Below are 144,179 nucleotides of genomic sequence, written 5' to 3'. Positions count from 1 at the left end.
TGAAGACAAACAAGGCAAGGGTGGGAGGAGGGTGGGAGAGAAGGCCAGGGCATGCAGAAGACTTCGGCAGGCCAGTTTGTATTTGGAAAGCATCAGTTAAGTGCTACGATGCCAGGATGCTGGGGTCCCCTGGTGAATACTAACAGTGCTATCTGGGCTGTACTCCCATTCCCCAGCATTCTCTTCCCCATCCTCCATCTCCTTCCCCTGTCTGCCAGCCCTGGACAGCCCAAATGTCTCTCCATCCCCTCTTCGACTCCAACCTTCGCAGAGCCAAATGGAGTCAACCAGGACTCCAACCTTCTGCCCAGGTAGCTAGGAAGCCCCTCCACCCCCCATAGCCTGAGTATGGGCCTTTGCCATGAGTCCTTGTCTCCTGTTGTTGTTTTTTCCCCTGTCCTTGCCCATGGAAGGATCCATGGTCATGGTCAAGCAGGCCACTAGGGTACCTGCCTGAGAAGCCCCCAGACACTCACTCTCCATACTCATCAGTTCTTCAGGTCGGCAAAGGACCGACTGGAGACGTGGGGGTCAGTTTGGATTCTCCAGTAAGCAGATACCCGGATGGAGTGAGGAGCACATGGTTGATTGGGGGTGGACACCTGTGAAAGAGAGAGGGAGAGGAAGCAGGATTGGGCAGAGAAGTCTCAGGACATTGTTACAGATAAAACACTCATGAGAGGATGGGCGGGCAGAAGCAGGATTGGGCAGGCTGTCAGTATGGATCTGAAAGTCAGGGCCGAGCCAGGAGACAGCTACAGAGCAAAGAGAGCCCTTTACAGAAGTCCTGCAACGTATCACCTGGTGACCATCCCAAGATGGGGTTTGCAGCTTTGGGGTGGGGGCCTTCCTGCCTTACAAGGAATGGGGCGGGGGTGGGGCTGGTGACAGTGTCTCCTGCCCTGTGCTATTATATTTTTTCCTCCAGACAGGAGCCCCAGACCTGCCCTCACTTGTGGCTGATGTACTGAATATGTTTCTCCATGTTGAGCCTCAGCTCTAGGAGCCATCCAGCCAGGGAGGAAGGGAGTAAGTGCCCACAAAGGCAGACGCTGAGTGGGTGCAGCTATATACCCAGGGCATATGGGCGGCTGAGTCTCCTGAAGGCTTGGCTCTAAGAAAGGAAGACACAGCAGTTCCCGGATTCACCACTGTTCATGATGTGCTTGTAATTCTCTCATAATGGTTAAGGATCACACAGACCTGCTTTTGGATTTTACTTCTGCCGCTGAGTAGCTTTGGACAAGTGACTGTCTTGTTGGAGCCTCAACTGCTGTATTTTCAAAAATTTTCAAAAATGTTCCCAGGGCCCAACGAGGTAATAATGCGCACGAGATGTTCAGTATTGCTTGGCTCATGTAGGGGCTTAATGGCGGTTAGGTATATTACTACTGTGTGCCAGGCCCAGTATGGTTTTTACCCCATGCAAGCTTCACAATGACCTTGCCATGGAAATATTACTCCCCCTTTTGTAGTTAAGGCAGTGGGGGCCTCTGGTAGAGTATTAATAACTTGCTAAAGGATCACACAGCTGGTAAGTGGCAAGTCCCCAATTCACCTCCACGTCTCTTTGACTTGAAGTCGACCCATTAATTCACACCGACACGATGTTCTAGAGTTTTCCCAGGCTGCTACCAAAGGGGCTCTGCAGGATAATGAGAAGGATGGGGGACAGAAATGGGGTTTGGGAGGGTTCTCAGGCCACTAACAGCTAGGTGAGAGCCGCAGTGGAATAAAAGACATTTCCCACAGTGAACAGAAGTCGAAAGAATGCATTATTGGTAAGATATTTGGGAGGTTATATGCAGGGCTCATTGATAGTGGACGATAAATAAATAGTACGTAGAAGTTTGCCTTCTGCAAGGTAGAGTTTGAGGGGCAAAAATCAAGCTCCTTCCATCCCTCACACACAAAACATATGCCCAAAGGGCCAAGATTAGTGGTCGTTGTCTTTGAGTTCTAGTACAGTTCCAGCTGCTTCCAGACAAAGCACAACCTCGAAGCCAATCACTTCCATAGTGAGCATATGAGTTAAGAAACTGAGCTTGAAAATTGAGGCTGGAGCCTGAGGGAATGAACCTTAGGGCAAAGGAGGTCCAGATAGGATGAGAAAGGGGATTTGAAAAGAAGGCAGAATAGTCCAGAGTCAGCAACTGAGGGGACCTTGCTAAGCAAAACAAAGTAGGGTCCCAGAAAAATGAGAGGAAGTGTAGAGAGGTAGGAGGCCTCCTAGTTCCTCGTTTTGCCACTGGTCTCCCAGAGATGTGTGAGTGTATTTATGTTTTTAGTTGCAGTCCTTATTCCGAGGTGGAAGTGCTTCCTTAACCACCATGCCTTCCCTTCCAGTGTGATTATAAATCCTCTGTACAAGGAGCCTCTATTTCCTGGTTTCTCTCTCCTACGTCCTCTCCTTTAATTTCCAGTTGTTTGGAAAGCAACATTTCCCCAACTGTCCCCACCCCCACCCCCACCAGCTAATTTTTCCTCTGGTCCCTTCTCCCAGGTTTGCCTTTCCTCTCTCTCTCTCTATCCAGCAACATCCAAAGCCAATGAATTATTAGCTCTGAGCTTGGGCCCAGACCACTGGGAATCTGGGTGCCACAGACAGACAGATAAGCTTATTGGAGAAATCATTCCCAGAGGCTCTTTGAGAAGCAGTACAAAAGGATAGGGGGACAAATTGTGTGTTGACCAGCTCAGGAAGCTCAGGGCTCCAAGGGGGCTGGCGGCACCTGCCACTTATGTTACTGACCCCTTCTCCCTGACTTCCTGTCCTTGTGGAAGAGAATTGGAATTGATAATGTTCTAGGCCATTTCTTTCCCCCCATGACAGAAAGACCTCTCAAAAAGACAGTTGTGGATTGTTACTCCTGCTCCCCTTGAAGAGCCTAAATCGCTTTTGTACAGTAAAACAGTCCTTTCTCTCTGTATTGATCTAATCTGAGCCTTGTGCAGCTGAAGTCTTGCACAACCTGTGGCAAGTTGTGGTTGTGGACAGCAGTCTCTGTCACCTGATTATACCATCAGAGAACCAGAATCTGGGGAGAGACTAAAGCCAATGAATCTTTGTCTTGTGCAAATTGTCTTGTGCAGTGTTTTCACATCTGTCGTCTTATTCAAGCTTCACAACCACCCGTTAGGAGCCAGACAAGGAAAATCCCCATGCAACAGAGGAAGATCGAGGCTCAGAGTAAGTGAGTCGCCGAAGGTCACAGGATCAGCCTGAGACTACAGATCTCCTTTGGGTCTGGGACCTGGATTGACTCCACTGAGACCACCATAGTTTGTGTTAAACCAAGGGGCTGATATACCGTATCTGGAATGTTCAAGAAGAAGGGGAAAGAGAACACATACACACACACAGGATTGACTTAAAATAGACAGTTTATGCAGTATCAGACTATGTTCATAGGGTTTCTGCCAGAATGCCTTCTCAATACTCTTCTTGGACACCTGAAATCTGGTGGCCTGCTCCCCATTTCAAGTCTTCACTGCCACACATGCTACTCTCAGATTCTGCCTAGAGACTAAACAGTTGCACCCTTACCTCTGAACTTTGGGGGCAAGGCAACGACAGGGAAGAAAACATCGCTGCCTTTCATGGCCCTCTGCAATTATGACATGCAGCTATGAGAGGAGGAAGTTTTTGATCATTCCTCAGTCAGGTGACATGGCTGACACAGGGCACCACTTTTCCTAAGCTGCCCAACCCTATCCCTCACTAGAAAGTGATAGTGAAAATTACATGCTTGTTCCTTTTTGTTTTCCAAATGGCTTCTACAGTCCATTAAGAAGTTGTAAAAAAAATCTATGCAGCAGGCTATGATCAGAATTTTCAAAAAAAACCTAGTACAGTGAAATAGAAAGTACCAGAACAAACTTGCAAGTAGTATGCATGAGGTTTCTTTTGGACATAACATTTCATTGGCCACATGTATGCATCTGTGTGCTGGATTGTGGTACTTTATACTTTTTATTGTGTGTTCAGGCAAAACCTCTGTAAACCACCAATTTAGAAGGTACATACATCTCAATGTGAGATACAGGCTCTATCCTAGCTTCATCGGATATGTTATTCCGGCAATACTGTTTCCTTTTTTTAGTGTTTCTCTAGGGAGCAGACTGACCTATACAGCCCACACATGGCCACTGAGAACTCTTTTGTACAGAAAGCTGCATTTGGCAATGAAAGGCAAATATTTATTAATAGAATACCGCAGTTTGGTAACCAAGTGTTTTGATAAAATATTTCATTGTATAGAGCCAACTGTTAAATCTAAAAGCTAACTATGCCCCACCATTTCCCCCTGGATATCTTTACCCTTCATAGCATGTGTGTCTTTTCTATACCCTGTATTAAATAACAAAAATTAGCAAATGAAGTCCCCTTCTACCAGATGTCCTGCGTCACTTTCAAGCAAGTCAATCCAGCAATATTCCAGAATAAGGGAACTCCTAGTATCTTCTTGCCTATTTTGGACTGCTTGCTCCTTCTCCAAACACATGGACCCTTTAACCTCACTGGGATTATCTTTGAAACACATCCTCTATTACTAGGTAATTTCCAAAAACCAGGTACTCGTTAAGTTCCAATTCACTAAGGCTCATGCATATTTAAATAAGCTCTGTGGCTCTTCCAGCCACATAAAGCTAATCATGCAAATAACTTGACAAAACGTGAATCTTGAGGTACTAGCTTCCTAGGCTTATGGCTGTTTCCTTCCACTATGCCTACAAATTCGGACCTAAGTAGACTCCTAACCATTTTTATCCACGTAAATCATTGCTGGACTTTATCAACCTTATCTAAGATGCCACTGATTTCAAGACTCTCCAGTATTTTTGGTACTACTGAGAAAAGCAGGGAGAGCCTATTCAAGTATGATTTGGCATCAGTTTAGGATCCAGGCTAATCTCAGGGATATTAAATTGTGAAAAGTAAGTGTATCTGTGAAGAGATGGTTTCAAGGGCTGTTGCCTTTTCTCACTCCTCTTCAAGTGCCTGGTGACACAATTTTAAGGTATAATTAAAATTAATGGGTCGACCCCTCTTTCTGGAAACCAACTGTCTTTTGGCTTACCTGCCTGCTGAATCCAGCACTTTGGCTAAAGTTTCTCAAGGTTAAAATTTCCAACATCTCACTGGAAACCTCGCTGCTGGCTCAAACAGGATCTCCTGGGTGTGAGTATGTGGTAGGCAAAGAACAGGATGGGTTAGAGAAAGGACAAAATCCAGGTTGTCAACCCATTTTCAACATTCTAACCTGTGTTTTTTTTTTTTTTTTTAGTTTGAAAAACTTCGTATGGTAAAGAAACTAACTTCTCCAGTTAAAAAAAAAAAAATTAAGAGACCTTAAAACAAGCTTGAGAAAACTTGACACAAGGCAAATTTTATTTTATTTTTTCAAGTTACAAAAATATCATAGTCAAAAAATACAGTCTTAGTCCATACAAGAGTAGTTCCAGCCATTTAAAACGTCTACAGAGTTTGGAAAAAGCAATGTATATAGAAGTCTTAAAACATATAATATAACCACTCAATTCAGTTATTGCTAGTTATGTGCAGCTTTCACTTGAGACCATTCTCTTCAAGGCAAAAGGCAGTGTTCGGGCACTGACTGTTGCCTGCTCAAGGTGTAGTTTTAGACGGCCAATCCAAAGTTAGAATGAGCTCACTTTGAGTAGACCTTATATAACACGTAAGTTTTGATCAGTACTACAAGAGGGTGTGGGCTACATTTCAGTTCCACCCCTTCCTCCCATATTTAATTCTATTCTTTTAACACATCAGAAGTAAAATGTGTAGTTTGGGGCAAGAGTGAATGAATTGCTGGTTTTCAAAGCAAGTGATGAGAAACCCTAACTTTGAGTTGTGATGGAGAAACAAAGCTGGCACATTTAGCATAAAAACACTGAAACAATAAACACAAGAAAGGAGAAAAATCTAAAGTTTAACAAATACCAAAGCTAGCTTTTTCTCTTTAGATGTTGAGATGGAACACGAATCAACTTGTTCCTCTGAAGTCTAGGAGCTTATGAAAATCTGCTGTCCTCTGTTTTCTCTTTAAAAAGGCCAAGAGCTAGCCACATGACAGGAACATGCTTTCAAACAGTTCTGCTTAGTCAACAGAAGAATGAATCATCAAATTAAAAAATTTTAACTTTAAATAAGGAAGAAAAGAAATAAAACAAAACAAGAGCAATTGACAGTGTAAAACACAGAGAACAAATCACTGACTTTGGGGGATGGGTAATACATAGGAGACTTTTGGCCTGAAGTTCACATGGAAGACTTAGAAGCTAAGAGTGTTCCAAAGAAATAGTGATGGCTTTGTTTCCCACTTTCCTGTCAGACCCTGCAGGGTCAGCATTATTGCTGACATCTTACCCCCAGAAGTTCTTGAATAAATCTGAGACATAGATTGGTGATAAGTATGAGGTGAACTGGAAGAACCTTTCAAAAGCATTCTTTGAACAAAAGTGACACTCGGGACCATTTTGGCAAGGATGATTTATGACTTAAATCCTCAAAATAGGCTACACTTTTAGGAGGTAGAAAACAAGTACCAAAAATTTACCATTTGGCCACCCTCCTTAACTTTTGGCCAACCTTGGATCCTCTCCATTTCTCACTCCCCATTTTCCCATTAAAGCTATTAGTGCTACTACCATTCATTACCTAAAGTTATAAACTTGGAGCTGCCAAGAAAAATCTCAAGTAGTTTTGTTTTTAAACCACTGAGTGTATCGAATACTCAAGTATCAACTGGGAACATTTTAGTAGATTAATTCACTCCATAAGAAAACATGCCTACATAAAACAAATACTTAACACGAAAAAGACTACTGAACATCTCTACATGCTAATAAGTCAGAGCATCTATGCAAACCTAAATTAGTAATGTTTTCATGAAACTGATTTGGATAAGCCTTATATTATAACTGCATTACCAGCATTTACTGAAAATAGGGATGTGTCTCACTAAAAAATTAAGCTAATAACAACAACAACAAAAACTCTACTTCCTCCCAGAGAGTTACATTGTGCTGATATCCCATAGATAGTATTATAAAAGGGTTTCATTTTTGCAATAGGCTGGGCTCACAGTGCATGTGTTAATACAGAGACCACGTGTGCAATATTATCACAAGAATGTCATTAGTGAAATGTATATAAGGCATGTAAAAAACTCGCATTAAAGCTCTTAAGGGCAAGGATCCAAAGAGGCAGCCACTATAAAAGGTGCTGCTAGGAATAAAAAAGTATTAAAGAAAACAGTTTCAGCACATACTAGTTTATAGTGCTTCCATAATAAAATGAATTACTTCACATAAATTTATGTTGCTGGAACTAATGGACCAAACAAGAATGGACTTCTGCCCCCTTTTAACTACTAGCCCAGTCTTGGAAACGGAAGCAGTCACTTGCAATCTTCCACACGGTGTTGGTAGGAGTCGACTGGGCAGTCAGCAGGAAGTTCTGGTTGAAGTAGTGTTGTTTGTTTCCATCAAACTTCACAGTTCCACTGGTCACAACAAGAACTGTGGTCTGGGCCTGAGTAGCTTGCTCTTTACCCAAATAAAATAAAAAAAGAGAAGAGGTCACAGTTTCTATCTCTGAAGAAGTAGATCTTCAGGCTTAAGTGACATTGCTTCTAACAACACAGAAAAAAAAGTTTCATAAACTTTCTTTACCTTGAGCATAACCTTGAGCATGCACACCCAAAGGCAGAAAATGAAATTATTGTTTCAAAGCATATTAAAATTATTTTCAGTCCAGAAGGCGTTTGGGGACTCTAATGAAGTGCTTTTTGCACAGGACCATTTGATTTCTCTATTTATTAATATTTCGTTGTGTTTCTAATAGAACTTTTTCGTACTTTGCCTTCTTAAGCTATTCTTTTTAAGAACTAAAACGGGGAAAGAAAATCACCCCGAACTACTACTTCTGACGCTTAGGACCCCATCTAGAGGTCAATCTTACATATCACATCAATCTACCTTGAATCAAACTCTTGCCAAATAATTTTTTCCTGTAGCAGAATAAATTTCTTCTGTGAAATTTCAGTAGGTTGTAAAATAATAACATTAATCAGAAATTGGTATAATTTTTCTCTGGAAACATTCCAAGGCACAAAAGGGAGTTGTTTATTCAGGGACGAGAGATAATTCAGTTCTCTCCCAACAATCAAAAGCACACTTAACCTCAATTTCTCACTCATTTTTAATAAACCATAATCACACAATCCAACAGAAGGCTAGTGGTCTTCTGGAATTAGATGCACCTAAAGGAAAACCAATAATTTAATCTGACTGCTGAATTTTTCATTTTTAACATGCTCAAAAAAGTAATTATTGCTACAAGTTGCTTGCTGCTTTTGGCGTTCAAGCTTAGTGCTCACTAAAGGAAAACAAAAGAAAACGTTGAAGGAATGTGATCTTACCATGCACTGGTTGGCAATCTAACATATTGACCTGGAACTCACTAGAAGGCAACATCTCAAAAAAATTATTTAGGGCTTCCAGCCCTGTAACAACATTTCCATTCCATATTAAAGTGGCCTTGTCCAGATACAGCCTGGTCAGTGCCTTAAAGAGGAAAAAAAAGGTAAAGATTTTGTTTCTAGGGAAGCATGTTACAGAAATGGATCAAGGGGCTACAGGTGACATATAAACATTTCCATAGTTCAACCTCCATTTCCACTCCCCTTGCCCCCTCCCCCTGGAAGATAATGTGAGCAAAGAAGGTATCTGACTGATCATTTTGGATTTAATAGAGACAATTTCACTTTAGCCATGAAAACACTTTGCACCCAAGAGGGTTTTGAAGTTTTGGTTTCTTTTTCTTAAAATGAATTAAGATGAGTTTTAAGCACATGCAGCCCCAGACCAGGTTTAGTCTCCCTCCGGTTTCTAATTCAGAGAATTAAAGTTGTAGATCGGGTTCTACCTGGCCACTCCAACCCCAGTGTTTACGTACATGTGAGCCATTTGATGTTTGAACCATTTAATGTTGTATGTGTTAGGAAGAATTCTTTTAGTACTACTCAAACACCTATTTTGTTCAAAAGAATCACAATTATTTGCTAGTGCAGGTCTTTGCTAAGTCATGTAAATTAACGCCCACATAAGGCAGAATTCAAGAGTTAACCCTGTAGGAACAGGAGTTAGTCACAGGAGGTTAGCTTGTCACAGGACAGATTATTTGCTTAATCCTAAAATTTTTACTTGGATGCAAAGACCAGCTCCTTATCTTGACTCTGGTAATAAAACTATGTTGTCTTTTTTTTTGCTACTTTATTTTTGAAAGTAAGTTTATTGTGCAAGACACAATAAACATCTATTGTCAGGTCCCTTGTCAAACATCAGTACCAGAAACTTCTTTTATCTTCTGCCAAAAAAAGAGAAATTTTGTGAGATTAATTTCTCTACCTGCAGCATAAAGAACGTGCTCTAAAGCAGTCCTATGCTGATAAGAGGCTTAGGCAAGACTCCAGCACATACTGAAACAATTACTTTGAAGATATGACTCAGGGATAAATCAGAACAAATAAGCTGATGACATGAGAATTTGCTCTGTTGAAAACTAAAAGTATCCAAACCATGTGGGCCCTATTTGTGAGCTTTAATCAGAACTTACTACAGCTGTGAGCTTTAATCAGAAATTACCAATACTGGAAATTAAGCAAGCAAACCGAGGAACAGTCCCTGTAATGGCAGACTCCTTCACTAACACTAATGCTGTTTACTAGCACTAATGCTGTTTAAAGCATATTGCATGAATGATGGGATTAAAAAGGTAATATATTTAAGTAAACATACGTTAAGCCCCATGTCAAGTGCAGTAAGTTACTTCTCACTTACCACCATAAAAATAAAATGAGGTTAAGAGAGGTTAGCAGTTTGCCCAAGATCACAGAGTTAAGTAGATGCAAAGCTGAGAGAGGATCCCAGAACCCACACTTCCATAATATCAAACCCATCCTTCCCTAAACAAAGCACTTTTAAAGAACAAGTCCACAATGATCACTTATGCAAGCCTGGCTAAGAAAAAACAAAAGACAAAAAACTCAGGTACTTAACAAAGAGTAGTAGAGTCTATAACACTCACCCGTCTTCTTTTGTCCATTGTCTCATAGTAAATATTGACAAATTCCTCAGCAGCTCTACATGCCTGATCTACATGAGTCTTAAAATCCTAGGAGAAAAAATTCAGATGTGTACATTACCACCCCTCCAACCCCTAACAAACAGAAACCCACCAACAAAAACTAATGATTTATTTCAGTCACTCTGTACCTCCATACACAGTCCATATTCTTCTGTATAAATTAAGACATTATAAAGTTCAGGGATCAGGGTGCCTAGGTGGCTCAGGGGGTTAAAGCCTCTAACTTCAGCTCAGATCATGATCCCAGGGTCCTGGAATTGATCCCCACATCAGACTCTGCTCAGCAGGGAGCCTGCTTCCTCCTCTCTCTCTCTCTCTGCCTACTTGTGATCTCTGTCAAATAAATAAATAAAATCTTCTAAAAAAATAAAAAAATAAAGTTCAGGGCTCACGTTTCCAGTTTTTACATTTTCTACCATTTTAAAGCACGTGTATTTAGGACATAGTCATCCCTCATTAGTGTTCTCATCTTAAATTGGAATTGATAATCTTTCCTTGGTAACCGGTGCTGTTTAAGTACTGTAGGTTTCCAATGTTTTACAAAACAATAACCTTAATAGAAATGATGTGGTCTGAACCTTAAAAAAGGCGGGGGGGGGGGTAGAGAGCTGAATCAGAAGTTATGAGAAGGAGTTGCTCAGTGGGGACAAAATAAGAGTACAATAATAAAGGCCAACGAAATACCTGAAAAAGTACATACACAGGAAACTTCCCCACATTATGTAAAAATTCACTGGCGTTTGCCAAGAATTGCAGAACGGAAGAAGAGAAATGCTATTGGGGTTTTCTCCTGCCGGATGATTAGTAAGTACCTTTTCCCCAGCCATTCACGGAGCCCAGCCTATTATTTGAGTTAAGAATCCGTTTCATTTCTCTGTCAGGGGACGGAAAGTTATTTGTAAAGGGAAATAATGAAGAATAAAAGATCCCAAGCCATAAACAGACCCCAACATTCCTGCCTCTCGCCAATTCCCATCTCGGAGTCCTTTCCAGGAGAAAGACTACACAGACGCCGGGGTTTAGGGGGCGGTGGGGGAATAGGGGGGCTACGGACCAAGAGGGGCTACAGAGAGGGAATCCCGCCCCCGGAGCCCAGCGGGCCAGGCCCTGATTCGCCACTGCACCACGTGACCGCCAGGCAGCCCGCCCCAGCGCCCCTCCCCTCAGCTGCCCAAGCCGCGGCGCCCCGGCACCCTGCTGCGGCCCCGGTACTCACCACGGACGTGGCCATGAGCGAGCCCGAAGCAGCCTGTTCTGGCAGTGGCGGCGTCACTACCTCTTCACGTGTCCGGCGCTCTCGGCTGCTGCAGCACCAAATATTTAGGAAGACAGCTAAACCCGCCAAACGCTGAATTCTCTACCCGCCCATTCTCCCCCGGAAGTAGCTCAGTCCGTTGTTAAAAGCACCCCGATGTTCCCACCTTAAGTACACGTCCCTTCAGTTCCGACCGTACCCTCCTATCTGCCTTCTGTATTCATTTGTTAGCTATTTATCTACTTCGGGGGAGAAAAAAAAATCCTCGGCTTTCAAAAACGAGATACTCTAACCGAAAGTATCCATTTTCCTAGCGACATGGGACAAGCAAAGATCATCTAAACGATCCAATAGCGGAGCTTCTTTGCTCCAAGAGGCGGGGCCAAGGCTAGCCGAAGACCAATGAGAAACGCGAGGAGACCTGCTAGCTCTGTAGCCTATAGGAAAAAGGGGTGGAGTTTGGCGAAGTAGGCAACCACTCTGCGCATGACTAGTGGAGAAGGATTTAAAGTTCTGGAACATTCTAGAAGAATCTACCCTCACTGAATTGAATCCCAACGGTCTCAGTAGCATTCCTAAAATTATTCACAAATCACGGATGTGGTTATCTGCTATTTATTCATAAGGAAAGGCTTATCAAGTTCCTTCATTCTAACATACGGTTTTTGTCTCAGACTTCAAATGAAGATTAGTATACTTTGCCATTTACCACCTTCCGCAACCGACTCTAAGAATAGCTAGAATTTTACTGCCTGATGACCATGAGCAAGTACTTTTTCTAAGCATTTTAATCTACATTCACTTATTACTTCAATAACACTATGATGTAATCCTCTCCGGTTTATAGCTAAGGCACAAGTTGATTAACCTGTTCAGGGTCACAAACTAGTTAGGGTTGAAGCTCGAGAGTTGTAACTACCATTACAACCTGATTTCACTGTCTAACATCCTTTAAAACCATTCACCTCACAAGCACTGACAAATTCTGGGTGGTCAAATCAATTAGATACTCTATAGCCTTACCACGAATAACTGGTTTCGGGCTCCTCATCAAAATATTCCCTTCTTCGTTGGTATCTTCCTGAGTCTCCGCCATGAGACCAGTCTCTCCTGAATCTTCTCATATTCAGGCGTTATTTTTTCTCCCGAACTCTCCGCTGTTCAGACTAGCTTCAACTGCAAATCCACCCGCCTTCTTCCTTTGCGCCCCTCTTACTGGCGTCACTTCCGGGGGCTGTCTCTTATTTAAAACGTCCCTCCTCCCACGTGACTTCAACTGCTACCCGTATGCTAATGACTCTACATAACACGGCTCTAGCCCCCCCCTTCCCTGACCTCCAGTTACGCATATGAAATTTTGCTAGATATGAACACCAGAATGTGCTACAGCTTTCTCAAACTCATGGAGTCCAAAATTTAAATTCCTTATTTTCTCTGCACGTCCAATGTGTATTCTTTGAGTCATCTATGTTCAAATACTTGGAATTTTTATTTGTAGCACCCCATCATCGTAATTCATTTGTTCATTCAAAAAATAATAAGCATTTAGTATGGACTACCACATTATGCAAGGTTCTGAATATAGAGGGGTAAAAAAAAAATAGACATGAATCATATGTTCATAAAGTTCACAGTATAATGGGAATAAAAGACAATAAACAAAATATTAATGTACTACAGAGGAATTCTAAGTAACTTGTTCAACTCTTATTTTTTTAAGCGACCTCTCTTCCCTCCCTCCCCTCTCCTCTGCTCCTCTCCCCTCTCCCCAACCCACCCTCCTCTCCCCTCCCCACTCCACCCCTCCTCTCCCCTCACCACCCCTCTTCTCCCCCATTGCTTCTGTTCAGCTCTGTTCCCCCTTCCCTTCTGCTTCCCTCCCCCACTTCCCCTCCCCTTCCCTCTCTCCCTTCCATTCTGCTCCCTTCCCCTCCACTCCCCCCTCTCCCTTTCACCCCCCTCTCCTCCCCTGCCCTCACTTTCTCTCCCCAGTCCACAAACATGATCACTCTTCTCATTTTTCCAAAACTTTCCTAATTTTTAAAGGCCTATCTTGGTTTGGTCTCAATTTGCCTTTCCAGACTTCTCTCCCATTATTCACCAATAGTGGCAAAGTTAATTACTGTGGTTTGCCCAAAATGACTCATGTTTACTGCTTTATAGGTGATTGTATTTCTTTTTTTTTTTTTTTTTTTTTAAAGATTTTATTTATTTATTTGACAGAGAGAAATCACAAGTAGGCAGAGAGGCAGGCAGAGAGAGAGGAAGGGAAGCAGGCTCCCCTGTCGAGCAGGGAGCCTGATGCGGGACTCGATCCCAGGACCCTGAGATCATGACCTGAGCCGAAGGCAGCGGCTTAACCCACTGAGCCACCCAGGCGCCCGGTGATTGTATTTCTTAATTAAGACTTCAGAATATGGGGGCACCTGGGTGGCTCAGTGGGTTAAGCCTCTGCCTTCAGCTCAGGTCATGATCTCCGGGTCCTGAGATCCAGCCCCACATCAGGCTCTCTGCTCAGTGGGGAGCCTGCTTCCCCCTCTCTCTTTGCCTGCTGCCCTGCCTACTTGTGATCTTTCTTTCTTTGTCAAAGAAACAAATAAATAAAATCTTTAAAAAAGAGAGAGAGTTCAGAATATGTGTCTGGCATTCATTTTAATTTTGTTAAATCCTCAGGACCCCTGGAGAGAGAGATATTATTATCCAGGTTTTGAAGAATTTAAATGGCAATTCAAAGAGGTTAAGTAAGTTGGCTAAAATGACACTGCTATTGGAGTTGAGATTTCAACCCACAGCTGGCTGGTCCCAAAGCCTTTGCTCTTAGACACTGCTAGCCATGCATGTGCTTAAACTATGATTATTTTGAAGTGTTTTTTTGCCTACATTTCTACCTGCCCAAAAGGCTGTGACCTGTCCTATGGCCATGATGAGTATCTATTGGTGGTGAGCAATAGCGCTGGGGATTAGAGGAGTTTTGGGAGTACTAAGGGGACAGCTGAGCTAGAGGTGGAGCAAAGCCTCCGAGGTTTGCACTGAATGTTTGCACAGAATTGTGTGTACCTTCACTGTTGCGCTACACAGGTGGGAGGCTGGGAAAACAACATAGGAAACAATGTTGGACTCTCCTTGGGCAGAACAGCGAATTTAAACCATATGAGAACTATGTTTGGGGGAAAAATGGGAACCAGGCAAAGGAGACACAGAACTGCTCTTTGCTCGATGGCTGTACAGGTGTAAGAAGTGGGGAGACTGAGTAGGAAGGGTGTGAAAGGGCTTTTCTTGGAAGGCCGAACAACATCCTGGTTAAGCACATTGTTGTTGGGACCCGCATGGGTTTAAATCCTGGCCATGCCGCTGAATAGCTCTGTGACCTTGGCCAAATCAACTAACTATTCCATGCATCAGTCTCCCAATTTGTAAAATAGAAATAATAATATTAATACATGTTCTGTAACACTGTTGTTAGGGGCATGCAGTCTCTGCTTGAGGAACATTATTTTCCCCTACCCATGGCATAGATAATGCAGACAACTATTTGAGAGTATGAAGCTGAGAAATATTAGGTAGCTTTGGTGTATTGAGAGGCATCGGCATAGCTCAGGAGAGGCTTAGGTGCTCTGTAGGAGCAATAAACTGGGTTGATTCGGACTGCCTGCGGCAGTGCTGTGCAGCCATTTTCCCTGGTCAGACATAGACCTAATGGGATTAAAGCTGTTTGGAGTTACAACCATCCCTATCTGAATCTTCACCTTTCCCTGGATTTGAGATGGACTAGTCTAGAACAATCAGGGAAGTGATCCAAGCAGTCAGCCCCTTCCTCTTAGGTCTCTGATTGGTGATCAGCCTGTTTGCATTAAGTCTCATGCCCTACCAACTAAGTTAGCTAGGCACCTTTGGCTGGTTCACATCAGATAGTACTTCTAAAAACAGATTTATTGAGATGTAAGTCACATACCCTACCATTTACCCATTTAATGTGTACAGGTCAGTGGGTTTTAGTATATTCACAGAGTCATGCAAGCATTGCCATGATATTTTAGACCATTTTCAATGCCCTGTAGAGAACCTCTTTCCTTCCCATTAGCAGTAACCATTCCTCATGCCCCCCACCTCCTGGCACCACCAATACACTTCTGGCTTCTCTGGATTTGCTTATTCCGGACGTTTCATAAGAATGGGATCATACAGGGGCACCTGGGTGGCTCAGTGGGTTAAGCTGCTACCTTCGTCTCGGGTCATGATCTCAGGGTCCTGGGATCGAGTCCCACATCAGGCTCTCTGCTCAGCAGGGGGCCTGCTTCCTCTTCTCTCTCTCTGCTTGCCTCTCTGCCTACTTGTGATCTCTCTCTGTCAAATAAATAAATAAATAAAATCTTAAAAAAAAAAGAATGGGATCATACAATATGTATCTTGACACAGTGTTTTCAAAGCATGTATCCATACTCCTGTTCCTTTAATTGCAGAGTAGTATTCCATTGTATGGATGTACCACATTTTATTTATCCATTTATCCACTAGTGGGCATTTAGGTGGTTTCCATTTTTTTGGATATGATAAATAATGTTTCTATAAACATCTGTGTAAGTTTTTGTGCAGATATGTTTTCAGTTCTCTTGGGGAGATATCTAGGGGTGGAATTGCTGGGTTGTATGGTAAGTTATGTGTTAAAAAATAGAATTCATCAGAGTAAATTTTGAAGATCTTATTGGTTTTATTCAATAGTTCATGAATTGGGCAACATCCAATCTAGCAGAGAGAAAGGAGCTCTGAGGAGCTGTGCAAAATCAAAGATTTTCATAGGCAGAAGGGAGAGGGAACAAGGAAGTTCTACTAGGCAAAAATGCCTATTGGTTATGTCATGTTTACTTTCCTTTAGGGTATGGCAGGGGTCTATGGGGAATGTCACCTAGCTAATGCTGATCAGGCAATTCCTGATTGACTGGTTTGAGATTCCATTCCCCGGAGATCCAAAACTGTAAGTAAGTTAAGTCTTGGTTAGATGATGTGGGGCTTAGCATAAGCAACTTCATGGGGGGAGGAGCTGTTGTCTTGTTTTTAACCTGTTTAATGTTTTAGGGACCTGCCAGACATTTTTCCACAGTGGCTACACCATTTTACATTCCCATCAGCAATACATCAGAACTGTAATTTCTCCACATCCTTGCCAATACTCGTCATTGTCTATCTTTTTTATTATAGCCATCCAAGGGGGTGTGAAGTGATATGGCACTGTAGTTTTGATTTCTTTTTTTTTTTTTCAAGATTTCATTTATTTATTTGTCAGAGAAAGAGATCACAAGTCGGGAGAGAGGCAGGTAGGGAGAGAGGGGGAAGCAGGCTCCCCGATGAGCAGAGAGCCCGATGTGGGGCTTGATCCCAGGACCCTGAGATCATGACTTGAACCGAAGGCAGAGGCCTAACCCACTGAGCCACCCACGTGCCCCATGGTTTCGATTTCTATCTCCCTGACACCTCATGATCTCAAGCATCATTCCATGAGCTTATTGGCCATTTGTTTATCATCCTTGAAGAAATGTCTCTTCAGATCCTTCGTTTATTTAAAAAATTAGCTTGTCCTTTTGTTATTTTGTTTTAATTATTCTTTACATTTTCCAGATACAAGCCCCCGATCAGATATATGATTTGTAAATATTTTGTCTCATTCTGGGGGTTGTCTTTTCACTACCATGGAGCTGTGCTCGAGATCATGAGTACATTCAGTTACATGTCCTTATGGGTGTTCAGGGGTCTTTCTTGAATACATGCTCTTCAGATTTTTGCAAGTGTTTGCTTAATTTCTAGAGTTCTGGACAAGTTAATCTTGACAACGTTTGTCAGTGTTTTCCTTGCTTTTATAGGAGTGTGAATTTACAGAGGTCTTTACTTGGCCATTCTAGAAGCTCTGTCAGATAGCACTTTGGTCTATCTTTTGAAAGACACTGTTATTAGATGACTTTTATTATTTATATATTGGCCAGATTTTGAGGGACTAACTTTATGTGCTTTTCGTATATTAAACATTTACTTCAGACCACTGGCACAAGTAAAAACGTAGGCAAAATAGGTTCTTCCTTTCTTTTTTTCTTTCTTTCTTTCAACGGGAGAGGGAGAGAGACGGTGCATGTGCCAGTAAGTGGAGGGGCAGAGGGGGATGGGGAGGGACAAGAAGTCTCTGAGGTGAGCCTAGGGCCCAATGTGGGGCTTGATCCACTGACTCTGAGATTATGACCCTCGCCAAAACCAAGATTCAGAGGCTTAACTGACTGAGGCACTCAGGCACTCCTCACTTTTAAAAAATTTTTTATTTTAAAATTTTTATTATTGTTTTATGAACTTGTTTTTTTTTTTAAAGATTTTATTTATTTATTTGACAGACAGAGATCACAAATACACAGAGAGGCAGAAAGAGAGAGAGGAAGGGAAGCAGGCTCCCCGCTGAGCAGAGAGCTCGAGGGGCCTGGGGCTTGATCCCAGGACCCCAGGATCACGACCCAAGCCAAAGGCAGAGGCTTCAACCCACTGAGCCACCCAGGTGCCCCAATGAACTTGTTTGTTATAAAGGGAAATTTTTCTTCTTGTCAGGAAAAAGTGAGAGAATAATCCATTTTCACCTCATTATTTTTCAATTGCCTCCTCTATGGGGTATTCACAAGTCTTATCTTCAGGGGAGAAAAATTCTTTCAACTCTCTGCTGGAAACTTCTTTTGCTTTAAGTAATTATTTCCAGAAGCAAAACGTACAATGAGGCTTTTGTATTGGTTGAGCTCTCAGGTTTGAGGAAATTCCACCAAGACCCTAGCTCACCCACTCTGCAAATTTCTTAGAAAAACGTGAATTTTCATTGTCAAGACATCGTAATGTAAAGTTCAGGCAGGGGCACACATTGAACTAACAAGATGAGGAATTAAAACCTGAACATTTCCTTATCTTACTTGGCTCTATCTGAGAAGTCATCTTTACACTCAACACCCATTTCTTTTTCCATCTCCTCCCTCCCATCTAGTTTGAACCTTCTTCCCGTTCCCACAAACTCAATGAAAACAAAACCAAAAATAAGCAAAATAAAAACTGCTCCCTCCAGATAAAAGAAAGAAAGAAAGAGACGGAGAGAGAAAGGGAGGAAGGAAGGAAGGAAGGAAAAGAAAAGAAGGAAGGAAGGAAGAAAATGTTAGTGGCTTCGTGTAGTCAATTTTTTAAAAAGATTTTATTTATTTATTATTTGACACAGAGAGAGAGAGTACAAGCAGGGGGAGTGGCAAGCAGAGGGAGAGGGAGAAGCCGACTCCCTGCTGAGCGGGGAGCCAGAAGCGGGGCTCCATCTCATGACTCTAAGATCATGACCTGAGCTGAAGGCAGACCCTTAACTGATGGAGCCAACCGGGCACACCGTCATGTAATTTTTTTTGACTTCAAGTATGTTTGCCTGAAATTAGCATAGATCTACAACAATCTTTTGTGATTATTTGCTTGACTTCACTTTTACCCCATCATTTTACTTTCCTTCCTTTGAGTCCATAGGTTGAGGTGTGTCTTTTGTAAATTGCATATAGCTGGATTTTTTTTTTTTTGCCTGATATCTTTTTTTAATGATATATGATTTACCTAATATTCATAAATTTAAGTATATTGCTGGCTGGATTTCACAAAAGTATGCGCCCACATAACCAGTAACTGCATCACAACAGAGACTATTTCCACTGGCCGGTGGCTCCTTCCTATCCCCTCAGTCAGTACGCCCCAAAGGTAACCACCACGATGACTTTTATGATCACAGTGAGTTTGTGTATGTTACTGAACTTCATGCAAATGGATTCATAGAGTAGGTACTTGCTAACATCTGTATGTACTCTCTAACATCTGGCTTCTTTCACTCCATGGTAGTGTGAAAGTCATCCATTTATTACATTAAAGCACTGGCTTAGGCATTCTTAAACATTCTTATTTTTAAAAAATTTTTTAGGTTTATAAATTTTAAAAATTATTTTTAATAACATAAACATATATTATTTTTAATAACATATAATGTATTATTTGCCCCAGGGGTACGGGTCTGTGAATCATCAGGCTTACACATTTCACTCACCATAGTCCATACCCACCCCAAGAGGTTTATAAATTTTTTTATTGTGGTGTTAGTCACCATATGTTAGTCATCATTAGTTTTTGATGTAGTGCTCCAAGATTCATTGTTTGTATATAACACCCAGTGTGGTTTTAATTGCCTCAAACCGGAAACAACACAAAAGTCAATCAATGGGATAAAGGACACATAAACTGATCTTAGGGAAGGGAGTTCACATTTCACCACCAAGTATGAGTCTAGCTTTAAAACGAACATCCCTTATTAATTAGAGAAGTTTCTTTCTATTCCTAGTTTGATGTGTACTTTTTTAAAGTCACGAATGGGTTTTTTAAAAATTTTATTTATTTATTTGACAGAGAGAGAGAGATCACAAGCAGGCAGAGAGGCAGGCAGAGAGAGAGAGGGGGAAGCAGGCTCCCTGCTGAGCAGAGAGCCCGATGCGGGACTCGATCCCAGGACCCTGGCATCATGACCTGAACCGAAGGCAGCGGCTTAACCCACTGAGCCACCCAGGCACCCCATGAATGGGTTTTAATCAAATGTCCTTTTTGCATCTATGGGCAGCTTTCTCTTTTATTCAGCCAATATGATAAATTACACTGGATGACTTTCAAATATTTAACCAAAATTCCATTACTGGGATAAACCTCACTTAGTCATGATTCATTTGGTACATTGCTGGATTCATTTGTTAATATTTTGTTGAGGATTTTTGCATCTATGTTTGGGACAGATTGGCCTACAATTTGCCTTTCTTGTGTCCTTGTTGGGTTTTGGTATCAGGGTTCTGCTGGCCTCTTTAGAAATAACTGCATCTCTTTCTTTTTTACTGTTTGACTTGTGTATACTAACACATTTTTTACTTTCAACTTTTCCATATCCCTTTATTTAATCTGAATTGTAAGTAGTATGTACTTGCATTTTGTTTTCTATAAATGAAAAAGTAGCCTGATAGTATTTGTATTTTAATGAAGGTGTTCAGACCATTTATATTTTTTATTTTTTTAATTTTATTTAATTTTATTTTTCTCAGTGTTCCAAAATTCATTGTTTATGCATCACACCCAGTGCTCCATGCAATAGTGCCCTCCTTAATACCTACCACCAGGCTACCAGGCTCACCCAAACCCTGACCCCCCTCCCCTCCAAAACCCTGTTTGTTTCTTAGAGTCCACGGTCTCTCATGGTTCATCTCCCCCTCCGATTTACCTCAATTCACTCTTCCTTCTCCTAATATCCTCCATGCTATTCCTTATGTTCCACCAGTAAGTGAAACCATATGATAATTGACTTTCTCTGCTTGACTTATTTCACTCAGCATAATCTCTTCCAGTCCCGTCCATGTTGATACAAAAGTTGGGTAATCATCCTTTTTGATGGAGGTATAATATTCCATTGTATATATGGACCGTATCTTCCTTATCCATTCATCTGTTGAAGGGCATCTTGGTTCTTTCTACAGTTTGGAGACTGTGGCCATTGCTGCTATGAACATTGGGGTACACATGGCCCTTCTTTTCACTACTTCCGTGTCTTTGGGGTAAATACCCAGTAGTGCAATTGTAGGGTCAAAGGGTAGCTCTCAGTCCATTTACATTTTAAGTAATCATTGAGTATAGTTGGGTTTCTAGCTACCCTCTTGCTGCTTGTTCATCTGTCCAATCTTTTATTTTTCCATTCTTGCCTTTTTATTATTCAAGTATTTTAAAAAAGATTTTATTTATTCATCTGAGAGAGAGAGTGAGCGAGAGAGAAAGCATGCACACATGCAGTGGGGTGGGGCAGAGAGAGAGGGCAAAGCAGACTCCCTGCTGAGCAGGGAGCCTAACCGTGGGGCTCGGATTCCAGAACCAGAGATCATGACCTGAGCCAAAGGCAGACGCAAAACCAAGTGAGCCACCCAGGCGCCCCTCAAGTATTTTTACTACCCCATTTTTATCCTCTATACCTTTTCAATCATTCATTCTTTTATGATTCCTTTTGTGATGATCCCATAGAGTATTATAGGCATCCTTTACTTCCAGTTCATCTTAAATTCATGCTTTTTAAATTAATATATAATGTATTATTTGTTTCAGGGGTACAGGCCTGTGATTCACCAGTCTTACACAATTCACAGCACTCATCATAGCACATACCTTCCCCAATGTCCATCATTCTGCCACCTCATCCCTCCCATCCCCCTCCACTCCAGCAACCCTCAGTTTGTTTCCCTAGATTAAGAGGCTCTTATGGTTCGTCTCCCTCTCTGGTTTCTTCTTGTTTCATTTTCCCTCCCCCTATGATCCTCTGTCTTGTTTCTCAAATTCCTCAAATCAGTGAGATCATATAATAATTGTCCCTCTTTGATTTAAATTCATACTTTTACCACTTCCCCCAACATTTAAGGACTGTATGACAGTTTCACTCCATTTTCTGACCTCTCATCTTTTGTGCTATTGTATTTCTATGTAGGCTTAATTCCCCCCCCCCTTCTTTCCTCTTTTCTTCCTCTCTCTCCATCTAATTATTAAAAAATTGCTTGGGAGTTAAATTTTATGCTATATGTATTATACCACAGTTAAAAAGAAACCCTACAGGACATTATTATCATTGTTTTAAACAGTGATCTTTGTTCCTTCCTGCAGTATGCTTCCATCTGTGGTCATTTACATCAGCCTAAAGTGTCCCCTTTCATCTTTCTTGTAGTGTGCATCTGCTGGGAAAAACAAAACAAAACAAACAGAACCCCTTTCATTTGAAAATCTTTTTTTTTCAATTGAGGTGAAATTCACATAATATGAAATTAACTATTGAAACACGAACAGTTCGGTGACTATAGTTAAGAATACTGTATTATATACTTGAAAGTTGCTACGAGAGTGATCTTTATTGCTGTCTGTTTTTTCATTGTCAGTCTAGCCAATTTCATTAATCTTTTCAAGGAACCAACTTTTGATTTCATTAATTCTCCATATTAATTGTTCTATTCTCTAATTTATCTACACTCTAGCTTTTAGAATTTCCTTTATTCTGCTGGTGGTGGGTTTAATTTGCTCTTCTTTTTCTAGTTCCTTAAGGGGCATAGTTATGGTTTTGATTTCAGATGTTTCTTCTTTTTTAATGTAGGTGTTTGGTCTATAAATTTTCCTCTTAGTACTACCTCTGCTGTATCCCATGAGAACTGGTATGTTTTGTTTTCATTTTCATTTGTCTTAAGATATTTTCTAGCTCCCTTTGTGATTTCTTCTTTGATCCATTGATTGTTTAAGGGTGTGTTGTTTACCTTTCACATATATGTAAATTTTTCCACTTTCCTTCTGTTAGTGGTTTTGAGATTTATTGTGTTATGGTTGATGTCATGAGATATACCTTTTGATATTTTGTATTCATTAACATAGTTTTATACTTATACTTATTTTTATGGTTTTATCTTTTTTTAAAAAAGGTTTTATTTATTTATTTGACAGAGAGAGGGAGCTCACAAGCAGGGGAGCAGCAGGCAGAGGTAGAGGGAGAAGCAGTCTCCCCCTGAGCAAGGAGCCCGATGTGGGGCTGGATCCCAGGACCCTGGGATCATGACCAGAGCCAAAGGCAGTAGCTTACCAACTGCACCACCCAGGAGCCCTTAGAGCTTTATTTTTTAAATTCTATACTGAATTAAATGTTATTTTTGTACTACCATTACTGCATTACGTGATTCTGTATTTGCATAGTTATCTTTACCAGAGGGCTTTATATTGTATGCTTTTGCATTCTGGTAAGCTGGCTCTGCAGGAGTTGGGAAAAGCCCTGGTTTGTTGTATTTGCCCCCATGGACAATGTGAAGTTACCAATGTGACACAGTAGACATGAAATTGGGAAGACATATGCACACTCACACATCTGGTGAGAAATGGTTCCAGAATACCACTTGTTTCTCCCACCCTGGCCATGTGTAGCTCAGGAGTCTCCCAACAATTTGTAGGGAATTCATATACACATTTTGAAACTAATTTCTCCGTGATTCCCTTGTTTCTGTGATTTTGTCCCTCAACTTTCAGCCACTTTGCTAGCCCTGAACTCTACTTCCATCTCTTTATCCCAGAACTGCTGACACTTTCTTGTTGGTTGCTTGTTAATATCTCTAACACTTTATAAAGTATATATTTTCTGGGGTGCCTATATGGCTCAGGTGGTTAAGTATCTGCCTTCTGCTCAGGTCATAATCCCAGGGTCCTGGGATCGAACCCTGCATCAGGTTCCATGCTCATCAGGGAGCCGGCTTCTCCCTTACCTTCTGCCCCTCTCCCCAGCTTGTGCATGTGCTCTCTTTCTCTCTCTCAAATAAATAAACCAAATCTTTAAAAATGAAGTATATATTTTGTGTAATTTTAATAACTGTTTCCAGTGGGAGAATTATTCTGCTACAAGCTACAACTTTATGCCTGGAATCAGAACTTTTTTCTCCTATCCAGCCTTTGGTTTTCACTGAAGAGGTTAGTCTATTATGTTTATTGTGGTTACTGGCATATATGCATTTATTTCTACATTATAACATCTTATTTTGATCTTTCTCATAGTCTTCCTTCTCTTGTTTCTCTTCCTTGACCTCATTTTTGCTTCCATTTTGGATTGATATTTGAAAATGTGTCTTTATCTCAACTACTTTTTCTTTTTCTATTTAGAGGTTAAACGCCATGTTTCTATTCTTTTAGTGGTTATCCTAGAAATGTTAACGTGCATATTTAATAGGGTTTAAAGTAAATCACTGTATTTGCCATCCTCCAAACAATACAAAGACCATAGGACACTTTAACTCTGATTGCCCTGTTTTAACTTGTGTGTATTTATTGCCCATCATTTTTGTTCTATATTTTTGATGCCACAAATTGACATTATTATTGTTTTTATGCAATCAATGTTTATTTTGGTGTACTCATGTATTTATCACTTTCTAATTTTTATTTATTTTTGAGAGAGCGCAGTGGGAGGGGAGGAGCAGAGGGAGAAGGAGAAGCAGATTTTCTGCTGAGCAGGGAGCCCAAATAAATAAATAAAATTTATTTCTCTGAATGTATTAGATCGAAGGCGAGGAAATGTACAATTGGTTGAGGCAAATATATTGACAGAAGTGCAGTCTCCCAGGATTCAAGATTGAATGTGATGGGACTCACATACTGGGGCTTGGCACTAGTAGTCCACTAATCAAACCTTGGCTTCAGTATTGCAAAGTGTGGCCATGTATCTGAGTTCTGGCCAGTGGAATATGAGCAAAAGTGCTATGTGCCATTTTCCATAAAAAGCTCCCCCATTTGAGCCTACCAGATGAATGCAGACAGTTCAACTTGCTATAACAAAATACTATAAACTGAATGACTTAAACACCAGAAATTTCATTCTCATGGCTCTGGAGCTAGAAGTCCAACACCAAAGTGCTGACTAATTCACTTCCTGGTGAGGACTCTTCCTGGTCTGCAGATGATGCTTGCTTGCCAGATTCTCACATGGAGAGAGAAATCATCTCTCTCAGGTCTCTTATTTTAAGTGCACTGATCCCATTCATGAGTGATCCACCCGCATGACCTAATTACCTTCCAGAGGCCCGACCTCCAAATACCATCATATTGGGGATTAGGGCTTCACCACATACCTGTTGAGGAGACAGAAACATTAAATGCTTAGCAACTCCTAAGACCTGGAAGAGAGCAGAGCTAAAGAATGCAGGGAGACTGGATCCCTGATTAACTGTGGAATATAATCCTTCGGCTGACTCCCTTGGGATTGGACATGAATGAGAAATACACATTTTTTAAGCCATTAAAATTTAGGGGTTTGTTTATTACTTACCCAAATTATGACACTGACCAACCAAGGAATTTATTTGTAAGGCACCTGGTCAGCTCCCAGCTCCCAGAAGGAAAGACTAAACAACCAGGTCTCAGAGACAAAGCATTTTCTGGGATCTAGATAGAGGGATCTAACAAGCCTGATGGAGAGCTCCATCCCAGGACCCTGAGATCATGACCTGAGGCAAAGGCAGTCCCTTAACTGATGGAGCCGTCCAGGTGCCCCTAGCTTCTCATTTGTTACCCTGTGCAACTGAATTGGCAGTTTCCTGGAGGGCACCACCTGTGTTGAGTGTTAGGTTCACTTTTTATCTTTTTATTATTTTTTTATTTTTTAAGATTATTTATTTATTTATTTGACAGAGAGAGATCACAAGTAGGCAGAGAGGCAGGCAGAGAGAGAGAGAGGAGGAAGCAGGCTCCCTGCCGAGCAGAGAGCCCGATGCGGGACTCGATCCCAGGACCCTGAGATCATGACCTGAGCCGAAGGCAGCGGCTTTACCCACTGAGCCACCCAGGGGCCCCGTTAGGTTCACTTTTCTGTGTTTCTCCTCTCTCTTGATCTTGGCCACCCAAATTCTAGCTGGCCTCACAGACCTTAAATTCCACTTTTTGTTCTGCTAGTCCTGTGATCTTACCTAAAGCTCTAGTTGCTTCTCTGCCTTTTGGGAGCCACTTTCCACAGAGTCGGGTCCAAGAACTGGCAGGCATTCCAAAGGAAAAAAAAGCAATATGCAAGAAGTTGGGCTTATTCAGGTGAGTTTCCTTTCTTTTGGGATCTCACCTCTGAAAGCCAAGCTCTCTGATGCCTTCATAAAAGAAAATTAGTGGGCACCTGGGTGGCTCAGTTGGTTAAGCAACCCCCTTTGGCTCAGGTCATGGTCCCGGAGTCCCGGGATCAAGTCCCACATCAGGCTCCCAGCTCCATGGGGAGTCTGTTTCTCCCTCTGACCTTCTCGCCTCTCATGCTCTCTCTCACTGTCTCTCAAATAAATAAATAAAAATATTTAAAAAAAAAGAAAATTAGTTTCCATATTTTACCAAATTTTTCTAGTTGTTCTCAGAATGGCATTGATCTACTACAAGTTACTCCATCATTTTTTTTAAAGTAATCTCTACACCCAACATGGGGCTTGGACTTACAACCCCAAGATCAAGAGTCACTCACATGCTCTGCTGACTGAGCCAGACGGTGATCCCCAGATTACACCAGCTCAGAGTGGAAGTCTCTTGGGCACCACAGTATATTTTATGGAAGTATAGGTGACTTACAATATATTAGTTTCAGGTGAACAACACAGACACTACTATACATTATGACTGCCCACCCAGTAAGTGTAGATACCAACTGTCACCATACTCAGTCAGAGTTGAGTGCAGGAAACAGAAAGCACTCTAAGAAGTTTATGAAGTGAGGCACCTGGATGGCTAAGTGGGTTGAGCCTCTGCCTTCTGCTCAGGTCATGATCTCAGGGTCCTGGGATCCAGCCCCTCATTGGGCTCTCTGCTCAGCGGGGAGTCTGCTCCCCGCCCCCGCCCCTGCCTGCCTCTATGCCTAACTTGTGATCTCTGCCTGTCAAATAAATAAATAAAATCTTTTTAAAAAAAGAAGTTTAAGAAGTCAGGGACTACCTTCACCTCTTTATTTAAAAATGGAATCCTACAATCTGCTTCATTAAATAGATCATACATTGTGGCATGCTGTTAGTGTGGTACATACTGAACCTTATTCTTCAGTACGATCTATAATATTCCGTAGTGTGGATGTCCTGTAATGCATTTAGCCATTGCCCTGTGGATGTACATTTGTGTTGTCTCCGGGGTTTGTTTTTGTTTTGCCACTAAAAATAACACTACAGTAAATGTCTTTGTGATAGTGAGTTGTGGTACTTTTATTTCTGGGCAGTAGAAGTTTCTAAAGGAGATTGCCTGGGTCAAAGGGTATTACATATTTTCTGACTGTAACAGACAGAACTAGATTATATTCCAAAAAGTTTGTAACAATTTTTGGGAATGGATTTAAAGATTTTATTTATTTATTTGACAGACAGAGATCACAAGTAGGCAGAGAGAGAGAGAGAGAGAGGGAAGCCGGCCCCCCGCTGAGCAGAGAGCCCGACGCAGGACTCGATCCCAGGACCCTGAGATCATGACCTGAGCCGAAGGCAGTGGCTTAACCCACTTTAAAACAGAGAACTAAATCCTTACAAAATGGCCGGAAGGTATAAAGGAGTGGGGTATAGGCTGGATTTAAAAGAATAGGTCTGGGGTGCCTGGGTGGCTCGGTCATTAGGTGTCTACCTTCTGCTCAGGTCATGATTCCGGGGTCCTGGGATTGAGACCCGCATTGCGTTCCCTGCTCAGCGGGAGTCCACTTCTCTCTCTCTCTCTCTCTACCTGCTGCTCCCCTGGCTTGTGCTCTCTCTCACTCTGTCAAATAAATAAATATCTTTTAAACAAAGAAAAGAAAAGGTCCAGAAAAACACAGGACTGAAAACTCAACGGAGCTACTACCTCTGATGTCACCCCTAGAGCTCTGTCAAGAGTCAAGAATCTGCCATTGTCACCTCTCTACATGCCACAGCCACCTCTGAATACTCAGAGAGCTAGACGAGGATAGACAAGGAGCATCCATCGCTTTGATCTGATGACTAGAAACCGGATCAAGAAATTGCTGTTGCTGGGACGCCTGGGTGGCTCAGTTGGTTGGATGACTGCCTTCGGCTCAGGTCATGATCCCGGAGTCTCAGGATCGAGTCCCACATTGGGCTCCCAGCTCCACGGGAAGTCTGCTTCTCTCTCTGTCCTTCTCCTCGCTCATGTTCTCTCTCACTGTCTCTCTCTCAAATAAAATCTTAAAAAAAAAAAAAGAAGAGCTTCAGAAAACTTAAAAAAAAAAAAAGAAATTGCTTTTGCTAAAGAAAGAAAGAAAGAAACAAACTGCTGTTCCTGCCTTCTCTAGGGGTAACGCCTCGGGTGTGTGTGTTTAAGATTGTATTTATTTATCTGAGAGAGCATGAACACAGGGACAGAGAGGGAGAAGCAGACTCCCCTGCTGAGTAGGGAGTCTGACTTGGGGCTCGATCCCAGGACCCCGGGATCATGACCTGAGCTGAAAGCAGACGTTTAATGGACTGAGCTACTCAGGCACCTCTGTTTTTGTTTGTTTTGTTTTGTTTTGTTTTTGATACCCAAGAAACTGAAGAAGAAATCTTGCTGAAAATAGGACTGCTCTTTCCAGCTTGTGAGTTTATTTCCACCTGCCAGAAATCATGTAAGTGCATCTACCTGGTGATCTTTAATTCTCATGCAAACTCCAAGCTGCATGGGATTAAGAGGTTGAATGAAAGTGAAGGAAACCAGCCCACAGTATTAGCACAGTCTGTGATTATTGTATAGTGTTACTTACTACCGACTTCTGCATAAGCCTGGAAAACACCCTAATTTCCACTATTCACTGCCTGCCACTGGACCTTGGAAGCGAGAAAGAGACAGAGAGGCAATTCACAAAAAGTAAATGCATATGACTTACAAAATTATGGGAGAAGAATTTTTAAACAACTCACCAGCAATTCAAAATCAGTAGCAAAATCACATCACTTTTTTTTTTTTTGGCTTGTAGAAGTAATTAATATAAATTAAAGATAACCTGAAGCTGGTGACTGAGCAATAAAGTGGACACTTTTATTTACCATTGGAGAAGGCACAAAGCAGTCCAAATATTTTGGAAAAGAAATAGACCATATATGTCAAGAGTCATGACTGATAATCAAACACTGTGACCCAATAGTTACATTTTGGGAAAACTATCTTAAGGAAATATTCCTAATATACTGAAAAGAGGTTTATACTCAAAAATATTTATTGTAGCATCATTTGTAATAGGGAAAAATTGGAAACAACCTAAATATAATCATACAGGAAAGTTTAAGCTAAGTAAATTTTGGAACATATGCAAAATTAAATATTTTGCAGCCATAAAATAATGCAGTAGTGAAATGATCTAAATGTTACCAGAGACTTTTATTTTAATCCATTGATCAATATAAAGACAATGCCTAAGGCCTATGAACTATTCAAGGAACTACAAATCTATTTGAAGGTGACAAAAATTACTGGTTGGAAAAATAAAGGTAACTGGAAAATTAAAGTCAGTACATGTTTAAGTAAAGGCTGAAAACGTAACAACAATTTTATAAATTATTATATTTCATATTCAGAAAAACTACAATACTTTGGAAAAATAGTTGGTTCGATTGTATCACTTTGTAAGCATTCCTATGTATATAATCCCTTCCATAAAGTCCTAACTAATGGTAAATTTCAAACACAAAATTAAGTAATTCATTATAGTTTCAAGTTTTTATTTAAATTCCAGTTAACATACAGTATAATATAAGTTTCAGGTATAGAATTTAGCAATTCATTACTTACATAAAACACCCAGTGTGCATCACAAGGGCCATCTTCTTTTTAAATTATTTATTTAGTAACTTGAGAGAGAGAGAGAGACAGAGAGAAAGCATGAGTGGGAGGCGAGGCAGAGGGAGAAGGAGAAGCAGACTCCCTGCTGAGCAGGGGGCCTGATTTGAAACTCAATCATGGGGCCCCAAGAGGATGACTTGAGATGAAAGAAGACACTTAACCAACTGAGCCCCCTCATGCGCCCCAACAAATGCCCTTCTTCATACCCGTCTCCCATTTAGCCCATCCCCCTGCCAACCGCCTCTCTGGTAATCATCAGTTTCTTCCCTGGAGCTACTAGTCTCTTTCTTGGTTTGCCTCTCTCAATTTCCCCCCATGTTCACTTGTTTTGTTTCTTCAATACCACATATGAGAGTAATCATATAGTATTCATCTTTCTTTGGCTCATTTTGTTTCGCATAGTCCTCTCCAGCTGAATCCATGTCGTTGAAATGGCAACGTTTCATTCTTTTGGATGGCTGAGTCATATTCCATTACACACACACACACACACACACACACACACACATTCTTATTGATTTAGTCATCTGTTGATGGACATTTGAATTATTTCCATCATTTCAGTATTGTTGATAAGGTTGCTATAAACATTAAGCTGCACATGTCCCTTCCAATCAGTATTTTGGTATCCCTTGGGTCAATCCTTCGTAGTGTAATTGCTGGATAGCAGGGGGAGTTCGGTTTTTAGCCTTTTGAGGAACCTCCATACTATCCCAAACAACATTTCCAATTTACTTCCAAATTCTAGCAAAAGGTTTGTTTAAAGTAGGATCTGAGTATGGGTTAAAGTCTTTATGGGAAGGTCAGGGGGACTGCCACCGAAATCAGGCATGCTTAGTATTTAGCATGGTCTTAAAATATTGTGAGTGCATGTCGAGCACCTACTATGTGCCAGAAAATATGCACCATCTTCTTCATTTTTCTTTAAGTCATTTCTTCACTCAGCTTGGGGCTCAAAGTCACAACCCCGAGTGAGAGCTGTATGCTCCCACCAACAGAGACAGCCAGGTGCTCCTGCACCAATTCCTTTAATCCCCACAACAGCTGGGAAAAGTAGAACTGGAGTTTGAGGGCAGGTGGCTGTGACTCCAATTCTCAGCTTTTCATGGGATCTGACCTATGCTGTAGCATCAAGCATTTAACCAGAATACAAAGAGCTTACTGAATGGTTTACATGTTTTCATTATACTTTAAGAGACAGTACACGATTCATTGAAAATAAAATAGTAAAATGAGATGAAATGTATTTTTTCTTACTTACCGTTCTGCATCTTCTAAAATACTTGTTACAAAGGTCATGCAGCCCATTGATTTTGAAAACCTGGGAGTTTGAGGAATTCTTGTGTAATACTGACATCGCGTGGCTACAAGGCATCATGACCAAAGTACTCAAAAAATTCCTTTCATTTCAGTTTGGGATCTGGCTACTAGAGGGCAGCACTGAGCTGCTTTCGCTCAAATTTTCTGGGGTTGAAGGTGGCAGAAGGTAGGGTCAGGATTCCACCTGGCCTCTCCAAACTGCCACAAATAAATAGATAAATCAGTAGATGGATACATAACCTAAATACCCTCAAGCAGCCTCTTTGCATCCAGTAGCAACGCGGCAAATTATTTCGCTCTGAGCCCTGGAACCGTGCTGCCTCTGTTTGACCCGGGAGTCCACCATTGACCAGCTGCGTGAACTAGACCACATCACGTAACCTCTCCGGACTTGATTGTTTTCTTCACCTCTGACTTGAGAATAAAAATTGTCCTCCCCTTGGGGTGGCTGGCTGGCTGCGTCAGTAGAGCATTTGACTCTTGACCTCAGAGTCAGGGGTTTAAACCCCGCACTGGGCGTAGGGCTTCCTTAAAAAAGGAAAGTAGGGTCTCCTGGGTGGCCCAGGTGATGAAGCATCTGCCTTGCGCTTGGGTCATGGTCCCAGGGCCCTGGTATCGAGCCCCACCTCGCCGGGCTCCCTGCTTAGCAAGGAGCCTGCTTCTCCCTCTCCTTCTGCCTGCCGCTCAGCCTGCCTGGGCGCGCGCGCTCTCTCTCTCTATCAAAGGAATAAACGAACTCTTTCTCTTTCTTTAAGTAAATTCAATGGGCCAACATAGAATACATCATTAGCTTTCGATGCAATGTTCAATGATAAGTTGGGTATACCCCCCCCAGGGCTCATCATATCCTGTGCCCTCCTGAATACACATCACCGGGTTACCCCATCCCCTGGCCCACCTCCCTTTCCGTCAAAGTCATATTGCTTCCCGGAGTCAGGAGGGTTTTGTGGTTTGTCTCTCTTTCCCATTTCTTCCCATTCAGTTTTCCTCTCAATCCCTGTGATCCTCCACGCTATTCCTTATATACCATACAGGAAAGATGACTACATAAAGAGGATGTGGTTCCTATACACACTGGAATCTCACTCAAGGGTCAGAAAGGACGAATACCTCCTATTTCTCGATGTGGGTGGAACTGGAGCAGATTCTGCTAAGTGAAATCAGTCAGTCGGAGAAAGACAATTATCACATGGTTTCACTCATATGTGAAATAAATATATTTCCAAAAAAGAAAACAAAAGAAGAATGGCCTCCATGTCTTCTAGTTGTTATGAGAAATAAGTGAAAAACTGTACTGAGTATCAGTAGTGCCCGTTGAGAAGAGATAATTGGTAATTATTATATTCTCGCCTATCCCATACTTTCCTTTAAAAATATATAACTATATATATACTTATATATATATAACTATATTATATATATATATATAACTATATATATTCTGCTTATGGCACTCAGTAAGTTTTATATATATATATATATATATATAAATTATATGTCCCTTTTTAAATAAGAATTTATTTATTGATTTGAGTGAGAGCTAGAAAGAATGCATGATTGGGGTTAGAGTCAGAGGGAGAAGCAGAAGCCAACTCCTTGCTGAGCAGGAGCCTTATGCAGGGTCAGTCCTAGGGCACTGAGATTGTTACCTGTGCCAAAAACAGACATTATCTGCTTACGGTAGAGAGAAAGTTACATATACATATAACTTTATACCATATAAATACACACACACACACACACACACACACAACTTGTGGAGTGCCATAAGCAATGAGGGAAGTTTTTTTTATTACTGCTGAATTCACCAAAGAACTTTCAGTGGGTTAGGGTTTATGTGAAGCATTTAAGAAGAGGTTCAGAATTGCAATTCTGAGCCCAGACTGGAATCAGGCAGATCCCGCTTTGAGTCTGGCCTGGGCAGGTTCCCCGCTCTGCCTCACCCTCATTTACCTAATGCAGAGAAAGTAATATGACAGGCAGCACAGAGTTTTTGTGACTGTAGAAATGAGAGAGAGCCTTTCATGCTCCTACGCGGTGATTGGCAGGTAGAGCTGAAAGCTCTGTTTCCCTCCTCAGCCTCAGCGGGGTTAGATGTGACTCGTGAGGCAGCCCTTGCGGCCAAATGCAGAGATTTGTCTAACATCCTTTCTTGGAGTTTTCCTCTCCTACTCTCATTCAACTTCCTCCCACCTCCCTTGCTCCCCAGGTTCTCACGTGACTTCCTGACTGCAAGGAGCTACTTGTCCAAGCCTCGTTCTGGATGATTAACTAAGAACACATCTTTCTGGACCTATTTTTACAGTCCATGCCCCAGCCCTGCAGAATTAGCTATTCATTCTGTGTCTTGGTCTCAAAAGGAATACATAGATCCCAGGCTAATGCCACGGAAAGAAAGCCTTTGCTACTTTCCCATGATGTATATAATTGGGGGTTCCTGTAGTGTCTAGCAGTATAAAAAAATAATTAAATGTGAAGGGACTGTATTTTTGTCTGTAATGAAACTTAAGAAGGAAGCTAAAGAGATGTGTCTGCCCTTGCAATCAGTCTTGTGGGGCGAAAAGGTCATTTTGGATGCTTTCATTCCACGGGTTTTTAGGAAGTAAAGATCGTTCAGACGTAACTGAATTCTGTGAATTGTTAGTGTTCGATACTGGGAATGTAGAACGGGAACTGGTATGTTTCAGTAAAATCCAGTAGGATCCCTCTAACAGTCCAGTGGGATAATATTTAACCAGATAGTGTGGCTGAGCTTTCTTACCCAGTGTTTCTAAAAAGTCTGTAGGCATAATCCCTGATTATACTCATGGATGTGAAGTTTTTGAATTTTGTTTGACTCATGAGGAACCCAAATAGCTGTTCTAAAATGATCGTTAATTATATTGTCACCGAAGTCTGGAGATCCAATGGGTATTTTTGAGTCTATGGATAAATCCAGTGGGCTCACCCTGTGATTTCTTTTAAGAGGAAGTGGTTAAGAGCTTTGGCTCTGAATCTAGACCACTTATTTTCTTCACAATCTGCCTCTATCACCTACTAACTGTGTGTCCTTGGACAAATTACTTGAATCCTCTGTGCCTCAGTTTTCTCATCTATAAAATGTGGATGTTAATAATACCAACCCTATAGGACTGCTGCAAGGATTCTGTTATTTAGTTTATGTAAAGCCCATACAACATTGCCTAGCACATAGTGAACTCTCAATAACTGTTAACTATTAATATTTACAGAGAGGGGTACCTGGGTGGCTCAGCTGGTTAAGCATCTGACTCTTGGTTTCAACTCAGGTCATGATCTCATGGTCCAGGTCCCATGCAGAGCTCCACGCTCAGTGGGGAGTCTGCCTAAGGATTCTCTCCCTCTTCCTCTGCCCCTGCCCCTGCTAAAATAAATAAATAATTCTATAAAAAGTATTTGCAGAAAGACGTGAGAACTTCTGGATCTCTTAATTTAAAAACATTACTGTAGAAATTTTATTTATGTGCATGGACTTTGTTGGAGACCAACTGCTTTGGGTTTGAACTCTGACTGCACCAGAATCAGACTGTCTGGGTTTAAACCCTGGCTATGTGTCTTTCAGTAAGTTACTCTAACCTCTCTGCACATCTGGAATTCAGATAGTATCTACCTCATGGGATTGTTGTGCAGGTGAAAGGAGGCAGGGCTTCTAAGAACACCTGTCACATCATCAGCACTCAGTAAATAACATTGCCTTATTTATTGGTGTCTTGGCTTCCTCATTTACAAAATGGGGAGAATAGTACCTATCTTCATGGTTGTTGTGAATATAAAATGAGAAGAAGTACATGTGAAAATGCCTACCATATAAAAAAGAAGACAGATGACAGTGAGTAATGGCAAGGACACATAGAAACAAAAACCCGCATATATTGCTAGTGGGTGGGTAAAATGGTACAGCATCTTTGGAAAACAGTCTGGTAGTTCCTCAAAACGTTCAACATGGAGTTACCCTGCAAACCAACAATTCCAGTTTAAGGCATATAGCTAGGAGAATCAAAAACTTAGGTCCACACAAAAAAGTATACACAACGTTCACAGAGGCATTATTCATAATAGCCCCAAAATGGAAACCACACTAATGTCCATCCATAGATAAATGAATGAGCAGAAGCTGTAAAGTCAATAAAATGGAATATTATTCAGCCATAAAGAAGGAACAGGGTACTGACATGTGCTATAGCACACATCACTCTTGAAATTACGCTAAGTCAAAGAAGCCAGTGACAAATGACTTCATACTGTGTTTATACTTATATGAAATGTCCATGATGGGTACAGGATTTCTTTGGCAGGAGGAGAACAAAAATGTTCTAGAATTAGAGATGGTTATGGTTGTTACAACCTTGTGAATATATTTGAAAAACACTGAATGGTACACTTTAGATGAGTGAATTTTGTGGTATTTGAATGATGTCTCAATAAAGTGGTTATTTTTTTTAAATGTCTGCCACATAGTAGCCCTAGTTTAATACAAGTAATTTTCAGCCACCAACATTCTGCTCTTATCTTAGTAAACTAGTACAGGGCTCTGAACAAATGGTGCCCATGACAGAAGGACCACTCAGGGAAAAAAGAATAGATCTAGAGCATGGAAGGTTTGCCAAGGTGTGGGTTAAGTTGGAGGGAAAGGCAGTGAAGGCATTTAAGGGGACAAACTACATGTACTTTGAATTTTTCAGGGATCCAGCCTGAACCATCTTTCATATCCTGGACTGAAATCACAGCTGATGAATTTTCTGGCATTTCAAGCTGTCCCGGAGAAGGGGCGATGTGTGGCTACTTGACAGAAAGGAAAAAGGAAGAAAAACAGAGGCAAATCTGAGGGCATGTAAATCTGATTTTGAAAGGCAGAAGTAGGCAGTAGTCCACGGAGGACGTGTTTATCCAGAGGATTCTAATTGTTCGTTAATGTCTGGGTCAATGCATTTAGGTCAGCACTAACTCTGCTCCAAGTGAGATCAATTTAAGGATTAGAAGTGTCTTTCTGAATCCTAATCCCAGTCTTGGTCTGAGGATGCCAAAGAGTGGTTCACAAGAAGGTTTATTATCCCTCTCAGTTATTTATCTCATTAATGGAATTTATCAGCAGACTGGAGTCCTTGCTCAGGATGATGAGCATAGAGAGGACTCCCTGAAATGAACACACTGGGTAACAATGCCAGAGATTTGCATGCACAGAAGGCAAATGGAAGATATTTGAACAGTGAATTACATGGAGAGTAGTTGACAGCTCTTGTTTATTAAGAAAGACTGTAATGGGGAAGAAAGCCCACATAGGGGCTGAGATTTTTGACTGAGAGGTAACAGTTGTACTGCAACATGTAGTAAAAATAAACGAAGCCAAAGAAAGAATGAAAGAGAGAGAAAGAAGGAAAGAAAGGGAGGGGGGAAGAACTTTCAATACTTTAAATCAAGATTTGGGTTCAAAGGTTTTCACTTCGATTCACCCATGACTCTTTTTATTTCTTCCTGATGCTGTCTTACACAAGCCGTTAACTGGATTCAGGCTGAAACGGCAAAAATCAATCAGCCACAGAAGTCCTCAGCTTGACAAGCTAGGATGAGGGACCATTTTCCTCAGAGCTATTTGACATAGTCCATCTTTGTACATGTTTGAAGAATAGTTGTTTTCTTTGTGAAATCTGCCTTCCCACCAGATTATGAAAGCCACCTGAAATGAAACGATGCCTCCCTATGCTCTGGCTACTTCCCTCGGAAGCCCAATTCCATGCAGGTGTTCAAATCTGAGTTACCTAGGCAACGGCCCCAGAAGGGCTGTGGGTCAGTAGTATCCTATTTCCAAAATTTCGTATCTTTAAGCTTTTACTTATGTCCACATTTCCCATTAACCCCAGGGGAGGCTTCAGTCAGCTTGTTTTGAAGACAGTGTCTTTTATAAAGGGCTTTATAATACTGTCTTTTTTTTTTAAGATTTTATTTATTTATTTGACAGAGATCACAAGTAGGCAGAGAGGCAGGCAGAGAGAGAGGGGGGAGGAAGCAGGTTCCCTGCTGAGCAGAGAGCCCGATGCGGGGCTCGATCCCAGGACCCTGAGATCATGACCTGAGCCGAAGGCAGAGGCTTAACCCACTGAGCCACCCAGGCGCCCTATAATACTGTCTTTAAGTCCAAACGAGCAAGTGAAGGCAGAGGGCATCTCCCTCTCTCCTTCCTTTCTTCCTCCCCCACTTCCTCCTTTCCCTGTCTTCCTTCCTTGTCTTCCTTTCTTCTGTGTTTCCTACTTAAAAAAAAAAAAAAAAGAATGAGTTTCCTTCTGCAAAATCTTGGGATCAGGAACAAGACTAAATCCTAGAGTCATAAATAACTTTCTGGTTCTACAGGGAGTCCTAGCAGAGTTAGAAATACCACCCAATGCATGAAATAGAGCTCAGAAAAAAATAGAGGGATGATCCACCAGCATGAGGGTTGTTTAACAAAGAGCCCTAACAACTTAGAACAAATAACAGGAGTTACTTTCTAACATGTGGGCTGAGGAAAACCTGTGTTATAAATGTGTGTATTTGGAACATGCTATTTTGAAAAGGCAAAATTCTTAGTTAATTCTTTTTGTTGTTGTTGTTGTGATAAGAACACTCAACACGACATCTACCCTCATCAAGTTTTCAAGTGCACTATACAATGTTGCTAACTATATGAACTATGTTGTGTGGCAGATCTCTAGAACCTATTCCTCTTGCTTGACTGACACCTATACCCCCTGAATGCTGAGAATGGTCAGCAATCCCTGTAACAACGGATGAAAGATTACTCCAGACGTTTCTGTGAAAGAGAGGAGCAGGCAAGGGGGTCAACACTCAGAGATGAAGACCCTTTGCTCTTCTTCGCTCCCACTCTTATTTGTCCTCCAGGGTAATCACAGATCCTTATCATTGTTTCTCAAGCACGTGATGTGTGACAAGTGGTCTTACAGGAACTAGGAGGATCTGTTTACTGAAAGATACGATATGCTAAGGAGGGTGTTCCAGGACTTCTGCTAAAGACAGCCGAAGGGACCATGTTTACAGCTCTTAGATCACACAGCAGCTGATTGGGCTAAGAAAGCGTCTTGGTTTGGGAAGGCAACTCCCCGAGGCATTCCAGTGGCAGGGTGGTCTGGCAGGCCTTGGCATTCCAAAGGCCTGCATACGCCCTTCTCCGAAACCTTCCCTGCCCTCAGCAGCCACTGTGTGACATTTTAGCAAGCCAGGTATTATGGCTGATTTCATGCCCTACATTAACCCCAACAGTTGAACAACTCCCCATTTCCTTCTTTCCCTTTCCATAGCCCTCAGCAACCACTATTCTGCTCTCTGCTTCTATGAGTTTGGCTCTTTTGGGTGTCTCATTTCAGTGGAACGTGCAGTATTTGTCCTTCTGTGACTGGCTTATTTCACTTAGCATAGTGTCTTCCAGGGTCATACATGCTATTGCATATGGCAGCATTTCCTTCTTTTTAAAAAGGCTTAATAATATTTTATTCGTAACATATTTATATAAATAAATTATTTATTTATTTATAATAATAAACAATATATTTATCTTATTTTAATTAATATTTTTATTAAAATAACAATATTTTAAGGCTTAATATTTTAATAATATATTAAGTAAGTATTTAATATAATATTTATTATTAGGGCTTAATAACATTTAATAATAAATAAAATTTATGTATGTATGTATGTATTCGAGAGCAAGTGGAGGGAGGGGCAGAGGAAGAGAGGGAATCTTAAGCAGGCTCCACGCCCAGTGTAGAGCCCCATTCGGGTCTCCAACTCATGATCCTAAGATCATGAACTGAGCCAAAATCAAGAGTCAGATGTTTAACCAACTGAGCCACCCACGTGCCCCTTTTTGAATGAATGAATGAATGAATGAATGAATTTTTTTAGAGAGAGAGAAGGCTTAATATTCTCTTTGACATATGTACCACATTTTCTTTGTCCATTCATTGATGGACATTTAGGTGGCTCCCTATCTTGTGAATAGTGCTGCAATAAACACAGACGTGCACACAAACAAGCAAAAGGAAAAAAATGAGAGAGATTAAGAGAGAGAAAGAGTGAGAAATCAAGAAAAGGACTCTTAATTATAGAGAGCCAACTGATGGTTACCAGAGGGAAGGGGGATGAAATAGCTGATGGGGATTAAGGAGGACCCTCGTGATGAGCACAGGATGTTGTATGGAAGTGTTGAATTACTCTATTGTACACTTGAAACTCGTATTACGCTATATGTTAACTAACTGGAATTAAAATAAAACCTTAAAAAACATAAACATGCACATATCTCTTTGAGATTCCGATTCCAGTTCTTTTGGATATATACTCAGAAGTTGGATTACTAGATAAGATGGTAATTATACTTTTAATACTTTGAGGAATGTCCTCACTGTTTTCCACAGCTACTGTACCATTTCCCATTCCCACCAGCAGTGTGCAGAAGTTTCCAGTTTCTCTACATCCTTGCCAACACTTGACTTCTTTTTGTTTTGAGAGGGATGAGGTGGTACCTCATTGTGGTTTTGAGCTACATTTCCCTGATGATTACTGATGTTGAGCACCTTTCGTTTCTTCTTCTCCTCCTCCTCCTCCTTTTTTAAAAGATTTTATTTATTTATTTGACAGGCAGAGAGAGAGAGAGAGAGAGAATGAGGAGAGTACAAGCAGGGAGAGTGGGAGAGGGAGAAACAGGCTCCCTGCTGAGCAGGGAGCCTGATACTGATACCGGGTTTGATCCCAGGATCCTGGAATCGTGACCTGTGCCAAAAGGAAAGGGAGACGCTTAACTGACTTAGCCAACCAGGTGCTCCATTGAGCACATTTTGGTATACCTACTGGCCATTTTTAAAAAAATATTTATTTATTTGAGAGAGAAAGAGAGAGACAGAGAGAGTGCATGAGTAGGCAGAGGGGCAGAGGGAGAGGGAGAGAGAATTCTCAAGCTGACTCTCTGCTAAGCTTGGATCCTGACGTGTGGCTCAATCCCCCGACCCTGAGATCATGACTTGAACCCAAATCAAGAGTCAGATGTTCAACCTACTGAGCCACCCAGACACCCCTTCCTAGTGATCATTAGTATGTCTTCCTCAGAGAAACATCTATGCAAGTCCTTTAACCATTTTTTAAATGGGTTATTTGTTTTATTTCTATTGAGTTGTAGAAGTTCCATATATATTTTAGACTTTAACCCCTTATGTCATATAGGGTTTGCAAATATTTTCTCCCATTCTGTAGGTTGCCTTTTCACTCTGTTGATTGTTTCCTTTGCCTCACAGAGCTTTTTAGTTTGATGGAGTCCCATTTGTCTATTTTGCCTTGTGGGTTGCATTTTTGGTGTCATATCCAAGAAATCACTGCCAAGATGACTTTCTGCTATTGCCTTCTAGGAGTTTTATAGTCTTAGCTCTTACACATTTAGATCTTTGATCTATTTTGAATTAATTTTTGTATACAATGTAAGATAAAGGTCCAATTTCATCCTTTTTCATGTTCCTATCCAGTTTTCCCAACACCATTTACTGAAGAGACTGTCTTTTCCCCTTTTTGTATTCCTGGCTCCATTTTCTTTTCTTTTCTTTTCTTTTCTTTTCTTTTCTTTTCTTTTCTTTTCTTTTCTTTTCTTTCCTTTTCTTTTCTTTTCTTTTCTTTTCTTTTCTTTTTTTTTAAAGATTATACTTATTTATCTATTTGACAGAAAGACACATGAGAGAGGGAACACAAACAAGGGAAGTGGGAGAGGAATAAGCAGGCTTCCTGCTAAGCAGGGAGCCTGACGTGGGGCTCAATCCCAGGACAGTGGGATCATGACCCGAGCTAAGGCCAGATGCTTAACGACTGAGCCACCCAGGAGTCCCAGCTCTGTTTTTGATGATCACTCGACTATAGGTGTGTGTGTTTATTTTTACATTCTTTATTCTGTTCTATTGAGCTATATGTCTGTTCTAATGTCAGTACCATAGTATTTTTTATTACTATAGTTTTGTAATATATTTTGATAGCAGGAATTATGAGATGTCCAGCTTGTTCTTCTTTCTCAGGAATGCTTTGTCTGTTCGGGGTCGTCTGTGGTTCCATATGAATTTTAGACATTTTTTCTATTTCTGTAAAAAAATGCCATTGGGATTTTGATGGCAATAATATCAAATCTATAGATTGCTTTGGATAGTATGGATATTTTGGTAAAGTTAAGTCTTCAGATCAATGAGCTGGAAATGTCTTTCCATTTATTTGTGTCTTCTTATTTTCTTTCATTGACATTTTGTGGCTTTCAGTGTATAAATCTTTCACCTCCTCGGTTAAATTTATTCTTAAGTACTTTATTGTTGATGCATTTGTAAATGGGATTTTCTTAATTTCATTTTGGATATTCCTTGTTATTGTATAGAAATGTGACTGACTGTTGTATGCTGATTTTTTTCCTGAAACTTTATCAAGTTTGTTAATCAGTTCTAATGTGTTTGTGTGTGTAGGCTTTGGGGTTTTTCACATATAAGCTCATGCAATCTAGGGCCCAACATAATTAACTTCTTTTCCAGTTTTGATGCATTTAATTTCTTTTCCTTGCCTAACCGTTCTGGCTAGGAGTTCCAGTCCTATGTTGGATAGGAATGGTGAGGGTGGGCATCACTATCTTATTCCTGATCTTAGATGAAAAGCTTTCAGTTTTTCACCATTGAGTCTGTTGTTAGCTGTAGCTTGTCATATATGGTCTTTATTATATTTAGGTATATTCCTTCTATACCTAGTTTGTTGAGAGTTTTTATTCATGAAAGGGTGTTGAATTTTGTCAAATGATTTTTCTGTACTGATTGAGATGATGATGTGATTTTTATCCTTCATTCTGTTAAAGTTGTGTGTCACGTTTATCGTCTCCGGTATTTTGAACCATCCTTGCATCCCAGGGATAAATCTCCCTTGATCATATGTATGATCCTTTTAATGTTGAAAGCAAAGATTTTAGAACTTGAGATGTGTAATCATTGTGCTTAGGAGGATTGACCTGGATTATAACATAAAAATGTCAGCCTTACATCTAGAATAGAGAGCTAATCACTTTGATCTGAGGAACACCAAAAGTCCCTTCGTTTTTCAACTCCAAAAGTGGTCTCTCCTCGTTTGCCTACGTGCAACTGATGTTTGAAATTGAAATTATACTATTGGAGATTAATTCCTGTGGCATAAACTTTTCTTGACACCCTATTACAAAGGAAACACCATTGGTTGGGAAGGAATATGGGAAGTTTTCAAATATTAATCTTTTACAAATCACTGGAAATTATGTGAAAAGCTTCTTTTTTTCTAGAGTTGTTTTTCTTTCCATTAATAGAGAGGCTGGAGAGAGTCAGACTAGAAGTTTGAAGACCAGGGTGCCTGAGTGGCTCAGTCATTAAGCGTCTGCCTTCAGCTCAGGTCATGATCCCAGGGTTCTGGGATCTAGCCCTGCATCGGGCTCTCTGCTCTGTGGGAAGCCTGCTTCTCCCTCTCCCACTCCCCCTACTTGTGTTCCCTCTCTCACTATGTGTGTCTCTCTCTCAAATAAAATATTAAAAAAAAAGTTTGAAGACAACTACATACTAGATGATTGTGACCAAGATAGTTCCTGAACAAGGCCTAAAATAGAGCCTACTCAGGACCATAGTAATATAAAACATTTCATTTGTGCTCCATTTCTCTCATTCACTATTTATTCAGCAAGAATTTGTTGAGTACCTATTATGTGTCAGTCACTGTGCAGGGCACTGGACATAAAATGGTGAGAAAAGCAAGCAGGGAAGGTACAAATTTTACCTTGCATGTGAGCTCTGTTGGTAGACATTATTGTCCTCTTACTTCTGGTGTATCCAGTTGCAATTCTTGGTGAAATTTCAGGCTTTATATTTCCCCACTTTTGTAGTTTCAGGGCTAGCACAAACCAGGATCTCAAAGTATACATCTTAACAATGAAGATAAGATAATGAGTGGTTTTAGGAACCCAGACTTTTTCCATGTAGCATAACTCCATCATTTGATCTGCGTGTGGGGGGGTTGGGGGTCACACTTCTCACTGTAGGTGTTTGATAGAAGATTCTAGACCAATATTTTAAAACAATCAGGAACTGGATCTGCCAGATAGAAGTAAGTATGAACCACTTGCAGAAATACAACACTAGTGAAAAACTAATTAGAACAGCAAAGGCTAGAGAATGTTGAATGAATTCGGAAAGCAGTTTAACAGGTGCAGAGGTTTAATAAAGTCACTGTCTGGAAGATGTACAGAATCCCAGAATCAATGCATATGAGAGAGGAAAGGGACTTGCAGATCCTCTAGTCTAGCTGAGGGGGAAAAAACGAGACAGAGAGAGAGAGAGAGAGAGAGGAGGAATGAAAACTTCAATGTCACATGGCAAGTCAGTGGCAGAACTGGGTTCAGGACTCTGGCCTCCTGATTCCGCATACAGTCCTCTTTTTAAACAGCAAGGAAGAACAAGTATTTATTTAAAGAAAATTGTGCGCTCAGCATTCTATCTTATTTAATCCCTCACTTCAAATGCATTAAATTAAATTTACCTCCAATTCACTGGTGAGGAAATTGAGAATCAGAACTAACATTCCACATCTGTGCTCCCAAAATTTCCATTCTCAAAGACTAGGATTAGCTCTATATAGAATACAGTGTGACTGGTACCTCCCAAGCCCAGTAAAGAGAGCTGTCCCAAGACTGGGCTTCAACAATAGAGACAAATTCCTTCTGGTTGGATAATGAATGTGTTTGCTCCTCCCAGTTTACTCTTCCCCCACCCCCTCATTATGTAATTTGTTCTTTCATGGGGGGACTAAGGGAATTTTTAAAACCACAAGTGAATTAGTCAAACTTGATATGGGTAGCAAAGAAGGTATAATAATGGTCTCTGTAACTTCATGGATTAGGGACAGTCAACAGTCTATCTGTTTTACTGCTTAATTAGCTGGGGTACAAATCCCCATTCTACCACCGTGTGCCCTCAGGCAAGTTCCTTGCTCTTTCTGAGCCTCTGTTTCATCATCTGTAAGTGTAGGTGACAATAATACCTGCCTCAAAGACTATGGTGAATTTTTTCCTCCTGACTGAGTTTTGACAATAAGATAACACATGAGTTTATTTAGTCCAGTGTTTGAATCATAGCAAGAACTCAATAAATATTAGTCTTTGTTAACCAAATGCTAGTTTCTGGCTTAAATGTACTACTTATGAGAGAGAACTCACAAAACTGGGTGTGTTTGTGAGAAAAGAGGCAGTTGGTTGGCCACTTTTCCCTGTTGCTTGTGGATAGGACTCTTCCCCATACAGAGTTACCCTCTCTATTGTCTACTCTTAGTGGTTGAAAGAGCAAGGTCCTCTAAGGACAGAGATATCATCTAGTTCAATAACCTCATCACAATACAGACCAGATATAGGAACCTCTTCCATGCTACCCAGAGAGTACCCTGGCTCCCAAATTTTGCCATGACAGATAAAAGACGGGCTGGGGGAGAGTGGGAAGAGAAGCATGTGAGCTCCTTAGAGCTCAGCTTGTAGTGTTGGGCTGGGAGCTTTTTGAAGGTGAAGTCTACATCTCATAACTCATCCACTATGACTCTCACCCTCATGTCTTCAACACAGCAAATAGAATAAATCTATTTGGGGGACTGGAGATTGGGGCTAGATTACTCTGAAGGTCTGCAAATAGATTTGAGGAACTTATGGATATAATCAGCCCAGAACCACCTTTTTACTTCCCCCACAGTAAGGTTGGAAGTTTTCCTTCTTCATCATATACACCCTTCAGCTTCTGGCTCATGCTGTTTTGAAACATCTCTTCCCTAAGTATTTCTTGACCCTCATTTTAACCCACTTTCACCTGTTTACAAATGTTGAGGTATACTATTGTGGTAGGTCTTTAAGATCCTGAATGTGTGCCCCTGACTGGTCTCTTGAGGAGTCAGACTTTCCCATAAAATTAGGAATAAGACTCAAGATAATAACCAACAAGACTGGCACAGGCAGAATTGTTGCTGGTAAGGAACAACCAGTTGAGCTTGACTGGTACACACCAGCACTAATTATCAGCCCTGAAGAGAACCATGCCATTATTTTGATCTTTGTATGGAATTAAAAATTCACTAAGGATTTCCCTCATTAACACCTCCCCCCACCAAGCAATTCATTCTGCTTACGCCTGGTGAGGTTATTACTGATCTTGGATCATCCTTAATGTTTTATGAATTCATTTCACAAATATTTATTTGATAGCTACTATATTGGGAACTTGACTAGGCATGAGGACCATGAAGAAGACCTCTAGAAGTTCCCAATCCAGTGGGTTCTGTTCCCCACAGGGAGTTGCCTTTGTTATTGCTCATCGTTTGTGGTTGAAAGTATGAGGTCCCGTGAATATAGAGATATCCAAAGGTATCCATGTCAAAATGTAGACCAGAAGTAGGGGCAATTTATAAATCACAGTGGCATCTTCCCTAATGGGTATAAGTATGAGGCAAAGATGGAAAAAACAATGAACTCAATATGAGGGTGTTAACTAGGGCTGCACAGAGGAGGGAACACTTCAAGTGGATCTTGAAGGTAAAGTTCATCAGAACCCAGGAGTAGAATGTGAGAGGCAGGAAGGGAGGGGAATTTCAGGCACAAGGAATGGCATTTTACAAATCCTATGCCCGATAGGCTAAGTGATAAATGTCTGCAGGAAATTTACTGCAACATCAAGTGAAAACTGTGGGTGATGAGGGGATAAAGGCAAGGGCTAGATGGAGAAACCCTTTGCATGTATCACCTTGAAAGGGTTCTCTAATTTGCTGACTCCACTTCACTAATTCCCATTCATTTTTGACTCACTGTGCTCCCCTTAACTGGCAGCCTTACTCCGAATCCAGATCTAATGGGCAGCTCCTTTTCTATCTTTAGATTACTTGACTTCTCAAGGGAGTGTGAGATGGGATAAACATATTTCATCCCCCAAACTTCAGCTCCCTTGGATTGTAAGATACCACCCTGTCACTTGGATTTTGCTGATTCCCCGGACTTGCCATTTAAGTTTTCATTATGACCTCTTTCCTCTCTGCCTGACCTTTAAGTGACATGAATTCTCGGGGGGGGGGGCGGGGATCCTGTTCTTTACCTCACAACTCTCTTTTGTCAATCTCCTACATGTCTTTAATTATTCTCTATCAATTGATTACACTCATATTTCTCTCTCTAGCTCAGCTTTCTATGATCAGATCCAGTGTGTCAAATTGTCCTGAGTATTGCCACTTGTATGTTCTACAGGCTTTATGAGTTCACCGTGTCTCATAGAATGCATTATATTTTCACCACCTTCCTCCAGTGTTCCCTATCTCAGAGACTTGTATCATTTTCCAACCAGTTGCCTAGGTCTGAAAAGCTCAGAATCATCCGGGGGTCCTTTTTCTCCCTACCTTCTCCATCCCGTCAGTCACCAAGCTGATGTCAGTTCTACGTTCTTAATCTCCTTGATATTTTCTAATCTTTGTGGAATTCCTCTCCATTCTTCTACATCTTCATGACCCCTCTCTTTGTCTGTCATCATTTCCAATATGGAATTAATACAACAGCTTTGAACCTGGAAGTCCCCAGTCTTAACCCCTTTCCAGCCTGTTCATCACACTGCTATTTGAACAATCTTCTAAAAATGGAAATCTGATTATGCCACTTCTCTGCCTAAAATTATTGTCTACAGGATTAAATCTAAAAACCTGTGAATGGCTTGGTGACCTGGCCCTTGCCTTAGCTGCCATCATAGATAGGAACAAAAACAAATGTCTTGGAATTCTGAGTATCTAACATATCCTCTTCTTTAAAAACAATTTTTAGGGGTGCCTGGTCTGGGTGGCTCAGTTGGTTATGTCTGACTTTGGCTCAAGTCATGATCTCAGGGTCCTGGGATCGAGCCCTGAGACCAGCTCCCTGCTCACTGGGGTATCTGCTTGTCCTTCTCCCTCTGCCCTTGCCCTTGCCCCCCTCGTGTCCTCTCTGTTTCTCTCTCAAACAAATAAATAGAATCTTTTAAAAAAATAAAAAACTTTTCTTAAAAAAACCTTTGTGTCTTACTATATGCTGTTCCTTCTGCCTGGAAGGTGCTTAGTACCATCACCTTCATAACCCCGTTAACCAGGCTAGCCTTTCTTTCAGTACTCAAGTTGGAGAGACTGTCTCTTCTCTCTCCTCACCTCCCCCTGAAATCAGAGTTTGGGTGATCCTCTCTAGTCTCCTCTGCTGATCTACATAAAATCATACTATTTTTTAAATTCTGCATTGCCATTATGGGTTTATATCTGTGTCTTTCTCCAAGAGGCATTAGGGTGGAGATAAATGAGCACATTTTAAACTATAGAAGTGATAATGATAATATCACTAATATAATGCTAACAACATGTGCTTGCTGTATGTTTATCCACATAATCCTTACAACATTGTGAAGTCGGTAGCTGTTGCCAACGTTGAACAGGACTCGGTAACAGATTGAATGTGGGGGCCGAGATGAAGGAAGAGCATCAGCTGACTAGCAAGTTTCTGCCTGGAGCAAGGGGCCAAACCGTGGGTGGAGGTGCCATCTATTGAGACAAGGAGTACAACAATGCAGGAAGGAGAGGCGTTTTTGGTCAGGGTGGTTTGGGAACTGCCATTCCTTTGCCATTCTTTTATAATCAGTCTTTCCAGAAGCTTCAGGAATAAGGCAAGTAATGAATTTCTCCCTCCTATTGACAAACATTTGGAAACACAACGGTCAGTCTCAGGAAAGCAGACTAACCTTCAGACATTTCCTCACTAGCTTGCTGGAAGCAGGAGGACTATGTTTTGAGGACCATGGTCCTCTTCTCACCTTACGCTCTGGTGTGCGGCTCCCATAAGACAGCGAAAACACCATGGCCTTGTAGCCTTCAAGCTCCTATGGTGCTCGTGCCTCCTGGCCCTCGCGTGCATCCCACAGTGGGTGTGGGCGCCCCTTTACAAGATAGGGGTAGTGGGCCCTTGGACTTGCGACCCGTTGTTCTCAAAGGCTCTGCCTGAGGTTGCTGCTGGCTTAGTCATTGAGTGCATCAACAGGGACTCATCGTTTGACGCGGGTTGCTCTTTTGAATATGTGATTCTCAATGAAGACGGCCAGACCGCCAGGGCCCTTTGCAGTTTCATTGTTTACCACCAGATGGCCTCGGGATTTATTGGCCCTGTCAACCCCGGCAACTGCGAGGCCGCCTCGCTCCTGGGAAACAGTTGGAACAAAGGGCTTTTCTCTTGGGCTTGTGTGAATTACGAATTAGACAATAAAATCAGCCACCCGACCTTTTCTCGGACACTCCCTTCTCCGGTCCGGGTGTGGTAACTGTCATGAGGTACTTCTAGTGGGCTCACTCCGGAGTCATCTCCGAGATGAAGACATTTGGGTGCACACCGCCAATCGAGTACCAAGCGCTCTGCAGAGCCGTGGCCTACCGGTAGGGGTCGTCCTGAGCTCAGGACAAGACAGCCACAGCATTCGGACAGGGCTCCTGCGGATTCGTCAGGCGGACAGAATTCTCAGTGAGTGCTTTCTCCCCGCTGAGGTTTAAAACGTGGCTTCCGGAGCGGGGGTGGTGGCGGCGGAGAATAGGACAATTTCCAAAAGGTCTCTTACCCTCGCACCCTGGGAGAGCCCATCAGGCATCCGCCCTCTTGCACTCACACTCAGGCTCCAAGACTGTTCGGCTTCAAGGGAGCCGGTTTGGTGAAAGGTACAAAGAACTCAGTGGTTATAAATGCCATTGGGTCCCAGTGCCTACTCTCAGCATCAAGAGCAACGGGAGCCACACACCTTCCACACCCAGTAGTTTGAGATCAGCCAAAAGGGGTGCTTTTGTGGCTGTGTTTTGGCCCATTCTTGCCACCTGCTTCATCACCTTTCACTTGGAACCTGTCTTCTCTGTACTCCACAATATACACTTCCCCTTCTGTCCTCTGCACTCATCTCCCTTGCCCCCCTGAAACAGGGCTTATCTTTTTTTTTTTAATTTATTTATTTGACAGACAGAGATCACAAGTAGGCAGAGAGGCAGGCAGAGAGAGAGGAGGAAGCAGACTCCCCCTTGAGCAGAGAGCAGAAGCGGGGCTTGATCCCAGGACGCTGGGATCATGACCTGAGCCGAAGGCAGAGGCTCTAATCCACTGAGCCACCCAGGCGCCCCAGGGCTTATGTTTTTATGTGCCATTCCCAGGGACCTAGCTGATAAATAAAAGTATATTAAAATGAGGAGTCAGCCCAGATTTTAACCTTTCCCCTTCCAAGAGAAGGTCGATGTTGAAGGCGATTCTTGCAGAGACCATGGACAAAACCTGAAGCAAAGGGAAGACCCCAGCAAAGCTACTGTCACCAGACCTAGCTGAGGTGGTTTGGGGGAAGAAGAGCCCTTCCTGGTCCTCTGGAATCCAGTGTCTCTTACTTACTTTTATTGCAGGCCCTTGTGGCACTTGCTTTCGATATTTTCTATTCCAGTTTTTTAAAAACTAGATTTCTTTCCTGGAAAATGTCAGTGATTTGTGGGAACATGGCTCATTTCGTTATTGCAGGCCACTCAACTGCTTGAGAACGAATGGAGGGCTCAGAAACTACTTGTCAAATTGATGACTGCTAGGATTAGTCCTGGTCCCAGTCATTTCCTTAAGATACCATTGAGTTTGTTAGAGAATGGTCGGGGTTAGCCTGGCCGATAAACAGAAGTCCATTATAAGTTTCAAGTGTCACCGGTATTTGACCTTCATTATGATCATTATGGGAAGATGAGGGCAAGTAGTTTTAGTTCCTGGAACTACAGTTGTCTGCTTCCAGCTCCGGTCTACAAGATCCTATAATGTTAAGCAATCAGTGTGGCTTTGATTACTTCATAATAGAGATTGATACTTTCAAAGCAGAGCACAGAATTATTTTGAAAGATATAAAACCATTTCCAGGGAGAAGTCATGCCAGAAATAGGCTCACAGATTTAGTATAACTTTAGAATATGTTACAAATCTTCATGAAGTCCAGTGTCTCCTGCAAGCTTACATTCCATGAGAGTTTCTCATCCCACCCATTCTAAATAGTATACTCTTTGAAATGACAATTTGGCCTCTACCATGAAATGTTAAATAAATCCAGGCCCTGAAACTCTTTGGGCTGAGAGAAGTTAGGATTGAGTGCCCACCACCCACACATCCTTTGAGGCAGAGAGATAGCAAATGTACATATTATGGCCCTACTCTTTGAGATTCATTCCTGTAGGTCGATGGTTCTCACTCTGCACACTAGAATTCCCTGGACATCTTTTCTAAACAATTGGTGCCAGAACGCTACATCCAGAGGTTTTGGTGATCTGCAATGAGGCCCTAGCAGAGGTTATTTTCAGTAGCCTCCCAGGTGCATGTAAAATGTAGCCAGGGTTAAGAACCACTGCTTTTGGGGCACCTGGGTGGCTCAGTCGGTTAGGTGTTTCCCTTCGGCTTGGGTCATAATCTCAGGGTCCGGGGATCAGTAAAGATGATAACAATAATATAACAATATAACAATAATAATGGCTGTGGGCTCTTTGGAGGGGAAACAGCAGGGGGGTTACTAGATGCTGCCTTTAGAGACAGTGAATGCAACCATAATACCACTTTGTATGCGAACAGCTCTCTACAGTTTACAAGGCATTTGCATATACTTAATCTCATTTAATCCTCAGGATTACCCAGAAGATAGGTATTTCCTTTAAAGTTTTACAACATCTGTGAGTCTCACATCACAAGTAGGTAGGTATAGGTCTTATTCACAACAAGCAATGTGGTGAATGAAATCCCAGAGAAGGGGGGATTCGGCCTCTCCCAGATGCTCGGCTCATTTCCTTGAAACTTCAGAAGCAATTACCAATAATCTTTGTTTCTGACCAAGTCAGATAGGGAAGATAGGAATCGAAGACAAAGGGCCGCAATTTACAGTCAGGGCTGCTGTGCCTACTTATGGGAGGTTGTGTCCTGCACCAGGGGATCTAGCTGAGTGGGCCGGAGGGCTGAAATCCAGTTCATTCTCTACTTAAACCATGAGCCCTGGTAGAAGTTTTGATCCCATGGCATAAAAGAATACCCATTCACCAGGGAGAACACCTGTTGGATTGCAATTACCCAGAAGAGGTTTTTGTTGTTGTTGTTGTTGTTGTTGTTCTGTTTTGTTTTGTTGCCAATTCTCACAAAGGCTAGCAAGAGGCCCCACTGAAAAGCTCTTTGGAGAACTTTTCAAACCCTCCTCTCCTCATCTTTTTCCTATCAATGCTTGGCTGATTGTGAAATCCTTTCCATTTGGACTAACCAGGTTGTTGAACCATTGGGGATGCCTTTAAATTCTTTAAAATTGGGACTTCTTCATTACAATAGGATATTTAGAAAATAGGACACAGAATGGTCTTCTCTTGTTTGTACAAAATTGAAAACCTTATTACTATGTTATTGCCGGCTAACCTTTTCCCATCTATTGAAGATTACTGTACATTAAAAAAGAAAAAAAACCAAAGAAATAATAGCAACTTTGGTAATAGCTAATATTATCCGAGGGTTTATTGTGTGCTAGTCATTTCATTTTGCAAGGGTTTTTTTTTTTAAGATTTTATTTATTTATTTGACAAACAGAGATCACAAGTAGGCAGAGAGGCAGGCAGAGAGAGAGGAGGAAGCAGGCTCCCCGCCGAGCAGAGAGCCCTATGTGTGTCTTGATCCCAGGACCCTGAGATCATGACCTGAACCAAAGGCAGAGGCTTTAACCCACTGAGCCACCCAGGAGCCCCTTGCAAGGGTTTTGTACAGACCATCTCATTCAGTTCTTGCAACATCACTAACTAATAAGGTTAATTATTATTTAACACACTTTATGGATAAGATTTCAGAGGCCAAAAGAGGTTAAATAACTTGCCAATGTCACACAGCTTGTGAATGGGAAAGCCAGGCTATGTACTCAGGTTGCTCTAAAACAGCGCCTCTCAAACCTTGGTGTTTACCAGGATACCCTGGAGGGCTTGTTAAAACACAGATTTCGGGGTTCCCTCTCCAGAGTTTCTGGTTCAGAAAGAGAAAGAAAGGCTGGGGAAGGGCCCCAGAATTTGCATTTTTAACCAGTTCATAGTGGTGCCCGTGCTGCTGGTCCAGGGATCACTCTTTGAGAACAACTGGTCTGATGAAAGACTTACACTCTACTGCCTCCTGTCTACCTGAGGTATGTCCCCAAAGCATATTCACTTGAGACCATGTGTGCCACGTAGGTTGTATAATTCAGTTCTTCCATTATTCTTTCTTTCTTTCTTTCTTTTTAAAGATTTTATTTATTTGACAGAGAGAGATCACAAGTAGACAGAGAGGCAGGCAGAGAGAGGGAAGCAGGCTCCCTGCTGAGCAGAGAGCCCAATGCGGGGCTCGATCCCAGGACCCTGAGATCATGACCTGAGCCGAAAGCAGCGGCTTAACCCACTGAGCCACCCAGGTGCCCCTCCGTTATTCTTTCTTAATTGTTGGGCCCACTGACGAAATTCTTTTAAGTGCCTCAAGGTAGCCAGTGTTGGCCTTATTTTCCTATAGTCATAACAACAGTGATATTGATAATACCGTGGCTAAGAGCCTTCGTGTTGATAGGGCATTTTGTATAGGATTTGGTAGGGATAAGCCTACGTAAAGGTAAATGGTGAAAGACAACCAGCTGTCATGAATGGGTCTGATATCAGCAATGATAAAATTATTGGAGACCCAGCACACAAGGAAGTTTCTGTAGAAGTACCCAGCATCTAAGCTTTCAACATTTAAGAGGCCATACCTAGATAGCAGTTTTTAAAAAGTTGAAGAAAACATATGTTGCAAGGTGTGGAGAAATATTAAAAACTTATCTCAAGCTGGGCCGCGATGTGAAAGCAATAAATGCACTTGGAATACCAGTTATATTGGGTATAAGAAAACAGGACCTGGTGTAGGTGGAATGGCCCTTAAATGTAATGTGTGTCTGACATCATGCTGAGCTACTTGTATGGGTTCAACATGGGTGGCAGGTAAGTAAGTGGTGGTCTCTGGACTTAAAGGCAAAAATGTGTGTGTCCAGGGGGGCGGGTGTCCAGAGGGTGTCCTTAGCTGATAGAAACAGTTATACATTGCCCAGTGCCCTGTTCTTAAATTGTGCTCTGAAGGCTGCCTGCGCCCAATCACAGTGGGGGGTGGATCTGGGAAGCAGGCTGATTCCAGAGCCTCCCACCTTCTTCTTATGCATCCATTTTATAGACTGCATGGAAGAAAGCTGACAGGAAGACGGTCCGGGTGTACTTGTTTCACAGTGTGGTCAGATGGTTGAACCCTGGGGGAATGTGAGACTTGGGATAAATCACAGAGCATGCTCCCCTTCCTCTGGCTTGTGTACTCCCCCCAACATTTGTTAAAATGAAATAGATTAAAATATATAGTGATACACACACACATACATACACACACACCAGTGATAGGGGATGTTGCAGAACGGTTAAAGTGAAGATAAAGAACACTAGAATGCGGGGTGAGGGGTGCTTTCTGGGCTTGGGAACAATACTGTGGGCTCACTGTATGAATACAACTCGTAAGGACTAAGAACTTAAGTGTGAGACTGGGCCCGTTTTCCTCCACTAAGGACTCTATAGCCAGTAATCTGTAAAAAATAAAAAAGTGAACTTTGCCTTCTGAGAAACACAGTTCCTCCATCTGAAGGAACTATCAGACAGAATATTTCAATAGAAGATAAAAAGTAGGAGTAGAGTGACTTAGTAATGAACTTCTCCTGGAGTTTCATGATGTTTCTTGCTGCTAGTGTTGAGGGTGAAAGAAAAGGTCCTGGAGAGCCTGCCCTAGTAGGTACCACAGTATGAAGACATAGTTGCTGATGTTTTGAGTGGGGCTCAGGAAGCACAGAGAAAGTGCTAGTATCATATCATGGTGAGCTGGGATCTCAGCAAGATGTATCTCCGGATCCTTGTTTTGGCTATAGAGTGGCTGACTGTTAACAAGCAGGATGGAAACTTACAAATTAGTATTATTCAGTGATCATCCGTTGACCCAGGCCTTGTCAAGGATTTAAGGTTTCTGTCCACTAATCCTTGCCTGACGACAGCTTACAGGTAAAATCCCATTTTAATGAATGTAATTTTGAGATAATAATGCTATTTAGTAAAATCATCATGTAGAACAGACGCACCCACAAATCCCTGTTCACAAAGCACTCAATCTATTAAATTAAGATGCTGTTGTTTTAATTCAGTATTTATGCTTTCTATTTCAGTCATGTTCAATGGCAAGATCTTGCCATGTAAAAAATGGAGGAGACTGACATCATACCCTCTCCAAGGCTTTGTTTTCTCATTTGTAAAATAATGAGGGGAATGAAAGGAACTAGTAGGTCTCAAAGAGTCTTTCCAGTTATAAGAATTCTGACTCTTTGTCTAAGATATCCTTAGTGTGGGCCCATGAAAGAAAAATTACAAGGAGAGATTAAGGTCGAGAGTAAGGTCTTGAGCATAATTAATGACACTAAGCATCAAGGACAAGTATGGTAGAATTTACCTGCCAGGTAAATATCACTTCAACTTGTTCCTCCATGCTAACAATCCAGATATGCCCATGCCTTACATCTCAAGGAACCCACAAAAGATACCCAAGTGTACAGCCTCTGATTTTTCAGGCATTCGTTTAAACAGTGTTCATTGGGTGCATAAGATGTACCAGGATACAGAGATAAATAAGACACAGTCCTTGACCAGTCATTGGGTACATGCAGATGTTGAGAAAGGGGTACAATGTGATAACGATTGTTGAATAGCTGGCTCGTCAGGGGGGAAGATTGCCCTGATTTATAATGTTTGCCGATTTTCATAGAGTTATTTCCATAATCACTACCACCATGTCCAATTTCGAGCTACCAGTCTGACACTGACTGGTGCACAGAATCCCTGAAAATTTAACCACAGGCTATTCTAAACTAGTACCAGCCAGATCCAACACACTTCTGAGGGGATGTGACCTTGTGAGAGGTGGCTCTCTCTGAGAGGTGGCTCTCTCTGAGAGGTATTAGCTATCATCTCCTGACACAGCCCCACCCCCAGCAGCTAGGAGAATGAGTGTGTCAGTTGTGAAGGGTGCAGTTGGGTGGTACACCATGGCACCCACTACACAGAGTGTATGTTAAAGTATTTGCTGTGTTTCAACCAACACAATTCCATTTAACGTTCCATCTAGTGAAGTAATTTTAATATCCTTGAAATATAGTAAATAAAATTTTATCTCTGTTGGGTAATCTTGGTCAAATCACCTAATCTCTGTTTTTGTTGATGAGAGATGCCAATACTGACTTGCTTGCTAAGGATCCTGGTGGACAAACTGGCCAACTACCTGAAACAGCTGACTTAACTCATTTCTCTCCCTCAGTGGACCTGTTACTGGACTAGTTGGACCAAATGATTCATGTTTAGTGGTGCAACCAAATTTGATTCTAGTTTTTCCTTCTAAATCCAGCTTTTGCCTCGTCAAACCTCTCTGGCACTCCATTTTCCCATTATGCAATGTGTAATTATGAACAAAGGAGTTTGAACTCCTTGAGTGGCTCATGAATTAGCTCCAAAGATATCCCAGAATATTTGAAGGAAGATTTAAGGATCAGAATACACATAGACCCTTTTAGGACAATTATATTGAAGGAACTAATGGCCATTTGAAAACTGAAAGTTACACTGTGTGTGTGTGTGTGTGTGTGTGTGTGTGTGATTTAAATCATCATCATAACTTGCTAGTTACACCTTAAAAAACTGAAATTAGCAGCTCTAGGTCAAAGGGGAAAGTTTCTGGGGGTTATTTAACGAGTGTAAAAAAGTTTTTGGAAATAGAGGAAGAAATATGTAAATGCCAAAGACCAGTCATTGAACGCAGTTAAGCATACTCATTTCCTGAGGTTAAAGGTTCCGTGAAAGCACGTATAATTAATATTTACCAATATCAATAGGACCTTTGCCTTTCTTCCAGGAGCTAGAATACTTGCCAGTCATTATCTAATTAAACTAGTCAATGTACCTGTGAAATGCTTTGGAATCTGCATTTTAAAGATGTGGGCACTGAAGCACAAGTGGGCTTAAACTAAACTCATTTAGCATACCAAGGGCGAAATTGGATAGAAGACTTTCAGTCTCATGATCTTGCTGCCATTCTTCAACCGTGGCCTCCTCTAATCCACTCTATTCTAGCATAGCCTTGCCAAACATAGTTTTCGTAAGTCTAGGAGGAATTAGAGAGCAAAGTAATTCCAATTACAGGGAAGTTAGATTTTTAAAAGTTGAATATATCACTGATAATATTATTAGCATTTAGAGGTGAGTGTGAGCTAGTGCCATTCATTGTCTATAATGGCCATGCTAAGGGTGGGAACAGTTGTGCAAAATCTACTGGAATGTATGTTTGCAGGAGCAGGGCCATAAGTATCAGTGGTGTTTCTGAGAATATCCCCCATCTTCACCCTTTAGCCTTCTTAATTCTTAGGTACTATTTTTTTAGTGTTATGCACTTAGCCCATTATACGAATTGCTCCTTCAATCAACACTACCACCCTATGAAGTACATATTTATGATCTCCATTTTATAAGTGAGGCAGAGAGAGGTAAGCTAAGGGTATACAGCTAACAATGACTAGTGATGTTAAGATATAAACCTGAATCTTCCAATCCCAAAACCTCTTCATTATGCTACCTCCCATTAGCTAAATTTATTCTTATTCCTGTCTAGTATTGGCTCTGGAGGCTGTAGTCATATCTGTGTCATCCCTTTGCCGAATCCAGGGTCCTGAGCACACCTCAGCCTTAGCTCAGTGCTTCAACATCTTGATCATCTCAGAGGCGTCAGATAAAAATCATTTACCAGTTGGTTATAACACATCTATTTATTTTTCCCGATCTGTGGTTTTTGGAATTCTATTTTACTAACATATTACTGCCATAACCCTCCTGCTTTATTGGCTTCAGTAATCATCATGCATGTGCATTCGGCCTTGATTGGGGGAGAGACTCAGATGCATCTCTTGGAATGGGCTCATGATGTGAAAATGACTGATGGAAACTACGTCTTTGTTCCCTATGATGCTCTGCTCTACAGTTTACTTTATAAGCATACCCCCTACCAGGTCCTGAGGAAAAACCCGAAACTCCGGGAAGCCTATGATGCTGTGTTGACCATTACAGTGGAGTCCCAAGAAAAAACCTTCTATCAAGCCTATACTGAGGCAGCAGCTATACATGAAATTCCTGAGAAGTTGGAGTTAGGTCAGGTAAGTGCAGATTTACAAGTTATCATAAGTGGAGACCCTCAAACAACAAGAAGGTCAATATTGTTCCTGTGAAAAGCTTCTATTGCATAGGCAACCCAATCAAGAAGAGGCAACCACGCACAAATTAAAAACACCTTTTTTTTTGCAGGAAACATTTGTAAAACAAAGACACATTGTTGAAGTTTTTTTTTTTTTTTAAAATTATCAAGCTGCCCATAATGACAGCATGCAGCTGTGAAGAATAAGTAAAATAAATTTTAAAAATTTAAGAAGAGGGAAACAAAGTTTTATAATATACTAGTGCTATTCAAGGGAGCTAGAGAATTCTTATGTCTGACCCAAGTTCAGCTGGTTTGAATAGTTCTAAATCTATTCAAAATCATAGAGAGCTGGTGTATAAGACCATATTAATTTTATTATTGATAAAACTGGTATTAGAGAATATGGCTTCTGTTTGTAAGCATTTGAGCTTCCCAGTACTGAATCTGAGGATTACCCAGACTTCCCTACCTAGTAAACAACATTGCAGGACCACCATATTCCAGCACCACAATGGCGTGTCTTTTGTAAAATGTACAGCCTGGAGGAGCATAGTGGAGTGTGTGCATCCTATAGGTCGATGGCTCCCAAGAGAAAGAAGTTGGGAGGGACTGGGCTGTATTTCCTTAGTTCTCCTTCCAAATTAACCAGTTAGGTTAGAACACTCCTCTTTTGTGGGAGGGAATGAGTAAGGAGGTGAGGAGAGGTCAGATGTTTTTTGCTAGTAGGGTTATTTCTGTATGAAAGGAATAGTTTGGAATGGGGAAGCATTCCTCCCTTCTAATATGTAAGATGTGACATTTACATGTGTATAAATGAATATATGTATAAACACATTTCAGATTCAAATTATAGACACTAAAGGGCCTGAGGAAGGTAAAGGAGTAGGGAGGGGAACAAAGCAGAGAAAGGAATGGAGAGCAAAGACAAAAACAAAGAGGAAACATCCAAAAAAGACAAGGAATATGGGAAGAAGGTGGGAAGGCCAAAGATACCAGTTAGATTTGAAAAAAATAAAGAGGTGGTTTTTGTAGGTTGGAGGCTACATGTAGAAGGCAGTCACTTTGAGAAGTATTTAGAATAACACATGAGTAGAATTAAAAGTTCTAGCATTTGCTAGCATAGTGTATCAGTTATAATGCTTCTGGCTGTAAGTAACAGACTGTTCAACACAGAATGGCCCAGGTGATTTTTCTTTTCAAAATTTGAAGGTATGGGGAGCTCAAGGGTCCGTTATTCATCAGCCCAACGATGTTATCAATGAACCATGCTTGACTCATCTTTCCATTTTACAAGCCATAGCATGCTATCTTGCCATCGTTATTTGGTTGGTCTTATGGTCCCATGATGGCTGCCACAGTTCCAGACATTACATATTATAGGTGGAACTGCCTCCAGATAAAAATGGGCAATGAACTTTTCTTGTGTCTTTTTTTAAGAGTGAGGAAATTTTTCCCAGAAGCTCCTCAGGCAGACTTTTCTCCACACTTTCTTGATCACATTCATGTCTCATATACATACCAAAATCAATCATTTAGGAAGAGGAACAAAACTATCATGGTTAACCCTATGGCTGCTGGAAAAATGTGAACAGATTTGAGATTCTGTTAGCAGGGAAGAAGGCTGTCAGGGAGGCAGCTGATTGTGCCTAACACTCACATTCTCAATGATATTCTTTTTTATATCCACCATTTATTTCTTTATCCCGTGGACTGCTTCTGCCTCTGAACAAATAATTCAGATAAAACTTAGGTTTAGTTTAAGCATTGATAACAAAGATTTTGCTGATTCTTGTTCTAATAAAAAAAAAGGTGACCAGCAGAAATATTAACAGGGCAGATTTTGAACTTTATTGCTACTGAGATGTTTATAATAAATCTTTCTTTTAGGAGACACACAGATGTTTAAAAACAAGTGGTCAGTTTGGTCATGAGTTGCAAGAATCCCTCAGATTCCTAAGAATGGTTGCTCAAACCAGTTGTTTGGTGTTATTTACAGGCAAGCAAAGAGATGGTGAATTTTTGTATTTTTTAGCCAATGATACAGCCACATCGATACAGACTAAGTCTTTTTACTTTAACCATGAAATGAGGGAAGGAGAAAGGGGTGTGTGTGTGTGTGTGTGTGTGTGTGTGTGTGTATTGTACATGCATATATATGAACAGGTATTTTATATAAAAAATTCAGACCTACTACTTGTAATATTTGATCCAAATATTACACCTTATTATACCACAATACCTTGTGGAAAACATAAGGTAATTAAGGCAAGAAAAGAAAAGACACCACTATCTTCGTTGCTAGGCAGCATGTACCCTGCTTTAGACAAGAAAATAGAGAGGGTTAAAGCAAAGGATCTAGATCTTATAAAACAGCTTGTTTGGATGCATTTCCTCCCCCTCTTTGCAGATTCCTAGGGTATACCCTCCTAACCAAAGACTAAGAGAAGGATGAGACAGTTATCTTCGGATTTCTGCTAAACAAAACCTTCTTTTGCCTAAATTATTTTGCTAAATTTTTGAAGGCAGCTGGCATAGGAGAAAGAGCATATGATAAAGAGTTAGACACACTTGGGTTTAAGTACCAGGGTTTCACTCTTACTAGCTGTGTGTCCTTGGGCAAATTACTTCCACTTTTTTGAGTCTCAGTGTTCTCATCTGTAAAATGGGTTAGTTATCTGCATCTTCTAGGATTATTGCAAAGATTAAACAAACATGTGTAAGGTAACTAGCAGAATGTCTGGATCACAGTTTCCTTCCTTTCTACTTTTTCTTCCATGGGGCCAGAATGGCCTTATACTTACCATCTAAGTTTGAATCTGATTTCAGCTCCCTACTCTTGAAGTTTTCTAATTCCTAGCAGAAAATTGCTCAATAGTTTTAGCTTTCAAAATTATTTTGCTTTCAGAATTCCAAATGATATTTTCTTAGATCAAAAGATGTAGTGCATTGTTTGTTTGTCCCTGGACTCCTGCTGTTTTTGCCCTGTTAAGTCAACAGATCAATAATTATTTGCTGAGCACCTGCCATGCGCCATGCATTGTGTGGAACACCAGATAGAACAGTTAACAAGACAAGATTTTTGTCAGTGGTGTGTTGGAACTTTTTTTCAAAAGCTGATGGTGTGCACTTTTTCCCAATTCTGTGTCCAATGGCATAATGTTGTTAGCTAGAAACCAGTCATCGGGAGTATTTACACCACAGAAATTGGTAAATGATACAAGTAAGAGCTATTTTCCTCCTTATAGACTCAAAGGTTTTCTAGCACATCTCTTTTTTTAAAAAAAGATTTTATTTATCTATTTGACAGAGATCACAAGTAGGCAAAGAGGTAGGCAGAGAGAGAGGAAGGGAAGCAGGCTCCCCGCTGAGCAGAGAGCCCAATGTGGGGCTCGATCCCAGGACCCTGGGATCATGACCCGGGCTGAAGGCAGAGGCTTTAACCCACTGAGCCACCCAGGTGCCCCATCCTATCACATCTCTTGTTCCTGATCTTTTGGGGTATAAATTCCTGTGAGAGGGACAGTAAGTCAATGAACAAACATATGAAAAACATGGCCATATTTCTTTCTTGCCCAATAACTTCTAGTGGAGTTAAAATTTCCTAGAGGGGCTATATTGCCCAGAGCAGCATTTGCAATCTCTTTTAATTTATGCTATTCTTTAAAAAGTAAAACCGAAGACTGTCAAAGTGATATGCACACATAGTTTTAATGGTTAAGAAATGCTAAAAAGTTTGTGTCAACTACGAAGCAGTTCCTAGGCCTCCCTCCCACCTTTCATCAGAAGCAACCACTTTCTTGTCTCTTTTGCTTTTTATTCTGGTATTTACTCTCTCTCGGTTATCTCTTGATTAATCAATTAATCATTTATTTATTTATTTATTATTGAGAGAGAGAGAGAGAAGGAGAGGGGGAGGAGGGGTAGAGGGAGAAGGAGAGTCCTTTGTGTATTTTTAAAGATTATTTATTTGAGAGTGAAAGAAAGAGAGAGCAAGAGTCTGGGGGGAGGGGCAGAAGGAGAGAGAATCTTAAGCAGACTGTGCTGAGCACCAAGCCTGATGCAGGGCTTAATCTCATGTGTCTGAGTTCTGGGCCTGAGCTGAAACCAGGAGTTGGTTGCTTAACAAGCTGTGCCACCCAGACACCCCATGGAGAAAGAGAATCTTAAGCAGACTCCACTCCCAGCGTGGAGCCTGACACAGGGCTCCATCTCACAACTGTGAGATTATTCATGCATGACCTGAGCTAAATTCAAGAGTTGGATGCTTAAGGGACTGAGCCATGCTGGCACTCCTTGATTAATCAATTTTAGACATTATTTGTTGACTTTCTATTACAGTTGAGGATTTTTAGCTCTTATATACTTCCTTATGTTCCTTCAAACCTTCAATATAGGTATGCCACAATTTTTAGTTAAATTCATATTTGGTATTTTTTGTATTATACCTATCTAAATATCATTGATTGCTGATCCATATGGTATATTACGGTAACAGTTCATTCTGTGTGTAACTTTTGATTTTTACTGGGGTTAACAATTGTCTCATTTTAAAATTTGTTTACATTAACTTGAATTTTGAAGTCTTTCCACACTGTCTGATAAAGCTGTGGAATTTTCACAGAACAATTTTATACATGGCAAAAATCCCTTATCAGTTTCATTTGTTTTTCCTGAAGCTCTCTGTCCTCCTGTTCCAATCTAAATTTATTGCTCTCTAAAGCTTCTGCACAACTGTTATACTAAGATCTCCTTTTTCACTACCCTGGAAGGTCCTTTTCTCTTTTTTTTCTGTGCTGAATCCACTCTTGCATGAATCTTGTGGCTCCCATTATTTTCCCCCAGTTTACTCTTGTTTTGGTGGAGCACACTTTCTAGTGAGAAAGCTACAGGGATGGTGAATTTTCGAAATTTTGCATATCTGAAAGTCATTCTTCTATCTTCACTTTTGGTTGATAGTTTGAGTATAAACATCTAGGTTAAAAAATCATTTTCCCTAAGGCACCTGGCTGGCTGTTGGAAGAGCATGTGACTTTTGATCTCGGGCTTTTAAGTTTGAGCCCCACGTTGGGTGTAGAGATTACTTAAAATCAACCATCAAATAAAATCATTTTCCTTTAGCACTCTGAAGACATGGCACTCTGTCTTATTTCCATTATTGGCATTGACAATTCCAATGCCATTGTTATTCCTGAGTCTTTAATGCAACCTCTTTTCATTCCTCCCCATCTCTTCCAGAGGCTTTTAAGATTGTCTTTATTCTTGATGTTAGGAAATTTCATGATGATGTCTGGGTTCTTGACATATATTATGCAGTATCTATTGTGGGGTCTTTCAATCTCATTCTACCTGGGAAATGTTTGTATATTGTTTATTTGATAATTTCTTCGACAACATTGTCTTTGTTCTCTCTAAAAATACGATTAGTTGTTTATAAGATTGGGTTGATGTTTTAATTGTCTAATTGTTTCTATTGTATCATCCATATTTTTGTTATAAATTACTCTTCCTAAAAGAACCTCTCAATTTTGCATCTTCTTTTACTGATTTTTAATTTTTTTCCCTATAATATTGTTAATTTCCAAGAGTTGGTTCTTGCTGTTTGATTATTCTATTTTGATGGCATCCTGATTTCGTTTTGTAAATATGGTATTTTATCTTATTTCTTAGAAAATATTCATTGTACTTTCTTTGAAATTCTTTTCTGCTGCCTGGGTTTTTCTCCATTTCTAATTTTTCATGCTTCTTTGTTTGGGTCTTTCTATTTCATTTTGGAAGTTTCCTTAATTCTTAATTTCCTTAATTCTCTGGTGATCCTGAATGAAAAGAATGAAGCTCTAAGAGACAGATTTGAAGGTGCATGTACATTGTGTGTTTGTTAACCAGCGGAGAAATTGGCTCAGCTCTTTTTTGTGGCTTGCCTAACTTTTACCTTCCTTTGGATTATGTGTTCCAGCTCCAGAGCTGTTCTGAATCAATTTAACCTGTTTCCAGCAGGGTTTGGCTTTCCTTAATAAAGGTGGGGATGGCAGATGTCTAATCACTCCTTACAAGGACATTCAAAGGGCTGTCCTTCCTTTAAAGTCCTGCCTCACTCCAACTTCTACAGTACTTGGTGCCTCTAATTCCTACGCCTTTGTAGGATTCTCAGGGGGGGAAATCTGCTAGTTGCTTACCAACAATCCCCCTTGGGGGAATGGTGTGGAAGGTTGGTGTTTCTGTTCCTTGTCCTCCTTGTTTGAGAGCGATATTTGAGAGGAAGAGGAGATTGAGGAAAAAAAATCTTGACCTCACTATCTTCAATCAGGAAGTCATGAAGGAAAAAAAAGAAGTTACAAAAAAGTTATTGGTGGATCTAGCAGTTACTTGATTTAGCAAATATTTATTTAGCTCAGATATAGCATGGTTAAGAGCATGGGCTTTGAAGGTAGAGTGCTATACATTTACTTAAGCTCTCTGTATCTTCTTTTCATTATATTAAGTTGGGAGTAATAATAGTGCCTCCCTCATATAGTTGTTGTGAGAATTAAATGAGTTAATACACATAAAGGGCTTGCCTGGCACCTAATAGCTCCTTACAAATGTTTATTATTAGTGGTATTAGTGTTCTTTTTATTATTATTATGGGCTCAGCACTTTGCAGGTGATACCATGGAGAACAAAATAGAAATAAGGTCTTTTCCTCAATGTAGGGGAACGGTTTTACATTTTAGGGTGCTAAGAACATTGGGTCTAAAATTGGGACTTTTAGGGGCACCAAGGTGGCTCAGCTAGTAGGGTGTGCAATTCTTGATCTCGTGGTTGTGAGTTTGGGCCTCATATTGGGTGTAGAGATTACTTACAAATAAGGAAAATCTTAAGATAGAATTAAATAAAATTGGGTTTTTACTTATTGGTCACAAATTCAAGACTGGGATAAGGTACTTGATCACTATTTTTCCAGGATGGTATTATTAGAGTTCTGTGTTCCTCTTCTGAAGTACAAATAATAGCAGCTCTCATGTACTCAGTGCTTACTCTGTGCCTGGTAATTAACATGAATGTTCTCATCAGATCTGTAGATCAAGCCTACAAATTAGGTATTATTATCTCTACTTCATGGATGATGAAACTGAGGCTCAAGGTAACTTTTCCAAGGTTATACAGCTGCTGGCAAGTGACAGAGCAGGGATTCCAATACTGATCTGCTAACAGAACCATTTAACTACATAATAAATTACACTGTATCCCATGTCCAATGCTTTATTCAATGTAATATTGCTAAGCGACTAACACTTTGATTTGAATGGGTTTTTCAGATTGTTTTCCTCTAACCTAGGAAGTACTAGGACTTTATGAGGACCCATGAAAAGAGAACAGTAAATCAGGGGTGCCTGGGTGGCTCAGTCGGTTGGGAGTTTGCCTTTAGCTCAGGTCGTGATCTCCGGGTCCTAGGATCTACCTCCCTGCTCAGCAGGGAGTCTGCTCCTCCCTTTCCCTCTGCCTCTCTCCCCAACTCATGCTTGCTCTCTTTCTCTCTGTCTCAAATAAGTAAATAAAATCTTTTTTTAAAAAAAGAGAGAGAGAACAATGAATCAAAATGGAAGGATTGGGGGGTAGGAAGCCAGTGACAAACTTCCTAATTTAGTCTCAGGATGATTGGGCAAGGATTATCACTTTGTACCTTTAAAATTTGACTTCTGAAGTAAGGTTTTCATACCTATATCCTTTACTTTTGCTGTCTTCCTAATGCTTGTTTTCAGGAAAATGCTACTGGCTACAAATGCATATTGCTAGAACACACATTTGGGATAATTTTTCCAAATGTGGCCTTATTTGCCTAAGCAAAGGAAATCCTCTGGATTTCACAGCAAGCCCAGGGGCCCCTGAAGCTCCTGGAACCCACTGGTTTCTATTAGCTTAAATATATGTGCCTGTCAGGGGCGTGGTTAGGGCTGAAGCATTCCAGGATGGGGCGCCCCAGACACTTGTCAGGAAAGGTTGCCTGCTGCTTACAGTGGCGACACTTTGTACATCATTCTATAAAAACAATAAGGGAATCATTCTATAAAAATAAAGGTATTATATTCCTGAGTATCATATAAAATAGATTGGGTTATTAGCCATCTTTTGGCTAAGTTCAAGGGTTGAGATCATGCATTGTTGGAGGTACCACCTTGAATAAGAGGAATTTGATTACCATCTGGTTTCTTGATCTCTGCACATGCCTGGCTTTTTGTTCAAAAGTGGTGTTGCCATTTTGTCCTTCAAATGATGCTTTCTGACCCAGGTGTGTTTCAGTGTATGTTTCTAAGGACAAAATGTTTTGGAAGCCAGTTTTGTGTCTTGTGAGCACAATAAGTCGGAATTGATGATGGTCAACTTAACAACAGCATGAACCATTAAATTGAACAAATTTGAAAATCACTGCTCCTGACCCAGACCTTGTTTTCTTGGATACCAAACTCCAAGAAGCCTAGGGTAGAAGTAGCTAAATTTGCTGAATAACAAACAATCAATTCTCAATCATTTATTCATAATTCATTCAGTCAGGTTCAGGTCCATGCAGCAGGCAAAACTAATAGATTGAGTCATGAGTGTGATGTCAACAAGGTCATCCGCCTGACAGAAACTCCTGCCAATCCTATCGTGCTTCTTTGGAGTTGTGGTCAGAAGCAGGGACAGAGGGTGTGGAGACGGCCTTTTTTCCCTCATCCCATCTTCTACCTCTTCTTTCATTATTTGCAGCAGCCGCAGCTGGAGACCTTTTGTGACCAATGTTATAGAGTGTGCCTTTGACTTACAGGAAGGGACAATTTCCACTATTGAAGGGTATCGAAGGGCACAGTGGGTGAAACAGCACCACAAACCAGCTGGGACATAAATTCAGGCCCTCACAGTGAGAGTGGGCCCTGCAACAGTTCTTTTGCAACTGAACGCTATGAATTGCTACAGCTACGCCCTTTCCTTTAGCTTCAGGTCCCTCTATTTTCGTGGCTCTGTGTGTGTATGTGTGTGCACTTATGCACATGCACATGTGTAAGGTGTGTGTGTGTGTGTGTGTGCGTGCACACACGTACGTGGGCAGGTGTGCTATGTGGTGGAGGCTAGAGAATCCTGAAAAATAGGCTTCAGGTTTCAGTCGTCTTGGAGATTTGCTGTCAGTCAGCTCTAGCAGGGGTCACTCCAAGAACACAGAAGGCAGCATAGCCTGACTAGCTGAAAATCCTGTGAGATGGGTCAACTCAAAGGTGAGGGTGTTGTTTTTTAATAGTTTCAATCTTTGCTTTTGGCTGTAGGTAGATACAGTCTCTTTCCCAGAAGACTCCGTGCCTTTCAAAACAGAATACTAGCATTTTCTCTGCTTTCAGGGGCTTGCTGCCCTGTGGTTTTTTTTTTTTTTTCTTACACTCATTTGTTTTACTAGTATTGATTTTATACTCGACCTTCCAGCCTTAACTTATTGTCATAACCTACCAAAGCCCCAGAAAACAGTCAGGCTCTCGCAAAATTCCTGAGGACAATTAAATGGAGCATCTGAGAAAGTCAAAAGGGAAAGTTAGTGAAAATGATTTTAGGGACCTCAGTGTGTGTTAGGTGACTAATTGTGGATGCACATGGCACCTGTTCGCCATGCCTCCTTCTATAGTGTGTGTTAAGGCGAATCCGTGGAAAGACATCCCTAGACAAACACTCAGGGAACTGAAATGTTGATTTCTGCCCTGCTCTTAGTTAGCTCTGTTATCTGGGGCAACGTTTTTCACCTGAACCATTGGAAGAATGGAGCTGCTCTTAACAAAAATGGAGAAGATCATTATAGAGGAAGCAGGAAGATTTGAGGTGAAAATCAGGAACTTGATTTTGGGTACATTGAAAACTAGTGTCCATGTAAAGATATCAGAGTAGGTAGTTGACTTATGAGTCTGGAATTTAGCAGTCTGGGCTGGAAGTATAAATCTGAGATTTATAGCATAAATGTGGTATTTAAAGCCATGAGACCAGGGGAGATCCTCAATGGAGTGAGTGTTGCTAGGAAAGAGGACCAAGGACTGAGCTGTTTAACGTTCTCATGTTAAAAGATCAGAGAGATAAAGGGAAAAATAATATATATAGTCCAAACGGAAATGTCTGCAAGCTAAATTTGGTCCTTGTGCTAGACTAAGTGTTGGGAAATTTCATATGAGTTCGCACCTAAAAAAGACTTCAGGTAATGCCTATTTCAAGCAAAAATGCTAAACTAAGAATAGATAACCTGTGTTCTAGTCCTGATTTTATGCCCCAGTCAGTGACCTTGACAGATCATTGAACTACTCTGAGCCTCCCTTTCCTGTCTAAAGAGATAGAGAACTAGACCCGATGATCTCCAACTGTAGACATTTGTGGTTCTAGACATTTTAGAGAGGAAGAAACTGAAGCCCAGGGAGAGGGTATAAATGATTTGCCGAACATTCTGGTATTAGGAAGAGACCACAGGCCACTGTGTCTTCTTCTTCTGTATTGTTTTAACCCACGTATGTGTATTAGAATGCCTGGGGCACTTTAGGAATACTGATTACTAGATCCCAAACCTAAAGCATCTCATTTTGTTTGTCTGCATTGGGTTTGGCATTGGTATTTTTGATACTCCTTGGGTAATTGACAACACACTGCTCTGTCAACAGGGCATGGCATTGTCTTGCTAGCTGCTACTATAATTCTCTGCATCTTGACTTGTCTTTCCAACACGAAAATGATCCATTCAATTTTAAACCCTCTTATTCAGATGAAGGAGGAAGATAGCTTTCTAGTCCTGGTGAAACCAAAGTAGCAAGTATCAGCTTTCTCTGAAGCTCGGTAAAATGGCATGACCATCGCTTTCTTGAACTCCATTCTAGAGGTGAAATGTTATGGAAAACCATGAAGCCATGGCCTGTGGTGGGGGTGGGCAGGGATTGAGGGAGGGATCGTTCCCTACCTTTTTGGAATAGATACAAGTTTGTTCCAAAATCAAATTTACTAGGTCACTAAGCAGTGTGTCAGGGATAGTACACCACATGCTATTGCTTTTACTTTAAATGTATGGCAGGCAGAGTCACGCTATCCATTGTAGAAGCCTTACTGCTTTACGGTGGCTTCTCAACAAAGCTTTGCCTCTTCGGACACCAGCAGGATATAGGGTTTGTTGATTAAAACCCACATCCTCCATGCATTACCACACTTGGCACTGTCTTTAGGGGACTGTATGTGTATGTTTATGTATGTATCATACCGATGCACATTTACATGTATATGTGTGTGGTTGTGTGTTTCAAACTGTATTCTAGTACTCACTTTCTCTGGGGAGCGCATGTCTAGGAGAAGAGCCATTTTGGACTAAGACAGGACACAGACATGGACTGTGGAAACACATTATTTACAGCCTTAACACACTCACCTTCCATTCTAGTAGTGCCAGCAAAATGATTTTATCATGCATAATGCACTGGTAATTAACCTGGTAAATCTCCTTTGCGTGCCTCTTGTCTATTCCATACTTGTTTTTTTAGTGCCCTTTATAACTCTAAATCACTTTCTTAGCTTAGGAGCATAAAAATATATTGTGTATGACTGGTTTGCTCATAAAATTGTCATATTTGATATATTTAAAGATGTGAAGGCCTGGGGGAGAAAAACAGAAAAATTCAGGGGAGAAACCAAGCAAGTCCTCAGAAACAATTGTTTTTTTCCTCTGGGTCTTCATAGCTCTCCTCCACTCAGACGTGCAGCCCATAATAATGAACACAGGCTTGGAATACACTCTGAGATTGCTCTAGGGCGACCAGGGCTCAAGATAATTGTAATTTTTAAAAATATATTTCACCATTGTTTGAAACCATCTATAATTCAATTTACTTTATCACACAAGCCATGAATAATGCCAGCCTGGTTCAGCATTCCAGAAACACGCAGTTCTATGGATTCAGCCAGTTGATAAGGACAGATTCAAATGGAAATGGAATTGCAGCATATGTAATCCTGGACACCAACTGGAAAGAATGGGAACTCTATAGTACTTACACTGTGGAAATGGAAATGGAGCTGCTGCGGTTTGGAGCGACCCCCCCTCCCCGCCATTTGCTTCCCTGGTGGAAGGCCCCCTCAAGCAGATGCACAATGCTGGTTTGCAGAAGGGAAGATATGTCGAGGTAAGGAATAGAAAAATCACTGGTAGTCAGTTTGGCTCAGCTTGGGTTACAAGGGAACCTATTTAAGGGAAGGTGTATTTTAACACTGGAACACTCAAAGAATCAGTCATTTGCATTCCGGGGAGATAAACATCTTGGCATTCCAGGTAGTTATTCTAAAATAATGAAGATGAGAGCTATTTTACAGCCTTGGAAAATCATCTACAATTTAAAAGCCACCCCGACTCATTTTCATAATGATCCCACTTCCAGAGAGGTTACTCTAAGAAGAGGAAGTTGTAAATCTTTTCCTCAGTCTATTGTTGACAATGACCTGTGATCATTTTCCCTGCTAGAAAGATCACCCCTTCTTCCCTTGATGTATACAAAACCTGTCAGTCAGTTTGCATCAGGATATCATTTCTATACTCTATCTTCTCTGAACTCCCACTGAACTAAAAGACTGTACCTCACAGCTTAGCACAAAATTGCTTTTCAATTGTTTCTTGTGTATTGATTGTCTCTCCCCCTCCCAAACATACCGCTCCTTGAGGGCAGGTACCATAGCTAATAATTCTTATGTGCACCTCCCGCCAACCAACACAGTTGGTGTCCAATAAATACTTGCAGTTAGATTGACTGATGGAACTCCTCTAGCTTGAGGAAGAGTGGAAATTCCATCAAATCTCTAAGAGCCAGAGGGGAACTTTGGAAGGATCCATATTATTCCTGTGTGAGTGTACACCACACCCTTCTAAAACCAAATGCATCTGTTTGAAATGGACTTCAGTTTCTAGTTTGCTTGAGCGTGACATACCCTACTACCCTGATGTTAGTGTCATCATATATTTCCTTCTGAAATCTTAGTAATCCATCCAAATGTTTAGGTTTCCTAGAGGGTAATTTACATCTCAGCGAAACCCTAATTATCAAAACCAGACTCACACTTGAAGGACAAGTGCTATGTTTTTCATCTATAATGCATTTAAAATGTCTTTTTTATTTTATGAAGGTGACATAATACCCTTCATAGGTGAGATAACCTATTTATTCTCAAAAATTCGATTGCGATCCACCTTAAATTAAGGTACTCAAAATTTTCCATTCATGGACTTTTTCCTCCAAAGCAACACCCGGGTCACCCTTAATTCATGTGATTTGTTATTGTCACAGTGGTGAGTGGTTTTATTTCAGAACAGTGAAATTGCTTTCTGTGTCCATAAAGTCAACAAGACATAGTGTGCTGTAGAAAAATGGAATTAAGTTAGGTAGATGTGGCTTGATTTTAGACTCACCAGAAAGCACGAGGTGCTGCTTCATGGTGCCCTTTATTTACAGCTTCTCTCTGGTAATGCCATTTTTCCTCTTGCTCTCTATAGGCATTGACCATGTCTTTGTGTGATGGTCTGACTTGCTTTGCTTATAGCCCTGCTATTAATGGATTTGCTTACTCTATATGGTACATTTTTTTTATATAAACATAAAAGGCCATAATAGCCTTGTTAGTATTTATTTCCAGGAAGTCATGTTTCAGTACGATTTTTTCATTACATGACCCACTGATTTTCAGTTTTCCATAGCGGTTTACTGTCCCTACTGGCCCCATTTTGAGTGAAGTGTTTTCACGATGCCAGGAATAACTTCCTCAGCTGTGTTGTCGGTGCTGTTGCCTGTGAGTAAATATGGCTTGCCCCATTATTGTGAAATAAGAGAACTAGTACTTTAGGGTCCATGTATTCCCTGTCTGTGCTCCCTTTTCCACTGGCAGTCTCCATTACCCACCTCTTTCCTCAAACGGTATGGCTAGTACAAAATAAAATTGGGATATTTTAACCAGTTCCAAGAATTAGTCAGACTTTGGCAAGAATCCAGCAGTTGGGAATATGGTCCTAGTTCCCAGGATTGTAGTGAGGATTATTAAATAAACTGAAGTATGTAAAACACCTAGAATAATACCTGACTCAGAGGAGGCACTCTGAGTGGTAAAGTCCTACGTCCTGCCCAAACACATGGGATTCTCCCACTGATTGCTGGGAGCCCAGAACCCTCACTTTGACACTCATACCTTTTGCCATGTGTATTATACTCCGGATTCACACTGTCCTTCTTCCTTGGACAAAAGCTATCCTAGCTAATCATCAACGTCATCATTATCAACATGTCTTTGTCTTTCTCCCTCAGATCCCATAAAAAGTGACCAACTACTCTGATGAATGAATTCAGGATCGGGGCATAAATGGCATGGCTGAAGATGGCTTAATAGGATGCTCCTTTTTCATAATCTTGGCATTTTTTAAATCTATTTTTTATTTATTTTCAGCATAATAGTATTCATTATTTTTGCACCACACCCAGTGCTCCATGCAATCCGTGCCCTCTATAATACCCACCACCTGGTACCACGACCTCCCACCCCCCGCCCCTTCAAAACCCTCAGATTGGTTTTCAGAGTCCATAGTCTCTCATGGTTCACCTCCCCTTCCAATTTCCCCCAACTCCCTTCTCCTCTCTATCTCCCCATGTCCTTCATGCTATTTGTTATGCTCCACAAATAAGTGAAACCATATGATAATTGACTCTCTCTGCTTGACTTATTTCACTCAGCATAATCTCTTCCAGTCCCGTCCATGTTGCTACAAAAGTTGGGTATTCGTCCTTTCTGATGGAGGCATAATACTCCATAGTGTATATGAACCACATCTTCCTTATCCATTCGTCCGTTGAAGGGCATCTTGGTTCTTTCCACAGTTTGGCGACCGTGGCCATTGCTGCTATAAACATTGGGGTACAGATGGCCCTTCTTTTCACGACATCTGTATCTTTGGGGTAAATACCCAGTAGTAAAATAGCATAGGGAATTTTTCATAGGGAATTTCATAGGGAAGTTCTATTTTTAATTTCTTGAGGAATCTCCACACTGTTCTCCAAAGAGGCTGCACCAACTTGCATTCCCACCAACAGTGGAAGAGGGTTCCCCTTTCTCCACATCCCCTCCAACACATGTTGTTTCCTGTCTTGCTAATTTTGGCCATTCTAACTGGTGTAAGGTGATATCTCAATGTGGTTTTAATTTGAATCTCCCTTATGGCTAGTGATGATGAACATTTTTTCATGTGTCGGATAGCCATTTGTATGTCTTCATTGGAGAAGTGTCTGTTCATATATTCTGCCCATTTTTTGATATGATTGTCTGTTTTGTGTGTGTTGAGTTTGAGGAGTTCTTTATAGATCCTGGATATCAACCTTTTGTCTGTACTGTCATTTGCAAATATCTTCTCCCATTCCGTGAGTTGCCTCTTTGTTTTCTTGACTGTTTCCTTTGCTGTGCAGAAGCTTTTGATTTTGATGAAGTCCCAAATGTTCATTTTCGCTTTTGTTTCCTTTGCCTTTGGAGATATATCTTGAAAGAAGTTGCTGTGGCTGATATCGAAGAGATTACTGCCTATGTTCTCCTCTAGGATTCTGATGGATTCCTGTCTCACATTGAGGTCTTTTATCCATTTTGAGTTTATCTTTGTGTATGGTGTAAGAGAATGGTCCAGTTTCATTCTTCTACATATAGCTGCCCAGTTTTCCCAGCACCATTTATTGAAGAGACTGTCTTTTTTCCACTGTATATTTTTTCCTGTTTTGTCGAAGATTATTTGACCATAGAGTTAAGGGTCCATATCTGGGCTCTCTACTCTGTTACACTGGTCTATGTGTCTGTTTTTATGCCAGTACCATGCTGTCTTGGTGATCACAGCTTTGTAGTAAAGCTTGAAATCAGGTAACGTGATGCCCCCCGTTTTATTTTTGTTTTTCAACATTTCCTTAGCGATTTGGGGTCTCTTCTGATTCTATACAAATTTTTGGATTATTTGCTCCAGCTCTTTGAAGAATACCGGTGGAATTTTGATCAGAATAGCATTAAAAGTATAGATTGCTCTAGGGAGTATAGACATTTTAACAATATTTATTCTTCCGATCCAAGAGCATGGAATGGTCTTCCATCTTTTTGTGTCTTCTTCAATTTCTTTCATGAGTGTTCTGTAGTTCCTCGAGTACAGATCCTTTACCTCTTTGGTTAGGTTTATTCCCAGGTATCTTATGGTTCTTGGTACTATAGTAAATGGAATCGATTCTCTAATTTCCCTTTCTGTATTTTCATTGTTAGTGTATAAGAAAGCCACTGATTTCTATACATTGACTTTGTATTCTGCCACGTTGCTGAATTGTTGTATGAGTTCTAGTAGTTTGGGGGTGGAGTCTTTTGGGTTTTCCATATAAAGAATCATGTCATCTGCAAAGAGAGAGAGTTTGACTTCTTCATTACCAATTTGGATACCTTTTATTTCTCTTTGTTGTCTGATTGCTGTTGCTAGGACTTCTAATACTATGTTGAACAAGAGTGGTGAGAGTGGGCATCCTTGTCGTGTTCCTGATCTCAATGGGAAGGACGCAAGCTTTTTCCCATTGAGGATGATATTTGCTGTGGGTCTTTCATAGATAGATTTGATGAAGTTCAGGAATGTTCCCTCTATCCCTATACTTTGAAGTGTTTTAATCAGGAACAGATGCGGGATTTTGTCAAATGCTTTTTTTGCATCAATTGAGAGAACCATGTGGTTCTTCTCTCTTCTCTTATTAATTTGTTCCATCACATTGATTGATTTGCGAATGTTGAACCATCCTTGTAGCCCTGGGATGAATCCCACCTGGTCATGGTGGATAATCTTTTTAATGTGCTGTTGGATCCTGTTTGCTAGGATCTTGTTGAGAGTCTTAGCATCCATATTCATCAGTGATATTGGTCTGAAATTCTCCTTTTTGTTAGGGTCTTTGCCTGGTTTGGGGATCAGGGTAATGCTGGCTTCATAGAAAGAGTTTGGAAGTTTTCCTTCTGCTTCAATTTTTTGAAACAGCTTCAGGAGAATAGGTGTTATTTCTTCTTTGAAAGTTTGGTAGAATTCCCCAGGGAATCCGACAGGCCCTTGTTTTTTGGGAGGTTTTTGATCACTGCTTCAATCTCGTTACTAGATATCAGTCTATTCAGGTTGTCAGTTTTTTCCTGGTTCAGTTTTGGGAGTTTATAGTTTTCCAGGAATGCATCCATTTCATCTAGGTTGCTTAGCTTATTGGAATATGACTGTTGATAATAACTTCTGATGATTGTTTCTACTTCCTTGGTGTTTGTTGTGATCTCTCCCTTTTCATTCATAATTTTATGAATTTGAACTTTCTCTCTTTTCTTTTGGATTAGTGTGGCCAGTGGTTTATCAATCTTACTGATTCTTTCAAAAAACCAGCTTCTAGTTTCATTGATATGTTCTACTGTATCTCTGGTTTCTACTTCATTGATCTCAGCTATAATCTTGATGATTTCCCTTCTTACGTGTGGAGTTGGTTTGATTTGTTGTTGATTCTCCAGTTCTTTAAGGTGTAGAGACAGCTGCTGTGTTCTTGATTTTTCAATTTTTTTGAGGGATGCTTGGATGGCTATGTATTTCCCCCTTAGGACCACCTTTGTTGTATCCCATAGGTTTTGGATCGAAGTGTCTTTATTCTCTTTGGTTTCCATGAATTGTTTCAGTTCTTCTTTGATCTCCTGGTTGATCCAAGCATTCTTAAGCAAGGTGGTCTTTAGCTTCCAGGTGTTTGAGTTCCTTCTGAACTTTTCCTTGTGATTGAGCAGTTTCAAAGCATTATGATCTGAGAATGTGCAGGGAATAATCTCAGCTTTTTGGTATTGGTTGAGTCCTGATTTGTGACCCAGTATGTGGTCTATTCTGGAGAAGGTTCCATGTGCACTTGAGAGGAATGAGTATTCTGTTGTTTTAGGGTGGAGTGTTCTGTATATATCTATGAGGTCCATCTGGTCCAATGTGTCATTCAGTGCTCTTGTTTCTTTATTGACTTTCTGCTTCGATGATCTGTCTATTTCTGAGAGAGGCGTGTTAAGATCTCCAATGATTAGTGTTTTCATATCAATATGACTCTTTATCTTGATTAACAGTTTTCTTATGTAATTGGCTGCTACCGTATTGGGGGCATAGATATTTAAAATTGTTAGATCATCTTGGTGGATAGTCCCTTTAGGAATGATGTAGTGTCCTTCTGGATCTCTGACTACAGTATTTAGTTTAAAATCTAATTTGTCTGATATGAGAATCACTACCCCAGCCTTCTTTTGAGGGCCATTGGCATGAAAGATGCTTCTCCATCCCTTCACTTTCAGTATGGGTGTATCTTTAGGTTCAAAATGGATCTCTTGTAGACAACATATGGATGGGTCATGTCGTTTTATCCAGTCTGCAACCCTGTGCCGTTTTATCGGTGCATTTAGGCCATTCATATTGAGGGTGATTATTGGTAGATACGTTTTTATTGACATCATGTTACCTTTGAAGTCTTTCTTTCTGTAGACTGTCTCTATATTTCTGTTCAATGCTATTCTTGGGCTTTTTCCTCTTTTATAGGACCCCCCCCTTAATATTTCCTAGAGTATCGGCTTGGTGGTTGCATAGTCTTTTAAGCCTTGCCGGTCTTGGTAACTCTTTATCTCTCCATCCATTTTGAATGTCAGTCTTGCTGGATCAAGTATTCTTGGCTGCATGTTCTTCTCATTCAGTGCCCTGAGTATATCTTGCCAGCCCTTTCTGGCTGGCCAGGTCTCTGTGGACAGGTCTGATGTTATTCTGATGGGCTTTCCTCTGTACATAAGGATCTTCTTTGTCCTAGCTGCTTTCAAGAGGTTCTGCCTACAATTATAATTCTTCATTCTTACTATTAGGTGTCTCGAGGACTTTCGAGAATCTGTAATCTTGGGGGGGAAACCTTTTGGCCTCTAGTACATGAACGCTGGTTCCATTCACGAGATTCGGAAAATTTTCATGAAGAACTTGTTCCACTATATCTTCTAGACTTCTTTCTTTCTCCTCCCCTTCAGGGATTCCAATAATTCTGACATTGGAACATTTCATGGCATCATTTATTTCCCTGATTCTGTTTTTGTGGCTTCTAAGCTGTTTGTTCCAGGCTTCCTACTGATCCTTTCTCTCTATCTGTTTGTCCTCCAGATTGCTAATTCTATCTTCTGTCTCAGTTACTCTAGCTTTGAGAGAATTTAGATTAGATTGGAACTCATTGAGAGCATTGTGAAGTTCATCCCTCGTAGCTTTCAGCTCTTCCCTAATATTGAAAACATGATCTCTGGTCGTTTTCAGTTTGGCCCTAATCAATTCCGTTTGGTCCCCCTGGCTTTCTCCAACCTAGCTATTGTTTGGATAATTGTTAGCCTGAATTCTCTTTCCGACATATTGTCTATGTTGCTAGCCGTTAGCTCTGTTGCAGAAGGCCCATCCTCTGTATTTTTCTTCTGTTGGACATTCCTCCCCCTAGTCATTTTGGTGAGAGATGGCTGAACCCGTGTAGCTGGGTGTATCGACTGTGGGGCAGTCAAGGTGCACCCTGGAATGCTTCTCAGCAATCAGGGTTCCCCACCCAAATGATAGGAAAAAGAAAAGGAAACGAAAAAAAGAGAGAGAGAGAGAGAGAGGAATGAAAGGTGAAACAAAAGAGAAGGCTCAGCCCAAATGGGCCCCAAGGTAAGATTTATGAAGTATACAAACAAAAACAGACAAACAAAAAGACTATATATATATATTTGCAAATATATATATGCAAATAAAGGAAGAACCTCGTCAAAAATAACCCCGAGTGTAAGATTTATATACTATCAGGACAAACACAAAAACACAGAAATACCAGTGGAAGAAAAAGATGGGAGAGTGGTTGTAAATTCTCAGTGTGGGTGAGGAAGGTTGTTTTGATTCTTCCTGGCTGTATCTTGATATTTTTGTTAAAGGACTCAACTTTCCTAAGATAAAGGGGGATTAGGAATTGGTTTACCTATAGGGGTGGCATTGATTGGGGAAAGGGAATTACCTTGAAGTAATCTATATGAATCTATATGAATATTATATGAATCTATATGAATATTAGAAAATAAAAATTAAAAAAGGAATAAACTAGACTAAACTAAACTAAAAATTAAAAAAAGAAATTAAAAAAATAGAAATGCAAAAGGAGAACACAGGTGTATGTATCAAAAAGTTCAGATTAGAAGGTTATTATGGAATTTGATGTACTGGACATCTCACTGTGACAGTAAATAGGTTAAAAAATTATCTATATAATAATAAAAAAAATCTATATAAAAAAATGAGCCAGAATAGTGGGAACGAATTAATAATAAAAATTGTCCTATGAAGTAGTGGTGGTGGTTCTCTTGTCGTCTTTTTTTTTTTTTTTCCTTTCCTGGTTGGTTTTCTGGGGGAGGGGCCTGCCACGTGGTTTTCAGTCAATGATGTTCTCTGAGTTAAGTCTTCCCGCCCCCCTCAAGGGGGTGGGCTCTGAAGAAACTGGTTTTTTCAGGCTTTTGTTCTCTGGAGGTTTTTATGTTTATTCACTTTTGTTTTTCTCTCTCTCCTTGACCGCTTCTGATGGTTTTTGTAGGTTTAGAGGAAAGCAAACTTCACCCTGACCTCCCTCTCAGAGAGAAGCCTCAGTCTTGCTGCAGAGCCCAGATAAATTCCCCCCTTGGCGGCTGGCAGTGCAGGTTCCCAGTCGCGGTCCCTGGGGACTCAGGATTTTTTGCTTGTACCCAAAACCACGGCAGCGGCGGCTGTCTGGGCAACTCCAGACTGCCCCAGAAGTTCCAAGCAGCGATTGCACACTGAGATTTTCCTGCTGGCCCCGGCTGGGGGTGCCTGGTCTTTCTGGGTCCGAGAGCACCGGGCTGGCGCCTGTGTGCACCTCTCTCAGGGGAGGGCACAGGGCACGACTCGGATTCTGATGGCACAGCAGGGCACTCGCGTGGGGACTGCAAAAAGGCTGTGCTTCTGTTGGCTGGTGAGGCTCCCAGCCCCTCACAGGAGCCAGGCACCACGCACTCTCAGGCCCGCTGGTGGTTCAGGGACCGAGACCTGGTTTCTCCGCCGCACTCTCTCTGGCTCTGCGCCAGGGGGGTGGCTGTCCTGAGTCTGGGGACTTAAGCCCCGACCCTAACATCCCGATTCCCGATTCCCGCAATTTCCCCCTGATGATCCTTTGCTCTTTTTTGAGTGTTTTCTACCAGACTCCCAAGTTAATGCTGGTCCCCAGGCGCAGGGCACTCTTGTACTGGGATATTACTTTCCAACGGGTCGCCTCTGGTGGCTCCCTCCCCCTTTTGTTTATCTTCTGATATCAGTCCGATATTCCCACTCCGCTTTACCTGCCCACTGGCGTCTTCTACTCCGGTAGAGATCCAGACGTGTATAATTCTGATCTCCGACTGATTTCATGGGTGATCGGAGTTCTTTGGAAGGTAATCAGCTCACTTTAGGGTACAGGTTGAAAGGGCGCCTCCTCCTACTTCCCCGCCATCTTGTCTCCCCCCCTAATCTTGGCATTTTAACAGTTGACCTCTCCCCAAATTAAGATGATTTGGGGAAAGTAAAAAATGAAATCAACCATGACCCTCCCACTTCACACTTTCCATTCTGCTAACCACACCTTTGTTATCTTTTTGTAAGAGTGGTCCTCACAACAATATGACACGAACTTGGTGGGAATGGAGTGGAGCTCCTTTGGCAAGTTCTGAAAAAAATGTCCAGAGTGTACTAAACAGCTGTGTAAATTTGGACAAGGCACTATACCCCTCTCAGTCAGAATTTTCTCATTTGTAAAATGAAGGGATTGGATTAAGTGAACTTGAAGAGCCCTTCCAGTTCTGATGTTATAATGAGTCTGTGAAATCCTAGCTCGAAACTCTAACAGGTGGTACTCTTGGCGTTTAGTATGTTGGCATCACAGCAACAAACAAACAAACAAACAAAACCCCCAAAACCATTCTTATTCAATTTCCTTATATTAGAAACTTGATAAAGCCATACAGAGTGGTGGGTATCTTATGAATTGTTAAAGCACACTTGACAAAAACATTATATCAAAGGTGGTTCTTTTTAATTTCTGCGGCTGTGACATACTCTGGCTCAGAACAGAAATTTAATGTATTGAGTTTAGTTGCTGCCTAAGACCGGAGTATTGAGTTAACATCATTAGATGCTTAGGGAAAATAAATGTCATCTAATCAGAAATCTCCCCTCTCTAGGGAGATTTGAAGAGTAGTGGGCTCTGGCTACATAATGCCAAAACATCCCATGGCAAGATTGAAAATGGAGTCACTAAGCTGCTTAGGTTACTTGTCAACCTCCCCAAAATTAAAATGACTGGCCAATGACTGGCCTCACTGGTCTTTCCCATGGAAAGGACTGGTTCTTTCAGCTTAGAGTGAGCTCAATCTGCAATTCTTGTGAAGGAAAGGGGGGAAAGTCTATAAAATCGCAAGGGGGGGATGTTTGGAGTTTATGGGCTAAAGGGCCGAGAAGGCTGGAGAGGGACATGATTGGAGATGGACATGATTGGAGAGGACTATGAGTTTGAGACAATTGGTACTTGAAGTGGTCACTGAAAACTCAGAGATGGGAGAGCAGCACATCATTTCCCAGAGTCACTTTGTCCTTGGTACTTCAGCTAACAGAGAACAAAAGATGCCCTCTCTTTGCTGCCTGCCTCCTTCTCTCGGCCCACCACGGCTACATGAGTTTCTGATGAGTGTCTGATGAGTTTCTGTAATAGATGGTGATTACTTGCAGGAGAGTGACTCTCTGTTCCTTCCTTTTCTCTGTGTTTTGATTGTTTAAGATTTTTTTTTCCAGAAAGAAAGACGTGCAAAGAACCCAACCACCCCAAAACAAAGGATTCTTTGAACTCCTCCTTTCTACCGACTCTGAACCAGATTGCCTCGCCTTTCTATAAAGCTCTTCAGTGCTTTGTAAAACTAATGATGATAATGATAATAATGAGCTCTAATACTTTCATGGTGCTTCATGCTTTTTGAAGCACTTTCACATATATTATCTCATTTGATTTTCAAAACTACTCTATAAGCGGGTAACGCACAAATCATTATCTGGCTAGACAGATGAGGACACGGAGCATGAAGAGGTTAAATTATTTACCCAAGATCATCTGGCTAATTAATGACAGAATCTGCACTGTACCCCAGGTCTCTGGATTGGGAGTCCAGTTGTCTTTCTACTAGAGTGTGTAGCATGGTTATTTTCACAGGTGTGCCTGCTTTAAGACATCACCACACATATGAAACAGGTAAGTTAGGGGGTGAAGCTTTACTTCGCCAAATGATTCATGTGCTTTACCCAAGAATTCATTATAGGGTGCTTTTAATTTTCACCACAGGGCAGCAGCTCCCACAGTGATAAAGGACATACTTGTGGGCAGACAATTAGAAACACATTAATTGTTTGTTTACAAACCAGTGGACTCACTGAGACTAACAGACAGTGTTACTGGTGCTTAAAGCTACAGTGACAACGCAGACTTGCTTACAGTAACTTGACAAAGCATTTTGATTCAGTGGTTGTTTTCCACACTCTGGCACAGGCTCTAATACATTCCATAGGGTGGCCATTAAGGGGTTGTGGAAAAAGCGAAGCCAAACTGTAGCTGTCAGCACCCCCAAGACAAAACAGAACAAAACAACCACACAGACTAAGTCCAAGGTATCCTTCAGGTCCTTAAGTTGCCTGGTCGACTCAACTGAGATGACCTACCTGGCAGTGTGGATAGACATCAAAAACTTCTATGTGTCTAGTAATTGACTTATAGGAAATAATTACATTTGCTGCAAATTAATGGGCATGTTTGAAGAGAATCAGGTTTAAATTGTGTGTGTGTAATGCACAGACAAGAGACCAATTCAGTAAAAGAAAAAAAAAAAAACCTAGTCAGCCCACTTGTTTGGAATCATGTAGACAAAGCAACCAACTGATTGAATTTTTCCACTTTTCAACCTGTTGCTTTGGCAACGCATAGATGCTACTTCACAAGACAAGTGATCTTTGGACAGAAATCTGGGCCTGCAGCCAGGGACCAAGGATTGGAGTGCCAGCTCTGCCTCAGGCTAGGGAATTGCACAATTTGCTTAATTTTTTTTGTTTCCTGAATGTGTTTTTGTGCCTATAAAATAGAGATGAATGCTTCTTGGCCTGGGTATTATTAGAATATGTACTGTGGCATAGGAGAAAGGGTGGTGAGTTCTTTATGAGTATTGCAAGGTGTTGTTTTGAATGTGCTCTTGATGTGGGATCACCATTTTTTGGGGGGTGGGATCACCATTTTATTAGTCTGACTTACTGTCTCCATGCAGCAGCCTCATCCTTCCCTTTTGGTGTCTCTTCAATAGCATCTTCATTTTTCTCTTTTGGTCTTTGTAATTCTGTGAGTGGTGAGAATCAGGGCTGCTGTTTCTCTTTGCTGTGGGTATGAGGGTAAAGATCTATGTGTGGTTAGTCTCCCCATTATCTTGTATATTTTAAAACTTCCATCACAGGGCAAATTTATCCTGGGTTCACAAAATGCCCAGCTCCCTGGGACCCTCTGATTTTACACTTGTTTCAGGTGTCATATAAATAAAATCCAGTTGATTAAAGGACCCAATAGAATTCTACTGACTTTGAAGGATGTGACGTTTATCAATCCCCACTTTGGCAGTAAGGTAAGGAGCAACCCCCTCCCTTGCTGTTCAATATGGTACTCACAAGCCACTGGTGACTACAGAGCACTTAACATGGGCCAAGTCTGGGGGCACCTGGATGGCTCAGTCGTTTAAGGGTCTGTCTCTTGATGTCGCCTCAGGTGATGATCTCAGGCTGGTGAGGCTGAGCCCCATTTCGGGCACTGCACTCTGTGTGGAGTCTGCCTGAGGTTCTCTCTCTCCCCCAACTCATGCTCTCTCAGTCTCTCTCAATATCTCACTCACATCAATCAGTCGATCTTTGAAAAAAAGCACATGATGAGTCTAAATTGAGATGTGCTCTAAACGTAAAATATACCCTGGATTTAGAAGATTTAGTGCAAAAACATGTAAAATATCTCATTAAATTAAAAAGATTAATTACATGTCAAAATGATGATACTTTGGATGTTGTGGGTTAAATAAAGCATATCTTCTGCCAGATCAGCTCTCACTTCTGCCCTTAGAGATTCTATGTTGCCACTAATGGTCTTCTCCAATGTAGACATTGCCTGGATAATTTTTACCCTGAATTCCCTTTCCAACGTACTGTTTATGTCCATATCCAATAGTTCTGTGGCAGAGGGCACAGTCCCTGAATTTTCCTCTGTTGGGTGTTCCTCCTCCTAGTCATTTTGGTGAGAAGCGGTTGAGGGGATGTAGAGCTGAGTATATCAACCATGATCCAGGCAAGGTACACCTCTCCATGAATGATCTCCTGCCCCGGTAGAGATCTAGAAGTGTATAATCTTACATCTCAGGCTGATTTCATGGGTGTTCAGAGTATTCTGGTAGATATTTAGCTCAATTCAGGCGACCAGTTGAAACAGGGTCTCCTTCTTCTCTGCAATCTTGCTCCTCCCCTCTGAAAAAAACATATTAAGATTATTCTTACCTGCTTCTTATGTTTTTTTTTTTAACATGACTATTAGAAAGATTAAAAATACATATGTGACTCAGGTTACAGTTCTAGTGGAAGGTGCTGTCTTAGAACAGTTTTGTGAAGGTCACGCAGTGCACTTTGAGCAACAATGTAGCTCTGACTTCATATAGCCCTTCTTCAGTATATCTGAACTCCATGTTTGAGTGCTTATTCCTCAAGGGCAGAGATCCATTTTCTTTTAATGTTAGCCCATAGCTCCCAACCTTGTGCTGATAGTGTAATAGGTGCTTGCAAAAGTTTGGTCAATGAATCAATGAGTGAAAATCAGTTGAATGTCCCTGGGGGGTGGTGCGCAGTTCTGTTCTGATGGTTATTGTGTAACAACTGGTGCTCTTCACTAAATGCCTGTTCTGGCCCTGGACTAGGCTTTGTGAGAGATGCCTTCAAGGAAATTATAGTTAAGTCAGAGATGCAAATTATATCACACAAGGGATCTGATAGCTGCCATATTGCACAAAAGACACTAGAAATATGGTGAACGTCAGAGGAGATGTATCAGTGGAAGAGGGGTATTTTTTTAAGAGACTCAGCACTAAAGCTGGGTCCTAAACAAGGACAGATAGGATTTGTCTAGGTCACAGGTCACAAACTGGTAACCACTTTTGTTTGACCCTTATAGTTATAAAAAATAGTGGCCAGAACTTTGAAATTGGGAGATTGCACATAAAGACCTAGATTTATGGGTATTTTAATTTTTTTATTTTTTTAAATGATTTAAAAAATTTATTAGACAGAGAGAGAGAGAGTACAAGCAGGGAGAGTAGCAGGCAGAGGGAGAAGCAGAGCCAAAGGCAGATGCTTAACTGACTGAGCCACCCACACTCCCCTCTGGGTGTTTTATAAAGGCTGGATGATCTGTCAGCCTTGGGTATTTTCATGGCAATTGTTCAGGACTCAGTAGTAGTTACCCTTTTCGGAAGAAACATGCTCTCTGCATTTTGACCCACTTGCCATCACTCTCTACTATCTTACATTCGGTCTATGTGACCAATTTGTATTTACCTTCCTGACCCCAGGAGGCAGAGAAAACAGCATAAACAAAATCTTGGAAAAAAAGAAAGCATGAGGAAGAGTTTCCTCAACTGTAGTAGTAACGGGAGAGGTTGTCTCTTTGTGCCTAGTGTATGTGGCCAAAATGAAGACATTTTCTTGTCTAAATTCTAGTATAGTGGTAGCAGGATATAAGGAGAGAATGCAAGCACATCCTATTTGTCCCCATGTGACATTTACTTTTACTAAACCAGTATACCAGGTCTGAGAATTCAGGATCTCTGTGACCAAACTGATCATTTGCGTAAACGTGGCCGAGAAAGGTATACTTGAACTAGTTGGCTGGGTGATGATGGGATTACATGGCAATACTCTGTGCAGTTGGAATCAGATGAAATGTTCAGCTGTTTAGCTTAATTCTCAGTTACAACCCTAACTCTGATTTCTTTTAGTCATCTATTTTTTTTTTTTTTTGTAAGGTTGATATCACGTTCCTGGAAATGTACTGCTAAATGCCAAAATTATCATTGTGGCTGAAAGCTACATTCCACCCTCATTCCATAAAGATGTACTGATGTTAGTCTCTATTTTTGAAGCCACTAGAGGACCCTGTAACTCACTCAGGGTGATAGAATTTGTCTGGATTTGTCATACCTCATATGCCTCCTATGAAATTTCTGACCTTCATCAGAAGAGGCAGATACTGGAGTGCAAGCTCTGATAGATAACCTGATACTGAGAAAACAAGTAGTTACTTCTATGACAAGATATTATCCAGAAATGGGTAATCTGTAGTAAAAGCAGGTGATTAGAAGTCATCGTTCTAAATGTAGCAATGTTTACTAAAGTGGTCAAGAGCAATAAACCTGTTTTTAAAAATGCCACTTCTGGGATGGTATTCAGTTCATGCCCATTGCCTCGAAGTTTTGGCTCTCAAGTGTCAAAGCAACAAACACAGATCGAATTCGGGCTGAATTAACTCTCTCTTTGCAGAGGCCTTGCAATAGTCCAGTGAAGTGTGGAAAAGCTCCCCCTACCCTTCTCTCTTTCCTACCGAGACACAAAACATGTTTGGGTTTTGTACAGCGTTGCAAGAAATCACCAAAGATAACAGAATAGGGCTACTTTCAGATGAACAAAGTACCCAAGTTTTTAAAATCTTGCTCACGATGACAGATCCTTTCGTTCACTTGTGCATACATTTTGGCGTAGTGAGAGAGAAAAAAACCACAACCAATAATCACTTTACACGCATAAGTGAGAAAAATGAAGAGCAACAGGGACTGATAGCCTTATAGGGAATGTTTATTTTATTTTATTTTTTTACTATTTTGGCCCTGGTGGAAAAGGATGGCATTATTCTAAACATAGTTCTTGAACTCCAGATCCTTTTTGGCATTTGGCTTGTATCAGTTTCTGATAGGAAAAGGTAGGGGAAATGTACATTTTCCCAAATCGCTGTGTGGTCACAAACTTGCAGCTGGCTGTGTCTAATCAGTCAAGAAGCCAAGCCAAGAATTCCATCCAAATGGAATGTCTGAAAGTATAAACTCTTGGTGAATATAAAATTAATCCAGTCTAGAAAAATTGGCAGGTCAATAGAAGTCAGGTCAGGAAAGGAAGTTTTTAGAAGAAAGTAAAGCTGAAGCCCAAATGTATGTGGATTTTGGCAGATTCTCTTGCTCTCTCCCGTGCCCCTTCATGCAGAGGTCTATGTCTCAATATACAGATCTAGGTGCTCCTGCTGAGATATGAAAATAAAGAATGAAAGAGAAGTAGATTCCTCCCTGGCCTCGCTCTGTTGAGGAGAGTTCAGGTTGATGCAAGGGTTATGTGAAGAGTCAAGTTTTACATCTTGTCTGAATTGCGAGCTGTTGGGATTTCAACACATTAGGAGCTGGGTATAGTTTACTAGTGCCTTGGAACTTCGTGATAGTCTTGTCTTGATAGAATGAACTTAACTCAGGGCTAAGTCGACTAGTTATCTTCAGTTTATCAAAGACCATTAAGAGCAGAGTATGTGAAAGTACTTAAGATTCATTTTTATTCGCAAGCAAGAGTGAAACAGAGCGTGGTGCATTCGAAAAAACACAAGACTGGGAATGGTAACATCCATGTTCCTCTTCCAGTGCCGATAGCCCTCACTAGGTCTATATTTCCTTGTTGTAAAATGAGGGTGTTAGAGTTGAAGGGTGTGGGGGCTAGCCTACACAATAATAGCTCTGAATCACTGTAATTTCAAGAAAGGCCCATTTGGAGACCTGGAGAAGAATATGAGGAACACGTTGATTTATGATTTTTTTCATATGAAATAAGTCTGCTGGTTTAGTTGAAGATAAAGCTGGTCGATTTTAAAGGTTACTACAGATTACAGATAACTCTTCCTCTTGTCATTCAACGGTGCACTTCCTGGTCCTCTTTTACCAGACTTATGTGTACAAGTTAACAAATCAAGGAATAAGGAACTTGGTCTGTTTAAGCATCAGACTCATAAATCATGGGCAGACGATCTACTCACTCTCTACTGTCTTATTGCTTTCTGGGATACCTTCTGCCATTAATCTTGCCTGCACAAGGAAGGCTGCCATTCAAGATGGCATAACAAAATGAGCCAGGCGTAAGAGCCAGAAGGGTGGGATTATGTGCTAGTTCTGCTATTGATTTTTTCCAAAATGATAGATGCTTGTGTTCTTATTTTTGTCTTTAGAGTGAGGATCCCAGATTAAATTATGACTGGTGTTCTTCTCTGCCCCCCAAATTTCTGATTCCTTTTAAAAACATTCTTTAATTTATTCATTTGAGAGAGAAAGAGAGTCTGTGAGAGAGGGAGAAGTGTGGGGCAGAAGGAGAGGGAGAAGCAGACCCCCACTTGATCCCAGGACCCTGGAGTCATGACCTGAGCCAAAGGCAGATGCTTCACTGACTGAGCCACCCAAGCGTCCCCCAAATCAGAGATCAAATCCTTTCTAGGAGATGGAGGTACCTACGAACATTTACCTTTCTTTCATGGTATACAGAGGTGAAGCATGATAACAAACCTAGCCTTAAAAAAGTTGTGCTGGGGGATGGGCAAATTAATCTCATGTTTACAAAGTTCAACTCATATAGTTACTATCTGAGGGAAAAAAAAGAAAAAGGAAAGCCAGATGAGCACAGTATCTATACCACAGTTCATTGCTTTGTCCTAAATCATGGGAGTTTTTTTTTTTTAATTAATTTTTTAAAATTTTTTATAAACATATATTTTTATCCCCAGGGGTACAGGTCTGTGAATCGCCAGGTTTACACACTTCACAGCACTCACCAAAGCACATACCCTCCCCAATGTCCATAACCCCACCCCCCTTCGCCCAACCCCCCTCCCCCCAGCAACCCTCAGTTTGTTTTGTGAGATTGAGTCACTTATGGTTTGTCTCCCTCCCGACCCCATCTTGTTTCATTTATTCTTCTCCTACCCACCTAAGCCCCCATGTTGCATCACCACTTCCTCATATCAGGGAGATCATATGAGAGTTCTCTTTCTCCGCTTGACTTATTTCACTAAGCATGATACGCTCTAGTTCCATCCATGTTGTCGCAAATAGCAAGATTTCATTTCTTTTGATGGCTGCATAGTATTCCATTGTGTATATATACCACATCTTCTTGATCCATTCATCTGTTGATGGACATCTAGGTTCTTTCCATAGTTTGGCTATTGTGGACATTGCTGCTATAAACATTCGGGTGCACGTGCCCCTTTGGATCACTACGTTTGTATCTTTAGGGTAAATACCCAGTAGTGCAATTGCTGGGTCATAGGGAAGTTCTATTTTCAACATTTTGAGGAACCTCCATGCTGTTTTCCAGAGTGGCTGCACCAGCTTGCATTCCCACCAACAGTGTAGGAGGGTTCCCCTTTCTTTGCATCCTCACCAGCATCTGTCATTTCCTGACTTGTTGATTTTAGCCATTCTGACTGGTGTGAGGTGATATCTCATTGTGGTTTTGATTTGTATTTCCCTGATGCCGAGTGATATGGATCACTTTTTCATGTGTCTGTTGGCCATCTGGATGTCTTCTTTGCAGAAATGTCTGTTCATGTCCTCTGCCCATTTCTTTATTGGATTATTTGTTCTTTGGGTGTTGAGTTTGCTAAGTTCTTTATAGATTTTGGACACTAGTCCTTTATCTGATATGTTGTTTGCAAATATCTTCTCCCATTCTGTCAGTTGTCTTTTGATTTTGTTAACTGTTTCCTTTGCAGTGCAAAAGCTTTTGATCTTGATGAAATCCCAATAGTTCATTTTTGCCCTTGCTTCCCTTGCCTTTGGCGTTGTTCCTAAGAAGATGTTGTTGCGGCTGAGGTAGAAGAGGTTGCTGCCTGTGTTCTCCTCAAGGATTTTGATGGATTCCTTTCTCACACTGAGGTCCTTCATCCATTTTGAGTCTATTTACGTGTGTGGTGTAAGGAAATGGTCCAATTTCATTTTTCTGCATGTGGCTGTCCAATTTTCCCAGCACCATTTATTGAAGAGGCTGTCTTTTTTCCATTGGACATTCTTTCCTGCTTTGTCGAAGATTAGTTGACCATAGAGTTGAGGGTCTATTTCTGGGCTCTCTATTCTGTTCCATTGATCTATGTGTCTGTTTTTGTGCCAGTACCATGCTGCCTTGATGATGACAGCTTTGTAATAGAGCTTGAAGTCCGGAATTGTGATGCCACCAACGTTGGCTTTCTTTTTCAATATCCCTTTGGCTATTCGAGGTCTTTTCTGGTTCCATATAAATTTTAGAATTATTTGTTCCATTTCTTTGAAAACGATGGATGGTACTTTGATAGGAGTTGCATTAAATGTGTAGATTGCTTTAGGTAGCATAGACATTTTCACAATATTTATTCTTTCATCCAGGAGCATGGAACATTTTTCCATTTCTTTGTGTCTTCCTCAATTTCTTTCATGAGTACTTTATAGTTTTCTGAGTATAGATTCTGTGCCTCTTTGGTTAGGTTTATTCCTAGGTATCTTATGGTTTGGGGTGCAATTGTAAATGGGATGGACTCCTTAATTTCTCTTTCTTCTGTCTTGTTGTTGGTGTAGAGAAATGCAACTGATTTCTGTGCATTGATTTTATATCCTGACACTTTACTGAATTCCTGTACAAGTTCTAGCAGTTTTGGAGTGGAGTCTTTTGGGTTTTCCACATATAGTATCATATCATCTGCGAAGAGTGATAATTTGACTTCTTCTTTGCCGATTTGGATGTCTTTAATTTCCTTTTGTTGTCTGATTGCTGAGGCCAGGACTTCTAGTACTATGTTGAAAAGCAGTGATGATAATGGACATGCCTGCCGTGTTCCTGACCTTAGCGGAAAAGCTTTCAGTTTTTCTGCATTGAGAATGATATTTGCGGTGGGTTTTTCATAGATGGCTTTGATGATATTGAGGTATGTGCCCTCTATCCGTACACTTTGAAGAGTTTTGATCAGGAAGGGATGCTGTACTTTGTCAAATGCTTTTTCAGCATCTATTGAGAGTATCATATGGTTCTTGTTCTTTCTTTTATTGATGTGTTGTATCACATTGACTGTAAATCATGGGAGTTTTATTTATAACCTTGTTTTCCTAATCCTTTCACAGAGAGGAAGTTGTACCAGTGTAAGCTTCCAGATCACCTCAGAAGTCCAAAGTGGAAGGTTTCCAAGGTTCCCCTTTTCCTCAGGGAGTCTAACTCCAGCTACCTATGAAAACTCCAACATATCCATTTATGAGGTAGGCTATCCAACAGCTATCTTATCTGCTGCCTTCTTGGTTTTTAAAATGAGACAGCAATTTAGGACTTAGTCTTTGGGTAAAAATACTGAGGCTTTTGGAAAATCTTTTCAGTTTTTTGTTCGCTATCCACTCATGGACTTGTTTCGCTAATCTTTTGAACAATGATTTTCCTCAGCAAATGATCTACTTATTTATGATTTCATTAATCTTTCAAATCCATCTATTTATTGTGCATGTGAAAAAATAGTCAGGGGGTGCTTGGGTGGCTCAGTCAGTTAAGCATCTGCCTTTGGCTTGGGTCGTGATCCCAGGATCCTGGGATAGAACCCCATATCAGGCTCCCCGCTCAGTGGGGAGCCTGCTTCTTCCTCTCCAGCTCCCCCTTGCTTGTGTTCCCTCTCTCACTATCTCTCTCTGTCATAAATAATTAAAAAAAAATTAAAATCCTAAAAAAAAGTCGGGAGATCCATGCAGTTTATCATGTCATTCATTCTAGAAGATAGCGTAATAATAATAGAAGAAATGACCTCCTGTCTTCCTGACTTCCTGAGACACCTGTTTGCGATGGAATGTCTAGAAATATGTTTGTGTAAAGTTTTGGGCAAACCCTTCCCTTCAAATTTTAGTTGTTCTTCCTATACCTGTTATCCTCTGATATTACTGAAATCTTTTAAAAATTATTTCTTTTTTTTCCTCAGCCTGTGCTCTCTATTGGAGTAACAGGTGACCTTCTGCTTGTGTAAAATGGAAATTTTTTTTTTTAATTTCACTTAAGTTTCTGTCTTTCAAGTTTAAGAGGCCACTCCTGGCCCCTTGTTCTTAGATACTGGAATTTGGCAACCAGAACAAATCTTGCAACAGCTGGAGAGATGAACTGTTTCTTCTCAGCAGGAAAGAGTTAAGCAGGGGGTAAGAGGGAAACTAGTCCCTCCTAAGTGATGCCTTCCCAGTGTGCTTTCCTTGTTTTGTTTGAAGATACTCCCAAAAGCAGCAAACACTTTCATCTTCAATAGTAACTACAAAGAAAGTCCAAAACTGGACAGAATGAGTTTTTTGACTGTCCAACGTATTGAATTTTCTGAGTGAGTGTTCTCCTCCATTGGCCAAATAATTGCCAGATGCTTAAAATGCCAAGATTGGCATGGTATATATTTGCTCAGTGTACCTGAGGGCTCTGACTTAAATTTGTAGCAGGAAACCTCCGGATCTTGCCTTGAAGCTCATTGACTCAAAGAGGAGATTTGCTTCAAGTGTAAACTTACGGTTTTGGGGAATTGACAGCTCTACTCTCTCAAAGACCGAAACGAAGATAATCACATAACTTTTAAATGTCAAATGCAGTGGACTGATGGCTTTATGAGTATACGGACACTGCTAAGATTCTGAAATAAATTTCAGTAATCTAGGGTGGTCTCTTGGGTTTTTATCTGTAAAATGAGGGGTTGAACCAAATTTTTAATCATGGATACTCATTGGAATCTCCATGGAAACCTGAAAAACATATCTGTGCCTAACTTCTGCCACTAGTAACTATGATTGGTTGGTATGGGGTGGGCTCAGGCATTGGAATTTTTTTCAAGATTCCCTATGTGTGTAGCCAGGGCTGGGGATGGATGGATTAAGAGATCTCGAAGGCTTCTTCTGGCTCAGATATGCTATATGACTCTCTGACGCTATGGAAGAATTTATGTATCGAGTTGTGGTATGTTTTGTTTGGTGGAGACAGAAGGTTATAGTGTAGAATTGAGAAAGGGAAAAAATAAACATCTGTACATACCTGGCCTATAAGAATCTGTCAGATATTTCCACCTCTTGGAAGGAGGCAGAGAGTTGAATTAGTTCCCATAATGACTATTGTTCAGTCAGAGCATGAGGATTTCTCAACTGTGGAGGCCAAAGGGAGCCTTTATCTGCACAAAAGAAGGGTGTTAGTGAGAATAATACCACACCATGAAGTCGAGATTGGGCTGATGGCAGGGTGTGAAGGAAAACCACAGAAGAGGAAAACTGCCTGGCTAGGGCTGAAGAGAACTGTAGGAAGAATTGTAAGTTAATTGAACCAACAGATCAAACAAAGAGGTTCAATTTGCTTTCTGAAACTGTCCTCTGTTGGGAATGTTTTAAAGAAGATTCGTTATCTTGATTCTGTGTAAAATAAATCAGTTTTTCATAAGAATTGTCACTGGAAGATCTGCAAGTTCCAGCCAATGGGCCTGGAGGAGCAGATGACTAATAGCAAAGGACAGGCTTCCCCAAAGGACAGGAACTTCTAACAGTGATTCCCACTTTGATTGCACACAGAGATGCGTCCCTACCTTAGCAACCGGACCAGAAAATCCACCCTTCTTTCATAGATCCTCTTTGAGAGAGGATAGGAAAGCCAGGTGAGCAGACCACTGGGAAGAGAAAACTCCCCAGATATGGTAGGAACATGGCACTGTCTGCTCTGATAGCCACAGTCTAGGGGAGAGGGTGAGGTGGGCATGAATGCAACCCTGATAGGCTCAGCAAGAACCCACTGAACTTACCCTCCCTCTTAATCTCTGACTCCTTCTGCCTCTCAAACTCTCTCTATGTTTTCTTCTTTGTCTCCTTTCTCTCACCCCTTTCCCTGAACAGCCCCCCCATCATCTTCCTTTCCCAGAGCCTTTATTCTTCTATTTTCCCACCTTCTTCTATATCTCCTAGAGCTCTGTCTCCATGCACCCCCAACGTCTCCTTTCCAGCAACCACTTCTCTCATCACAGAATTGTCTAGCTCTGTCCGTTAGAAAACTGGGGCTCAGACCAACAAAGTGGTTGCTCTGAGGCCACTCCTGAATTTGAGGCACAGCCAGATCCAGGACCTAGTTCTCTTGACTCTTAGTTAATGCTCCATGGCCTTAGTGCAAAACTGATGGACTTTAAATTACTTCTAAAAACTTTAGTGGCTAGAGTTGGATGTTTCTTCCTCTTAATTAAAAACTGAATGATGAATGAAGTATTTTATCATTCTCTCTCTTAAAAGAAAAAACAAAACAAATAATGCATGTGTGGTGAAGATAAAACCTGCCTGTTTCCTTCCTTTTCCTCATTATTCATGAAGTAGAACACACACAGACTCAGTAAAAATCTGCTTATAAAGTTTGTGAGAACTATTTCAATCTTGAAATAAATACACACAAATCCCCAAACCAAAGAAATCCATGAGAGAAAAGAGCAATAAAGTAGAAGGTGGAAAGGGGAAGACCTTGGTTCTGTTACTACCTAGCCTTCTGACCTTGGGCAAGTCACTTCATCTCTTTAGACTTCAGTTTCTTTACCAAAATATGAAGGGATTAGAACAGGGATACCCAAGACCCTTTCCAGCTCTCAAATTTGATGATCTGGCTGGGGGGAGAAAAAGGCTCGGCTTAATGATCTCTAAAAGGTAATAAGCCAGAGAGAGGCTAACCCCTCTCTATAATAAAGCTGACTCCAGGAAGACAGTATCAGGTACTGGTCAGAGGCAGAGTTAGGGTTGCAAGTCCTGATGTCAGGTTGTGCACTGCACAAGGGCACCCGTATTTAATAGGGTACTATTCACATTACAGACATGTACTAACTTAGAGGGGTGCAGGGCTGGGCAGAGAGGTTCTGACCTCCAGCCTCGCTCAGAAACAGGGCAGTGGGGGTTAGTTCTCATAGCTACATTTATATGTGTACACTCCACTATGCACATACATAGCCACTGGTAAAATAAAACATATGTGCACCTGATTATATGCTACCTTGACTATTTTCCAGGATTTTTTTGAGGTTACTCCTTTCTTCTGCCTAATAATCTTGGAGGACCAATTTCAGCTTCTCTCCTCCACTTCTACAGCCTGACTCCAAACCTGACAAAGAGGCTCCACCTGGCAGGCAGGGGTTGGTCGTATGCAGACCAGCCATGCTGCCAGTGGAATGTGTTCCGTGGTATCTGGAGGATGTAAGAGTAAATGAAGGCATGGCACATGCATGTATGTTTTCAACCAGGGCTGCCGCCCAACATCACCCAACTGCCACCAGCTGTAAAATTATATTCTCACATGTTGATTTGTTTATTCATTGTTCCTTGTGGGAAAACACCTTTTCTAATTAGCACAAAGGTGCCTTAACAGCTAGTAGTGACCAGGGGCCATGGAAAATGGTTGCAAAGGTGCTGGAAAGGCTTTATTGCCCTCCACTATATCCCGCATGTTGCTGGTTTTGTGAATTCCCAGTTAGAATTTTTGTCTTTCGGCTGAAACCTTGGCTTTGAGACCTGTAGAGGGCAAAGTCCCCTGAAGGCTAAGCCTTTGAGCTTGAGCTCGGATCTGGCCCTCCTGACTCCTATGATTAAGGAAGTTAAATGTGGGGTGGAGCCTGAGACTCAGCTTTTCTAACCAGTTCCCAGGTGACCGTGATGCAGCTGGCCTGGGACCAGGCTCAGAGAATTTCCCAGCAAGAGACCAGGAAGGCTGCCTTTCATGCTTGGCCATTTTGCTGCAGGCAGGTGCGGATCCTGGACTAACCTTGCTGGACTCTGTGGGCACTGAGCCTGGCTGGCACAGTTCTGTTCAGCTGCCAAGACCTCCAAGAGCCATTCCCTAGTTAAAGGATTTCAAGCTCCTCAGCTCGAAGATGCCCTCTAACCCAGAGTGTGGGCGTGGAACTCAGATGCCCGCAGCTCCCGTTATTAGCCTTTGCCTCTGGCAGGTCTCCAGATGCAGTGCCACAGCTGGATATATTCCTTAATAAGAGAATGCTTACACTCTCTTCCTGGAATTTGACTGCACAGAGCTCTCTGTTTTATTATCTCTCCTTGCCGACAATTTGATGCAGCCTGAAATGGAATCTCCAGGCTCTAGGTAATAGATGTGAAAGCACTTTGAAGGGTAAAGAGCGCTGTGCAAATGCAAGGCATTATTATTATTATCAGGGAGAAAAAGGAATCTGTATTTGTATTGCTTTTCTAAAAAAAATTTGGGTTGGACAGAAACGAAATAGGGCTTGATGACTGATTAGTCATTGAGGCTATGAACAGAGAAGAAAATTATCAATCAGGTCATGTTAAAGTAAAGACAATAAAATAATTGTTTTTGACTTGACAGCAGCCTTAGAAATAGCGGCTTTGTACTTAAAAAGTCAGAAATAGACTTCTGAAAGGGTTTAGCTTACTCATATTACTAAAGTAGTATATTTGTGCATCCAAATAAGAAATGTTTAATCTACACTAAAGCCAACTGATTTATGATTGAAGCATAAGAGGCCCCCAAAATGGCCTGTCCCACGGGAGAGAAATGGATCAAGGTAAATGCAGAAAATGTTTGCTGCATTACATCTCCCACCATGGATGCCTGAAGGCAGTAAGAATTGCAACCACCAACCATCATCATTAATTGTGGCGAACCCAGTACTACACCACTTAGGTATGAATAAGTGAAATGACCTAGCTAGCATTTTCTACAGTTAGTGAAAGGAGTCATTGCAGAGAGTGATAACTTTCCTTTTCTGAAGTCTGCCTACTTGCTGTGATTTCCCTGTCTTTAGTTAACTGGAATTTTTACCTTTCATTTCTCTGCATGACCTCCTTTTTAAAGAGTTGATTTATCTATCATCTATCTATCTATCTATCTATCTATCAACTATCTATTTACTAGAACAGAGAGAGAGAGTGATTGTGGGGGAGGGTCAGAGGGAGACTCAAGCAGACTCCCCGAGGAGCATGGAGTCTGACGCTGGGCTTGATCTCACTACCCTGAGTTCATAACCTGAGGCGAAATTAGGAGTCTGATGTTCAGCCGACGGGGCCACCCTGGTGTCCCTGAGTGACCTCATTTTTAGCTCAGATACAGCGTGTCCATGTGGTGGAGTGTGACGGAGGAAGAACAAAGCCTGTTTGAGTTGATGGTCTGGTTATAAACCCTTCATATGGAAGGGACATTGCTCTAGAGCTGTTGGCAACTAAGTCTCATCACTCTTCTCTGCCTTTTCTTTCTAGGGTGATTGGGTGTGGCTGAAAAAGTTCCCCTTTGGAGGTTTTGGAGACCTTAAGTCCATCAAATCCAGTGCAAGTGATATGTTTGAAATGGTATGAGAAATCCTTGTTTATGTACATTCCCACTAAAACCAATCTTTTCTCCAAAGTAACTAACACCAGCTGTTAGGAAGACCCTTAACAAGTAAGTGTGGGGAACACTGCGACTGTCTTGATATGACCATGTGATGCTATGGCAGACGTATAGACTCTGAAGTCAAAGAGACATGAAGGATTCCCTTCCTAGCTCTACTCACTTAAGAGCTATTTTAACCTAGGCAAGTCACCTAAACCCCTGAGTCTTACTTTCCTTATTTGTAAAGGAAGTATATTAATGTCTACTTCCAGGGTTGGCATGAGGATTAAAAGAGAAAATACACGTATAGCATCTTGCGCATTTCCTGACATACAACTTCTTTGTAAAAATGGTTGCTATTATAATTATTATTAAGTACATATCCCATAATCATTCAGAATCTCCAGTTTCCAGCCCTAGAAAAGTTATCTTGTAATTATGACTTGCATAAGAAAAGTGGTGATTTCCCAAGTCCCACCGATTTTGTTTAAAGAGTCCTTGGGTGGTTTGTTTAAGGGAGGATTCCACCCAAACTGTTTAAAATCTTGGCTCCTTCTTGAGCTTTGAGTCTATAAAAAGATTCACAGAGACTGTCTCTGGTTCCTTCAGACTCAGAAGAGTGGGAGTTTTAGAAAGTAATAATGGATTTCTTCACATCTACGAAGCAGGCAAGTTCAAATCAATCCAACAGGTATGAATCAGACACCTGCTACATCCCAAGCACTGTACAAGTGAGAAAACAAAGGAGAGGAGGAAATGGGAGATATGTGGCTGACCGTGAACAGGGTGTATTCCAGGGATCAGATGAGATGCTGTGATTTGATATCTCTCTTAGGTGTGGTTTTGATGCTTGGCGCTGACACTAGAATAATGAGAGATGAAATCAGAAGGGCGATCAACGTCAGAGCTAGAATAGGCAATCCCACACTGGTTTGATGATCCAGGATGCTAAACAGAGAGCTAACTTCAAAGTTGGGTGCCTAACACGGTCAAACTTAGGGGAAATAAGATAGGTATTGACCCAAGATAGAATGTGTCCATGACTTTTGGGTAATTTTTGATTTTGATATGATCTCAAACTTATAGAAGTGCTGCAAGAGTAATTCAAGGAATTCCTGTATACCCTACCCAGATTAAGCAATTGTTCACATTTTGCCCACTTTTCATTCTCTGTAAGCTTATGTATATTATTTTTTCTGAACCATTTCAAAGTAAGGTATAGACATCCCACCCTTTAACTTCTAAATACATCAGTGTGTATTTCCTTTAAAAGGCATTCTTGTGTGTAACTATGGTGTAATTATCAAAATTGGAAAATTGAACATTAATATAATAATATATAACTATTGTCCATATTTTAATTTTATCAATGGTCAAAATAAATGATAGCTAGTTTTCCCCAGGCCAGTTTCCAATCCAGGATCACGTATTATAGTTAGTTGTCATGTCTCCTTAGTGCCTTTCATTTGGAACAGTTTCTCTGCCTTTCTTTGTTTTTTCTTCACCTGGATATTTTTGGAAGAATTAAGATCAGTGATTTGGTAGATAGTCTCTCAATTTGGGTTTATCCCATGTTCCTCGTGGTTAGATTTAGTTTATGTATCTTCAGCCAAAATACTACAAAAGTGATGTTATGCTTTTCAGTACTTTTTATCAGGAGGCATACAATATCAATTGTCACATTGTGATGTTAATTTTGATTACTTGGTTTAGGTGGTTTCAAAATCTACTAAATCTCTCCAGTATGGTTACTGTCTTTTTCCCATTGTAATTAGCACATAATCTATAAACTGATACTTTAAGCTTGTGTAAATATCTTGTTTTTATCTTGTTTTTCATCAAACACTTGCTCACTAGTTTTAGGACCCATTGATTTTCTTTCTCTCTTTTTTTTAACATTTTAAAAATTTTAATTCAATTAAGTAACACATAATGTCTTATATTGGTTTTAGAGGTACCCATTGATTTTCTAACTCCAGTATTCTTTCTGTGTTTATCAGTTGGTGTTGTTAGAAAGAGCCTTACCTTTTCTACTATTTATTTATTTATATCAATGTGCATGTACCAATTTAAATTTTATTCAAATCTATCATCTATCTAAAACCATGAATTTACAGTAATGCTTCTAATTATAACTGAACACCACAGTTAATTTTGTCCTTTCCCCTTTCCATACTGTGATCCATTCTTAAATAGTGAGAAAACTGGCTCTCATTATTCTCATAACATCTTTTTAATGTGGCCATGTCAGGTGCAGATAGCAACTGAGCTCTAGGGACAAGGCCAGAGTTTTCCAGAATTTATCATGTGAAAGGCCCCAATTCCTTTCTAGTACTTTTATAAAACAGGAGATAGAACTCACGGGGCCATCACTCTGTGTCCAAGACTGCCAACTTATGTGCCTTCATGATGTTAATATGTTGGGACTGGATACTAGGAGCCAGACTGGAAAGCAGATCTTGGTGAGCCAGCTATAGAAAGGAGCCCTGCACAGTGAGACGGATGTTGTTGAAAGGCAAACATTTGGAGTCAGAAGGCCAAAGGACTGATAACTTTCAACATCCTTTTAGGGCCTTAATTTCTGCAAAAGTGTATGTAGGAAAATCAGGTTGTATCTCCCAGGCTCATGCTCTTCACCACCATCTACAACTGTCTGGTATATTTCCTGTGCCACGTAATACCTCAGTTACTTTGTTTTTTACCATGTAATCTCTAGTCATTTTTTTCTTCCATTCCACTTTGGCCACCCACTGCTGTTATTATACCCTGGACTCTGTCATCATCTCTAATTGCTACTAAAAATGCTTTGCCTCCAAAATCATAGATTCAGACATCATACTCTGGCTGTAACCTCCTTTTGTTTCACATGTACCTGTATTTTACATCAGGTCTTCCTGCCTACTGACCTCTGCTTTCTTCCAACCCACAAACTCTTCTTTTGTCTTCTTTTGTGTTAATTTTAGATTCCATAAGCCATCATTTGAACACATTCTTATTTCTCACTTTCTGGTCAAACATATCTGCAAAATTCAGATCTTGGACAATCTTAACTCTTGACTTTCTCTGTGCCTGCACTCGAATAGCTAGGTATTGTGGCAGAAAGTCATGCAATAAGGTATATTGTTTTCACTATAAATTCATGTTTTTCTTCTTAAAATGTTCTTTACCACTGTCTTTTAAGTCCATTACACTTTGTTAGTTTGCTTTCTACAATTCATACTTCAGAGATTTTTCCATGCTCCTTCAACCTCCAATGTTCTTTTCCTCTATTTTAACTATTACCATCCTGCTCCAAACCACCATCAACTTCCACTAGAGCTAATGCAATTATCTTTTTCTTTTTAAATAAAGATGAGTAATTTTCTAAAAAGCCATTTTAGGCTCACAACAAAATTGAATAGGAAGTACAGAGTTCCCATATGCCCACTGCCCAAACTACACACATGGCCTCCCCCACTATTAACATCCTGAACCGGAGTGGTACATTCATCATAACTGATGGACACCTTGATACATCATTATCACCCGAAGTCCATAGTTTACATTAGGGCTCATTCTTGGTGTTGTATTTTCTGTGGGCTTTGACAAATGTATAATGACATGTATCTACCATAATAGTAACATGCAGAATAGTTTCAATGCCCTAAAAATCCTCTGTGCTCCACTTATTCATACCTCCCTCTCCCTAATCCCTGGCAACCACTGGTAATTGTCTTTTAACTACTCTCTCCACATCCACTTTTATCACTATCAAATCTTTTCTCCATTTTGCAAAGTGGTCTTTTCAAAATAGAATCTGATCTTGTCAGTTTTCTATTTCAATCTCTTTAAATAGATGCCTATTACTCTTTTCTTTGTATGATGATTTTAAATTACAGGTTCAATTTCTGGAAGAGATAGTGGACTATTCAAACCTTTTATTTCCTTTTATACCACTTCTGGTAAGTTATGGCTTAAAAGAAAATTGTCCATTTCATATATGCTGTGAAACTGACTGGCACAAAGATGTACCTAATATGCTCATGCAATCTTCTAAGTAGCCTTGGGATCTATTGTGATGCCCCTTTTCATTCTTGATATTGATAATTTGTGTTTTCTCCCTCTTGATCAGTTTCTCTAGAGGACTATTGATTTTTAAAATCTTTCCCAAAGATCAATTTTTGGCTTTGCTGATTTTTCTCTAGTGTATGTGTACTTTCTATTTCATTGATTTATATTGCTATTTCCTTCATTCTACTTTCTGTGGTTTTTTTTTTTTTAAAGATTTTATTTATTTATTTGACAGAGAGAGATCACAAGTAGGCAGAGAGGCAGGCAGAGAGAGAGAGAGAGAGGAGGAAGCAGGTTCCCTGCTGAGCAGAGAGCCCGACGCGGGACTCGATCCCAGGACCCTGAGATCATGACCTGAGCCGAAGGCAGCGGCTTAACCCACTGAGCCACCCAGGCACCCTACTTTCTGTGGTTTTTTAAAAGATTTTTTTATTTATTCATTTGAGAGAGACAGAGAGCAAGCAAAGCATGAGCAGGTGGGAGGGGCAGAAGGAGAGGGAGAGGCAGACTACCACTGAGCAGGGTGCCTCACATATGGGGCTCCATCCCAGGACCCCAGGATCATGATCTGAGCTGAAGGCAGACACTTAACTTACTGAGCCACCCAGGCACCCCTACTTTCTATGTCTTTAATTTGTTGCTCTTTCTAATTCTTTTTTTTTTTTTAAGATTTTATTTATTTATTTGACAGAGAGAAATCACAAGTAGTCGGAGAGGCAGGCAGAGAGAGAGAGAGGGAAGCAGGCTCCCTGCTGAGCAGAGAGCCCGATGCGGGACTCGATCCCAGGACCCTGAGATCATGACCTGAGCCGAAGGCAGCGGCTTAACCCACTGAGCCACCCAGGCGCCCCTGCTCTTTCTAATTCTTAAAACTGGAAACCTTTCTTATGTTTTAATATAGTCACTTAAAGATAGAAAATTCCTTCTAAATACTACTTCAGCTATATCCTGGAAATATTTCTTTTCTTTTTAAAACTTTTTTTTTATGGAAAATAGCAAACATATATGAAGGAAGCAGAATAATATAACCAAACTCCATATGCCCATCATCCAGCTTAAAAAATTACCAACATTCTACCATTATTATTTCATCTCTAACTTGGTTATTATTGCTATTGTTATTATTTTGCATTTTGAAGTACTATTATATACATCGAAATGCCTATATTATAGACCTATGATTTTGATAAAAGGATATGCCCACATGGTCTAGATGGTTATCGTGATATGGAATAGGGATCAGCAAACTATGGCCCATACGCCAAATCTGTCCATGGCCTGTTTTTTGCTTTTTTTTTTTTAAGATTTATTTATTTATTTGACAGAGAGAGATCACAAGTAGGCAGAGAGGCAGGCAGAGAGACGGGGGGAAGCAGACTCCCCACTGAGCAGATAGCCCGTTGTGAGCCTCCATCCCAGGAGCCCGGGATCATGACCTGAGCAAAGGCAGAAGCCCAACCCACTGAGCCACCCAGGCGCCCCTGGCCTGTTTTTCACAGCCTGGGAGCTAAAATTGTTTTTTTCATTTTTAAATGACTGTAAAAAAGGGGGGGCGGGGAGAATAAAGCTTATGCAACAGAAATAGTATATGATCTCCAAAAAATAAAATATTTATTATATGTACCTTTATAGAAAAAGAATTCTGATCCCTATTATGAAACATTTCTTTTTCTCCAGAAAGTTCCTTTCTGTTCATCAGTAAATTTGTGTCCCTCCCCCCTCACAAAGAGGGAACCACTGTTCCAGGGTTTTTCCTAATATACATTAATTTTGCTTCTTCTATAACCTCATAGAAGTGGTATCATACAGCATCCCAAATGATATTAATCCATGTTATTGTGTGTGTATAAATAGCTTATTCTTTTCATTGATGAGTAATATTCAATTGTATGAATACAGCAGAATTTAATTATGTATTTTCCTGTTGACGGGCATTTGGGCTGATTCCAATTTTATCTATTGTGAAAAAAGCTGCTAAGAATATGCTTTTTACATGTCTCTTTTTTTTTAACAAGTCTTTTTATGGACACATATTTTAATTTCTCTTGGTTAAACACACAGGAGTGGAATTTCCATGTTAAAGTTAGTGTACATTTAGGTTTATAAGATGCTATCAAACCTTTTCCCATTTTAATTTCCTGCATGCAAGTTATGAGAGTTTCCTTTGCTCTACATCATCAGCAATATTTGATACTCTCAGTATTTATAGTTTTAGCCATTCTAGTGGGTTTATATGGGTATGTCACTGTTTTTTTTTTAAAGATTTTATTTATTTATTTATTTGACAGAGAGAGCGATCACAAGTAGGCAGAGAGGCAGGCAGAGAGAGAAGGAAGCAGGCTCCCTGCTGAGCAGAGAGCCTGATGCGGGGCTCGATCCCAGGACCCTGAGATCATGACCTGAGCCGAAGGCAGCGGTTTAACCCACTGAGCCACCCAGGCGCCCCTCACTGGTTTTTAAAGAAAAAATTTTTTATTAAGTAATCTCTTTGCTCAAGATGGGGCTTGAACTCATGACCCTGAGATCAAGAGTTGCATGCTTTACCAACTAAGCCAGCCAGATAGCCCTCATTGGTTTTTAAAAACTTTTCTTTCTCTTTTGTTAATTTAAATTTTTTTTTTTTATTTTTAGAGAGGGAGACAGAGCGCACACCAGCAGGAGTAGGGGTAGAGGGGCAGAGGAAGAGGGAGAGAGAGAATCCCAACAGGGCTACATGCTCAGTGCAGAGCCCAACACAGGGCTAGATCTCTGGACCCTGAGATCATGACCTGAGCTGAAATCAAGACTTGGACGCTTACTTAACCAATGAGCCACCCAGGCACCCCTTACATTTTTATTTTTAATTGTGATAAAAACATAACAAAATTTACCATTTCTAAGTATACAATTCAGTAGTGCTAAGTATATTTACATTGTTTTGCAACACATTGTCAGAACTCTTTAGTATTGCAAAATTGAAATTCTGTATCCATTAAACAACTCCTCTTACCCACTCCACTCTAACTCCTGTTAGAGTGTTTTCTGGTTCTGTGAATTTGACTGCTTTAGCTATCTCATATGAGTAGAATCATACAGCCTTTGTCTTTTTTGTGACTGGCTTATTTCACATAGATATCATTGTGTTTTTAAAATAGATTTTTTATTCAGGTTTAATTAGATGTTCTATTTAATGAATTTTGACAATTGCATGCATCTCTGTAGCCACTCCCCAAAACAAATACAGAATGTGTCCATCATCCTAGAAATTTCTGTTATCCTTCTCTGTCAAAGCCCGTAGTCCAGAGGCAACTACTGTGCTGATTTCTATCACCGTAAATTAGTATTTTTTTCTGTTCTTAGATTTCATATAGATAAAATAATGCAATATGTACTCCTATGTGCCCGACTTTTCTCTCTCAGCATAGTACTTTTTAAGATTAATTCATGTTTTTGAATGTAACAGTAGTTCATTTTTAAAAATAGCTGAGTAGTAGTTCATTTTATAAATATATCAAAGTTTATCATTCTCCTGCTGATGAACATTTGGCCAGTTTCTAATGTTCTGGTGTAATGAATAAGGCACCTATAATCTTTTTAACTGTGAAAAAACACAAAATTAGCATTTTAACATTTTTTTAAAACAAAGAATCGACTTTAATTTCAGGAGTAGAATTTAGTGATTCATCACTTACATACAACACCCAGTGCTCATCCCAAATGCCCCCCCTTAACTCTTTTTAAATATACAGTTTAGTCCTGTTAAGTATAATCACATTGTTGTATGCAGACTTCCAGACCTTTTTTTTATCTTGGAAATCTGAAACTCTGTGTCCATTAAGCAACAACTCTCTTTTCCCCCTCCCAATTTCTGCTAACATCATTCTACTTTCTGTTTCTATGAACGTGACTACTCTAGACACCTTATATAACTGGAATCATACAGCATTGGTGTTTTTGTGACTGGCTTATTTCATGTAACATAATGTCTTCAAGGTTCATCTTTGTGGTAATGTGTCACTGGATTTCCCACCTTTTTAGGGCTGATTAATATTCTGTTGTATGCTATTCACTCATTCTTGATTTGATTGCTTCTCCTTCTTGGCTATTGTGAATAGTGCTCCTATGAATATGAGTTTGCAAATATCTCTCTGTTTTCAATTCACCAGGTATATACCCAAAAGTGGGATTACTATATCATATGATAGCTCTTTTTTTAATTTTTTGAGGAATCTTCACACAATTTTCAACAGGGGTTGCATCATTTAATTACAATCCTATCAACAGTATACAGGCTTTTAATTTCTTCATATCTTTGCTAGCACTTATTATTTTCAGGTTCTTTTTAAAATTATTGATAGTTGCCACCCTAGTGGGTGTGGCATGATGTTTCACTCTGGTTTTGATTTGCATTTCTCTGATAATTAGAGATGTTGAGTATCTTTTAATAGGCAACTATACATTTTTTACGTATTCTTGTGAACATATATGTTCATTTCTCTTGGGTAAATATTCAAAGAGTGGACTAACTGAAAGGTGACTGGCTGGCTTAGTTGGTAGAGCATGCAACTCTTGATTTCAGGATTGTGAGCTGAAACCCTACATTGGGTGTAGAGTTCAGTTAAGAAAATAAAATCTTAAAAAAAAAAGGATAGACTAAGTGAGTCATAGAGCAGATGCAAGTGTAACTTTATATTAAACATCTAACCAGCTCTTCTAATTGGTTATAACATTTTACGAAATATATGGATGTTCCATTTGTTCTAATTTCTCAGCAACATATATCTTTTTGATATTTGCCTTTGAGGTGTGTATAAAATGGTATTTTATTGTGGTTTTAATTAACATTTTCTTGATGGCTAAAGTTGTTGAGCACCTTTTCATATGTCCATAATTTATCTGTGTATCTTCTTTTGTGAATTGTCTATTCAAATTTTTGCCATTTAATAAAAAATTGTGGAGTTTTTTTGTCTTTTAATTTTTGAATTGTAGACATTCTTCATGTATCCTGGATATAAACCTTTGGTCAGATCCATGTTTTATAATATTTTTCCTCAGTCAGTGGCTTATTTTCTTAGTGGTATCTCTTGATTATTTTATTTTATTTTAATTATCCTTGCTTATTCCAAGATTCTAGATTTAGGATGATGACTCATCTTGAATTAGTATTTGTGTATGGACTGAGAGAGTGATCAAGGTTCATTGTTTTTCCATAGAGATATCCAGTGCTCCTACAGTAACTATTTAAAAAAAGTTCTCCTTTTTCCATTGAGTTAGCTTTTCAATTTGGTAAGAATTCACTGACTATATGTGTGTAGGTATATTTTTTTGACTCTTCTCAGTTTCACTAACTCATTAATGTACTGTACTGCTGATATCACACTGCTTAATTATCATAGCTCTAGCGTAAATCTTAAAGTCAAGTGGTGTAAACACATCCAATTTGTTCTTTTTCAAGATTGTTTTGGATAAAAACATTCATTTTAAATTTCAGTAAGTTCTAGAATCAGCTTCTTTTACTTAAACAAGGCTTTGGGAACTTTTGATACAAATTGTATGAATTTATAAACCAACTTAGTGACAATGGACATCTTAACAATATTGAATCTTCCAATCCATTAATGTGGTATAGATCTTCATTTATTTAAGTTTTCTTAAATTTTTCTCATCAATGTTGTGATGCTCCCACACTATATTGAGTAGCTGGTGAAGAAAGACATCCTTGCCTTGCTCTTGGCTCAATAGGAAAATGATTTAATGTTTTACTATTGAGTTTGATGTTACCTGAAGGGTTTTTCATACATGTCCTTATTTATGATTTTCTGTGAAAAATTTTTAAATCATGAGACTATTCATTTTATCCCCAATCTTTTTTCTCTGTGTTGTTCAGCTTAGTGTATTTTTTATTGATCTTTCCTCAAGTTCATTGATTTTTCTGTCATTTCCTAAGCCAACCTAGTGAATTTTATATTTTCTAGCTATAGAATTTCAATTTGATTCATATTTATAGCTTCTGTTTCTTTGCTAATATTTCCTATCTGTATATTCATTTTGTATACATTGTCTTTTACATCCTCAAATATATTTGGAATTTCCTTTAAAGTTCTTTTCTGTTGGTTACAGCATCTATATCATCTCAAGGTTGATTTCTACAGACTGCTTTTATTTTTTTGAGTATAGGTCACATTTCCGTGTTTCTTTGCATATCTAAGGCTTTTTGGTTAAAAATTGCTGAATGTTATGAATGATGTATTTTAGAAATTCTGGATTCCATTAGATTGCTCTGAAGAATGATTTTTGTTTGTTTGTTTTTGCAGGCAGTTATCTTGGCTAGACTCCATTTTTAACTTCTCCCATGTGGTATATAGTAACTAAAATCTCTGGTCCATGCTTTCAGGTTTAGTTGTTGCCTTTCCATGAGGTCCCTGGGATCTTCCCCATGCATGCAAAGATTAACATTTAGCCAAGCATTTGGGCAGATTTTTAAAAAAAATTAATTTAAGTATAGTTGACCTACAATATTATATTAATTTCAGGTATACAACCTAGGAATTCACAATTACATATTTTATGAGATGCTCACCATGATAAATGTAGGTTTGAGCAAATTTTATATGTATATTTTGGGATTGAACTTGCTCTATAGCTTATTACTTTCCAGGAATTCTTCCCTAACTTTCTAACTATTATTTTGGTTTCAGCCTTTGCCTTCTGACATCTCAAACCTGCCAGGATGCACTTTCTGCCTTCAAGTCATGGGCAGTTTCGGGAATACAGTTTCATAAAACAACAACAACCCCCCCCCCCCAAACACAAATTTTACCTATTTTAGTGTGTTTTCAGGTTTACCTTTATCTCCATTTGTGGGTTTGGTCACTCTCCACTGCCTTCATGGTTCAAAAAATATTGGCCTATATTTTATGGAGGTTTTGGTCTTTGGATTATTTAAAAGCATATTCCATTGTCTTCTGTCTCCTTTGTTTCTGCCTCTTCAAACACCTAGTAATTTTTTTTAATATATGGTAGACAATTTATATAAAGACACTATAGAGACTCCAGGCATTATGTTCTACCAATAAGGGTTTTCTCTTTTCATCTGTTAGGTGGGTAGGGTAAAGAAGTAAACACATTCATCTAATCAGAAACTGAGCTGAACTGAAGCTATGTTGTAGTTTTAATTAGACTCAGTGCACCTCTAGTTTTGTTATGTTTCCCAAGCATATCCCTCTGAAAGCCTGCAAGGTTCTGTATTCTCCACTTTTAAAGATTGGTATGTCCAGACTGTGCTTCAGAGCCTTTGATCCTTATTCTTTGGCCTCTACCCTTACTCCATGATGCTTCCAAATTTGGCAAATATTTTGAGGAAAAGTCCAGCCATGTGTTTGCGGCAGGCTTTATTCTTGTAAGACTTTGTGTTCTGAATATTGGGAGACCAAAGGAGATTTCAGCTCACTTTATAGAAGCTTCTTAGTCTTCCTTAGTTTCCAAACTCAGACTCTATACTGGGCTGGGGGATCCAGCTCACATTTAGGTCTCCTGAAGTTTATTAATTGTCATGCCAGTACTCCACAATTGCTAAAATTGTGCTGATTTTCTCTTTTTCCCAGAAAGCCCTTCTGCTAGGCCAAACTTGATCTTCAGCTTGTGCCAAGGATTAGCAAATGTCCTAAGGGAAGAAAATGGCTGGCAATAATCTGCTTATCTCAGAAGGCCTCCTGCCCCTCTTAATTTCAGGGTTTTTTTTGTTGTTGTTGTTTGTTTGTTTGTTTTTGTTTTTTTCTTTTTGCTTATACATATCCTTGTTGTCTTTTAAAATATATTTTTGCAATTTATCTGGGTTTTTAATATTGTGGTATCAGGAATGGTAGTCTGCCATGACTTACTATATCCTCCATAGTATAAAAGTGCCTCTAATTGCCATTAATATCAAGAAAAAGCTGCTTAAAATGGTCTATTAGAGCCTTTATGGTCTGGCTCTGCCCTGCCTCTTCAGCCTTATCTCATACCACAATATTTCCCTTACCCTCTCTGCATCAGAAGTACTGGATTTTTTTTCTGTCTTCGGACTGTGATATACTCCCAGCACAGAGCCTTTTCACATGCTCTTCCAGTCTCTGGAATACTTTTCTCTCCCTTCTTTGCCTTATCTTTTAACTCCCTTATCTTTTAACTCCCAGCTCAATTCTCACTTCCCAGAAACCTTCCTCAACTTTTCTGATTGGTCAAAGCCCCAATTATACATACTTACATTATGTGCCTCTCCTTTACAGGGCTTGTCAGAGTTTCAAGTTTACATTTCTTTTTTTTTTTTAAGATTTTATTTATTTGACACAGAGAGAGAGAGAGAGCGAGCACAAACAGGGGGAGCAGCAGGTAGAGGGAGAGGAGAAGCAGGTTCTCCACAGAGCAAAGAGCCTGATATGGGACTGAATTCCAGGACCCTGGGATCATGACCTGAGCCAAAGGCAGATGCTTAAACTACTGAGCCACCAAGGCACCCCACAGGTTTACATTTCTTCATGTAATTATTTAAATTAAGAAATTAAGGACCATATACTATTTTGTTCACCATTTGTCTTGCCAACCCTTACCTCAGGACCTAACATATAGTAAGATATTCAATACATGTTTGTTAAATTAATGAAGTATTACTGGCAGGAAACATCAGAAATCTTCCACTAGTACCTGGTTAATATGCTCTATATGACCATTGACCTCTGGGTGGTAAAGAGTGAATAGATTGCTGGGTGTGGTGCATAAACAGTGAGTTTTGGAACACTGAAAAAAAATTAAATTTTAAAAAAGAGTGACTAGATTGATACAAGGGTAGGAGGTCTTGAACAATAGCTCTCTACAACAAAACAAAACAAAATGAAATAGAGGAAAAGACATAGCAGCCAGTTAGTCCATGGAGGTAGAAAATCTTATTGCCAAAATAGGTAGCAATGGCTGATATAGCAATGGCAGGTACTGGTATGGAGAATTAAATTTTGATAAGGGTCCATACCTGCCACTAGGATGGTATTGCAGCTGCAGTGCAAGTAGGAATTATTCTGATGTTACAATGTCCCAGAAACATTGTCAAGCAGTTGAAGACCTCTTTAAGATCACTTAAGCTAATGCATGATTCAGGAGCATGTTCTTCTGGTGATTGTATGCTTAAAGGTTTCATGTCAGAAATAGTACTAACAAACATCTTGGGAGAAAGGACAATTCAACTCTTGAACATTTGATGATGATTATTTTATTGAAGGGGTGAAGTACATGCCTACCCAGTAAATGTTCAGATGACTGTCTTACTAAAAAGGGTATATTCCAAACATTCTCTGCTTCCTGGCATTGTCCAAAATATCAGTAGCACATGACTGAATGTAGGTATCTACCTGGTATGGGGTCTTCTCTATTGATTGTAGCTGAGGACATATGACTGTAAAGATCTAGGGAAAACCTGGGCCTGAACGTTTTACATGCTAGGGCCACTAGTGTAAAGCTAGATTCTGTAATAAATATTTATGTCTCAAATATTTAACGTTTCAAACACAGCAGAAGTTTAATTTTCATCCAAGTAACAGTACAAGGTAGGTGTTCTTTGTTAGCAGGTGACTTCTTTCCAATATAGGGATTCAGGGACCCAGGATATAACCATTTTATGGCTCTACCCTCTCCTAGGACCCTGTCATCATCTGCATTCCTCTAATAAAGTGAAAAATAACACGGAAGGCATATATTTACTTCTTAAAAGCCTTAACCTAGAAAGAACATATATTACTTCCTCTTACATTTCACTGCTTAAAAGTCAGTCCTATAGTTATACTTAGGTTGAAGGGAAGCTGTAAAATGTGGACTAGTTGTTTTCTCAATAAGAAGGGAAATAGATTTGTGTTGAGCAGCTAACAGACATAACTTTGTATTCTGTCTTCCAAAAGAAGTTTAGATCCCAATAGTGTTTGGTGCTTATTTCCTAAGAGATGGCACAATGAAACCTTCATAGTAAGTGCCCACTTTGTTATGTGTGGGCTGAATTTACATGTCCTCCTTAGCTGGTTTAAGCTGCAGTGGACTAAGTGACTTGTAATGGGTGTCAGGCTTTTATGCTTAAAGGGCAGCTTTAACGGTCAATAGCTGCCATTCACACCAGGGATAATTTAAACCTCAGCTTTGATCCCCCTGTTGGAGAAGTAAGTTCATATTCTAAGCCAGTGTACTCCATCTCAGTTAATGTTCCATTATGCTCTCAATGCTCAGAATAGAATAATATGTGATTTAACCCTTTCCCTTATTTCCCACATGAAAAAAAATATATATATATAAAATTTCTGTATATATATGTGTGCATGTGTGTATATATATATATGTATGTCAGTGTAAACATATTTATAGGTTAAGTTTCTATAATTAATAATTTATTACTGGTCAAATTCATCAGACACTCTTCTCTCTTCATCCTTATCTTACTTCTCTGGTATTTATAACATTTTCAGTGATTACTGTCCTAAAAGTTCATATTCAAAGGGGGAGTGATAGAAAAATAAGCTGACAGCTGTAATTTTGTACTACATTTCATTTTGTTTAACTCTGTATCTCTAGCATGCAGTCCAGTTCCGTGGACATTGTGGGTACATACTAAATGCTTCTTGTGTTAGTGAAAAAATTAATGATGCAAGGGAAAATGGAGTCAAAACTGTAGATGTTTCTTCTGAAACAAATTTTGAAGATTTTGGCCTGATGTTTATGTAAGCTATTTATTTTAATAGATAAATATTCACAAATAGACAATCTATCCCACCTTTCATTGTATTAAACTTCTTTAGTTCTCTTGGCTCACCGAGCTACATTTCAGAGTCCCCAAAGAATCAGGATTAAGGTTACAACCTTAGCATTCACTTAATATGCCAACAGAGATCTCTCCCTAAAATCTCCCCTTTTGACCATTGCATTAATTTTCTATCACTGCCTATGATACTGTGATTTATAGTAATATATATATAGTAATATATATAGTATATTTGTAGTTTATATATATTTACTATATATTTATAGTAATATATATACTAATATATATTACTATATATATTATAATAATATATATAGTAATATATATAATATAATATATAATATATAATAATATAAATATATAATATTTATATAATATTATATAATAAATATATAATATATTAATATATAATTAATATTTAATTAATATATCAATATATAATTAATATATTAATGTATAATCTATATATTATATATACTATATAATATATAGTATATATATTATAGTATATAATATAGTATATTACTATAGTATATATAGTAATATATATTACTATAATATATATAATATATAATCAGTATATTATATATACTATATAGTATATATAGTAATATATAATACTATAAATCAAATACTGATGAAAAATATATATATTCTTCATCAGTATTTATAGCACAGAGCTCCTAAAACCCTTGGAATTTCCTAAGTGGGGAGAGTGGTTAAACTGTCTTTTGTTATGTTAATGAGACTTGGACCACACCTAAGGATGGGAGCTAGTTAGTTGCCTGAAAACCCACCTCGTGATTAGAAGGTTTGGTGCTTTCAGTCCCACACCCCTGACTACTGGGGAGGGGAGAGGGACTGAAGGTTGACTCTGCGGATGACCAATGATTTAATCAATCACCTCTATGTAATGAGGCCTTCATAATAACTTCAAAGGAGAGAGTTTGGAGAGCTTCTAGGTTGGTGAACATGTAGAGATTTGGGGAGAGTGGCACACGTTTAGAGAGGTCATGGAAGCTCCACACCTTTCCCCCGTATCTTGTCCTACGCATCTCTTCCATCTAACTATTCCTTAATTATATCCTTTTATAATAAACTGGTAATCTATAAGTTAATGTTTCTATGAATTTTGTGAGCCACTTTAGCAAATTAATCGAACCCAAGGTGAGGGTCATTAGAACCTTCAGTCTATAGCTGGTTTGTAAAAGCCCAGGGGACTTGGACTTCTGACTTGTGTCTGAAGTGTGTATGGGGGAGCAGTCTTGTAGGACTGAACCCTTAACCTGTGGAATCTGATGCTATCTCCGGGTAGATAGTGTTAGAATTGAGTTGAATTATAGGACATCCAGCTGGTGTAGGAGAATTGCTTGTTTGTGTGGGGAACCCTTTCCCCCAACAGACACAGTGGAATTGGTGAGTAGAACTTTTATCACCATACCGAAATAGCACAAACATAGGCTTAACACAACACCCATTTATTATCTTACTGTTCTGTAGATCAGAAGTCTAAGTGGGATCAGCTGGGTGTTCCACTTAGTGTCATATAAGGATAAAGTCAAGGTGTCAGTCACTCTGGGCTCTTATTTGGAGTCTCTGGGGGGAAGTCACTTCTAGGGTCAGTCAGGTTATCAGCAGAATTTAGTTTTGTAGAGCTGTAGGACTGAAGACCTCATTTTCTTGCTGGCTGTTATCTGAGAGCTGTTTCCAGCTACTATAGGCTACCCACAGTCCTTGGCTTCTAGCCTCCTTCCTCCAGCTTCAAAGTCAACAATGGAGTGTTGAGTCCTTACACTTTGAATCTCTCTGACTTCTTCTCCTCCCTCCTCTTCTGATTTGAAAAGCTCATATAATCAGATTAAGTCTATCTGATTTATCTCCCTTTTGCCATAAAACATAATAATCACAGGACTAACATTAGAGATTGGAGATCATGGGGACCAAAATTCAGCTTTTCACAGTAAACAGTCATAGGAAGGATGAAGAGAAGGGTATGTGCCCTAAACTTTGGTTCCCAATTGTGACAGGACAGTTGTGACTTTCCTCTCTCCCTCTGTTTCCAGATGAAGGACCTGCATCATGAAAAATATTAACCCTTTATTGGGCTTCTTCTATGATTCAGGGATATTTGCCATTGTGACAGAATTCTGTTCCAGAAGGAACCTAGAAGACATATTGACAAATCAGGAAGTGAAACTTGACTGGATACTTAAATCATCACTTCTGCTAGATCTTTTCAAGGTTAATAAAAAGACTGAGGAAATCTTGGATTTTTCCTATAGATTAGAATTTAAAAGTTTTGGGGTATTTAATTTTCCTTGGATCATTGTGATGATTTCATTCTTCCAAGTTCTTTCCTAGGGTCTGCCCCCTAGCCCTTCTCATAGTCCCTTTGTCCATATCTGTTATAAGGTACTGATAGAAAAGGGACTTACTTGCCCCACTCCTTTCTCCCAGTTTGAGGGCCAGATTTGTCCTTACTTTCTGTTGCCATCGAGCACTCTTCCCTTTAAGAAACCTTTCCTTCCATTCCATTTCTCTACTTTCTGGATGTGGAAAAGTATTCATTCCCAGATCTTTTGATGCTGCTTAGCCTCATCTCCTGGTTTTCACCTTCTAAAAGGTGGTTCAGTCTAGAACTAAGCAATAGGTCTTTGCACACCATAGGTATAACTATGGAACTCAGCATGACCAGAAAGCCAGAAGACCATAGGCTCTATCAGGAAGAACTTCCATTCTCTGAGGCAAGGACTACTGAGAGTCAAAGGGGCTCATGGATGGGTCTATGGATAGGCTTTGGTGGAGTCCATGACTCCTGGGAATAATATGCAAATTGTGTCCATGTGCATCTTTATGAGTTGAAATGGTTAATCAATGACTTGCTGAGCTTCTTGCATATTGACCACAGTCTTAACCTTTATACTATGGCCTAACCCTTTTCAAGGTAGCTTTATAGACATTATCTCATTCCAATTCTCCATAAAATAAGTACGATTAGCCTCCTTTTACAGAGGCTCAGAGAAGCTAAATGAGGTACATTTTGTTTTTAGTGTCTGCCATACATAGTAAGTGTTCAATAAATATTTATTAGCCAAATATTAAGTGGCAGAGTTGATAATAGAATCCAAATCTCCTGATTTCAATTCTAGTACTCTTTCCACTCATCCTATCAACAAGGTCCCATGACTAAAGGGAGAAGGCTCTAAATGACAGTCCTCTCAGGACCATGATGAATGAAACCCAAGCATTAGACAACCCCCAGGGGAAATCTCACCCTCTGCAGATTAGGCTTGGGAGTACTGGCAACTTCAGACTTTCTGAGGGCACAAGATATAAAGCATACAAATACAAAGGGGTGTCAGGCCACAAAATAGAGCCAGATACTTAAAAGGGCTCAGCATAAACAGTTCTGAGATGATTGCACTAGAACATGAATTGTATTTATATGTGAATGAGTAAACCCATCTGAAAAGAGTCCCTGTAGATCACATTTGAATGTCATATAAAGCAAGCTGCAGAGATCAGCAGTATTCAGCCTTCCTCCTTTCAATTGCCTATTTTTAATTACAGAAGTATTAAATTAAATTTAAAAATCAAATAATATTAATATATACAGGAAAAATATTAATATTTACTCAACCCCCTTTCACATCCTCCCCCACAGTTAACCATTGCTGACAATTTGGTGATTAACCTAGCAATTCATTTCCTGTATATTTGCATACATTATAGATTTTGTTTTTTAAAATACATACTGTTATGTAGTTTTGCACCTTTTCATTTTTCACTTACTTTATGGCTTAGACATGACTCCCTGTTAGTACATACAGATCTATTTTATTATTTTTAACTGCTGCAGAATATTGCATAGTTCATATGCAACACAATTTGGACAGTCCCTTCTTGACAGATATTTATTGTATTTTAATTATATAATATTGTAAAGCACAGTTGCCTTGAGCATTCTTGTGTATGTCTCTTTGTGCAGATGTACAAGCATTTCTTTAGAGAAGAAGCACAATCCTTAGGTCACAGGGTATGAATGCTTTCAATTTTGTTATCTACTGCCAAACTACCCACCAAAAAGAATGTATCAATTTCCATTTCTTTCAACAGTGAATGAAAGTTGAACTAGATCTTTTGGGGAGAAAATCAGAATCTTCCAGTTCTTGGAAATTACATATGTATGGATCCATCCTATGTTTGAAATGTTAATAAATCTCCCAATAGCATACCATTCTCTAGACATACAAGATATGATTCTTCATCAAAAGCATAAAATCTTAGAGCTGGAAGGGACCCGGAAATATTTCTTTTTGTTACAGTTTTGCTTTACCTGCATATAAGAAAAAAAGGGGTTGAATTCTGGCCCATAATAGCTCATGCCATTAACAAGCTCAGAAATTGGCCTTAAAAGCACGAAATAGTTAAAGAAGTTACTAAATAAATCCTGTTTGTATCTGAAGGGCATGCAGTAATTACACCACGGAGAGTTTGCTCATGGGAGGTTGAAATCTCGGAACTGTGTGGTAGATGGGTGTTTTGTACTAAAAGTGACAGATTATGGCTTTAATGACATCTTGGAAACTCTAAGTCTCCCAAGAGGAACCTTCTGCGGAAGGTAAGCAATGTATTATTATACTCTTCTGAGGCACTCAAGGTAACTCCAAAATTCAAATGAGAGTATTCACTGAATTAAAGCCTCAGGCTGATTCAACTCCCCACTTTTGTTGAAAATTCAGCCTCATTTCCAAGCCAAAAGAGTTGAATGATGTCTGCAGGCAGTAATCTCAGCACAGCCTAGCCTTTAGAACAAAGCCAGTGCAATAATGTTGAGTTCCCGCTGTGGCAGGATTAGGTTGTATTGTTTGGAGACCCCAGGAGTCTCTGGAGGAACTTGCTGAGCGATAGGCACACAGTAGGTGCTCAATAAATACCTGTCAGATTAAATGGAACGTAATTTGGTAGCTGGACCCCCACAAAGCACATTCTGGAATGGGATGTCACTAGAGCCTACCCTTACTGTCTCTGTCAAAGAGAAAGAAGTGAGGAGGAGGGGGCTCCCAGCAAGTAAATACTCTATGGGTTGTCTGGGATGGCTTCAGACAGAACTGTGGCCTTCTACTTAGATAAGTAGGCATGCCCATAATGCGCATTTGGTGTTTTCTGTCTTATATTTAGCGCCCTAGTGGCTGCACCAAACAGTGCCTGTAGAGGTCATAACAGATCAAAGAAGTGGGAGAAATCTGCGATGAGGAATTGGAAATGGGTGAGTGAGAAATAGAAGGAATGAGCTGACGGAAGAGAGCAAGTAAGAAAGAGAAAGAGTAAGGAGAGAGAATGAGTAGAATTAAATACATAGAGGAAGTTTGGGCATTAAAAATTTTAACTAGCATTGCAAAGGTGAGGAAGAGAGAGGGACATAAAAACAGAGAAACAGGCAACCCAAAAAAAGAAACAGAGGGACAGATGAAAATTACAACATATATTTTTTAAAAGAATCTTTGCCAGTGTTAGTTTTAAAACTGCTGACATAAGAGAAACAAACACTGAAAAATACAGAGAGAATTTGGGTAGATGCAGACAAGAGAGCCCAGTTATCAGTGGTGGTATCTTTGTGCTTTATAAAACTTGCAGAATATTGAACGTTAGGGAGGCATCTAGTCCAACTCTTTCATTCTACAGATGAGATAAAATGAGGCTCACGATTTGCCCAAGTCCTACAGCTACTTAGCAGCAGTTCCAGGAATTCGATTCAGGTCTTTTGAAAACTGGCCCCTACATGCAGCTAAATTACAACTTCTGTGGACCTGTACTTGTTGCCAACTTAGTCTTATGGTTATTGTTTGGCTAATTCCAATTTGAAAGGTTGGAGTAGTTGCCTGGTATTAATGCTAGGATGTCGGGGACAGTAGCTGCAGATTGGCAGGTACTCAGCTTCCTGTTAAGATGAGTCATCTTTAAAAGCTAAAACACAATGTCCATCTTCCTGGAGTTCCACTTAATTCACAAGCTGGCAACTTGCAAACTTAAGAAACTCTGGTCTTAGAGTGGGGAAAGGATGGGTGTGTGTGTATGTGTGTGTGTGTGTGTGTGTGTACCCTGTCTCTTGCTCTGTCTCTCCTTCTTACTGTGTCATTTCACTCTCCAAATTGCAATGGCAGTCTGGATGCTCAATCCATTCTTCACACACAGCAGCCAGAGTGAATTTTCTCAACTGCAAATCTGATCGTGCTAGAGCTATGCCAAAGTTCACTGAATGGCTTCCCATTGCTCTTAGGATAAAATTCATATTTCCTTACATGGCTTAAGAGCCCTGTATGGTTTGGGCCTTGTGGACCTCTTCTGCTTAATCACTCCCCCTCCATCTCTGGGCTCTAGCAGTGCTGAACTCATTCCAGTTGTTTATTTACCCCAGGCTCTCTCTTACTCCCAGACCTTTACACGTGCTTTGCCCATCCCTTGGGACACTCTTCCTTTCCCACTCTGTTATAAACTCCTCTGACTCTGGCTAGATTCTACTCCTTCTTCAGAGCTAAACTTAAATACCACTGATTCAACAAAAGACTTTCCATGACCCTCTATGCTCAGCAAAGTTTCCCTCTTTATGATCCTTAGGGCTTTGAACTTTGTTGTAATTCCATACTTTGTTGGTATTGCATGTTTAATTAGCTGTCTTCTCTCCCAACTCAACTTATAAGCTCTGCAAAGGCAAGAAACAGGCTTGCCTCCCTCAGTGCCTTTCACCATACCTGGCAGAATAAATGGTTGGTGACTCGGCAGATGGATGTACTAAAATGAAATAAGGAAACTTGCTGCTTCCTCCTTAGATGACAGGGCTAATAAAATCTTATAATTAGGGGGCTCTTGCAGATCATCTGACTCAATGTCCATTTTACAGATGGGGAAGCAGAGGTTCTGTAAGGTGAGCCACTTAGTGACCAAGCTAAGATTTTGAACTTTTGTCTCTTGGCTTTGAGTTTTCTGTTCTTTTGCACTTCACCACACTGGCTCTCCACAGTTGATTTTTATCACCACGGCAAGGCTCAGAGTCGGTAGGGGCATCAGTGGATGCAAAACAAGCCAAAGTAATTTTTCTAGTTTCCCTGAGTGTTCAAGTCTAATGGTAGGTAGTGGATCTTACATGAGAGTGGAGATTGGGAAATGGGGGTGGGTCCTAAGTGCATTCATTACTGTCCACTTTCAATTACGTAAGTATGGTGCAAATTAAGTCTCATTTTGGCCATTAACAACATATATGTCAGCTCTTTGAAAACACTGTTTGGTAATGATTGTATTTTTTTTTTTTTTTTTGGAAGGGGAGGTGAACCATGAGAGACTATGGACTCTGATTGTATTTAATCACCCAGCTTTTTACTGGAGAGTTTTGTCCTCTTTTCCCTTTTTATGCTTTTAAATGTGTAGGAGAGAGGATGGCAGAAGAAACAGCTGCATTTTTCTTGCTCTGAGATAACCCTCCTGCCCTCCCCTCCAAAGCATATCAGGAAGGTATTCTGGAAATCCCACAGTCAGAAATGCATTCCTTTGACCAAAGTAACTTTCAGTCTCTTTGGGTCTTCTTTGCAAATATTAAGTCCTACTAGGCAAGAAGGCAAAAAGGCAAAACCACTCTAGTGAGTATATCAGACACTTCCATGGGGTGCAGGAGAGTGGGGGTGGTGGTGGTGTGTGACAAAGACTGGGGATACCTGGAGGACAAAGAGAGAAGATGAGTATATGATTGGGGGTGAGGCTAGAAATCCCTGTTCTACCATTTTGATCAGGATTGGCTCAACTTTGGAATTTCCAAGGTGAATTTTATTTCCTGGATTTCACTAACACACCAGAATAATCTCTGACCTTTCCATCCTCCTTCCTCCTTCACAGGAGCTTGTCCCCTGGGCTCCCTTCCCAGTACCTAAGTTAACAAGATGAAAAGTTAGCTAGCACTTTCCTCCCACCACCCTTGCCCTCAGCAGACACTGTTTTCCAGCCTTCCTTTCTGGACTTCAACCCCTTGTTGACTCCAAAGCTTTCCCCTCCAAGGAGCACATTGAGTCCATCCCCAGCCCTGTCACTAACTTCTTCATTATAGCCTTCCTCTGTATCTTATTCCCTGCCCTCCTGCTGCCACCCCCACCCCTATTCAGGCCCCTTTCACCTCGCCTCTGGCTCCTACTGTAATGACTTCTGAGCTGGTCTCCCTGACTTCAGCCTCTCTCGTTCAGTCCAGCTTGTGCAGGTTGCCAGATTAATCTTCCGAACACAGCTTTCATCAAATCTCTCTCCAGCTCCTGAACCCCTACTGCCTTTTGTATTCACTCCAAATGCCTTCATTTGGCTCTCAGGGCCTCTCACCTTCTGCCCTCATTCTTCTAGCCACCGTCCCTCCCCCACTTCATCAACCCCATTTCTCATTTCTCATTATTCCTTAACAGAGCCCTTCTCTTCAGCCAAGCTAATCTGCTTACCACCACCCCCATCTGCAATTTGCTCCTTTTTACTTCTTGTTCTTTTGCACGTACTGTTCTTTCTCCCTGCAAAGCCCTTACCCTCTCAGCTCTAGGAAACTGCATCCTTGACTTTTTTAAAAAGCTCCTTTAAGATCTAACTTTTTCAGGAAGCCTTCCTGGATTAATTTGATCAGCTCAGTTTTCTCTCTCTCCTTTTTTTTTTTTTTTTTTTTTTTTAGTTTGAGCCTCATGGAATTGTCAATATCAACCATTTTTTACCCACAGAAATGGCAATTTTGTATGATTCCATGTAAAACTTTTGACTACTGCATTTATATTACAAATGTGTTTTATTTATTTATTTATTTAAAAGAAAGAGGGGGAGAGAGAAAGAGACATGAGTGGGGAGAGGGAGAGAATCTCAAACAGACCCCTTGCAGAGCATAGTGTCTGACAGTGGTAGAGGGTGGGGAGCTCCATCTCATGACACCGAGATCACAACCTGAGCTGAAACCAAGAATCAGATGCTCAACTGACTGAGCCAACCAGGTGTCCCAGTGTGTATTTCTTTATACATTAACTTAAGTAGGTAGTCCTGCCACATATTGCAGTTAGGGGATCACATGTCTATGCTGCCCATTACTCTGTGAACCGTATAAGGGCAAAGACAAGGTCTAATTCAACTCTGGCACCATTCCTGCACCTAGCGTAGTACCCAGTATGTACTATACCCTCAATAAATATTTGTAGAACTGACTTGAAGGAATTGTTGCATCTTTTTGCTCTGTGAGGTATAGAGGAGGCCTGGAGATCCTCAAATCCTCTTAGAGAAGACCTGGAGAAAGCAACTTGTGAATCCATAAGCCCCAGCACAATCAAATTACCAGACACATATAGATCTCAACAAACAGCAAATCCATGGCAACCAGAGTGTCTGTGTACTTGCCTTTCCCTGGAAGCCTGCCAATTGCTACTTGCAGGTTCAAGAGAACAAGAAAGCAAGTGCCAGATAGTTTTTCTACTTCAAGCTTCTCTGCCCTGCTCCACACCTCTGCTGTGTCTGCCTGCATGGTTCTGGAGTGGGGAGAGTAGTATGCTTTCTCTGTGCACAATTTCTTAGATTCATAGATTTGGACCCCGGGGTGGGGTGGACTAGCATGCCAGTCAGTCTAATAAAAATATAAAGCAGTCAATGAAATAGCACCATTGGAACCCTTGAGAGCTTTGCAAAGGCTGTCAGTTAATCCTCCCTGCATTCTTAAAACAATGCTTTCATTTCAAAGTTGCTATGGACAGCCCTGAACTATTGAGAACCCCAAAGGGCAGCACGTTAGGTTCTTTTGCAGAAGATGTCTATAGCTTTGCCATCATCATGCAAGAAGTGCTGGTTCGGAGCACCCCATTCTGCATGATGGATCTGCCTGTCAAAGGTAAGCAGGAGGTGAGAAAAGGCCACCAAGAGCCTGCCATGACCCAGATCATCAGCCTAACCCAGGCTGTTGTAATTTGCCAGAAGAGCGAACACAGTTATGTGTTTGTGCTAACTGCCTGCTAGCCTGCAAATAGCTTGTGAGGAGCAGGTGGGACTAGAGCCAAACAGATTTAGGCATTTGGAAGAAGTTTCCCAACTCAGGAAGCTGGTCCTTTCCAAACTATGATGTAAGCCAGGGACTTACAGGACCTATGTTGGACCCTCCTCTTTTTAAGTGATCTCCTCTCCTTTGAGACAGTCCCTGCCAGGTATTTCAGTACCCCTCATGATGCTCCTGGATGGCATGGTCATTTCATACTTTCCTCGTGACATGCCATAGGCTTTCATCCTCATCTTTCATCAAAATGATTTACCATGAAGGAATGGTAAAATCAGTGGACAAACAGGATATTTGCTTATTCTGAGAGTATGAACCCACTAGATACTTAGTAGTTACAAGTGGAAAAATAATAAGTTCACTATCAGAGGATGATGATCTTTTTTTTTTTAAAGATTTTATTTATTTATTTGACTGAGCGAGATCACAAGTAGGCAGAGAGGCAGGCAGAGAAAGAGGGGGAAGCAGGCTCCTTGCTGAGCAGAGAGCCAAATGCAAGGCTTGATCCCAGGACCCTGGAATCATGACCTGAGCCTAAGGCAGAGGCTTAACCCACTGAGCCACCCAGGTGCCCTCAGAGGAGATGATCTTGCAGATTCCACTTTATCCAAGTGATCAAGGCTCACTAACATCATGTACTCCCTGACATGATGCACTGAAAAGGGCACAATGTCACCTTTGTGGAATTTTCGAAAAAATGCATAACAGTCTACCCAGGAGAAAACATCGGACACACCCCAAATGAGAGACATTCTGCAAAATAATTAGCTAATTCTCATCAAAATGTCAAAGTCATGAAAGGCAGGGACAGAATAAGGATGGGTTGAATCATGGGTTGAAGGAGACAGAGACATGATAATTAAGTGCAATATGGGATCCTGAATTGGATTGTGGGACAGAAACAGATACTGGGAATAAAACTGATGAAATTCAAATAAAGACCAGGATAGTAATATAATAGTAATAGTAATAGTAATGTACCAATATTAATTTCCTTTGTACTATGGTTATATAAGTTAATAACATTAGAGGAAGCTGAGTGAAGAGTAGGCAATTATCATACCAGTTTTATAACTTTTCTGGAAGTCTAAATTTATTTCAAAATAAAAAAAAATAAAAAATGTGAACAAAACAAAACTAAGAAACCCAAATACTTAGCTATCTTTTGCCTCATTTGGAGTTCCATATCACTCCTCTACTCAAAACTTCCTGTCTCAGAGTCCCATACTCAAAACTTCCTGTTTCCCATCACTTGTCAAATGAATCCCAGATTCCTCACATGACATACAAGGCTCTTTGCAGTCTGGCCTCTAGCCACTTCTCTGAGCTTATCTCCTGTCACTCCCTACACTCCAGCCAAACCACATGACTAAAAGTACCATGGTCTTACCTCTGTGCCTTTAAGAGAGCTGTTTAGAGTCCCTGGAATGCCCTTGCCTTCTCCCTACTTTGCCTGATCCAGTTTTTGTCACCTCGTCTGGAAAGCCTTCTCTGACCTCTTCAGTGCAGGCCATGTGCCGCTGTGTGCTTACCTGTGTGGAATGTCTGCTAGAACACTTATATTCTTCGTCCTTGTTTAGCTCCTCCATTGAACTATAAGCTCCTCAAGGGCAGGAATTATACTGGGTCTAAGTGGAGAGATAACCCATTCAACTCTATGGTGCTCTGGTAAAAAGATAAGGACTCCATTTACCAGAGAGTGGATGAGGGCAGTCATACTCCAAGGGATTGGCTTACATGGAATCTATTATACTGCAGTAGGCACTGCAATGGAGAAAACATTACTAGTATAGGCCAACCTGGGCTAAAGGAGCAGAAGTGTGATGTCACAAATTTCTGAGAAGTCAGAGGCGACAACCTCCTCTTCTTTCATGGAGGCAAGGGGATGCCTACTGTATGGTATAAAGCAGCACTGTTGGAGTATTACAGCCAATGTAGGAGTGGGAAGGGCACACTGGTGGGGCAAGCAAGGTTTGGTGCCTGTTGGAGTTGGGGCTTTGGGGAGGGGGTTAGGGATATGAAATGAGCTGAAGTGATAGGGCATAGATTTTTACCTTGTATGTTATGAGAAGTCATTAAAGGGTTTTAAGCAAGAAAATGACACGGCCAAATTCATGTTTTAAGAATGCTTGCAGAAGGCTAGCCTGGAAGCAGAGAGAACAGTTTAAGGTCCGGTGTGGATTGCTGAGGACATTGAAGGCTAACTATTTTCTCCTACTTCCTGGGAATTTTCTCTCTATTAGTCTGACTGATCTGAACTTCTCAGTCACTAATGGCTTTTGGGTTTGAATAGGGAGTTTTGGAACTCCTGGTTGAAGTAGTCTGATACATAGTACATGTTCCACTGAAAGTGGAGTTCAAGGACAAGCAGTTAGGAGGATCCAGATGAGGTCTTGAACTATTTATTGGAGTTCTTAATCTTCTTTCCTAGGGGCCAGGCAAGACTCACAGCATGGATCTGGGCTGGGTCTGGGCCTTCAGGGAGGGCTAGGTGGGTCTACTGTGGGGACTGGAAAGTTTAGATGATTTGGGGGTGGGTGAAGGGAGCCAGATCATTGGGGGTATAGTGTTAAAATTGACATCGGATAGGTCACATCTAAAACCTAAAACCTAAAACCTAAAATTGACCAATACTTCCTTTGCTCAGAGACAATTTATATTCAAGCCACTTAAGGAGAAAGCAAAGAAGATGGCCTGTGATTTTTTTTTCCTGGCAAACCTCTTTCTTTGCTAAAACTCAATGATATTTGTCAAATCTTAGCACTCTTTCTATGATTTATAAAGCTTTCTCCTCTTACTTCTGGACAGAAATCATAGACAGAGTTAAGAAGCCTCCTCCTGTGTACAGACCCATGGTTCCTCCTGAGTGTTCCCCTCCAGAATGTCTCCAGCTGATGAAGCAGCGCTGGGCTGAAGCTTCAGAACAGTGACCAACTTTTTTTTTTTTTAAGATTTTTATTTATTTATTTGACAGACAGAGATCACAAGCAGGCAGAGAGGCAGGCAGAGAGAGAGAGAGAGAGAGGAGGAAGCAGGCTCCCTGTTGGCAGAGAGCCCGATGCAGGGCTCGATCCCAGGACCCTGAGATCATGACCTGAGCTGAAGGCAGAGGCTTTAACCCACTGAGCCACCCAGGCGCCCCCAGTGACCAACAACTTTTGATGAAATATTTAATCAGGTAAGGACTCTGTGAATTCAGCACTGCCCAGAAGGCATCCTAAAGCCAGCCTACCCAAAATGAACTCCTTGAGTTCTCATCATATTGTAAAAGGAAACGCCTGCAAGAGAGAGAGAAAAAAAAATCACTCCTCTTGGGGAGGAAGCATTGGGGTGGCTACTTGGAGGCCTTTGATACTGGAGCACCCCTAGCACATTCTCAAAGTGTGCAATGGCTTATTTGAATGTGCTTCTGTATATGAACCTCTATTCTGGACCATTCACGACCTGACCTAACCAACCTTTCAGAAATAGAATTGAACCACTGGGCACTTGCAAGGCAATGGCATTGAGACTGTTAAAAGATGGGTTATCGTATTTGATTTCAGCTTGGCACAAGTCCTTGTAGGGCCATGTTTGCTATGGAGATGCCAGAAAACTCTGTTGAGTATACGACTGAAGTAATACCAGGTAGTTTTGAGGAGCAAGGAAAGACATAGAGTCTTTGAAAGGAGGCTCATGACAGAAAAATGTGCAAATGGGGAGTACAAAAGCAGGAGATTTTTTTAAGTTCCTAGGGAACTACTTGAGGCAATAAATTGCACAAAAAAATGGTAAACTCTCTCCTTAAGATACTGAATTTCTAAAGAGTCTGATTCTTTCCCTAGGGTTGGGGATAGAAAGGGGGAAATGAGGAAAGGACAGAGAAAGCTCTGCCAAGGGTACCTAGGGTGCAGTTCTTATATTGGAACATGCCGCTTAGGTCTTTGTTGAAACTACAGGATACTGAAACTGAGGGTACTCTCTGTGAATGCTGTGTCAGCTCTGATGGAGAGGCTTTCAAGCCTGGCTGGAGTACAGCATTGAGATGCTTTCTGAGTGGCAGGTATTTGAGGCGGAAAAAAGAAAGAGGTGGATTGAAAGCCTTAGGGGCCCTGTGTATGAAGTCATCCATGTCCCCAGCTAACAATGTTTCCATTAGGCTGACTGGATCTCTTGAGGACACTCAAACAGGTATTCAATAGTATGGAAAAGGCAAAGGACCATGAAGGTCACATTTCTGAAAACCTACCATGAGGCAAGAGAAAAAGCATTTGTCCTTGTGTTGATGCTAGAGATGTTATTTCAGAAGACAGAAGAGAAGCTGGTGATAGATGGAAGGAGTGTACATCATACAGCCTTCAAATGGACATTGTGGGGGCTGCCTTCACTGAAATGCTTTGGTGGAAGTTTGGATTGTCTGAAAGACCAGGATAGCCTGCCAACTCCCTGCAGCTAATAAAACTTAAATGGGCTGAGAAGGAGAAGGAGGTTCCGAGTCAGGCAATAGGGGAGCCTTAAACATCTGAGCAGACTACTGAGATTACCTGCAGGACCTTGGTAGACCTGTAGATGTGCATCAGGCTCAGAAGGAAACTCCTGGTATCAGCCTTGGGGGATTGAGTGCTAAGGGGACCATGTGTGGCCCAACTGCATAAGAAGGTTCATTGGGACAGGTTTCTGGCTGTCTGCTCAGCAAAACTACCACCAGTCTTTTTATTGTTGTAAACACAGCCTTGTGCGTGCTGAACACTTCAGCAAGGAGGGGTTACCCCCTCGTGATTCCAATGCTATGCCAAGCTCCCTGTTTCTATAGATGGACAGGGCCTCAGGAGGGCACATTAAAAAACTGTGGCATGTAGCCACCACCCTGTGGCAACAGGGCATAGAATGGGCCAAGAACGGCTGAATTTCTACATGACCCTGATGGACATGAAGGGCAAGTGCTAAAGCACATCATTATTCCTGGACCTCCGTGGAAAGATGGTAAGAAATAGGGAGTAGATCTTACCATATAGATCTTGGGTCATATTTAAGAGGTCAAGGAACCATCCACTATCCAAAAACTGGTAACACAGTGGCATTAGAAGTCAGGATGACTTAATAGGTTGATTACCCAGAAGGGTAAAACAGTACTCCCTGCCCTCTCTCTCCTCATCCCACTCATAAATGACCTAGGCTCAAGACAAGATCCTATTGCCTTTGAAGTGGCTACTACCATCTGACAGCATCTGAGAGCTGGAGAATCCTTCCCACAGCACCTTTGCTCAGACTTCAAAGAGCCAGAAGTGTGGGGGAAGAGCTTCAGGGAAAAAGAACCTTGTGAATCGGACAGGGTAACATTGAGTTTGAGTGGTGACTTTTTCCATTTATACCTCAGTTTACTTCTTGTGCCCTGGCATTTTAGAGGAAGGAGTTTGTGATAAGGGGTCCTACTCCATCATCTCTGAGTTTGGAGAATATAAATTTCCCTGGGTCCTTTTTCTGTTTTACTTTCAGTTTAAAACTTTGAATAAAGGGAAGAAGACCAATATCATTGACTCCATGCTTCAGATTTTGGAGCAATATTCTAGCAACTTGTAAGATGTTCAGTCTGATCCGGGAACAGACTGAAGAGCTGGAAATTGAAAAACAGAAAACGGAAATCTTCTAACACAGATGCTACCACTGTATGTGTGAACACCTGAGGAGTGTGAATCCTTGTAACAGTGTGTTCTATTAGAAATTGAAAGAAAAAATTACCCATAACTAACTGCTCCTTCTCCCTATCCTGAACCCTTTCTACTTCCAGTAGGTTTGAGCCACACCTTCAAATCAAAGATGAATTGGAAACCAAGGGAGTAGAGCACACCTTCCTAATTTCCCACTACCTGTGGAGCATGCTGGTCATTTATGTTTTTGGTGCTTAAGTTTTTCTATGTGTAACTTCATGACTTTGCCTGGAAGCTGACCAATTAAAAAGAGTCAGTTCTTTGAGGTCCTAGAGGAGAGTAGCAGAGTTGTTTTTCTAGGTTTTCCTTCCTTGTTCAAAGCCTTACCTTTTGATACTGTTTCCAAAATTTCCAAGACACCTGATCATATTGTAACATGATTGTTTAGGAGATAACTGGGAAAATTGGTCTCATGTAAAAGCAACCACCTGGGATCATCCCCTGAGTGAAGGGATAGCTGAGGAAAAGCTCCACAAGGGGTTCCTTGGTGGCTCAGTGGGTTAAAGCCTCTGCCTTTGGCTCAGGTCATGATCCTGGGGTCCTGGGATTAAGCCCTGGATTGAGCCCTGGATCGGGCTCTGCTCAGCGGGGACCCTGCTTCCCCCCTCTCTCTCTACCTGACTCTCTGCCTACTTGTGATCTCTCTCTCTGTCAAATAAATAAATAAAATCTTTAAAGAAAAAAAAAAAAGTTCCACAAACACACAGACCAAGGCTGTCTGTTTGGTGCTGTGTTCCAGCATCTGGCATAGTACCTGGCACATCATAAGCATTCAAAATATATTTATAGACTAAATTAAAGAATTAATGTTTCCACCCAGATGACATCTTCTTCCTACTCATTTACTTGGCAGTGGTTTTTGGAGAAATTGTGTTTTAGCAGATGTTTGTGTGGCATGCCGGGAGGCCTGTGTTCTCTAAGGAATAGCTGTCTCTGCTTTTGATCACTTGCCAAATCCCTCAAAAAGGACTACATGGTTGAACCTGAGGGCTTTGACTTGATCACCTTGTACTTCAGTGACATTGTGGGCTTCGCCACCATCTCAGCCATGAGTGAGCCTATTGAGGTGGTAGATCTTTTAATGACCTGTACACACTCTTTGATGCTGTCATAGGCAGTCATGATGTCTACAAGGTAAGTTACTGAGCAGAGAAGTATATTCTAGAGAGAAATTTTTATATGAGACTCGCAATCCCAAAATTAAAAGTTGGAATTTTACTGAATGCTGTTATGTAGGAGGTAAAGTTTATGTATTTATGTGTTTATTTATTTATTTTCGTTTCAAATGTAGAATTCAGTGATTCATCAGTTGCATATAATACCCAGTGCTTACCACGTCACGTGCCCTCCTTTATGCCCAACACCCATTTACTCCCTCCCCCCAACCTACCTCTCCTCCAGCAACCCTCAGTTTCTTTCCTATAGTCAAGAGTCACTCACGGTTTGTCTCAAACTCTGATTAAGGACGTAAAATTTAAATAGTATAGCACTTCCATTGGTACCATATTAGAAATGAAGGCCAGGCAGAATGCATACAATCTCACACTTTATAAAATAACAGTATGAACTGAGCAAAAGATCACCAGGCAGATTTCTCTTGAGCTGTTTTCTAGAACTGAGACTAAGAAGAGGCTGGAGCCAAAAGGGTTATTGTACTTCAGTGGCTAAGTAACCACAGTGTAGGTAGTCTCATGCTAGATATGATACAAGGGCGATAGAAGAAGCATTGGTGCTTTGCCCATAGCTGGTGACTGCTACAGAGTTCATCTTGGTAAAACTCATGTAGATCTAACACATGCTGTTAAAATTTGGTTTGTTCCCCTAAGTACCATTTTTATACAGAAGGGAACTCTGGCATCACATAGGTCAAAGGGATTGCTATAGGGTAACCATGAGCCCATTTAGCTTTGACATTTAGCTATCATACCTGCTATCCAAGGTTGCTGAATATGAGCAGAGAATAGATGACTACATTCACTCCTTTGGTTCCCATGCTTCCCTACCTTTGATTTTTATATGTTGTCTTATCTCTAGGCAGAAAATGACTAAAAATCTTATAGCTGTGCAAGGCCATTTCCACGTTGCCTGAAACATGGATACTTGTCTTATTGATGGAAAAACATGCCCCAGGAATCCCAAACTTTAGACAGCTCCTCTATCCTAGGAACCAAGGTAGAGCTGGGGAATGAGTACCTCTATTCATTGGATCCTTCACAGTAGTCTGAAATGTTCCAACTCTCAAATCACACACAGGGCAGTGTGTTTATCTCAGATTAGACAGGGCCCTTTCAGGTCAGGTAGAGAGCCTCAGGGCTAGGCCAAGCCATCTAAATAGGGCTCAGAAATAGATATCATACCTGTCAATCAGCCGGAGCTGCAAACTTATCAAGAAGCACACATGGAAGCCACAGTGGAGGAAAAATCCATAGAATCAGACTACCTGTCTTAACTTGTTGAACTCAAGCAGCCTGAAGAGGAAAACAAATCACCGAAAGCTAATTCAGTTGAAACTAAAATCAAAGAGGATTCAGCGTGGGCAGTAACACAGCCACTGGTTTAATCAATGCAGCTGATACTCTCAGACAATTGTCTGAAGTCTTAGGGATGAGGCCATAAGATATTTTGGTACTTCATGGCTGCAGTAGGGAGTTCGTGGGCTGTTTCCAGGGTAGAGTGGGGCTCTCCAAATCCAAAAATGAAATCTAATTTTTCAGTCCTGTTTATTAAATGCAACAGGGCAAAGGAAATAAAATTGAACCAGCAGTGAGTCACCAAACCCGTTTGTGTTTTCATTTTCTTTACCTGTAAAATTGGAATCACCTCCCAGCTCTTGATAATCTGAAATGGAAGTGAGAAGGTTACTGCAAAATTACAAAGCTGGTGATTTGTTTTCAGTTTCTGTTCTCCTGCCACCACCCATCTCAACCAACCCCTTTTCTTTACCTCCCCTGCCCTTTCTGTGTCCTCCTGCCGGCTCATGCCCCCCCACAGTCCCCCACAACAGTCTTTCACCAAGGCTAGGCACTGCCCATGCTCTCCACCCTTCTATTTTCCTCACCCATGTGTGTGGGGACTCCTGAGTGACTGACTCATTTCGGGGAAGAGTCAACCACTAGTCTTTGATAACGGCCAGCAAGTAAGTGAGTCTCTCCCTCCCATATAACATTTGGAGTGTACCTGTTCCCTTCCTCTGTGCAGGCTGGCATACTTATTTGAGGACAGGGATCCCTTTCTCCAATTGTACGAGGAAAGGGAGGCCCTGGATGGAAGCATGGTGAGGTACAAAGTCTCATGTATTCAATGCATCATTGTTACTGGCTATATAGAAAGTCAAGGTGAGAGGCCTATTGCTGATTACTGAACTTTCTCTGGAGCTGAGTCATAGCCACCATCCCATGGCTTGCGTTAAGACATATTAGTTTGATGATGGTAATGATGATTATGATAGCTTACACTTATCCACCAGGCAGGTTTTAAGTGCTTTGGCATATGTTAAGTTATTTAGTCCTTAGAAAACTCCATAAGGCAGATACTCTTATTATCCCTGTTTTGAAAATAAGGATAATAAAGCACAGAGAAGTTAAGTGACTTGGCAAGGCCACACAGTTTGTAAATGGTACATCTGGGATTCTGACCAAGGCAGTGTGATATCAGAGTTTTGTGGTCATAACTATTGCACTTGTGAGTGCAGTTCTCTAGAAGAACATGGATTTTAATTGGATCCAAACTTGTCCTAGCAGAGTCAGACTGGCACATTTCATGGAAGTCCTTCCAGTAGACTTATCTTTTGGATTTACTTGAAAAGCTTCTACTTACTAGTCACCTTAAAGAGTGAGCACACCTCTTTTGGGAAGATGAGGAATACAGATTTGCCTTTCCTTACAGGTGTCCAGCTTAAAGCAGCTGAGGGCGGGTTCTGATGTCCTTTGACAAGTGGCATAGCAGAGGAGGGGATAGCTGGTGGAAAAAAGACTCAGTTCTCACACCCAAGGGACTACAAAACTAACTCCATCATATTAACAATGCAAAGCAGAGGAACTGTCTCTTCTACCTCCTTCCTTTCCCTTTCTCTATACTTGTCTTAAGGCTGCTAGCTCATTTACCTGAAATCTTCTGGAGAAATACTTGCTAGAGGAATATTATATGCACCTTCTCCTAGGGTGCTCTTCCATGGGTATCCATGGATATTCCTACAAATCTCCTCTTTTCCTTCCCCCAGGAATTACTTGCGGGCCTGATAGTTAGTTCTCTAGGGCCAGCCAAGAAACTGCAAAGTTGCTTATTTCAGAATCTATGGGTGTGGGACCTAGACATCAATTTTTTTTTTTTTTGTAAAGCTCCTTAAATGATTCTAATATGCAGCCAGACCTTGAATCTCTGGAAGTCTCTCCATCTTTCTCACTTTACAAGAAATAAGCCTTCTTCATCTCTCTCTCTCTCACACACACACACACACACACAGACGCACACACACATACACACACAATTTGTCTGCTCATTCTATTTCCTCTGATTCCCAAGTATTGACCATTGGAGATGCTTACTTGGTGGCCTCAGGTCTCCCAAAGAGGAATGGCAGTTGGCATGCAGCTGAGATTGCAAACGTGTCCCTAGATATCCTGAGCTCCGTGGGGACCTTTAAGATGAGACACATGCCGAAGGTGCCAGTCCGGATTCGAATAGGTCTGCATTCAGGTAACAACAGCCAGCTACAGGAAGAAAAGACATTCCCATGCACCGCAAGAGAAGATTAGAAAAGGTCGGAGAGGGTGTTGCTCCCCTGATTACTGGCAGTTGGATCATCCAGATGTCTAATGGTGCCTAATTTCTTTATGCCTATCCAAGTTTTACTCTCTTCCCAACACCTATACTACCCCATTGGGCAGAAGTCCTTGTTCTAGGTACCAATACCTTTTAATCTACCTTTCTTGTTAGAGCCAACATTTTCTATGTGCCTCAGGGGAAGACTAGAAAAAGGGTAGAGTGCCCCCTGATAACTTTATGCCTAAAACTTCCCTCAACTGGCTTTTATGATATGATCCTCACTCTCTGAATGCTTTTTCTCCATTTCAATCGCTGGCTGTCTTGGAATCTCCTGCTCTCTAACTGTAGCTGCTACCTGATTTTTTGTAAAGCTCTGAGTTGTGGTCTAATTGCTCTCCTCACATCTTGATTTTTGTTTCTCAACCCACTCCAACCTGGCTTTCATTATCTACCATTGTCTGATAATCTCTTCTTTCTCTGTCTATCCCTTAAATATTGATGTTCCCCAAGGTTCTGTCTTTCATCCACTTTTTTTCTCCCCTTACATACTTTTCTTTCATTCATATCTATGGCTTAAGTACAACTTGTATGCTGATGACTTCCAGCCCTATTTTTTTTAAAAGATTTTATTTATTTATTTGACAGAAACAGTGAAAGAGCATAAGCAGGGGGAGCAGCAGAGGGAGAAGGAGAAGCAAGCTCCTCAATGAGTGGGAAGACTGATGCGGGATTCTATCCCAGGACCCTGAGATCAAGACCTGAGCTGAAGGCAGTTGCTTAACCAACTGAGCCACCCAAACTTCTCTCCATCCCCACTTCTGTATATGTCTTCTCCCTTAAGCTTCAGCCTTCTATATCAAACTTGCTGCTGAAATTTCCACCTGAATGTTCTACACGTACCTCAGACTCAATCCCAAAACAGAATTATTTTCTTCCCACATAAGCTTCCTCTTCTTCCTGTGTTTATTCTCTATTTCAGTTGATGGTACAGCTGTTCACCTTAACTAGGTGAACTAGAAACTAGTCCAGTTAGTTTTGGGAGTCATCCTCCTTGATTCCTCCCTCACCCTTACACCATTCAACCATTTACCAAGTCTTGAGCATTTTACCTTTTAAATATTTCTTGAATCTGTCTTGTCTATACTTGACTCTCATAACTCAAGTCTAGGCCACCAGCTTCTTTTGCCTGGATCACTGCAATAACATCTCCTTGCTTCCAATCTTGCTTCTTTCTTTCTATCCATCCTTCTCATAGTCATCAGCATAATCTGTGTTTACTTGTTTCTCCTTCCATTAGACCAGAAGCTTCTTAAAAAATTTTTTTGGGGAAAGGTGCCTGTGTGACTCAATTGGTTGAGCATCCAACTCTTGGTTTTGTTTAAGTCATGATCTCAGGGTCTCAGGATAGAGCCCCACATCAGCCCCACATTCTCAACAGAGAATCTACTTGAGATTGTCTCTCCCTCTCCTCCTGCCCCTCCCCCCTTGTTCACTCATGTGTGAGTGCTCGCTGTCTCTAAAATAAATAGATAAAATCTTTTTTAAAAAGTTAAAAAAATTTTCTCCACTTGACTTATTTCGCTAAGCATGATACAAAACAAACAGGGTTGCTGGGGGGAAGGGGGTTGGGAGAAGGGGGGTGGGGTTATGGACATTGGGGAGGGTATGTGCTTTGGTGAGTGCTGTGAAGTGTGTAAACCTGGTGATTCACAGACCTGTACCCCTGGGGATAAAAATATATGTTTATAAAAAAAAAGCTCAATGCGGGGCTTGATCCCAGGACTCTGGGATCATGACCTGAGCCGAAGGCAGAGGCTTTAACCCACTGAGCCACCCAGGCATCCCAAATTTTTAAAATACTTCTGAATTACGTTTTCATTATGGTTGCTGAAGTTTTTTGCAAGTAATGTTCACTGTCTGAACACCTAACAGTCATAATGAAATGTAAGAACAAAACACATTCTAAGGGCAAATACAATGTATTCTTGGGTTATCTATATATGCTGCTTGTCCGTGCCCCTAACACAAATGATTGAAAGCCAATTCTACTTCTTTTCAGATTTTCCAATTGTCTTAGTAAAGAAGAATTTTTTAAATACTTCTTTTTAAAATTTTTTTAAAGATTTTTAAAAATTTATTTGAGAGACAGAGATCACAAGTAGGCAGAGAGGCAAGCAGAGAGAGGAGGAAGCATGCATCCTGCTGAGCAGAGAGCCAGATGATGGGCTCAATGCGGGGCTTGATCCCAGGACTCTGGGATCATGACCTGAGCCGAAGGCAGAGGCTTTAACCCACTGAGCCACCCAGGCATCCCAAATTTTTAAAATACTTCTGAATTACGTTTTCATTATGGTTGCTGAAGTTTTTTGCAAGTAATGTTCACTGTCTGAACACCTAACAGTCATAATGAAATGTAAGAACAAAACACATTCTAAGGGCAAATACAATGTATTCTTGGGTTATCTATATATGCTGCTTGTCCGTGCCCCTAACACAAATGATTGAAAGCCAATTCTACTTCTTTTCAGATTTTCCAATTGTCTTAGTAATAATTCTCCTGGGAAATAAATAACCCCATGAGATCCCTTCTTCTGACCCTAAGACATATAAGAAAGGGTCACTTCTTCTTTATTGTAACAAACATGCTTGGATCCTGAGTCCCTGCCCAGGCCTTTCTGGTTTGGCTTTTATGCTTATTTGTCCCTATTGACAGATATAAGTATCTTGGGTATAACTGTGACTTGGAACAAGAGTGTAAATCAGAAGGGTAGTCATGCTTGCATCATTATCAACTTGCTTTCTTGTAGGGCAAAGAGTTTATTACTCACTGTAGGGCTTCCTTCAGATTCCCAGAGCTATTTGGTGGCAACTTTGTTCTTTTATGCAGCTACATTCCTTCCCCTTGGCAGTGTTCTTCTGTTACCATTGGATATATACCTGTTGACTGTAATCCCAACTGACTGCTACTTTACAGGGCCAGTTGTTGCTGAAGTGGTGGGGCTCACCATGCCCAGATACTGCCTGTTTGGAGACACTTTGAACACAGCTTCTCGTATGGAATCAACAAGGTTACATGAGTACCTGTGATGGGATGGGATGGTAACCTCCTACTGTTGGAAAAGTGATTATTTTTCTAGAGAGGGAAGGAGAACAAGACACCTAATATTTTAATGTTTTTTAAAGAAATGAAAGATAATTCAAGATTAAGATTTTACACACAAATTTCCTGGTCTCTAATGATAAGCCAGTAGGGGGGGATATTGGATTATATATGTACCCTTCTTGTTCTAGCTATGAAGCTGTGTAGCTAAGTGACACTGAAACAGTCAATTTGATCAAAACAACTAAAAATGTCCTTTGGGAATAGAAAAAAAAAAAATTGGCCAGCATGGTGTGTTCGGGGAAGTCGTGTTGAAAAAAGAAAAAGTAAGGGACTGGCATATTTAGTTTTTCAACTAGTTTGTGGAGACACAACCAGAATCAGCTGCTTCCCACCCGACTGCTGTTTACTGCTCTAGTCCTCTTTCTGAACTAGTAAGGATCCTAGGAGTTCTGGTTTTATCAAATAGCCCTCTTGAATTTAGCTGGCAATTATCCTTCAACCTAAGGAGCTTGGAAATCTGAAGTAATTAATTCCAATTAGCCTGTATATAAAATCTTTAGTTTTTATCAAAACAAGCATGGTGTCAAAGATACCATTTCTTTTCCCCCTTCTTTGAGAATAAAACTGTACAAATCTTCATGCCATCTGTCTGTTGCTGGCACCTCTTTTTTGGTTATTTACTGCCACTACAAGGCAATGTCAGAAACACAACATGCCTTGCCCTTTATCAGGATTGAGCAAAGCAATTTGTTTATGCTACTATAGGAAAGCATAGAAAACAATAATAGGTTCTATATACAGTTTTCATGGGTTTTATACTTAAAAAACACTTACGCTCTTAGCAGCCCTGGCTTTAGCAGCTACTAGGCAAAACAAGATCTTCCCAAAACTTCAGTAGTATACTCAGACTAGTCTCTGATGTTATGGTGGCCTATATCACAGTGGGTGGTGCCCTGTCTGACCCCACTCTTCATCACTCATGTGCAAAAACAGGCTTGCACAATGGGTCCAGTCTTAGTCAATCTAGCCTGTGCGGCCATGATTAAGGAGGCAGCACGGAACTTAGAAGCTGTTGTCAGAATAAATTTTCTGACATCTGGGAAAGTCTTCGAACTCCATAGACATGGCAGAAGCTATGGAAGTAGTCATCCAGGAACTGCTGCATGTGTATGACTTTGCTCTTGAAATGCAACCCAGGATGAAGTGAAATTGATCATGGAACCACAATGCAGATTTGGCATAGCACTCTGGACTGCTGTAAGCTTGTAGAAGATTGAAGTCACATTCTGGTCTGCACCAGGGAAACTCCACTCATTTCACACTGGAAATATAGAGCTGAGAGCAGAAATAGAATTTTCAGTTTTAGGTATCACCTTGTCTAGTGAACAGCTAAGAAGAAGAAAATGGAATGAATCATGCACAGCAGGTGTTTATTAAGTACTGACTATGCAAGGAAGGCATTGTGAGGGATACAAAGAAACAAACGCATGTCATCTCAGCACTAAAGGGGCTGGTTAGTATGCTTTTCTGGAGACTAATGACTGTGACCAAAATAGGGCATTAAGCTCCACACCTGACTGAAGATTTGTAAAGAGATAGTCTCATGTTGGATATGAGACCAGGACATGTCAGAGGTCTACTAAAAATTAATTTCATCAGTATCACCATTATGCCCAGTTGAATTCACTGATTCTGGAAAGGAAGTAACTAGTGACCTAGTGCTGGACTGATTCTCCTTGCAAAACACGTGGATGTTTATTGGAACGAGCTCTCTCTTTTGACCCGTGTATTCCACACGAGTAGGATTATGACTGACAACCAGATGCTAGTAGAGTCATATACATAGGACTGGCAAAGGGCACCTAGACGAGCATGCGGCTTTTAGGGACCCTTTTTTTTTTAAGATTTTATTTATTTATTTGACACAGAGAGAGAGATCACAAGTAGGCAGAGAGGCAGGCAGAGAGAGGGAGGGACGCAGGCTCCCCGCTGAGCAGAGAGCTCCACATGGGGCTCAATCCCAGGACCCTGAGATCATGACCTGAGCTGAAGGCAGAGGCTTAACCCTCTGAGCCACCCAGGTGCCCCTAGGGACCCTTTTTGAACAGAGGTTTTGGGTGACCATGACTTAGCAAAGAAGACAAAAACAACAGTACGGAGCTGGGAAAAATGTTATTATGTTATTATGTGAAAGTTATTATGAGAACACATAGCAGAAATTTCTTGCAGTTCTTTCTAGACTTGCCTTCCTACTTTGATTGTTTTCAGCTTCTAAAAGAATTATTTTCTCAAGTGTGTGTGGGAATAAGTCTTGGACTCTTATTTAAGACTCAACTTGAACAGGTCTTACTTTATAAGATAACAGTTTTCGAGAAAGTCAAGGATTCTACCTGAGTTAATAATAAGTGACAGCTCTTCACTGAAGAGTTACACTTAGTTGCTACATAAAGTTTTTAGTCATAGTTTTCCATGTAACACTCTTATCCCGGGTTGGGCTCATTAGTTGGAAAATAATACATTCGTGTGTATATACATATAGATGCATCTACCCACAGGAAATCTATAAATGTACAATTGTCACAGAATGTTGACCAAGGTCTTGGGACTTTTTTTTAAAATTGATGTTCTATTTTAAGTGCAGCGATACTGTAACATGGTTGTATGGATGCGTATGTAAAAAGATACCCTGCTGTCTCTTAAGTAAGGTATGTAGACCTTGGAAGCTCTGCTTTAGTAGAGAAGAAGCCGCTGACACCTAACTTGCCTCTGAGGAGGTCACATTTCAGCTGAGAGCACAGTAGTGGTAGCTGGTTTCTCAATCACAACCTTAGAGTTAAATTAACACCTTTCTGTTGCATGGCCTTTCATCTGGGATAGCGTCTAGGAGGCTGATAAGTGCTCTAGCTAACACCTTATTTGGGCCTGGTGAGGAAGGCCACTCCCCGTTGCTCCCCCTTTTGAAATCCTAACTGAAGTTCTCTCTCAGGGACTTTTCTTAGGGTCTCGTTCATTTAGGAGTGGGGCCATCTATTACATTAATATTTTCTCATTGATTTTACCTGGAAGAATACAGTCACATCTGTCTTTCTTTTACAGCTTACTGCATTCATATCAGTCACACAATTCTTCAAGCTCTGAGTGAGGGCTATGAAGTAGAGCTTCGAGGAAGGTCAGCGCTCAGGGTATAATATCCTTTTTTTTTTTTTTTTTTTGGTTTGTTTGTTTAAATCAAACCACTTGAACACACCTGCTTCTAGAGAGGTCATGGTCTGCTGAAAGAGTTTACCTGGATTTCTGAGACTTAGAGCTATAATTTGGGCAGAATTTCCAGCCATATTTGCGGTTCCCAAGAGAGTGTTCCCTTTTGCTTCAGTTTTCTTCTCTTTAAAATATGGCCACAGTGAGGAGGAGTGTTACAACTCCTGGGTTTTTCAGACTATGAGCTGCATCTTTCTCTCTTAAAGGATTACTCAGAGTTTGGGTTTTCAGTGAACTGCACTATTATTTATATCTTCTAACTTCCATTTTGTTTACTCTTTGGCTGAAATTCAGACATGATTCAATAAACTAAAGTATTAGTGAGTTTGGGTTTTCTATTTGCCTGCTCAGTGGCCACCTTTCTAATTTTTCATGCACACCATTGACCCCCTCCCATTTACAGAGGGGCTTTATGTCTTCCCTGAAGGATCAGGAGAAATAAAGTCAGTTCCCATGAAAGACAAACATTTTGAAGCACCTTTTCTCTCTGTTAGGACGATCCATTGATCTGGGATTCAGGATTAGAGTAATTTTACCTTTTCTTTCTTTCTTTTTTGCCATCTCCACTGGATTCTTTTTATCTTCCTCTAGGTAGCCCCAGAGCCCCTGGCTTCCCCATTTGTAAGAGGCTCTAGAAAGTCGATCATCTAACTTTTTCATTTTTAGACAAAGAACCAAAGCCCAGAGAGGTGAAGTAATTTGATCAGGGTCACACAGTCAACTGATGACAGAATAAACCAAAACCCAGGGAAGTCTGACTTCCCACTCAGTATCGTTTCAATGGTACCATTGTGCATGAAAATTATTTTCGCAGTGATTATACTTCGGCAAAGCAAAACCCAGGTGCTGAATGATGCACAATTTGTTTCTGTCATTGGCAAGCCTTCCTGGGATGGTGGCAATTTACAGGTAAAAGGATTTCAGAAGTTAAAGTTTGGAAGGCTTGATTCTGATTGATCAGTTCCTTTTCTGGCTAGTTCTGGTTTGTCTCTTCCAATAGATCTGAATATCTTCTAGAAGATGGGATGGGTCATTTATGAGGGGGTAGAGGTTCTTTTCTCACCTCTGCAGAGAACTCAGTGAGATGATAGAAGTGGCAACATTACTTGAACAGTGAATCACATTACTCAAGGCTTTTGTGATTCCTCTATATATTGACATTTCTTATCAGAGGACGACAAAGGTGGCTTTATTTCCCAAGGCACTTTCCTCTCTGGATTGCTGGGCACAGATTCCGTCATTTAAAAGCTGAAGAGCTGACACTTTTGAAACTGAAAAGGAAAAATATGCCCCCACCCCCCCATGGCTTTTATTGCCCCCAAATTCTAGTTAGGAAGAATCATATCTTTGGGTGTTTTGAGTATAAAAGCAGGACTACTTCAGAAGGGCCCTTTGAAACTTCACAGTTTCCCTTACCCCAGGGAATTTGGGAACCTGCTACAGCAAGATGGAGGAAAAGGCAGGGAAAGTCTTTCCCTGAGGCCATGTCAGTCCAGGTGTTAGAGGCTTCCTGATAAAAGGGCAATACTGAGAGAGAAGAGAGGGGGGCCTCAGGGGAGAATGTGAAGGACATTATGTAGTAGGGACTGGGAGATAGGAGATTCTTTGTCACGTGGGGCATGCAATATATCCCCAATATGACCATATTACCAGCACACTTCAGAAATTCTGATCCAACATTTCCATTCCTCATTCACTCTGTGTTGCTGGAAAGCAAGAATGGCTTTAGTACATGGGTCAGAAGGGCCACATTTGATAGCCTGCCAGATGTGATAGCAAAGAGGATGGTTGAAAACACCCTCTCCTTCCAGCTGGCTGATATTTGAAATTCCTACATCAGAACCTCTTCTCTTGGGTTCAAGGATTGGATCCAGTAACAATACTCTTTTCCCACTCCATCTCCTTCACTGGAATGATGACACTTTAAGTTGTTTCCCCTAGTGGATTCAAAAGTGTGGATTGGGTTGGGTGAGAGAAGAGAACATAGTGCAGTTGAATAATTAGGTGGGTGGGGTTAACAAAGAAAGACATCAAACTGAGGAAGCTGAGGTAGATTGGAGGAAGACTCATTTAGAGGGGACAAGATCAGCCTCTGTGGGGAGTTGGCCTAAGGCCCACTCCAACCCCCTCTTGTATTGTACTGGCAACAAATCATCAGTGCTTAACTGGCCAAGTCAGCTTTTTTCAATATTTCTCTCCTAATGGCCTGGTGATAAGTCATCTTACTACCTCTTCTCTTACATGAGTCCTATTTCAGTTACCGTTTTTTTGACAAGTTTGAAGCTTCTTGCTGAGAATTTATATATATCTAGGCTTATCAGTTATATTTACTAGGACCTCTTTAGGTAAATTTACATTCTGAGAAGACTTTCCCAAATGGTTGTTCTCAGCCAGTTTATGTCCTTGCAGGGTGGACACTTGTAACATTCTGGGGATAAATAGTATTTGATTCTCAGGCCCTTAAGCAGTAATCCTGTTTTATTTGTGATTTCTCTTTTTCCCCCAACCTCTTCCACCCCATCCTCAACCCCTTGCACTCACATACAGAAGTTTGGACATGTGTAAGTGTGTGCACACACACGTGTCCCCCACACACACACCAGCGTTTGACCTAAGAAGTAATGAGGTTGGGGGCACTTGGGTCGCTCAGTCAGTTAAGTATCTGACTCTTGATTTTGGCTCAGGTCATGATCTCAAGGTTTCAAGATCGAGCCCTATTGGGCTCTGTTCTGGGTGTGGAGCCTGTTTTAAGATTCTCTTTCTCCCTCTCACTCTGCCCCTCCCCACCACCCTCTCTCTCTGAAAAAAAAAAAAAGGAAAAAAGAAAAAGAAGTAATGAGGTTGTATTGGCATAGTCATGAAGGTCAGAGGTCTGGTCTGTAATTCTTGTCCCATCAGTGACTTAATGTGTAACACTGGACAAGTAACTTTATCCTCTCTGTGCTTCCATTTCTTCACATAGAGTCCTCTTCTGACCCGTGATTATCAGGAAGCTCATTAATCACAAGATTTGAAATTCCCAGCCATTGCTTTTTGGCCTCTAGACCTTCCCTTGACTCCAGTGTGTTGGAGAAGCTATGTGGTATGGAAGGAAGAGCATTTAAAATTTGGAGTCTAAGATGTTTACTAGACTTACTGTGATGAGCATTTTTAATATATATACATATCAAATCATTATACTGTATAGCTGAAACTAGTGTTGTATGTCAGTTATATCTCAGTAAAAAACAGCTAAGTTGTAGTAAAAAGAAAATAAATAAAACCTGGAGTCTAGTAAAATTGGGTTTGGGTTCCAGCTATGCTTGCTTATTGACAAGTCATTTAATTTCCATGAAACTCAGTATCCCTATTTGCAGAATGAGGTTAATAATAAGGAGATGCCAAAGTTTCTTAAAAGTGTCAGACCAAAGTAAGATACTATTATTTGTGGGGAGGGGGGTGTCTCTGGGACTGCTCAGGGATTGATACCGAGTCAAAGGGTTTACTTTAGGTTTTGGTTGTTGCATACTTGTTCTCCCCCACTTTCTCTCTCTTCAGCAGAATTTTGGAAATAGGGTGGATAAACAGAGATCTAGGATTTTAAGAATCCTGGATAGGCTCCAAAACCTCAGAGAACCCCTGGGGCTCCCCTGCATACTGTTTGATTTGGAAGTTTGCCTGAGTCCATAACACTCCCATTCTCTTTTGCAACCTTTAGTTTTGGCATCCCAGCGTGTGTCCCAGGACTCATCCAGATATCTGGACAATCCTGGCATCCACAAAGCTCCCTTGGGTATTGGCACACTGTCTCAATAGCCTCTTGATCTCAAGATAAACACCCAAATACGCCTGAGGGTTGAGATCCTCAAGTTTGAGCCTTAAGAGTATGTTTTAGCAAAGTGAGGTCCAATGACACCTGGAGTATTCTAATTGCTCAAGGGTTGAGTTTTCTAGTGAATGGAACAGTATATCTACTGAGCAACTATTCTATATGAGACACTGCACTAGGTACTGTGAGGAACAGAGTTTAGGAGGCAGAAAATTTGGGTTTGTATTTAAAACCCCAAACGTGACCCATCAGTGTTTTTATTTAACTGCACTGTGAGCTCCTGAAGGACAGAGCCATTTCTGTATTTCCACACCTGGTACAGTGAGGGTAGAATAAATGTAAGAATGAGTGATATGAGTATATTTTAAAGTTGTTCACTTCTTCTGAAAACAGAGTGGCTCCAAACAGTCCAATTATTTGAGTTTTAGGGTGAGTTGGTTGTCAGCTAGTGAAGATTGAGTTGTTGTGGTATTCTCTTCGTACTTGCCTATGGTGGGCTTGTTCAGAGCCTTGAACCAAATACCTGCAAAATGCTTTGAGATTCTTCCACTAAATGTGATTATTATTATTATGGTTGTGGTCATTATTGCTAAGGGATGAATGTATGTGATGTAAAATAGAAAACAATGGATTTGATATTTAAAGGGGGGGGAAACCTAATTGGAATTTCTAAGTTAAACAATTTAGAACTGTTCCAAATGAGATCAGCCAAGAGTGAGACCATATTTCAGATTAATGAGTTGGAAACACATCCCATTACTTTTCTCAGTTTTAGTAAACACACTTTTTTCCTTATGGATTGGAGGAAATGAAAGAACAGATGAAAGAAAATTGAAAGTAGAGTGAAACACATTGAGAGGAGGGTTTATTAGAAAAAGGGGAGGGCAAAGCTGAGGCAGAAAACTTGGCTCCTCTGAGGTAGTCACTTAGGCCCTGGGGTGACTAGCTAGAGTTTATACTCCCTTTTTCTTCTCAGACCATGATTCTTGACAACCAAGACACCAGGCTGTAGATGGAGGCCTCCATGTTGTCTCTCTCTACCTGTGAGAATCCCTTGGCAGGAAGAAAAGAACACTGCAGAAATGCAGACCTCTCTAAGCAGCCAAGATGCCCTGGCCTTTAAAGTTGTGCAGCCTGCTTTCCATTTCTATTCCAATTTTTGGTTTCTGTGAGAGCCTTTGGATGCAAGTATTGGGGGAGGTAGACTCTGAATATATGTACTCTAGAAAGGAAAGACAATGGGATGCCTACAGTCAAAAGATCAAAGCAAAAATGACAAACAAATTCTTGAATTCAGCATCCAGATGTTTGGTTACTATAAAGCCAAACAACCACACGTACTCAGCAATGGAGCTGTGTGGCAGTATGTAGACAAAACATCTGGATGGCAGCTTCAAATGGTGTTCACTTTTCTTTCTCTTTCTTTCTTTCTTTTTTTTTTAGAGAAGGGGGAGGGGTGGTGTGAGAAGAGTAGAGAGAGACTCTTAAGCAGGCTCCATGTTCAGCATGGAGCCCAAGGCAGGGCTCCATCTCATGACCCTGAGATTATGACCTAATCTGAAATCAAGAGTTGGATGCTTAACTGACTGAGGCACCCAAGTTCCCCCAAATGGTGTTCAGATTTTGTCTGTCTGCTGTGTCAGCTTATGGAGCTTGTCAGGTATATATAGCAAGGAAGCTGTGTAGGAAGGAAAACTCCAGGGAGTGGTGACAAGGGGAAAGCAGAGGCAATTTCTGAGCCAAACTGAATGCTTATACACTGTTGATCAGAAGCACCTCTTTGGGAAAACTGGTTATAGCACATTTAAGATTTTCTGTATTTTCTATAATAAGGGCAAAGGCACAGAAGAGACCTTCTGGCTGGTTGGAAAAAAGGCTTTACAAAGCTCCTTCTTGTGCCCCCACCAATGCACAAAGATGGGTAAGTACACACTTAATTAGTCTTCTTATGCCCCACTATGTTCCACTGTCTTCACTATTTTTGTGTCTCTCCTGTCTCACAGGCAAGTGGGCCATGGCTTACAACCAACAGAGATTTCAGCCTTCCAAAGAAGAAAAGCAGAAAGGCAACTGGTGAGAAACAAGCCATAAGGTAATGGCCAGCAGGAAAACAGAACACTAGAGTTTGCCAAATTTTCAGAGCTGGGGCTCCCTTTGGCTTGGGTGCCAGTCTCAGCCTACACTCTGTTGGCAGACTGTGATGAAGTTGGTGAATTTCCAATCTCCACTGAGTTGAGCAAAAACCCTGTGGGGAGGCCTTTTGCAGACCAAGCTACATTTGAGGGAGGTCAGCTCCCCTGGCCTGAAAGACTGTTGCCTTCTGCACTGATAACACATTTGAATGTTAACAAGGCTGGCCTTGTCATCCAGTTATCAAACAGGTGCACCTTTCTGTTTAATTGTCAAATACCAAGACCACATGATGAACCACCTCACATCTTTGGAGATTCACATCTATCTGAACAATACAGCAATATTGTGATGACCCCCTTTTCCCAGGATCCATTGACAAGACCATCTTGGAGGGGATGTTATGTCATTTCCTCTGGAGGCACTGTTTGATCCCTTCTGAGGTTGGCACTGTCAACCAAAATAAGATTTTTTTACTCCTTGACTGCCTGAATTGAATTCAGGACAATTTTCCCCATCGCTCCACTTCCTACTAGAATGGTATGATTCTGAAGCAGCACCAACATCC

The 144,179-nt window shown here is 40.7% G+C and overlaps 2 protein-coding genes across 7 annotated transcripts; one reads left to right on the top strand and one right to left on the bottom strand.

The window, feature by feature from the left end:
• Positions 1–5,364: 5,364 nt before the first annotated feature.
• On the bottom strand, positions 5,365–12,627 carry NXT2 (nuclear transport factor 2 like export factor 2). 6 transcript variants are annotated; one of them, XM_032331119.1, is made up of 5 exons: positions 12,450–12,627; positions 11,388–11,475; positions 10,112–10,198; positions 8,445–8,589; positions 5,365–7,569 (listed from the first exon to the last, which is right to left on the bottom strand). In XM_032331119.1, exons 1-5 carry the CDS (start codon positions 12,548–12,550, stop codon positions 7,388–7,390), a joined length of 603 nt encoding a protein of 200 aa, XP_032187010.1. In that variant the 5' UTR covers positions 12,551–12,627; the 3' UTR covers positions 5,365–7,387. The 6 variants fall into 6 exon arrangements, with proteins under 6 accessions (XP_032187010.1, XP_032187011.1, XP_032187012.1 ...); XM_032331120.1 differs by having other exon boundaries at positions 11,388–11,472; XM_032331121.1 differs by lacking the exon at positions 12,450–12,627 and adding an exon at positions 11,593–11,768.
• A 34,915-nt stretch (positions 12,628–47,542) lies between these two features.
• On the top strand, positions 47,543–143,572 carry GUCY2F (guanylate cyclase 2F, retinal). The gene is given in 30 exon segments (XM_032329717.1): positions 47,543–47,623; positions 48,026–48,485; positions 48,488–48,535; positions 48,538–48,690; positions 57,156–57,441; positions 69,276–69,564; positions 69,566–69,638; positions 71,011–71,046; positions 71,049–71,076; positions 82,122–82,218; positions 89,791–89,922; positions 95,908–95,997; positions 112,883–112,903; positions 112,905–113,060; positions 115,286–115,410; positions 115,412–115,440; positions 120,556–120,702; positions 123,670–123,787; positions 123,997–124,039; positions 126,337–126,429; positions 126,431–126,479; positions 126,482–126,506; positions 127,476–127,624; positions 127,627–127,686; positions 131,070–131,243; positions 134,287–134,385; positions 137,512–137,597; positions 143,315–143,348; positions 143,351–143,402; positions 143,485–143,572. Coding segments are annotated over 30 exon segments (3,321 nt in total).
• Positions 143,573–144,179: the final 607 nt, after the last annotated feature.

The sequence above is a fragment of the Mustela erminea genome, chromosome X (genome assembly GCF_009829155.1).
Source record: "Mustela erminea isolate mMusErm1 chromosome X, mMusErm1.Pri, whole genome shotgun sequence".
Lineage (NCBI taxonomy): Eukaryota > Metazoa > Chordata > Mammalia > Carnivora > Mustelidae > Mustela > Mustela erminea.
This window is presented reverse-complemented; position numbering and strand designations above follow the sequence as displayed.

Bases quoted from the DNA above. Each gene is read 5' to 3' on its own strand.
- NXT2 (XM_032331119.1), bottom strand. From the start codon at position 12,550: ATGAGAAGATTCAGGAGAGACTGGTCTCATGGCGGAGACTCAGGAAGA. The intron at 10,199-11,387 runs GTGAGTACCGGG...TTTTTCTCCTAG, and splicing joins CGCTCATGGCCACGTCCGTG to GATTTTAAGACTCATGTAGA. The intron at 7,570-8,444 runs GTAAGATCACAT...ATTTGGGTAAAG, and splicing joins AGATTGCCAACCAGTGCATG to AGCAAGCTACTCAGGCCCAG.